The 144,179-nt window shown below is 39.8% G+C and overlaps 11 protein-coding genes, 5 long non-coding RNA genes and 1 pseudogene across 22 annotated transcripts; 11 read left to right on the top strand and 6 right to left on the bottom strand.

The window, feature by feature from the left end:
• The first annotated feature begins 5,222 nt into the window (after positions 1-5,222).
• Positions 5,223-6,225, top strand: LOC135336359 (uncharacterized; annotated as a pseudogene).
• Positions 6,226-6,669: 444 nt separating this feature from the next.
• On the top strand, positions 6,670-8,957 carry LOC135335799 (uncharacterized protein K02A2.6-like). Its single transcript, XM_064531370.1, has one exon. It carries the CDS (start codon positions 7,776-7,778, stop codon positions 8,682-8,684), a length of 909 nt encoding a protein of 302 aa, XP_064387440.1. The 5' UTR covers positions 6,670-7,775; the 3' UTR covers positions 8,685-8,957.
• A 5,698-nt stretch (positions 8,958-14,655) lies between these two features.
• On the bottom strand, positions 14,656-21,701 carry LOC135335810 (uncharacterized). The gene is made up of 3 exons (XR_010394617.1): positions 20,373-21,701; positions 15,122-20,295; positions 14,656-15,070 (listed from the first exon to the last, which is right to left on the bottom strand). It is a non-coding gene; the product is annotated as an uncharacterized LOC135335810 (long non-coding RNA).
• On the top strand, positions 17,412-19,489 carry LOC135335792 (uncharacterized). Its single transcript, XM_064531363.1, has 4 exons — positions 17,412-17,547; positions 17,693-17,785; positions 18,143-18,223; positions 18,297-19,489. The coding sequence occupies exons 1-4, from the start codon at positions 17,456-17,458 to the stop codon at positions 19,303-19,305; spliced, it is 1,275 nt and encodes a 424-aa protein (XP_064387433.1). The 5' UTR covers positions 17,412-17,455; the 3' UTR covers positions 19,306-19,489.
• Positions 21,702-22,607: 906 nt separating the features above from the next.
• On the top strand, positions 22,608-25,156 carry LOC135335807 (uncharacterized). Of its 2 annotated transcripts, XR_010394614.1 has the most exons (3): positions 22,781-22,984; positions 23,130-24,597; positions 24,739-25,156. It is a non-coding gene; the product is annotated as an uncharacterized LOC135335807 (long non-coding RNA). The 2 variants fall into 2 exon arrangements; XR_010394613.1 differs by lacking the exon at positions 24,739-25,156 and having other exon boundaries at positions 22,608-22,984; positions 23,130-23,768.
• Positions 25,157-27,178: 2,022 nt separating this feature from the next.
• LOC135335808 (uncharacterized) lies at positions 27,179-28,147 on the top strand. The gene is made up of 2 exons (XR_010394615.1): positions 27,179-27,779; positions 27,831-28,147. It is a non-coding gene; the product is annotated as an uncharacterized LOC135335808 (long non-coding RNA).
• A 12,691-nt stretch (positions 28,148-40,838) lies between these two features.
• On the top strand, positions 40,839-43,341 carry LOC135335791 (uncharacterized). Its single transcript, XM_064531362.1, has 4 exons — positions 40,839-41,430; positions 41,556-41,657; positions 42,009-42,080; positions 42,137-43,341. The coding sequence occupies exons 1-4, from the start codon at positions 41,339-41,341 to the stop codon at positions 43,149-43,151; spliced, it is 1,281 nt and encodes a 426-aa protein (XP_064387432.1). The 5' UTR covers positions 40,839-41,338; the 3' UTR covers positions 43,152-43,341.
• Positions 43,342-51,932: 8,591 nt separating this feature from the next.
• LOC135335788 (uncharacterized) lies at positions 51,933-53,870 on the top strand. The gene is made up of 4 exons (XM_064531357.1): positions 51,933-52,096; positions 52,235-52,336; positions 52,463-52,543; positions 52,647-53,870. Exons 1-4 carry the CDS (start codon positions 52,005-52,007, stop codon positions 53,665-53,667), a joined length of 1,296 nt encoding a protein of 431 aa, XP_064387427.1. The 5' UTR covers positions 51,933-52,004; the 3' UTR covers positions 53,668-53,870.
• A 3,043-nt stretch (positions 53,871-56,913) lies between these two features.
• LOC135335795 (carbohydrate sulfotransferase 14-like) lies at positions 56,914-58,605 on the top strand. The gene is made up of 3 exons (XM_064531367.1): positions 56,914-57,055; positions 57,160-57,319; positions 57,653-58,605. Exons 1-3 carry the CDS (start codon positions 56,946-56,948, stop codon positions 58,415-58,417), a joined length of 1,035 nt encoding a protein of 344 aa, XP_064387437.1. The 5' UTR covers positions 56,914-56,945; the 3' UTR covers positions 58,418-58,605.
• A 139-nt stretch (positions 58,606-58,744) lies between these two features.
• Positions 58,745-66,601, top strand: LOC135335787 (alpha-latrocrustotoxin-Lt1a-like). Its single transcript, XM_064531356.1, has 7 exons — positions 58,745-60,428; positions 61,028-61,243; positions 63,305-63,595; positions 64,067-64,288; positions 65,904-66,005; positions 66,061-66,156; positions 66,222-66,601. The coding sequence occupies exons 1-7, from the start codon at positions 59,981-59,983 to the stop codon at positions 66,296-66,298; spliced, it is 1,452 nt and encodes a 483-aa protein (XP_064387426.1). The 5' UTR covers positions 58,745-59,980; the 3' UTR covers positions 66,299-66,601.
• Positions 66,602-67,264: 663 nt separating this feature from the next.
• LOC135335770 (ankyrin repeat and KH domain-containing protein 1-like) lies at positions 67,265-96,114 on the bottom strand. Of its 2 annotated transcripts, none has more exons than XM_064531317.1 (37): positions 95,819-96,114; positions 94,727-95,241; positions 93,656-93,784; positions 92,986-93,228; positions 92,377-92,505; positions 91,846-91,952; positions 91,329-91,450; positions 90,755-90,924; positions 90,034-90,233; positions 89,313-89,528; positions 88,749-88,958; positions 87,394-88,500; positions 80,021-80,144; positions 79,604-79,723; positions 79,062-79,276; positions 78,588-78,730; positions 78,129-78,234; positions 77,370-77,715; positions 77,093-77,193; positions 76,700-76,795; positions 76,315-76,431; positions 76,062-76,147; positions 75,844-75,917; positions 75,194-75,665; positions 74,798-74,947; positions 72,646-73,798; positions 72,134-72,306; positions 71,660-71,850; positions 71,116-71,283; positions 70,609-70,760; positions 69,491-70,397; positions 69,149-69,253; positions 68,883-68,924; positions 68,563-68,699; positions 68,227-68,298; positions 67,914-68,087; positions 67,265-67,536 (listed from the first exon to the last, which is right to left on the bottom strand). In XM_064531317.1, the coding sequence occupies exons 1-36, from the start codon at positions 96,109-96,111 to the stop codon at positions 67,917-67,919; spliced, it is 8,862 nt and encodes a 2,953-aa protein (XP_064387387.1). In that variant the 5' UTR covers positions 96,112-96,114; the 3' UTR covers positions 67,265-67,536; positions 67,914-67,916. The 2 variants fall into 2 exon arrangements, with proteins under 2 accessions (XP_064387387.1, XP_064387389.1); XM_064531319.1 differs by having other exon boundaries at positions 68,563-68,696.
• An 85-nt stretch (positions 96,115-96,199) lies between these two features.
• LOC135335794 (glycerol-3-phosphate dehydrogenase [NAD(+)], cytoplasmic-like) lies at positions 96,200-101,648 on the top strand. Of its 2 annotated transcripts, none has more exons than XM_064531365.1 (11): positions 96,200-96,342; positions 96,682-96,745; positions 96,918-97,095; positions 97,602-97,670; positions 98,557-98,628; positions 99,066-99,204; positions 99,498-99,610; positions 99,888-99,928; positions 100,231-100,417; positions 100,729-100,835; positions 101,450-101,648. In XM_064531365.1, exons 1-11 carry the CDS (start codon positions 96,231-96,233, stop codon positions 101,532-101,534), a joined length of 1,167 nt encoding a protein of 388 aa, XP_064387435.1. In that variant the 5' UTR covers positions 96,200-96,230; the 3' UTR covers positions 101,535-101,648. The 2 variants fall into 2 exon arrangements, with proteins under 2 accessions (XP_064387435.1, XP_064387436.1); XM_064531366.1 differs by having other exon boundaries at positions 96,234-96,342; positions 96,660-96,745.
• A 7,811-nt stretch (positions 101,649-109,459) lies between these two features.
• On the bottom strand, positions 109,460-121,257 carry LOC135336692 (trimethylamine monooxygenase-like). 2 transcript variants are annotated; one of them, XM_064532551.1, is made up of 9 exons: positions 121,114-121,257; positions 120,328-120,506; positions 120,042-120,173; positions 113,904-113,958; positions 113,413-113,554; positions 113,153-113,318; positions 112,686-112,886; positions 111,667-112,015; positions 109,460-109,779 (listed from the first exon to the last, which is right to left on the bottom strand). In XM_064532551.1, exons 2-9 carry the CDS (start codon positions 120,483-120,485, stop codon positions 109,636-109,638), a joined length of 1,347 nt encoding a protein of 448 aa, XP_064388621.1. In that variant the 5' UTR covers positions 120,486-120,506; positions 121,114-121,257; the 3' UTR covers positions 109,460-109,635. The 2 variants fall into 2 exon arrangements, with proteins under 2 accessions (XP_064388621.1, XP_064388620.1); XM_064532550.1 differs by having other exon boundaries at positions 120,328-120,503; positions 121,113-121,253.
• Positions 114,584-116,674, bottom strand: LOC135336690 (uncharacterized). Of its 2 annotated transcripts, XM_064532548.1 has the most exons (6): positions 116,526-116,674; positions 115,946-116,427; positions 115,529-115,891; positions 115,316-115,472; positions 115,163-115,263; positions 114,584-115,063 (listed from the first exon to the last, which is right to left on the bottom strand). In XM_064532548.1, the coding sequence occupies exons 1-6, from the start codon at positions 116,620-116,622 to the stop codon at positions 114,749-114,751; spliced, it is 1,515 nt and encodes a 504-aa protein (XP_064388618.1). In that variant the 5' UTR covers positions 116,623-116,674; the 3' UTR covers positions 114,584-114,748. The 2 variants fall into 2 exon arrangements, with proteins under 2 accessions (XP_064388618.1, XP_064388619.1); XM_064532549.1 differs by lacking the exon at positions 115,163-115,263 and having other exon boundaries at positions 114,849-115,063; positions 115,381-115,472.
• Positions 116,887-119,800, top strand: LOC135336689 (uncharacterized). The gene is made up of 3 exons (XM_064532547.1): positions 116,887-117,222; positions 117,292-117,617; positions 117,738-119,800. The coding sequence occupies exons 1-3, from the start codon at positions 116,937-116,939 to the stop codon at positions 119,622-119,624; spliced, it is 2,499 nt and encodes an 832-aa protein (XP_064388617.1). The 5' UTR covers positions 116,887-116,936; the 3' UTR covers positions 119,625-119,800.
• Positions 121,258-121,599: 342 nt separating the features above from the next.
• LOC135336693 (uncharacterized) lies at positions 121,600-125,951 on the bottom strand. 2 transcript variants are annotated; one of them, XR_010394903.1, is made up of 5 exons: positions 125,766-125,951; positions 125,277-125,477; positions 123,924-124,272; positions 123,131-123,309; positions 121,600-121,765 (listed from the first exon to the last, which is right to left on the bottom strand). It is a non-coding gene; the product is annotated as an uncharacterized LOC135336693 (long non-coding RNA). The 2 variants fall into 2 exon arrangements; XR_010394902.1 differs by lacking the exon at positions 121,600-121,765 and having other exon boundaries at positions 123,129-123,309; positions 125,766-125,950.
• Positions 125,952-136,133: 10,182 nt separating this feature from the next.
• On the bottom strand, positions 136,134-138,380 carry LOC135336712 (uncharacterized). Its single transcript, XR_010394909.1, has 3 exons — positions 138,279-138,380; positions 137,312-137,493; positions 136,134-137,046 (listed from the first exon to the last, which is right to left on the bottom strand). It is a non-coding gene; the product is annotated as an uncharacterized LOC135336712 (long non-coding RNA).
• Between the last annotated feature and the right edge of the window lie 5,799 nt (positions 138,381-144,179).

The raw sequence follows: 144,179 nt of genomic DNA, 5'->3' as shown, positions 1-144,179 counted from the left end.
CCTGTACCATAAAGAGCTGTTTCTTTGGAGGAAAGTGTTTGAGAGCGAGCATGTCAGTGGTGCTCGAGTTGAAGGTACGTGTTCTTGAGTAGAGGGTCAGCCCCTAGTCTGATTATAGACACGCCACAGCACTGTCGCCAGGTCTTGTATCTGCATGAGCAGCTCGATGGAGGGCACTGTGTGTGTGTGTGTGTGTGGTGTATTGTATGTCCCATTGTCAGTGGTGATTCATTATATATTAACAAACAGACCACACCACTCAGCTGTCTGTGATGTGGGTTGGAATGCATGTGACTGTCACAGGGCATGCATCCCATAGAAATATTTCACTATATCAAAACAGCAACACACACCAGTTCAGTTAGATCTACAAAGAAAATGGCAGCACTACCCAACAATCAGCAAAAAGCTGACAAGAGAATAATAGGATTCGATTGTGAGTTTGTGAAGCCACCACCTTCGGAATATGTCCAGTCACAGTGTCCAATCACAGTGTCCAGTTTGTCTCCAGATCATTTGAGAGCCCGTGCACCAGGTCACATGCTGTGGAAAAAAGTTTTGCAAAGCTTTACCACTGTTGTGGCTGATGGGGGTCTGAAACTTATTGTGTCAGATCCCCCGGGACCTCCGTCAGGATGCGGTGGACAGTGATGAACACCTACTTATATTTTTTCAGGGCAAAGCTGAGTAAACTCCTTAGAAAATGTTTCTGCTACTGATGGGACTCGAACTCTCAACCTTCCGATCTTGAGTTGAGTGCTTTACCCACTGGCCACCAGTAACCCCCTGGCCTGTGTGTGGGTCCTTCCCTGTCCCCTGCCCTAGTGTGGTTGAACTATCCAACGTCAGAATATAAACATCCATGTTGCTGATGAGTGCCCCCTGGCCACCATCAACTGTGACTTCCACCACGTAGGCTGTGCTGTGAAATTCCCTCGACAAGACATGCCAGAACACCTGAGAGAGAACCTACTCACACACATCTCTCTATTAGCCACCAGTCATGCCAAGCAACATTTATTAAGACGAAACAACAAAATTGATCGTTGAAAATAGAATATTACAACTAGACGATTTATGATAACCAAAAAAGATATTTTAAGATGAGCTTCACTGCATGCACTACAAACCAAAGTTACCAGGCTAGATAAATTCTATAGCACAGCCAAGCAACAATCTGACATTGCTACTTTAGTAGAAGAGAATAAACAGCTAAGGATGAAAATCGCTGAATTGGCGCCATTGCAACAAATGCGTCCTTACAATGACCAACTTCCAATATCACAAGAGAGATGACAATTTTTGGCGCTCCCATCCAGTCTACACCCACCATCAGGGCTACAAGATCTGCCTGGGTGTGCATGCTAACGGTGATGCCACTGCTAAAGGAACAGTATTTTTTGCACCCACAAAAATTTCCTGAAATACGGTATATTGTGACACAGCCACATGCATGCAGTGCCACATGCATGGGATAATATTGGCTTAGAATTCCGTGGGGCCTTGGGAAACTAGTCAAGCGTATGATGAACCCACAGAAGACTCCTGTTGGTACGTAACCAAATATGTGGAGTGGTTCTGGGTTGTTGGTTGTCTGGTTAAGGTGTACTCCTCAGACACCATGCACGAACAGTTGAGAGAGAGTATCTCTATTAAAGCAATAATTATGTTTTGCTATTTTGGTTGGAGGGTGGACTCAGGTCTTCAAAGGTCACTTTACTCACAGTGCAATATTCCATATTGACATAATAATGGCACTCACCATGCACAGCGCATATATTGGCAACTGCATGCATTAATTTCCTTTGATCTCAGAGGTCAAAAGGTAAATTTACTCATTCGAGGCTCAAGATTGCTCTCAACGTCTCCATGCATGCAGCTAAGAACAAAAGGTGTATGGACAAGAGAGTGGAGTAACACAACTATCGATATTACCAGGAGACTAACATTCCCTGTGTGTTTTAAGAATTCAGTTTTATCTTGAAAGCTCAGAAACTTGAGAATATGCATGCATTCCACCTTGAACCACTTTTGCAGTAGTATACCCACTATATAGTCAGTATATCACTGAGGGAGCTTTACTTTGTTGTCGCAATCCCCTGGCCTCCCACCACTGAACAACCCAATGCGAGCTCTCCACAACTTCACAGTGATCCCTGTGCATATTATTATAATGATTACCATGCATCAAGGAGTTCACCTGTGACAATGTATAAAAATAATACAACATAATCTGCTCGTGATCATCGGTTTATATACTATAAAAACATGGTTGGTTCATAATAATATAGCTTGTTCGCTTGGAATCTAGCTAAGTATAAAATATTCTCTCACCATATAAATAGTATTGTGCTTTTTATTGTGCTGAAATCCTTGTTACACCATGTTGTGGAAAGACCTGATTCTTGAGGTCTGGATCTAGTGCAAGCATGTAGTCTAGTGGAGTGGGGTAGGTATAGGTGGGGCTGGTATAGACTTAAATTACACTCAAATAAGTCTCACAGCCTGAATATGATTGAAGATGTTTTAATTGGCCTTAAAAAATATCTGGGAAGAGGTATAAAGCAAGCTGTACTGGTTGGTGTAACTACGACGTGTCCAATGTCTGCTAAACTGGAGCCATTGAGGCCGTAAAACTGATGTGAAGACAGGGCCTTGACATGAAATGAAGTGGAAACAGTTTTACGTGTATACAGTTTTAGATACCGTACTTTGAACATGGGAGAACAGGAAAATTTCTTAAATAAAGTGTGATTAAGGAGTAATGACGCCTGTTTGATGTTAAGTATATAGATCTAATATGTGCATGCCTAGTATTCAACACTTACACGTTATTTGATCATTTCTAACCAGAACATTCTACTGCTAAATACTTCGAATACTTGTTTAGAATCATGTACAGAATTTTTAATTCAAGTGTCTGAAACTAGATCTATGCAATGCAAGCACAGTCATTTGGAGTGACCATAGTGATCTCTACCTGGTAACATGTTTTACAAAGCGGAATAATGTGCTACAGAATAATTATAGCTTTGTACATATGGATCAACACAGATCAACACAATGTGCCCAAGGACAAAACTTAAGATTCTAGTCATACTTGTTTTACTGATACTATAGCTGTGACTAACTATCTAGATCTACAGAGAGGAACTCTTTTACAAGACAATGTACAGTAAGTTACTGTTTAATTTTGTTATAGTTATATATATACGTCTCTATATAGTTTCTACAATTAAACATGTGAAATTGAATATATACACTTTGTCCTGACACTTGGCAGAATCAGAGATATTATGATACAGCTAGATACAAGTGGAAAGGTTTTGTCAGAAGTACAACTTAACAAAAGAATCGAACTATGGTCATAGGGAACCAGAAGAAAGGTTTCTTCACCAGATACTTGTTAACCAAGATTCCAAAGTACTGCACTGTTTTGTTCCAGAAGTAAGGGGGTCTGTAATTAAATGCCGTGTAGATAGTACATTTGTGCCACCATACTAACTAATACCTAAAGAGAACTAGTGTACAATTAGCCTCGACCCCAGGCCGATCTGTCTCTAATTGAACGCTAGGTCGCTTTTTCAACTTCGTTCTATTAAAAACAAATCGGCCTGGGACCGAGGCTAGTGTACAATATGCAATTGCTTTCATCTACGTACGTGTATACAGTAGAAAGGCCAACTATACGATATGAAGGCCAGGCACTCAGATCACAAATGAACAGTGTGTGTGCATGTATATATACAACTCAACAAAGGTCACCTCAATCTGTACAATTGCCAACACTCTGTTCCCCAATTCGTTACAGGTTCCATTGTAGATTGAGCGTGATAGAATAAACCCTATATTAGCCAAAAATAATCATACTTCCTATTCACCTGAAGGTGGGCTGTACACACCTCAAGATTGCGTTCCTTCGAAGTCAAGGCTTGCTAAAAAATTGGTCACCAAATGTGTATCAGCAGACAAGAACTGACCCTGTGTTTATCTCAACAGTTTTCAGTACAGCACTTAAGGCTCTCAGTTTTAAAGAGTGCAACAAAGCATTGAACGATTATTACAAATTTATCATGTATCAAAATCCATTGGAAAGGCTTGTCAGCGCTTACAGAGACAAAGTTCACAAGTATCCACTGAAAGGATTTGAACAAAACACACCTCACTACAACTGGATCAAGAAAGAAATTTACCAACACACACATCCACAAGAGTACAAGCAATGGTATGCAGCAGGAGGACAAAAAGAAGTTGCTATATCATTTTTTGATTTTGTTACATACTGGTTAGACACGGGTGCAAGAGAAGATAAACATTTTTTGCCAATATTTGACCTCTGTTCACCTTGTGCAATAAGATATGACTACTATGGTAACTTCAAGTCATTTAACCGAGATGCAAAGGTGCTTTTGGACAAGATCCATGGAAACTCGAGCCTACTACTACGAGGGTATTATGAAGGAAAAAATGGTACGGACACAGCAACATTCCAAAAAGAAGTCTATGCTCAACTAACAAAAAAGCAAAAAGTTTGCATATACTCCAAAAGCTATCACAAGACATTGACTTTTACACTACCATCTTTTCCCAGAAAAAGGAGACAGTCACAAGAGAATTCTCAACATATCAAATGAACTCGGTGTGCCACATGAATAATTTATAATTGTGGTAACCTAAGATGTTATGTTACCACAATATGGACTAAGAACTATCTTATAGAATTAGATAGCTTATGATTTATTGTAAACAGTAACTGTCACCCTCTGTGTTAGTTCTAGCGGTTATTTTAGTTGCATAATTATCCTTATTTAGTACTGTTCTAGAAAGTTCTCCTGTGGTTTTGTTTTTGTATAAATAGCCTGTGTGTATTTTGTGCATCAGAGTTCTTAATAATATTTCCAAGACATCACAATTGGCGACGAGACTTGCATGTGGATTCCAGCTCACGGATCATGGCAACTCAACTAGGAACTCTCAACGAATTCAACTCATCTGCAGAACCAATCACTGTATATCTTGAAAGAGTGGAACTCTACTTCTCTGCAAATTCAGTGGCAGTAAACAAGCAAGTAGCCACTTTCTTGAGTGTGGTAGGAGCCACAGTATACTCTACATTACGAGACCTGTTTGCACCAGACCCTGTAAAGGACAAGACTCTCAACGAAATTTTCGATCACCTCAAGTCCCATTTCGAACCGAAGCGAACAACAATAGTGGAATGATATCACTTCCATAAACCTGATCAGGCTGCAGGGGAGACTATCGCTGACTACGAAGCTGCCCTCCGAAATTTGGCAAAATATTGCGAATTTGAAGACTATTTAGAACAAGCCCTCCGGGACCGTTTTGTGTGTGGGATACGCAATGAAGCAATCTGACGACGACTACTCACCGAAAAGACACTGACGCTAACGAAAGCTATAGAGCAAGCCCTCTCCATGGAAGCTGCTGAGAGAAATGCTAAATCGTTCAGTGGAAATGAGTCAAGCATTAAGAAACTCCAAATTCGTTCCAAACAAAGGACCTCACAATTTGCTTGCACTAGATGTGGAAAAACTAACCATGCTGCAAAAGATTGCAAATTTAAAGATGCCACCTGCCATGCATGCGGAAAAGAGGGCCATATTGCCCCTGTCTGCAGATCCCAAGACCCGCATCCTCAACGCACTAACAGGGTGGTACAACAAGAAGAAATTTCGTCAAGCTCCGACTCTGAAGAATTTTACACACTCAAGCTCACAACTCCAGCTACTACCCCAATCGAAGTTACAGTTCAAATTGAAGAAAAAAACTTAACGTTGGAAATCGATACAGGAGCGGCTGTTTCTATCATATCGGAGACTACACGACATTCGTGTTTTCCGAAACTTAAACTGAAGAAGTACTCAGACATTATTCTCAAAACATACACCGACCAACCACTGAAGGTCATGGGAGAACTACAAGTTAACGTCAGCTATGGTGACCAACGTGCTCAACTACCTCTGATTGTAGTCGCTGGAAATGGACCCAACCTCATGGGAAGAAATTGGCTGAAACAAATCCAGCTCAACTGGCAAAGCATAGCCACTGTCAAACGATTCCTCTAGTCTCAAGACATTACTGAAACAACATGACGCCCTTTTCAAAGAAGAACTAGACACGATTCAACCACACAAAGCTACCTTGCACATACAAACAGATGCTACCCCCAAGTTTTTCAAGCCAAGACCAATCCCATTTGCTCTCAAAGATGTAGTGGGGAAAGAATTGGATCGACTCGAGAAACAAGGGGTAATCAAGAAAGTTGATTCCAGTGACTGGGCTGCACCTATTGTTACTGTTCCTAAACCTGAAGGGAAAATTCGCCTTTGTGGAGACTACAAGGTCACTGTGAATCAAGCTTTGACTGTAGACCAGTATACCATTGCCTAAACCTGAAGAGCTGTTTGCTACGTTGGCCAATGGACACAAATTCACAAAACTCGATCTCCGACAAGCGTACCTGCAAATGGAGCTCGACGAGTCCTCAAGACCATACGTAACAATTAATACGCACCAAGGTCTTTACCAATATACCCGTTTACCTTTTGGAATTGCCTCTGCACCAGCCATTTTTCAACGGCTCATGGAAAACATACTCCAAGGTATCCCAAGTGTTGTTTGTTACATCGACGATATCTTAGGATGATCACATGAAAAACCTCAACGAAGTGCTGTCGAGACTCGAGAAACATGGATTCCGGCTCAAACAGGAGAAATGTACATTCCTCGCACACTCGGTGGAGTATTTGGGGCACCGCATCGATAAAGAAGGCATCAGTGCACTACCACGCAAGGTCGAAGCTATTGCAAATGCTCCTCAACCGACCAATGTCCAAGAATTGCGCTCATTCCTCGGTTTGATCAATTACTACGGAAAATTTATCCAAGATTTGGCAACACTCCTCTACCCGCTTAACCAGCTATTGCAAGCCAACAAGAAGTGGGAATGGACAACAGACTGCACACAGTCCTTTCAGGCAGCCAAAGACAAACTAATGTCAGCCGAGGTACTAACACACTACAACCCCGAACTACCCCTCCGTATGGCAGCCGATGCGTCATCTTATGGAATAGGAGCAGTTATCTCACATGTACTCCCTGATGGAAGTGAGAAACCAATATCCTTTGCATCCCGTACACTCTCTCCAAGTGAAAAAAATTACTCACAGCTCGAGAAGGAAGCACTCTCGCTCACATTTGGGGTGAAGAAAATTCACCAATACTTATATGGGCGGAAATTCACTTTGATAACCGATCACAAACCTCTCACAGCAATTTTTGGAGCAAAGAAAGGGATTCCAACACTAGCCACCGCAAGACTTCAACGATGGGCACTTCTACTGTCTGCCTTCTACTGTCTGCCTACAACTATGAGATACAGTACAAGTCAACTGACACGCACAGCAATGCAGATGGATTAACGAGGTTACCTCTACCAACGTTAGGTTCTGACAAGGGAGGAGAAGGTATACACATATTTAACGTTTCCCAACTCCAATCTCTGCCGGTAACATGCAAGAACGTGAGGCAAGCTACCAAAAAACGACCCCTGTCTTAGCAAAGTACTGAGATACACGAGAGAGGGATGGCCGAGTCAAATTCCAAGTGACCTCAAACCGTTCTACAACAGAAAAGATTAAATTTCAATCGAATCCGACTGCCTACTCTGGGGAATTAGAGTAATTGTTCCCAGCGCACTTCAACAACAGGTGCTTAAGACCCTTCATGAAGGACATCCTGGTATCCAAAGAATGAAAGCAGTTGCTCGAAGTTATATGTGGTGGAATGGACTAGACCAAGAGATTGAGAAGCAAGCCAAGTCATGCAAACCCTGCCAAGAGCACAAACCTAATCCACCAGCTGCACCATTGCACATCTGGCAATGGCCAACCACTCCAATGAAACGTATTCACATCGATTTCGCTGGACCATTCCAAGGAAAAATGTTCTTCATCATGGTAGATGCACACTCTAAATGGCCAGAAGTGATCATCATGTCTAGTACTACCTCTGAAAAGACTATTGAAGCTCTCTCCTCATTCTTTACAAGATATGGTCTTCCTGAACAGATAGTCTCAGACAATGGGCCACAATTTACCTCTGTGGAATTTAACAACTTCATGAAACAACATGGAATCAAGCATATCAAGAGTGCACCATACCACCCTTCAACGAATGGTCTTGCCGAGAGATTTGTCCAAACATTTAAGAATGCGATCAGAGCAAGTGAACATGATGGATTCTCACTTATTGGCAGACTCAACACCTTCTTAGGAAAATACAGGGCTACTCCTCATGCAACTACCGGCTCTACTCCTAGTGAGTTATTTCTACAGCGAAGAGTCCGAACGAAATTAGATTTGCTGAAACCTGAAATTGAGATCACTGTCCAAAACAAACAACTCCAGCAAAAGAAGAATCATGACAAGCATTCTAAACTTAGAACATTTGAAGAAGGACAATCTGTGCTAGCTAGGGGCTATCTGTCTTCAAAGAAATGGATGTCTGGAGAAATTGTTAGTGTATTAGGACCAGCGATATTTAAGGTTAAACTCACTAATGGAAATGTCATCACTATAGACACATTGATCAGATTCAAGATCGCCAGTTCGCAGACCACGAACAACAAGAACAATGCGAGTTTTTCACAAGTGAAATAGACACTCCAGAAGTACCGGAGGTACCTCCTGATAACTCACCTCCTATAAGGAAAACGTACCCACAACGAGACCGACGACCTGTTGAAAGACTTATGTACAGTCAAACTTAAGCGGGGAGGAATGTGGTAACCTAAGATGTTATGTTACCACAATATGGACTAAGAACTATCTTATAGAACTAGATAGCTTATGATTTATTGTAAACAGTATATAACTGTCACCCTCTGTGTTAGTTCTAGCGGTTATTTTAGTTGCATATACTTATTTATATAGTAGTGTTCTAGAAAGTTCTCCTGTGGTTTTGTTTTTGTATAAATAGCCTGTGTGTATTTTGTGCATCAGAGTTCTTAATAATATTTCCAAGACATCACAATAATAATATCATATATCCTATATTAATTATGCCCCAAGGTGTAGCCGCAGGAGGAATATATGTATACAGTGTATAGAAGCGATATGGGGCTGCCCTCATTCGGCTAGGCCTGTGCTAGCCTCGATTAAAATATTTTAATCCGCGTGGATTCGAGGCTAGGCCTGTGCCAAATATTCCAGATTATTAAATAGGCCAATCTTTTTACAATTTGAATAATAGCACTGTGAGAATGGTGTGTATACACCATCTTCTGTTTATACACTGTAAAAACATGATGTGTGGTTTTAACGCAAGGTGCGTAACTGGCAAATGTGCGTTTTTACCTGATATTTGCCACAATACACGCAAACCACACACAACAGTGTAGGGCTTGTATCATTCATTGCATCCACCAGCGAGACAATTTTAATCTGAGCTAGCTCATTGCAGCAACTAAGCTGATCTCTCGCCCTCTACGGCATCCGGTCCGGAAGTGACTAATGGCTATATCTGAATGCGGTAAGCAACAGAATCATACGGTGGCCGAGGGTCACACGCCTACGCCTATACCGCCACAATGAACCGCGCGCGCTTAATGTCTTAACCGCAAGCGTAACAAAACATCCGCGCGCGGTTCATTGTGGCGGTAGGCGGAGGCGGGTGACCCTTCTCGGCAACCGTAGAATCATACTTGGATCGACAAAGTGGAAGTCGCCTTTTCATACTATAGCCACTCATGAATCTCCCGCTCCGAGGCGCCAACCTGACCACTATAGGCTTTTCCCAATTATGCTAGAAAAATTACCTATTATATATTCTGCCAAGAGAGTCTACCTATTATTCTTTTGTTGCCACCCATTATTCCTACTGTAACATAACTGAGGGCTCAATAATTATTAATGTAATCGCGAAGAGCAAGGTTTGTCTGTCATTAAATGAACAGTGAGTCACTACTAACACTTGATGATGCCATTATAGCATGCATGTGCAGGCCATGTGGTAGTGCTAATTACACAATAATAACTACGCCCATTTGTTTTAACCACACTTCTATCATATAGATATTATAAATTATAGTAGATCTATGCTTCTATGTCTAAAAATTATTCTACGCTCAATGCTAATTGAGCTTATTAAAATAATTGAGTGCCTATATATATGCATAGATACTATAAATTACAGTAATTTATAGTATCTATGGCCTATGTAAGTCAGCACAAATGAAAAGTATACTATTGTAGTACATGCTCAAAAATCAGACCTTAACTATAGCATACTCAATTAAACTGCATCATGTATACTTCATAAATCAATACCTAACACATTTGCTACCAAATTCTGTGTATCTCAGAACCTACTAACAGCCTGCACTTCCGCTGGAGCTCAAAAGTTGCACAAGGTAATGAAGTACTTGCACAACAAATTTCAGATCTTAACTCAAACATATAAGATAGCTTCATGCCTAACATATTTCCAATGTACACATATTCTAGCAGCCATTTTGGAATGATGATGTCATATGATGTAACAGGTGGTGGTCCACTGGAAGCGCCAATAGTTGAACTTTCAGTACCTGCATTGATCAATCACATTTAGCTAGTTTAGAAGATAACGTATAGCGTGAAATTTTCGAGGCACTTATATTTCGTGGATTGGCCTCTATAAAAGCCATTTCGTTGCACAATGTTCGCGGAATGACTGCTAACCGGAAGCCACGCCTTAAATCTTTGCACGTTATAGCAGGTAATTTAACAATTTTCGTGGACTTAATTTCGTGTAGAATTCTAACCCACGAAATCCGCGAAAATTAAGCCCCTCGAAAATTTCGCTCTATACGGTATACACAAAAACGTAAAAAAAACATAAGTTCTACTCTCTTTGGTTGTTGCACTGTACTTTAAACTTACCCGTAAATTGCTTTCCCAGGGTACTCAGAACATCTGAGGATCTGCCAAGGCCCTTTGGAAAAGTTTGGCATGCCAATGACAGAGGGAAGGGACACTAACCCCACTGCTATTCGTTACGATTGGTCAATTCTTTTGCAAAAGCTGCATGTCTAGTGACCTGATGACGGAAATACACCACTATATACCTAAATGTCGTCAGACCAGAGATAGAGTAATAGGGGATTGGCAACAGGAGTAACTCACGTGATCATTTCACATTGATTTCATATTGATTTCCTCTCAACCATCCTTGATGCGTATTATTTCCCGGCACAACGCCCGCAAAATGAAGTAATATTACTTTTAGTTAGTTATTAGTCTCATGAGACTTTAGAATTGCGTATAGTAAGGCTACACGCTTTATTTAAAGTGAAGTCCAAGCGTGGAAGAATTGACTGTGGTGCTCTAGAGCTTGAAATTGGTCTCTAGTCGACTAAAACCCGGACCATGGGTGTTTTTCTCAGAATTGCGTTCGCTTCGAAGAGGCAAATGACCTCTCAGGCTCCACTTTTCTTACCTACGCAATTCCGCCATCTTTAAATGACTGCCACAGCAACGCACATGGCAACTTATGAGGTGGGCGTGGCTGTGACATCGAAACCTCCTTTCTTCAGCTCAGCACTCCATTCTGGGTGCATGGAAAAGAAGGAAACGGAAAACGGAAGGCGGAAAGCGGAAAGGGAAGACGGAAACGGAAAACGGAAACGGAAAACGGAAACGGAAAACGGAAATATCTCAGCTGTGTAAAGTTAACGACCATTACCATTCTGTGTTTTTTGCAGTAGTGAAAGTTGATAGCAGAAGATGTATTTGTAAAGGGGTGCTGTGGGGAAGCCTATCCATCTAGCTATGACATTCAAGGAGCAACTAGGTAAGGTAGCTTGAGACAACGTCAAGGGGGTGCTTCATGTTCACTTCATTCTCATCAGTACAGTGGCGGATCCAGGAAAAATGAGAGGGGGGGGGTCCAAACTAACGAGAGCGCAGCGCGAATTTTTGAGGTTACGCCCACTTCCGGTCACACGTGACTAGGGAAAATCCCATACTCAGCCAGGGGAAGTCCCATAATAGACTTGCGTAAAGCTAGTCTGTAGACTCGCAAGCCACTCCCTTTTCTCTGATTGGACGGGGGCGGGAGAAAAGGGACTGGTGACTCTGGGCTACAGCTTGTGTAAATCAGGAATGCTATTTAAATATTAATGTCACGTGCAAATTATCCAATTTATTCTGATGCGTCAAAAGCTAAAGACACACAGAAGACAAGTATACAGATCTATCTAGCCAGCCTTTTGATTTTATAGATCCTTGTACCAGTGTCTGTTGTGCCACAACTTGTGGATTAGCATGGAACAGCTGATGAACGTAGAAATCTTGGCAGTCCTTCTTTGAACCGAGGAGTGGCAGCGATTTAAGACAGCTTGTACAAGTCTGACTACTCTCAATTCAACTGCTGCCGTCTGCCATTATCTGTCTTGTATTGTACAGGTTATTAAAAGCTTTAGGCAACCAATGACTTTCGGCTGCCAGTTCTCATCACGTAAAACTAAAACAAGCTAATCTCTGCTGGTGTCTTAGATGACTATATCCTAGCTGAATGCCTGATGATGTTATTACTCCATCATCTTCTCTTTTCTAGCACTAGCATCCATTCTTAAACTGTAGCTAAGAAGCCCGCGATCACTTTTGCAGGCTACGCAATTCTACTTAACCTCACGCAATTTTTGGATCACGTGGAAAAATCAATGAATAATCTCTACCCAAATTCTGGTAGAGACACAAAATGTGTCCCAGAGTCACCAGTCCCTTTTCTCCCGCCCCCGTCCAATCAGAGAAAAGGGAGTGGCTTGCGAGTCTAGCTAGTCTGGGGGCCAGACCTAATAGCTCGGGGGCAAAATCAAGAGAGCTAGGATTTAGGTCTGGAGACTCTTGCAGCATTTCCGTCTGCTCTAGCGGAATGTGGCCAGAGCCAATGAAATACATATCCTATGTCATGTGATTTTTAATCCACGAGTATTGCCTTTGTGGAATTTGGATTACAACCAATGGAATTTAGATACAGCCAATGAATTGCTACATCTACTCTTTCTTTATAACATCCAATATCACAGTCTCCTCCCCCTATTGACATTCCAAGAGCACACGGAAGTGCTGCAAGAGTCTCCAGTCTTTCTCTCTTCCCCCTCCCCCCTCTGAGAAAGAGGTCTGGCCCCCAGACTAGCGTAAAGCTAGCTAGCTGCCAGAACAGTCAACTAGCTAGCCTAGGCTAGCCTGAACACTCCTTTGGCAGTTGATACATCAAAACAACAGGTACAATCATTGAATCAAATTACAATAGCTACAAAAACTGATAAATAGCTAGCTGGTGTCATTAATTAAGCCTTCTAAAGTTAATAACTTCAAAAGGGGGGGTCAAGGGACCCCATGGACCCTCCTCTGAATCCGCCACTGCAGTACAGGCTTTTATGCTTTCATGTTCACTTCACTCTCATCAGTTTAATTACCATTCTGTGTTTTAAATTGAATATGTAAATCAATAAATAAACATGAGAGTGAACATGAAGCAAGTGAAGTAAAAACCGAAAACCGGACAAGTACAAGGCTACCATGCAGTACTGTTTAGATGGCTAGGTTCAGCCATTGCAACTTTATCTCAGGGTCTTACTCTCCAACATAATTACAATCTTGTGTAAGGTTCAGCTATCAAGTTGCCATGCAATGTTGCAGCACAGTCCATGTTTTGCAAGGGTCTTACTTCTCCATACAATCTTGCCTGACGTCATCTGTTACTTGCGAAAGCTGGATGTATTCAGTTCTCAGATTCTGGCCTCCTATTGCTTTTCCATGTACTCAACTTTCATATCAGTCAAACAGGTTCACTTCATTCACTCTGATCGACCAGGGGCGTAGGAAGCATGCTCTGGAGCACCCCCTTGTCTCAAGCTACCTTATCTTATTGCCCCTTGAAGCTCCTTGAAGCTAGATAGATTAGATAGGCTTCCTACAACTCAGCTCTCTACTATCCATATTCATATTCATGTCAAAAAACACAGAATGGTAATGGTCGTTAACTTTACACAGCTGAGATATTTCCGTTTTCCGTTTCCGCCTTCCGTTTCCGCTTTCTGCCTTCCGTTTCCGTTTTCCGTTTCCTTCTTTTCCATGCACCCTCAGGCCTACACATGTTTATGATTCGTATATACTGACCTGTATATACTTCCAAAACCTGCCTATTAATTTATTCTCATAATTGATAAAGGTGCCTATTATGCCAGCATAATTCTCACCTAAAAAATGTGCCTATTATAATATGCTCAAAATTATGCCAGCATAATCTACCAACCCCTAATCATCATGCACGCATGCAGTTAGAACAAGCATGCAGCAAGCGATATAGAATCATCGCGTGCACATGGTCAGAACAAACACACAAGTGGGAGAAAATCATCGTGCAAGAAGTTAGAACAAACAAGCAAGTGATATAATTATACAGAATCATCCCGCAAGAGCAAGCAATAGAATCATCATACAAGCATGCATGCAAACGATATAGAATCATCGTGCAAGAGGTTAGAACAAACAAGCAAGTGATAGAATCATCTTGCAAGAGGTTAGAACAAACAAGCAAGTGATAGAATCATCTTGCAAGAGGTTAGCCTCGATCCCAGGCCGAGTTTTCGCTTTTATAACGGTTAGGCGAACAACTGGGCCTGGTACTAGTTGTCTGCGCATGCGTCAAATTTTCATTGTATATTTGTGGTCGGCAAAAATATTTAATAAATCAATAATGGAAATTTGTACACAGAAAATGCACAGAGTGAGTACACAAAAGATGCACATAGGGAGCTGCTTCACACAAAGGCCTGGGGAGTTGCCAGTTGTGCTGCAGCACAATTACAGTGACCCAGGGCAACTTCAGGATGATTGAATGCCTTCAAATTACATTTCAAAAAGATTTAGCAGGCTGCTGGACTTCTGTGATTCTAGGCCCCAACTCGTAACTCAGTTAAATTTTGCTTGAGAAAACGTAGATTCTCTTGATGTCTCTGAGCTACCCAGCAACGCTCGAATGAGCAGGTCATACTCCAGTCCTGTGAGTATAGGACAATATTAAAAGAAACCAAAGACGGTTAAACCCTTACCTCAAACTGTCTAGTCTCGTCCGTTAGTATAGCCAAGAGGAGCACTGTTGGGATAGCTGGATATTAGCCATTGCTCCTAGATCCTGTACAGAGAAGTAGACATTTTAAATAATTATGTGTAGATCTATACATATTAAATTTCTCGGTTATAGTGTCATTGTCGACGAGCTGATGATGGCAGCACCAAGTTCTCTAGCTCACACTCTTCACTTGATCCACCATATTAATGATGAAACTATATATAGTCTACCTACATACCGGTAGATCTTGCCAAACATGAACAACACTTGATAGCATAGCCATAGGGCCCACACAAAAATATCTGACCTTAACAAGCTTGACAAAGCTTTATACCTCTTCCCTTGTTGTTCAGTCTTCAGAATAAGCTTCAGAGAAGAGAGAAGCTTCAACTAAGAGCCATTCCAATCGATTCCAATAATGATAAAACGGGAACTGACTTCTAGTACACGATAGTACACGAATATAAATGTCACGAAAGTGAACGAGAATATCCATTGGTCAGAATCTGACCAACGACTGACGCATGCGCAGACAACTAGTACCAGGCCCAGTTGTTCGCCTAACCGTTATAAAAGCGAAAACTCGGCCTGGGATCGAGGCTAGCAAGAGGTCAGAACAAATTAACAAGCAAGCAATAGAATCATCATGAAAGCAATCAGAACAAGCAATCAAGCGATATAGAATCATCGTGCAAGAGGTTAGAACAAACAAGCAAGCAATAGAATCATCTTGCAAGAGGTTAGCAAATTAACCAAGCAAGCAATAGAATCATCATGAAAGCAATCAGAACAAGCAATCAAGCGATATAGAATCATCGTGCAAGAGGTTAGAACAAATAAGCAAGCAATAGAATCATCTTGCAAGAGGTTAGAACAAACAAGCAAGTGATAGAATCATCTTGCAAGAGGTCAGAACAAATTAACAAGCAAGCAATAGAATCATCATGAAAGCAATCAGAACAAGCAATCAAGCGATATAGAATCATCGTGCAAGAGGTTAGAACAAATTAACAAGCAAGCAATAGAATCATCATGAAAGCAATCAGAACAAGCAATCACGCGATATAGAATCATCGTGCAAGTGGTTAGAACAAACAAGCAAGCAATAGAATCATCATGCAAGAGGTTAGAACAAACAAGCAAGTGATAGAATCATCCTGCAAGAGGTTAGAACAAATTAACAAGCAAGCAATAGAATCATCATGCAAGCGGTCAGAACAAGCATGCAAGCGGAAAAATCATCATGCAAGAGGTTAGAACCAGCTATAATTAACATGCCAAGTGGTACATTATAGACTGAATCATAATGCAGAACAAACTTGCAAGCTGTCTAACGCGCATGCAAGAAGGAACTAGAATATTACAGGTCTTTACTAAATTGACTAGCAACATTTTAAGCAAAATAATTATAGGGACTTACAAAAATTAGTAGGCGGTCACAATAATAGGTTAGTAAAATAGGCTGATTTTGGACCACTACAATTGTGCAGCCACAATATTCCACATGCTGCTTGCATTTTGCACATGCAGACTGTGTGTGTTACATGCAGATGTTTATATATATATACTAACTCTGTGAGCAATTGAGTACACTGTATATATATGTATACTAATTATTGTTTAAACATTACTTAATTCTGTCATGTCAGGGGCATGCCAAAACACGGGAGACATTTACGCTTTACTACATGCGTTAATTTTAGCAACTTTGTGCGCTCTTAATTACCGTGGGCAGGCATTTTTGAGGGACGTGGTACAGGGAACTGTTTTATGATGCTTCAAAACGTCAACAGCAGGTAAAGGGTTAACCCATTACTGAATTTTGGTTACATTCTGGGGAAATCATCGCTCAAGGATGTTAGTTGAGTGGAATTTTCAAGATTTTCAAGATTTTCGAGGATTGACCCAGAAACATGAAAATGTAGTGCCTCGAAAATTGGCTTACATCCGGTATTGAAACCTCTCTACTGTAGGAGTGTAGCCACTTAAACCTCTCCTCGAAAATAAAATCCTCGAAATATTTTATTTGGGCAATCCACAAAAATTTAGTGCCTCAAAAATAACCTGCTATACGGTATTCTACAATACTCTGGGTCAACAAGTTCACCTATAATATATAGTATCGGTGAGTGTGCAACTGATGTGAAATTCCTAACTATAATGTTACGTATAGTCCCTTTTTCCGGAACAATTTTATTTAGAGAGCATTGTCAACAAATTATGGATAGTAGCTATAAAAGCATCCTTTTTGGAGTTACTTTACTCCCAACATTTTCAATCAACAACAAAGGACAAGAAAAGCCAACAGAACGAAATGAAGTTGCTGCTGCTTGTGATTTGCTGTATGATTTGTTCCTCCCTAGCTGGTCTGATTGACAAACAGGCTAAACTGGAAGCAGTGCTCAAGTGAGTTATGACCTGAGATTATACATTTTCTTATATGTTTCGTATCAGCAGTCTCATTATACCATGCATGCATGCATCCACCTATATTATACTTACTGATAGCATAATTATGATGAATGCATGTCTCTTTGCTTTGTTTCATCAGTGACATTGAAGAATTATTACAAGACCTGAAAGCTGATGATGTGCCTGAACCAGTCGGAGACCTACAAGAACTTGAGTCGATGATCAATGAACGGTATATATATATAATTAAAGCTCACTGTCAATATACCGTATAGTGCGAAATTTTTGAGGATTTCGTGGGTTAGCAATCCTACATGAAAATTAAGTCCACAAAAATTGTTCTTTAATTAGCTATAACGTCCAAAGATTAAAGGCGTGGCTTCCGGTAAGCAGTCATTCCACGAAAGTTGTGCAACGAAATGCTTTTAGAGGCCATTCCACAAAATATAAGTGCCTCGAAATTTTCGCGCTATACGGTAATTATATTATCAACACGATGCACATCTTATACAATTAATGCAATGTGTCTTATAGTACAATCATGTATATATATACAAGTTATGTTGGACTATTATTGTTATTTGTATAGTGAACTTCAGGCAGTTTTGAATGGAGCAGTGATCGAGGGAGATATTTCACCAAAGCCATCCCACAAACAAGACTCACAAGAGTAAACCAAATTTCATGATCGTTACATGTACTATCATAATTATTACTCCATGTTATCTGCTCTATACATGCAGGAGTCCTGCCATGGAGGAGATGTTGCTTCACACTGAGAACATTGACAAGGCAACTACTGAAGTGGAAGCTGCTGGGGGCCACGTTCTACTCCAACTTGGTCACAACCTCTTGGTTGCAAACGTCCCCTCTCACGTAGCCAAGCAGAATGGCTTCAGTCAAGCTTCAGCCCATATTTCGAGCTCAGCATCGGCGGAAACTTTAAGCCATGCTAATGCCTACTGGATGGCACGAGAAAATGAGATGAAACCACAACCAACGGTTCAACATTGGACAGAAAAAACGGCTCCAATGGCCTTTAAACGAGAAGATTCAGACGAAGGTGTTCAGGGAGATGCACCCTACCGCCAAACTATGACTGGGAAAATTGCCGCTGTTAGTCTTGTTGCTTCCGGTCCTGGTTGCTTAGCAATAAGCGGTAGTGAGTATCAGAAGATTATAAGTGAATGCCAGGCAGGACTTAAATTCTGGGCAAACCAGGCTCAGAAAAATGGGGTTCGTTTGTCGTTTGTGCTGTATGCTGGGAAGGCAACAATAACTGCTTCTGACCCAACCTATTGCTCTAGCTATGCATCTTGCCACGACGTGTTTGCTAATCCTACACTCCAAGCTTGTGGTTACCCAACTGGTAAAGCTGGAAAGGACCAAGTGGTACAATATGTCAAAAACCACGCTTGTGCTGATGGTGCTTTCCTTGCTTTCTTCTCTAAGTACAGGCAAAGACATTTCGCGTATGCCTATTTTGGTGGTGGACCTATATACATGCAGTACAGCAATGACGGTTGGGGTCCCAATCAGATTGACAGGGTTTTCGCTCATGAAGTTGGACATGTTTTTAACGCTCCTGACGAATACACAAAATGTAATTGCACTCAACAGTATGGCAGGGGAAGCTGCACTGCTAAAAATTCCAACTGCAACACCTGCACTTCTTCTCAAGCTAGCTGCATTATGGACGTCAATGATTTGAACCTTTGTGAGTACACCAAGAAGCATGTGGGTTGGTGCTAAGAGACATAAGGAATACTACTGGACTGCTTTACGGACTTGACCTATAGTATCCTAGTTTGCTGTGCATATAGTTTAGCTATATATATAATTAAAGCTGCATAAGTATAATTATTTGCAGCTACATAGACTCTTGACAATGTATTAATAATTATAATTATAGTGCATAAGAATTTATGTTTCTAGAGCGTGCATCTTTAATAATTATGGTGACTGTATACCTTCACTGCATGTATACTACCAATGTAGATTCTATTGCTTTGTATAGCTATATACAGTGGAAAACCTCCCAAAACGGATCCTCAGCTCCCATGCACTATATAACCTCTCTATATATATCCTGTTTTCATGCAGTTGCTATAGGATATGGCCAAGGGATAACTTAGCCTCGATTCCAGGCCGCTTGAACAAGGCGGCCTGGTATACCTTGTATGCACATGCGTGTACATTACCCCAAAAAGGGGGTAATCCGTGTATTTGTGGATATACTGTCAGTAAAATAAACCGTATACTATTTGTATTCTGATTTTACAGTCCGTTACATAGAAGTATTGTGCAAAGATGACTGAGTTCTTACGCCCTTTATTGTATCAAGCTAAGTCTCTACTTAACGACACCCTATACACTGTAAGGCTACAGATGTTATAGGAAAGGCATGATGTGTTCCTGTGGGTCCCCTGATGAGGCTGTGGTAATATAGACCAGGCAAGTGTTCTGCTACTAAATCTTGCCTTTATGTTCGACAAGAAGTCATTGCTGAAGATAAAGAAGCTAATGATTACTCCTGAAAGCTTTTAATAAGCTTTAACAAGTGTATTGATTTATACTCATAATCTTTTCTTTGTTTTAGAATAACAAAAACTGTACACCCAATCGGGATTAATGAGGGGGGGGACAGGAAAACAATGGGGAAGTACAACTCTTCAGCAGACGGAAAGTCTTCAATTTCTAGCCAGGTCTTCCGGCATAGCATCACCAGCTCTTGTGGGAGTGCTAAAAAACAAAGGTACCAAATAATAGCATGCACAAGTTGAAAAAAGAGCTATCTAATTACTTAAAACTTATCTTACACAGAGGGGCTCTCTTTCTTGACCTGTTAATAGCTTGCCAACACTCTCTGAAGATGGTAAATACAAGTCTACAAGATCACTATACACGTACGTATAGCTAGCTACATCCTAATATACCACGAGGCAGATCAGGTGCACATCACGTGATGATTAGATTTGGCCTGATAAATATTTTTGCCGCGGCAAACGGCCCGGTAAATGTTTTTACCGCGGCAAATGGCTCAGTAAATTTTTTGGAGCGGTATTTACCCATCCACAAAATTTTGCTTTTTGCGGGGCAATCGTCTCGGTATTTACCGAGGCAAACAGTTTTGCCGCGGCAATTGTCCCAGTAAAAATATTGCCGCGGCAAAATTAATGTCCCGGTAAAAATGTTTTGCCGCGACAATATTACCGGCACAATACTGACTCAAATTACACGCCATATAGTACCACTACCTGTTCTCAAATGTTTCAGCATGTCTCCAGTCTGGTTTAGTTTTATTGCTCCTGAGTTGCTGTGCAAGTCATACATGATAACAACATCACTATTATGCACTGCATTATATCACTCTTCTGGTTTCTTTATCATGTCACCAGCCGAGGGTTTGTACTTTAGTGCTCTAGTTATCTCATGGATTTGTTATTATGACATTATTGCATTACGTAATGCCAAAAATGGACTTTCTTGCTAATGTTGACTGAACATTTCAAATTAAACGTTTATTTGTGAAATTTTGTAATTGATTTTCATAGTAATGGATAATGGTAATAGACAGCTCGTCCTATATCAAAATTTCAAAATTTCCTGACGGGAAACTAAAGTCAAAGTTGTAGTGGCCTTATAAACGGGTAGTAATTTTAGCGTTTTCATTTTTCTCTGTTTTTAGGGTACTATAGTAATTTTGGCGGATTTGTAGCAAACTCATTATAGCACAACATATTTGTCACAAAATATATACTACTATTTAATCCACCCACCGCAAACAGTGGATATCAGGCCCTCTTTTCTCTAGAGGGGCTGGCCTGGGATCAAGGCTATATATGCAGAACTTACTGTATAGAGCTCTACTGTGGAGTTGTTATTGAGACTGAGAAAAGAGGATTGATGAAATCTGTCAGAACTTGCTTGATTCAATGTTAGTATAATTATTACAATCCTTATAATTACTACGCATATATACACACTTTATTGTTCGTTGGGTACATGTTTTTGTTCTAGACTACCCTGGTGAGTAGCTATATATATATATATAATTATACTGCATAGTGTATGAGAGCCTATAATTATTATATATAGTGATACTACACAGTAAAAACATGCATATTCGTTACAGTAACATAGAACATGTTAAACGAAACCATGTTTTGGAATTTCATGTAGAAATAACATATATTTCTGTTAAAATGACACTAAAATTAATTACGATGATGCATTTCATAATTTCACGATGCACGCATATTAAGTGTTTTTGCTGTGTAATTGTCTTCATGTACAGTATAGGAGTTAGAGGCCATTTATTTTGTATGTGGTCTGTTACTGGCTCAGACTGCATGATGAACTGCATGAATGTTGACTGCATGTATAGACTATAATAATTATAGAATTATGCATGCAGAACATGTATACCATTGCAGGGTTACACAATAATAATGCACACTATCAAGAGTTCATTACGCAACTCCACTTAAAACCATAGTAGGCGTTCCTTCAGGCCTACGTCACAACCACATGCTGTATAAAGTGTGAAATCAAATTTGCATAGTGATGATTATCACTAATTATGCCTCGAGGCGTAGCCGCAGGAGGGATACTTGACTAGTCTGGCCCCAGACCACTCCCTTGCACGTGATCTGACATGTGCCAGGGAGAGGGTCTGGCATTTAGAATCACTTTTCTTGGTTCAGATGTCAAAATTTGACATCTCCAATCAGATTCGCAAGAATGCAATTAAACTGTCACATGATTCCACTTCACAGAGGAGGTTGATAGTACTTGACCTTTGTCATTTTTAAAACTATGCCAGTAGGCAATAGCTAACTTAAATTTCGATATACATCAACTAAAAATGTTATTTCAAGTACAGAAAATCTTTCAAATCTCACTAAATCTGTACGGGAGTAGAGATAATAGCCAGCCAGTTTTAGCATCGTCACCACGCCCATTTCCGCCACGCCCATTTGTAACTGTCTGAAAACCAAGAAAAGTGACTCTGTTTGCCAGACTCTCTCCCCGGGAGGAGTCTGGCCTCGAGACTAAAAGCTGACTGTACCGCTGTTCACAACAATGAAAATTCACCACTTAGTTTATCAGGATGTAGTACATGATTATGACAAGATAATACATTCCAAAAACCACAAGCCAGTGGAAATGGGGTATGGCCTTAGCATCCCCATGGGAAGGGGAGTTCCTAAGTATGTCTAAAATGTGACTATTCAGGAAGTACAGACTCTGTACTTTCCGTTGATGGTAGTTTCATAAAAATCAAGTGAACAGAACTTGTGTTGTAGTTGCTTGTACAAGTACATGTTTTGGCCAACACGCACAGTGTCTCCAGCAAAAATGTTCTTCTGTCAAGTAAAGTGTTTTTTAAGACTAGTAACAAGCAGTACATTATAAAGGAAGCTCTCAGGTATGTATTGATAACTACATTGTATTAGACAAAATTTTGTGAAAAGAGTTATAACAGTTTGAAAAGTAACATGTATTGTGTACCTATCAAGTAAATATCAACTGTAAAACAAGGTTCTTAAGGTTCTTCTTTTGCCTCTTCACAGGTGAAGGTCTGCACATGGTGGTGGATGGTGCAACATGACGAAAACTTGTTAAATACATCTCAGCGAAGCCATTTGTAATGTTTCGATATTAATTTGTGATGTCTGGTTCAATTCAACGTACATGTATCAAGGTCTGAATGAATAACTGTACTTCACCTTCCTCTCACTGAGCACATGCTTCTCCAGCATAATAATATTCGCATTTGTCACAGGAGGAAATTGCTATCGGCACAACATTGTGAACGTAGAGATATGTAAATACCCATGGACGAACAAAATTACAAGAGTTAGAGCCATTTTTCACTCAGCACAATTACTTAGGCAGGAAATTTCCTCCTCTGTAATTACACACTGATTGTCTTCATATCGATAAACCTCCAGGAGATGCACTTCTTCGTCTGAGCAGGAATACCAACGATATTAATAACAGAACGGCCTATCTTGTTTCTGACAGGAGATCCACACACCCAGCTGTTCTCTGAGAGGGCAGCAAGGTGCTCTTCATTCATTTAAATGTTATCGTTCACTTTTAGAAGTGTTTCTGTACTATATTATCTCTGCGTGTACGTATAAATGATTAATTTTTGTCTAACTTCGATCCTGATTATAGCGTTGCAAAGAATTTTGTCCTTTACCTTTTGCTTTCAAAAGAGTAGTATAACACTTTTTCTTTCACTTTCTGCAAGGTACACTTCAAGGAAAACGCTTATTCAGTGATTATATGGTTGTAAAAATATCCTTGTAGCAGTAATCATTGAAGTGTAGTGTAGTTTCCAGGTGCGCATTCGTAGCCAAATGGCTGTTGCTATGCGCATTTGGTGTCATTCAGTAGATGACAAGGTGCACATGACTGTCAATAAGCTCTCATGTGACTTAGATGAATAACTAAGCAGTTACCATGGGTATAAGCATTGCATGAATCAGGAAATAACATTACTTCGAAAACCACACCCACATTTCAATATTTCATTGAATTCTAATTACAAACTAAGTGGTAGCCTTGAAACAGGGTTGTTATAAAACAGGGAATGAGAAATGAGGAAATGAGAAATGAGGAAATGAGGAAATGAGGAAATAAGAAATAGGAAATGAGGAAATGAAGAAATGAGAACGAGAAATGAGCTGTTAGGCAGAGCATATCTATGGGCAGAGCAAGTCTGAAGACGAAGCTAACATCTACTGAGCTACAGGTACGTACCTCCTGGTGACAAGTCTCCTGGTGCTCTGCCACCATACAGAACTTATGTTCCTCTGGTACACGGTGTGACACTCTCTACCTCTATCTACTTGTGTGCCATGTACGACTGGCATGGTTCAGACATCAGATCTACCTACGTAATGGTACTTACATGTACTGTCCTACAAACAATTTACCTATGCGTGGCTATACTGGCAATACATTCAATGATTTCACAATCCGGTGGGCAAGTGATAGTCAATGGACTGGACTCAATGTCAACATCTACATGTAAATAACAGCAAAGAAACCTCCAAAACTGTTTGTCAAACCAAGCAAATTCTAATGATCTGCCAGTCCTGTCGTAAAGCTGCAGGAAGTAATGACATTAGTACACTCAGTGTACTGGTATCATATCCAATCTCGCTACAGGGTGAAGAAAGCAATTCCCATTACCATTCTCACAAGCAATGCCTAGTGAAAGCTGATGCTACCTTTAATGAAGAAAGCTCACTGTGCCATCTGAAGCGATGGTAAAATTTAATTCTTACAATGTGTCCGACAACCTGTACTGTGTGGAGGTGCCACTATAATTTTATATATTTGATAACTAAATACTTAGTCACCTACTAGCTTCTTGGCTGATATCAGTCATTACTTTTGTGCATCTATATAATATAATTATTATTATAACAATGTCATAATTATTGTGATGAAAATTAATGCCATGGTGATGATCGTAACCATAAATATATTATTATTATTCTATTTCTTATTTCTTCATTTCCTCATTTCCTATTTCTTATTTCCTCATTTCTTATTTCTCATTTCCTCATTTCTCATTCCCTGTTTTATAACAACCCCTTGAAACAGCGGTACAGCGGTTTTCAGAGTTCTTGCATTTGCAATGTCTAGAGCGGAAGTACCTGTCACGTGAACCGTTACATAACAAGATTGAAGAGTCTAGCTTCATTCTAAACCGATTTTTTCCCAATACATGATTTGGGAGAAATCAACCTTGGAAATAGCCTTTGCAAGCCTTTTGCATCACCGCTGAAGCTATCCTTGAGATTGTAAGCACTTCCAATAGTTTTGTGAGCTACTATTAGTAACACAGGACTGGATGTCTGGAGCTAAGAGAGAGAGATTCTACTGTCTATATGACTCATCACTGACATCAGCTTGCAGCAACACAAAATGAGTAGGCAGACCGGGGTAGTCACTTCAACCAGTTCCTTATATAATACTGAGAAGCTACACTCTTATTTCAGACATCTCTGGATAACTAGTAACGAATAATTTTGTCTATATTGAAAACTCATGTAAAAAAACTTGCCTGACTCAGCAATATTTGTGCTCCCGTGATGTTGTCCAACCTTAAATGTTTGGGAATATCACGTGACCAGTGACTTCCGCTCTAGACATTGGGATGCAAGAACTCTGAAAACCGCTGTACCATCCAAACTTCACATTGGTGCACGTGATGCGTTTCCAATCCCTTTCCTTTACTATCTATAGTTTAAAAGTGATCAATTTCACCATTTCTATGTACAGCACATGCACATTGTATGGCAGCCAAGACAGGTAATGAGCATGCTGACTAGTTTTAGCCACGCCCTATAACGCGGAGTGTTTCACGCAAACATTTTCGTTTCCAATCCCATTCCTGTGAAACACTCCGCGTTCTCGCGAATATTTTAGTTTTTACCATACTCAGGTTGTATTTCAACTGTTTCTAGCTCTCCTATCAACTAGCGATCACTCAGAAGCTGGAAGGTACTCTAGAGAAGTAAGTTTACACCACTGACAAGCTCTAAGTCCGTTGTCTTTACTCTGTTTTTACTTTTTGTTGAGTTTAGCTTGCAATACCCCATGTCAACTTTTCTCTTTCCCTGCTGTGAAGCCTAAACAGCAAAGGACATTGCTTAACTTGCAGGGTTATTATGTATCTAAGTGCTATATAGGATGGTTTCATGCTATGGATAAGCTGTACTGTTCATAAACGTTTGCAGTATAGTCCTTCAAACTGCTTTAGTATACTTTTAGAGACACCACGGGCCTTGACCTCCCACGACTTCATAGTAAGAGCTATATTCCTTCTTGTATTTTTATTTTATTTTTTTTATTTTTTTGAAAGACAACCCGAATTATATTATAATGTGGAAGGACAGTTGTGGGTTGGTATAGTCTTGCATGCTCCAACTTGTTGAGGGTGGGGCACGGTCTTTAACAGTTGGGTCCAACACTACTTCTCGTTACACCTCTTTCTTTATTTGAGACGCTCGATCACCTATTTGACCATCAACTTGCATGTGTTTCTACATAAGAATGACGCATTTGAATGAGGCTTTTTCAAATTAACTGTTACAGCACCGAAACACTAGGTGTAAAATTAATTAAATTTGAGACTCTATACAGATGAGCCCTGCCCATCCAAAACTTGAAGTAGTGCAAGACTATACCAACCCACAATCTTGTTTTCGAACTTTTTGTTACTTCAGTGCACATGCTGCTCTTCCAACCCTACTCTTCCCCATTTTTTCACAAAATGTTTTTTGCACTTGTTTGTAAAATTTTTTCACTGCATGCATGCGTTATTTTATATATAGTCCTGGGAAACCATGTAAGTAATTACTTTTTGTGTCTATTCTAATGGGCGTTCCTTTTAGGGTTACCCATCTTGTTCACATCCTTTTGAGCGGCTCATCCAACATGCAACCCTACTTCTCACCATACAAATGTTTTTTATACTTGTTTGTATCTACACTTTTTTCTTCACAGGTACCATTTATCTATGGTACCAAATATCTTCAGTAGGTGGCAATCCACCTTTACTATGATAAAAAAGAGCTAGATCTAGCTAACTGTATAGCCTCGATCCCAGGCCGAGTTTTCGCTTTTATAACGGTTAGGCGAACAACTGGGCCTGGTACTAGTTGTCTGCGCATGCGTCAATCGTTCGTCAGATTCTGACGAATGGATATTCTCGTTCACTTTCGTGACATTTATATTCGTGTACTATCGTGTACTAGAAGTCAGTTCCCGTTTTATCATTATTGGAATCGATTGGAATGGCTCTTAGCTGAAGCTTCTCTCTTCTCTGAAGCTTATTCTGAAGACTGAACAACAAGGGAAGAGGTATAAAGCTTTGTCAAGCTTGTTAAGGTCAGATATTTTTGTGTGGGCCCTATGGCTATGCTATCAAGTTTTGTTCATGTTTGGCAAGATCTACCGGTAGGTAGACTATAGTTTCATCATTAATATGGTGGATCAAGTGAAGAGTGTGAGCTAGAGAACTTGGTGCTGCCATCATCAACTCGTCGACAATGACACTATAACCGAGAAATTTAATATGTATAGATCTACACGTATTTAAAATGTCTACTTCTCTGTACAGGAGCAATGGCTAATATCCAGCTATCCCAACAGTGCTCCTCTTGGCTATACTAACGGACGAGACTGGACAGTTTGAGGTAAGGGTTTAACCGTCTTTGGTTTCTTTTAATATTGTCCTATACTTACAGACACAGGACTGGAGTATGACCTGCTGATTCGAGCGTTGCTGGGTAGCTCAGAGACATCAAGAGAATCTACGTTTTCTCAAGCAATGAGTTACGAGTTGGGGCCTAGAATCAGAGAAGTCCAGCAGTCTGCTAAATCTTTTTGAAACGTAATTTGAAGGCATTCAATCATCCTGAAGTTGCCCTGGGTCACTGTAATTGTGCTGCAGCACAACTGGCAACTCCCCAGGCCTTTGTGAAGCAGCTCCCTATGTGCATCTTTTGTGTACTCACTCTGTGCATTTTCTGTGTACAAATTTCTATTATTGATTTATTAAATATTTTTGCCGACCACAAATATACAATGAAAATTTGACGCATGCGCAGACAACTAGTACCAGGCCCAGTTGTTCGCCTAACCGTTATAAAAGCGAAAACTCGGCCTGGGATCGAGGCTAGCTAACTGTACTGAATTTTTATTTGCACTGTTGCAGTTTGTGTCTGTTATGATAATTTTCATGAAGTTTTTTGATCTGTATGCATGCAATAATTTATTATCACAAGCTAGCTCAGAGCAGGCGCGCTCAGAATGCAATGAAGAGCTTCCTTGCGAGCATTAACTGGAGCGGTAAGAATCGACAGTGCAAAACACTACTGTTGCTATAGACCTCAATTGGTTGCTAAGATAAGAGGGGTGTGGCCATGCTATGTCTGAGCATGCTCAGTAGGAAACAATGGCGAACTGACCTCTGCACCTAGTAAAGAAGCCATATCATACACCCTAGCACTGTTAACTTCGAGGGAAAACGATTAGTTCGGGACGTACCCAAGGCGACAGAGGACACTAATATGTGTCTAGTTTGTGCAGTGGAGCTACAGTTCTCTAGATTATCTCGCGGAAGAACCTGAGAGGAAGATGAAGAAAAGTTGTTGTTTTTTTAGTTCTTATAACTTTTTTGTACAATGTTCAATTCAGTTCATATTTCACTCAAATGTCCAAATGATATGGGCAACAGACATATAAACACAAAATAACTTTGTCTTGTGTCTTGGGTGAGATCCAGAGGGGGCCTTTTTGCTGTTTTCGACCCAACCCTATACTATTAGCACTACCGTGCTTGTGATAATAAATTATTGCATGCATAAGACCAAAAAACTTCATGAAAATTATCATAACAGACACAAACTGCAACAGTGCAAATAAAAATTCAGTACAGTTAGCTAGATCTAGCTCTTTTTTATTATAGTAAAGGTGGATATTGCCACCTACTGAAGATATTTGATTTAGCTAGCACCATAGATAAATGGTACCTGTGAATAAAAAAGTGTAGATACCAACAAGTGTAAAAAACATTTGTATGGTGAGAAGTAGGGTTGCATATTGGATGAGCCGCTCAAAAGGATGTGAACAAGATGGGTAACCCTAAAAGGAACGCCCATTAGAATACCTTAAGGTGACATATTTTCACAGGTATAGATTTGTTTGCGTTTTTACAGTTTTGTACATTTTGCTGGTATAATTGTTTGCGAATGTCGATCTGGATACATTAAACAAGAGGGCGGCCAATTATTTGCGAGTACTAATTTTTGCGATTTTACTCCATTCGCAGAAATAGCAGAAATTAATACACGCGAAAATATGTCACCTTAAGGTAGACACAAAACGTAATTACTTAAAATATTGTACGTGGTTTCCCAGGGCTATAATTATATAAAATAACGCATGCATGCAGTGAAAAAATGTTACAAACAAGTGCAAAAAACATTTTGTGAAAAAATGGGGAAGAGTAGGGTTGGAAGAGCATGTGCACTGAAGTAACAAAAAGTTCGAAAACAAGATTGTGGGTTGGTATAGTCTTGCATGCTCCAACTAGTTGAGGGTGGGGCACGATCTTTAACAGTTGGGTCCAGCACTACTTCGAGTTTTAGGTGAGCAGGGCTCATCTGTAGAGTCTCTAATTTTACACCTAGTGTTTCGGTGCTGTAACAGTTAATTTGAAAAAGCCTCATTCAAATGCGTCATTCTTATGTAGAAACACATGCAAGTTGATGGTCAAATAGGTGATCGAGCATTTCAAATAAAGAAAGAGGTGTAACGAGAATAGTGCTGGACCCAACTGTTAAAGTTGTTTGTTTTTCACAAAATGTGTTTTGCACTTGTGTATGTATGTATGTATGTAATGGTACGTTCGTACGGCCTGATAGCTGGTTTTTACACACGCGGTCCTTACCAATTCCTATAAGAAAAAGTTGCTAATCTTGACCGAACACAAACAAGAAAGACTTCGAATAAGGAGGGATCGAGAGAGACAAGCAAGAGCCCAAGAAACAGCTGAAGAGAAAGAAGTCAGGCTAAGTTCAAACAGGGTCTAACAACATGCATCAAAACACCTCACTGTACTGCTAACACGCTCGCCCCATGACACCTTGTGTCACCCTAGTTTAAGTAAATCTGAAATGCAAGTATAAATAAGACCCGATCTTTTACACACTATAGTCAAGTAGATCATGATGTATGAATATGCATGAATTAGCCTGTCTGTCATCTCATTAATTAACAATTAATAAGCACCGGTGCTACTTTATGAAGACAACCATGCAATCGACCATTGCATTGTCAAGAATCCCCAAGTGGATCAACCTATATCCCCAACTTCATGAGCATAATTATGTTGACACAAAATATCAATTCATTCGAGAACATGTCAGTCACAGAACAATTGAACTAGAGTACTGTTCAACTACTGAAATGCTTGCTGATATTCTGACCAAAGGTCTTATTCAAGAAGCTTTTTGCAAGCTCCGCGATCGATCTGGAGTGATAGATCACATTATCAATTAAATTAAGGAGGAATGTGGAAAGGACATTAACACTTGACAATGCAACTATACGTACATGTATTACTTGTGAGCATCAAACGTATATGAACTTTGATCGTACTTACTATTATAAATACGGCTATATTCGAGGCAATCTGATTACTGTAATTGAATACTTCTTTCTTTTTGTTAGCTCCACCCTATTCTAAGAACCATGCAATTCTCAATAATAATTCTTTTGTTGTTCAAGATGCAAAATGTAGACCCATTATTTTGGTTCTGTAATTAGAACAAAAACGGTATACTAAATAGCATGTGTGTCGGAACGATCACTTTGTGAATAATCGATTGTTGTTACCTAAACTCTGTGAGTGTGACCTATCTAAGCTAACCGAGGCAGTAAACACAATATTCATGAGTACCATCAGGAGTGCATGCATGCATGAAGGTAGTCATAGTACCATCCATTAGCTAGTGTTTTGACATTCCGAGCAAGTGTTGAAATGCAAGTCAACTTAAGACCCATCTATTTTACCGCAATAGTCATGCATGACCAACTAGCTGCATGTGTGGGCTGCAATCAATACCAGTGTAGTGAACTCTAGAATGAATTCCTCCAATTAATTAAACTGGTGACAAACCATAACCCACATAACTATAATAGTCTAGCTATAGTATAACAGTAGTGCTGTGTTTTTACTTTACCACCTGAATAATTAATTGGAGGAATTCAATTATCATAATAATTATAGAATGAATATTAATTCCTCCATCAGTTGGTAACTGGAAACCATAGCGATGATCACTTCTAGGTAGACTATTCTATAGTTATAGTTTAATATGTGGGTTGCAGTAGAACGTTATAGATAATGTGTTTTACTTGGAGAACCTCGATTGTTCCCAGGCCAAATTTTTTGCCCAATCCTTAACGCAATATACGTATGCTTAAATTTATTAGAAGAACTTATGAGTATAATCAGCATGTTGAGGGATGGCTGTCGTATACCTCCTCTGCTATAAAATCATGTGCTTCTCTTATAGTATACTGTAGTCCAGAATTTTCTTTCAGACATTCCAGGTTAAAGAAAGTCTCACCCTAACGTACCAGAAAGAGGAGGCAGTGAGCTGCATGCTACATCTCTGCGCCATATGAAGGAGGAGACTTTTAGGCACAACTCTCTGACAGTGTGCATATTTATCAGCTATCAAGCAGACTACATGCATGCATGTAATCTCTATTTTTTTAGTGTGTTTATTTTTTCATCAGTTTTGTAACAGGCTAACAGCATTGAGTTGATATTCTGGAGTTAATCCTATGAATTGAGAGTTGACTTCACGCAAAGTTGCTCTTGTAAGAATATTGTCTGGGTTAATCTCATGCATGAAAGTTGATCAGTGTACGTGACTTAAGGTAAACATAATGTCTGGTATGTGCACGCTTATTGTGCAATAGAGACACTCAGACTCAATTAAGTATAATAATATCTAGAGAATGAATTCCTCCACTTTACTACACTCGTAACAGTACAATTAGAGTTAGCCTCGATTCCAGGCCGCTTGAACAAGGCGGCCTGGTATACCTTGTATGCGCATGTAGGACCAGAAAGCCAGAAATCGGAAAAAGAGGAAGTGAAGAGTAAATGAGTGGGCGTAGCAGGGCAATGCATTCCAAGGTTAACCTTTGATTTTGCACAGAGATATCCTCTTGCCTGATCACTCTACTAGTCTATGTAAGTAAGTAGAAAGCTGGCCAGCCTAGTTTTAAGTAGACTCTCCATTGTCTGCAGTATAGACTTGATATAATAGCTAGCTACTAGCACATGTCTGCAGTAGACTCTAGCTAGCTACATGCACAATGACTGAATTAATTTTGTCTGTACACTGAGCTAGATTTAGTATGAATTTAACATTATCATTTTTAATTCAGCCAGTCACCTAACTCCTACTTATACTCCCCAATTTATTGTCCATAGAGCCAAATAACCTCTGCAGAGGTTATTTGGCTCTATACTGAAACACGCCGAGCCACTTTTCTGACTTTCTGAGAGCCATGATTATAGAATGGGAACTGGAATAATTATGTTCAATCCTGGTCTATACACAAGCAATTAGTATATCAGCCAATAAGTTATGTTGATATACTCAAGTTACTTTAATCGACTGGAACTTGCTGAGCAACTTTTCTGACTTTCCGAGAGCAGTGGTTCGTACGGGAACCCAGAAAAATAACATATTCAGTGCTGGTCTAGACATGCATGCAGATATCAGCCAATATGTTGATATATACTCAAGTTTACAATTCTGAGGTTACTTTAATCGACTGGAACTTGCTGAGCAACATTTCTGACTTTCCGAGAGCAGTGGTTCGTTAACGGGAACCCAGAAAAATAATATATTGGCAGTGCTGGTCTAGACATGCATGCAGATATCAGCCAGTATGTTGATATATACTCAAGTTTACAATTCTGAGGTTACTTCAATCGACTGGAACTTGCTGAACAACTTTTCTGACTTTCCGAGAACAGTGGTTCGTTAACGGGAACCCTGAAAAATAATATATTCAGTGCTGGTCTAGACATGCATGCAGATACCAGCTAGTATGTTGATATATACTCTTCTGAGGTTATTTTAATCGACTGGAACTTGCTGAGCAACTTTTCTGACTTTCCGAGAGCAGTGGTTCGTTAACGGGAACCCTGAAAAATAACATATTCAGTGCTGGTCTATAGACATGCATGCAGATATCAGCCAGTATGTTGATATATACTCAAGTTTACAATTCTGAGGTTACTTTAATTAATCGACTGGAACTTGCTGAGCAACTTTTCTGACTTTCCGAGAGCAGTGATTCGTTAACGGGAATCCAGAAAAATAACATATTCAGTGCTGGTCTATAGACATGCATGCAGATATCAGCCAGTATGTTGATATATACTCAAGTTTACAATTCTGAGGTTACTTTAATCGACTGGAACTTGCTAAGCAACTTTTCTGACTTTCCGAGAGCAGTGGTTCGTTAACAGGAATCCAGAAAAATAACATATTCAGTGCTGGTCTATAGACATGCATGCAGATATCAGCCAGTATGTTGATATATACTCAAGTTTACAATTCTGAGGTTACTTTAATCGACTGGAACTTGCTAAGCAACTTTTCTGACTTTCCGAGAGCTGTGCTTCGTAAACGGAAACCTAGAAAATATATTTAGTGCTGGTCTTAGACAAGCAGGTAGCAGCCAATACGTTGATACACTCTTCTGAGGTTACTTTAATCGACTGGGAACTTGCTGAGAAACTTTTCTGACTTTCCGAGAGCAGTGATTCGTAAACGGAAACCCAGAAAATATATTCAGTGCTGGTCCTATATAGACAAGCAGGTATCAGCCAATAATTATGTTGATATACCTAAGTTTACAATTCTGCATGAGGCTATACTTTAATCGACTGCATGGAACTTCGATCCTGGAGCAACTTTTCAGACTTTCCATGAGTAGTGATTCAACTGTAATTCATAAAAAGCATTTCTCGGACAAGCAATGCAGGCAGTCAGTCCATCCATACCTTCAGTTATTGTTACTTTACTCAACTATAGAACGACTCTTGACGTTCCATGGGCAGTAATTCAAATGTTGATTACAATATTTCACTAAATGCAAGATTATTATTCACGGCTCAGTGCAAAGATAGCCTTTTGAGTAAGTTCGTGACAGAAGATTCAATCATGAGAAACTATATTGAGTTCTGGCTATAGAGATTGAATCAAAGTGTATAGGACTATACATAGACTCTATACTATATAATTTCATTTTGCTGGGCTGATAGACTGGTATGTACCTGGTTTGTTGCATGACCATGCATGCATCTATATATAGTGTGTTGTCAGCAGCTAATTACTATAGGTTTTGCTTGAATAGATGTATTACTGTGTATTGTCTTGATAATTTGATATAATATAGTGTGTGTCATGGGTGTAGACTAAATTCTATACCAGGATCCATGCAAAACAGTATACACAAACAATCCTCAGTCCTGGCAGTGTATATATACGTAGTCTACACCAGTCCTATATACAATAGGTATATGGACGAGCAGTGACAATGAAGTAGGCAGTGATGATGCTGCGATTGAAAGACAGTTATGAGAGAGAGTGAGGAAACTCTCACTGGATAAATACAGGCGTATATAGTTACAACATAAACTACATTGCAAGTAGATGATAATCGCTATAGTTAAGCTTGTAGATTGTACACCATCGTCTCTAGATATAATTATATGTCCTATATATAGCTGTATAATGCATGCAAGGCCGGCCTATATAATTATATAGGCGATAGGAAAATGGGGGTGAGGCTGAAGCCCCCCGCAGGTGATTCTGGTGCATCCAAAGCACTTCCTGACACAGTAATTTATGTTGCTTACATTTTATAGAAGGCAAGCATAATTATATCTCTACCAAAGATTGGAGCGCCTCAATAAAAAAGACTTACTACTGTCGTGGCCGTACCGTGACCATACCGTGACAATTAATCTGTCAGTATGTAAAATGAATAATTATGTCAATAATTTTTTTACACCATAATTATAATTAAATACACCAAGCCACAGGTGTTTCAACCATTGACGAAAAGTCTGTCAAAGAAAGAGATTCCATAAAGTGTTCTGGCATTAGCGAAGATGAGGTGCAAAAATAATTATATCAATAGTTCTCGACTCAACCAGAAAATCAAAGGAAGATTTGAGAATAAACCATCCAAGCAATCCTTATATAATTATAGCATCAAGTTCATAATAAGCATTATGCATGGACTATCCTGTAGACATACAAAGCAAGATAATAATACAACGTACATACCAGACAGGCTTTAATTAATATGGCCGGGGGGGCTGTTAAAATAATGTTGTGTCGTTGAAACTTAATTATCCAACTGATAGCCTCCCTCACACATATATAGGGCAATATTCTAGATTTATATATTTTAACAGATACACCAAGAGAGGCCGGTATAGTGGATCAACCATATATAACTATACTCCGACGACCACTTCTTAGTTTTATTCTCTCTCACAGCCAACTATATAGTTATAATCCGCCTATTTGATCCACAAGTAACCTTTTTTTTACAATTCAAGCTATAATTATAACTTCAGCAGTACTTCCACCCAATCATCTCCCTAACCCTCCCAATAATTATGTTAAAACTGCCTATTCATATAGAACTAAAAACAGACAACATCAGCTATTGTATATACAGACATGCAACGGCCACAACAGCGTCCTTAAGTGGTTCACCAAGGAATAAGACATAACATTAAAAACTTGCATGGATTAAGGAAATATACACTACTATCAAGCTATGCAAACTAGAGGAACTGCAATTACAAAACCAATCCCTGATCCTAAAATTGATTATGACACAAACCTATAGCAAAAATTCTAGCAGCCAACCCCAAGAAGCTGTTCTCTAAATCCACTATACCTATGCCCTTGTAACAGATGTATCGTGAACTGCATGCATAAGAACTTACCAGAACTATAGCTAGTGTTAACAATCTGCCTATAATGTTATGTGTTTGTCCATTACAATTTTTACTCAGCGGCATCATACACAAAGTAATATGACTCGCGCACGTGATGAAGTATACTGTAAACTTACTAGTAATCTCCTAGAAAATGTTAACCGTGACGTTTTTAGGGGTGCATGTACAATGACATCTGATTCTAGCTATATTCGTTTCCGTTCAACGTTCAGAGCTGCTCACTGCACACTGATAGAAGACGATCTTTTCACAAAAATCATAAATAGAGACAATAGTCGGGTTGATCCTCTTCACTTCCACTCTTTACTCACTGCTAACAAATTCTGTGCGTTGCGTAATGTGTGCGCAAGCTTGCGCAATTGACAGGATATCACGTTACTTTGTGCACAGTTTTGTGTATAGAGAGGTATTGGTATAGTTCGACACTCTTCTCTTCTTATATTATTTATACTCTTGCCGTTAACGTATAGTGCTATATTAATGATATAGTAACTATATTATTTCTAGCACAATACGTATATACGGTATCTCACATAATACCATGGCATAGTTATAGCCATGGGTATACATGTATAACATGCACTCAGCCATAATTTTCATATAATTATCAGTTCACCAATAGTGTGTAATGCTATTCACATGCATACACACAGTACAGGTAACAGAGCTTTTCCAGTTTGAAAGAGTAAGCCCTATATAATTATTTAAATACACTAGCTGAGTTTTGAAAAAAGTGAGACAAATTGTATGACACTATTAGATGCTTAAAACTACTGAAATTTTTTATCTGCATGTTCCCATATAATATGCATAAATGACCTGATCATGACATCTTCAGCAGATTACATTAAGAACGAAGACATTATCAAACTCTATTCTTCTATAAATAATGCTCATAGGACACATGCATGCAGGACACCATCAATGTGTACAGATACCAACTGACCTCACAGAATCTATTGGTTCCTAAATTAAAATGTGTACAGATACCAACTGACCTCGCAGTTATAGCAGATCTATATAATTATATATATAGAATGCACATTGTTAATTATTACAGCATAAAACAATTTATGCATGCAGTTACCTTGCCCTAGCTGGGATTGAGATGTCTCAGTATAATTATATAGCACTGCTTCGAATAATTTTCACTTTCAGCGTCATAGTGACATACACAACTCAGAACGTCTTTCACACTCAAGCCGAACCAGAAATCCAAAATCAACAAAAATTGAAAATCAGCAAAAAAAATCTGGAGACGCAACTGCTGATTGCTTTGTTGCTTTGTGCAAAATAAGATACTCCGAAAAGACATCAATGCGCAAGACATTATCCACTTGCAATTGTACCTAAATTATAATGTCTACATGCAGGATAGTCTATCATGCTCATTAGAACTTGACGCTAAGGATTGCACTGGACGTAATTTTTAAAGCATGGTTTTCTCAAATCTTCCTTTAATTTGATTTTCTGGTTGAGTCAGGAACTATTGATATAATTATTTTTGCACCTCTAATGCTCGAATTTCTTTTTAATCTCCCTTCGATGGCATCCTTTTTCTTCTGTACGTAACACATGCGCTTTTCTTTCTGGTTGGTTAATGGGTTTCAATTTCACCCACTGACAGATTGTCACGGTATATGTGTATGGTAGTAAGCCTTTATCATTGGGGCGCTCCGATCGTTGGTAGGGATATGCTTGCCTTCCAATATGGGGACGATTATTTTAAGAAAACTGGCCTGGCACGTATTACCACAAAACTAAAACTATAAACGTAGTAAACATTGCATAACCATTACGTAATTAACACATTGTACACATCGACAGTTTATGTTGTAACTATATATGCCTGTATACCTCTGATTCAGCACATTATGAGTATTCCTCGCTCACTCTCATATCTTCTTCAATCTCTAGTATTGCAGCATCATCTGCCTACTTCATGATATCGTCCTGCTTATCCATATACCTACATCTATATTGTATAGCTGTAGACTGTTTGTGTATCATTATACTGTGTTGGATCCTGGTATAGAATTTACCTTATAATTTTATTATTAAGGGGTGTTTCCAAAATTAATTTTCAGGGTTTCTGTTTACGAATCACTGCTCTTGGAAAGTCAATAAGTTCTAGTCAATTAAAGTAACCTCAGAATTGTAAACTTGGTATAATTATAATTATAGGTATTAGTTGATACATGCTTGTCTAAGAACAGTATACTGAACATTGTCAGGGTCAAGTTCCGTTTACGAATCACTGCATGCTCTTGGAAAGTCTAAAAAGTTGCTCAGTAAGTTCCCAGTCGATTAAATTAACCCGAGAAGAGTGTATCAACGTATTGGTTGATACCTGCTGGTCTAAAACCAGCACTAAATATACTTTCTGGGTTTCCGTTTACGAAGCACTGCTCTCGGAAAGTCTGAAAAGTTTCTCAGCTAGTTCTTGCTCAGCAAGTTCCAGTCGATTAAAGTAACCTCAGAATTGTAAACTTGAGTATAATTATATCAAATACTGGCTGTATGATATCTGCATGCATGTCTAGACCTGCACTGAATATGTTATTTTTCAGGGTTCCCGTTAACAAACCATAGCTCTCGGAAAGTCAGAAAAGTTGCTCAGCAAGTTCCCAGTCGATTAAAGTAACCTCAGAATTGAGTGTATCAACGTAACCTCAGAAGAGTGTATCAACGTATTGGCTGCTACCTGCTTGTCTAAGACCAGCATTAAATATATTTTCTAGGTTTCCGTTTACTAAGCACTGCTCTCGGAAAGTCAGAAAAGTTTCTCAGCAACTTCCAGTCGATTAAAGTAACCTCAGAAGAGTATATATCAACATACTGGCTGATATCTGCATGCATGCATGTCTAGACCAGCACTGAATATATTATTTTTCAGGGTTCCCGTTAATGAACCACTGCTCTCAGAAAGTCAGAAAAGTTGCTCAGCAAGTTCCAGTCGATTAAAGTAACCTCAGAATTGAGTATAATTTATATCAAATACTGGCTGATATCTGCATGCATGTCTAGTCCAGCACTGAATATATTATTTTCAGGGTTCCTGTTAACGAATCAGTGCTCTCGGAAAGTCAGAAAAGCTTCTTAGCAAGTTCCAGTCGATTAAAGTAACTTGAGTATTTCAACATAACTTATTGGCTGATACGTGCTTGTCTATATTATATCAGGACTGAACATAATTATTCCAGTTCCCGTTCTCGAATCATGGCTCTCAGAAAGTCAGAAAAGTGGCTCGGCGTGTTTCAGTAGAGCCAAATAACCTCAGGACAATAAATTGGGGAGTATAAGTAGGAGTTAGGTGACTGGCTGAATTAACACACCTTAAAAAATGATAATGTTAAATTCACACAAAATCTAGCTCTGTGTACAGACATAATTCATTCAGTCATTGTGCATGTAGCTAGCTAGAGTCTACTGCAGACATGTACAAGTAGCTAGCCATATTATCGAGTCTATACTGCAGACAATGAAGAGAATGAAGAGTCTACTTACCTGACTCTTAAAACTAGGCTGGCCAGCTTTCTACTTACTTACACTGATACTAGTAGAGTGATCAGGCAAGAGCATCTCATTACATCTGCACAAAGTCAAGGGTTAACCTTGGAATGCATTGCCCTGCTACGCCCACTCATTTACTCTTCACTTCCGCTTTTTCCGATTTCTGGCTTTCTGGTCCTACATGCGCATGCGCGAAATAATTGACAACAATTTCATCATACAAATTGTAAAAAACGGACAAAGTTACAAAAGGGAATAATACGTATGACAATGTGACCACAATGGCAGCTTTCAGAGACACTAATCACTGATCAAAGTAGAATAATTATGCTGCAGCAGTGTTGCTTCTTCTAGCTCTGTTTATCAAAGAGACAGTTTAAGAAAGCCTCCCAGACATGCCAGCTAGGAACAGTGGTGGACTCTTTAATACATCAGTAGATCTTGAGTAAATAACTTCCTGAGTGTCGAGTTATTAAAGCTTATTAAAAGCTTTCAGGAGTAATCATTAGCTTCTTTATCTTCAGCAATGACTTCTTGTCGAACATAAAGGCAAGATTTAGTAGCAGAACACTTGCCTGGTCTATATTACCACAGCCTCATCAGGGGACCCACAGGAACACATCATGCCTTTCCTATAACATCTGTAGCCTTACAGTGTAGGGTGTCGTTAAGTAGAGACTTGGCTTGATACAATAAAGGGCATAAGAACTCAGTCATCTAAAGTTGCACAATACTTCTATGTAACCGACTGTAAAATCAGAATACAAATAGTATACGGTTTATTTTACTGACAGTATCCACAAATACACGGATTACCCCCTTTTTGGGGTAATGTACACACATGCGCATACAAGGTATACCAGGCCGCCTTGTTCAAGCGGCCTGGAATCGAGAGTGTGATAGTAAATGTACTTTGCTCATTAATGACAATGAGACATTATTTTGAGAAGCTTCAGCCTCAGGCTACGCCCTCGGCATTGGTTGTTTATAAGCCATAATTACCAGTCAACCACTATAACATAATTTATAGTAAATCTCACTTGGCTATTCCATATTGTAAGTTGGAATATATCCATCCATTTGACATTCTACTGAGCAAATACACATTAATTGAAATGCAAGTATAACTTATAAGACTCGATCTTTTACGCACTATATAGTCAAGTAGATCATGATGTATGAATATGCATGAGTCTCATAAATTAGCCTGTCAGCCACCTTTCCTGATCACTGCACAATGGAATGTCAATTGTCATCTCATGAATTAGCCTGTGAGCCACCTTTCCTGGAGGAGCACTTAAGTATGAAGGTCATTGCACAATGGTATGTCAATTGTTCATTGCATGCATTAGTGTCATAAACCAGAAGAATGCAACTTGCTTTAATATAGACTGACTATAACAGTCATACAGTTAGGCTAGCTATAAAAATGCATCCCAGTGCAGAATGTATTTACTTCTTGTCTTTCTTTATTGGTCAATCTTTTGATCTGATTGGTCAGATCGGAATTCCGTCCTATAGCGATGTGAGGAAAGGCGGCTGATTCATGAGACTTCTCTGCTGTACCTGACTATATAAAGTACGCTCTTTGGAGCTTTCTTCACTCTCAGAGATTTCAAGATATCTTCAACAACAAAGGACAAGAAAAGCCAACAGAACGAAATGAAGTTGCTGCTGCTTGTGGTTTGCTGTATGATTTCCACATCACTAGCTGGTCTGATTGACAAAGAGGCTAAACTGGAAACTGTGCTCAAGTGAGACTCATGCATACAGTTATGACCTGAGATTATACCTTTTCTTATAATTCTCATTAGCATGCATGCATTTACCTATACTTACTGATACCATAATGATGCATGAATGCTTTGTTTCATATCAGTGAAGTTGAAGAGATATTGCAAGACCTGAAAGCTGATGATGATAAGCCTCATCCCGAACCAATTGGAGACATTCAAAAACTTGAGTCGCTGATCAATGATCGGTATGATTTATGCTGACATTATAATTACCTTAAACGAGCATGCTGATGTTTTCAGATTTTTCTCTAGCTGCTTTTAGGGTATACTCATTTTGGTGGATTTGCAGCAAATTCATTAGCACAATAATTGTCTAAGAAGGAGGTTGAACAGAAAGTTTGGAGTCAGATGAAAATAGGGCTATTTTGCTTAGCACTCTCGCAAGTACATTTTCATTGATTATTTTATCACGGACATAATTTAGAGTTAACTACAAATTCACTAAAATTCGTTAAATAGAACATTAAGGTATGATTATTTACCAACACAATATGCCACTGACAATGCATTGTGTCTTATGTTGAACTACTGTATAGTGAACTTCAGAATGGAGCAGTGATCGAGGGAGATATTTCACCAAAGCCATCTCACAAACAAGACTCACAAGAGTAAATTGCTGCTAGATTTAAAAATTGTTTAGTACTTCATGTTATTTGCTCTACAGGAGTCCTGCTGCCATGGAGGAGATGTTGCTTCACACTGAGAACATTGACGAGGCAACTGCTGAAGTGGAAGCTGCTGGGGGCTACGTTCTACTTCAACTTGGTCACAACCTCTTGGTTGCAAAAGTCCCATCTCGTGTAGCCAAGCAGAATAGCTTCAGTCATGCTTCAGTCCATATTTCGAGCTCAGCATCAGTGGAAACTTTGAGCCATGCTAATGCCTACTGGATGGCACGAGAAGATGAGCTGAAACCACAACCGATAATTCAAAAGTGGACAGAAAGAACGGCTCCAATGGCCTTTAAACGAGAAGATTCAGACGAAAGTTTTCAGGGAGATTCACCATACCGCCAAACCATGACTGGGAAGATTGCGTATGCTATTCTTGCTGCTTCCGGTCCTGGTAACTTAGCAATAAGCGATAGTGAGTTTCAGAAGATTAAAAGTGAATGCATAACAGGGCTTAAATTCTGGTCAGAACAAGCTCAGAAAAACGGGGTTAGTTTGTCGTTTGTGATGTATTATGGGAAGGCAACAATCAGTGCTCCCAACCCAACCTATTGCTCTAGCTATGCATCTTGCCACAACGTGTTTGCTGATGCTACACTCCAAGCTTTTAAATTCTCGACTGGTCAAGCTGGAAAAGACCAAGTAGCACAATATATGAAAGACGGTGCTAAGGCTGATGGTGCTTTCCTTGCTTTCTTCTCCAAGTACAGACAAAGTCATTTCGCGTATGCCTATTTTGGTGGCGGACCTCTATACATGCAGTACAGCAATGACGGTTGGGGCTCCGATCAGATTGACAGGGTTTTCGCTCATGAAGTTGGACATGTTTTTAACGCTCCTGACGAATACACAAAATGTAAGTGCTACACAAATTACGGCAAGGGAAGCTGCACTGCTAAAAATTCCAACTGCAAGGATTGCACTTATTCTCAAGGTAGCTGCATTATGGACAAGAATGATCTGGGCAACCTTTGCCAGAGCACCAAGAAGCACGTGGGTTGGTGCTAAGAGACTTATAATACTTTTGGACTGCTTTACGGACTTGACCTTTATAGTGTGCTGTGTATAGTTTTTAGAGCTATAAACAGTTAATAAATATTTTGCAGCTATAAATATAGACTCTTGTAGTATTATAGAAATGTTTATTTTGTAGCTATTATGTCAATGACGTATAAACATGAACATTTGCAATGTGAAATGAGAAGTCTAAACTTGTACACGGTACAAATTAGATCTACACTTGTATAATAGAATTGTGATTGACATTATACTTTAAGGTTTACAGTACAATTATACCGACTACAGTATCCGATTGGCCGGGGGAAGCACCAAAAAGCGTGTAAAAGAGCAAGTGTAAGTAAGCCTGAGAGCCTTGAATCCAAACCTTTTATGAGAAAAGAACGCCTGGTATCCATTGTTAGCACACGCGCTCAATCACCCGAAAATCTGGATGATCGACATAGATTCTACATGTACAGTGCAAACTACGGTGGCCCTGAAGGTCACGCTATGTGCTATGTGCTATGCGACAATTTCCTATGCGTCATACGCGATGTGCTATGCGCTATGCGACAATGTGTTGGTTGGACTCCGCCGAAGGTATAGCTGCATTATGGACAAGAATGATCTGGGCAACCTTTGCCAGAGCAGCAAGAAGCACGCGGATTGGTGCTATAAGAGACTTAGAATACCTTTGGAATGTTTTACAGACTCAACCTATCCTATAATTATAGTGTGCTGTGTATAGTCAGTTAGAGATATAAATTATATACAGTTAATAAATAACTTGCAGCTATAAATATTGACATTATACATTTTGGTTTTGTAGCTATGTCAAAGGACGTATAAACAATGCAATTGAGGAGACTGAACCTGCATATGCACAGTACAAATTAATTACAGACACTTGTATAGTGATTGACATTACACTTCAAGGTTTTTTACTAATTATACTGACTACAGTATCCGAGTTGATCTACTGACATGCAGTTGAAATGATCTTAGGAAAGTTTATCTCGTGTGTTGCTCAACAACTATTTGCACTGCATTTTGTATTAACTGACTGTGACCATAATTATGTAACAAGTTTCCTGCTTCTCAAATGTCACATTGTCATTATAGTAAGGTACATTTACCATCACACTCTTTATAAGTGTACTGTTACGAGTTGATTCTATGAGAGTTGATCTACTGACATGTAGTTAACGTCATACAAAGTTGCTCTTGTAAGAAAAAGAATTTCGTGGGAGTTGGTCTTATGAAAGTTGATCTTGTTGTAAGGCATTCGTCTTACTAAATCACCACAGTTTATTCATTTACCTACACAATGGGATCAGTCGACTTTCTCAGAAATATTCCATATTTATACTTAAGTACCACTATACTCACACATTAATTTGTGGTATATTCTAACTCTTTAGATTGGATGCACTGTATAGTGAATGACAACTCCGGTCAGTGCATATTTATACTCCCTCCACCAAATTGTAACAGCTCCGACAAGACAAAAAAACATACTCGACTTAGTGCTCAACGGCAACATTTCAAGTTATGGTAACTGAAAGAATCCATGGGAGTGATCACGAAGCTGTATCTTGTCCTAAAATCCACAAGACCCAACATTCCTATGTGTTTTACTTCGAGAGGGGACTTTGTCAAATTCCAAGGAATGCTGAGAATTATATTCCATGAAATATATGGTTTATTTCCGAGCGATGCCTGGATGAAGTTCAAATACCTGCTGCTGATGTCAGCGGACTATATAATGCATCCCTATAAGCTCACTCTCACAAACAAGTATATATACCGGGTTAGCCCAAGAAACGGTACGAGTGATGATGATGATCAGACACAAGGGCAAGCACCCTGCAGGGCTTACCTAAAAGCAAAAAGAACACGAAACAATCTGACTGCATGGTAGATACAATAACCATAGCAGCACCGTGCAAGAGTTCTAGAATAAATTCATACATATAATAATAGGCACTCTTTCTTATTAGAATACCTAAATTTCTTGTGGAACACAATCTGCCTCTCTCAGTATATGCTGTATATAGTGCATCATACAACTTTAAATTTAAATTTTTTTAAACGTGCTGTTTTAATTCCCATGCATAATTATAATTATTGTGAAACACAGCTAGCTCACAACCTCACGTTTTAGCTCAATACTCTTATACTTTTATATAATTATTGAGAAGTACATTTATAGGATTATATAGCTACGTGACTATACCTATAAGTACAATTCCTTTTGGATAACATTGTTCAATAAAATTCAAACAAAATCCTGGCTATAGCCTATAATTATATACACAGGATCATAGGCTTTTGTTTCACTTCCATGCAGTGTCACTATTAGGAATAACATACATGCATGCAGTCTCACAACAAGTATATATATATACTGATCTCCTTTACATAATTATAATACTAGCAAAACACATTTGTACACTGGAAGTAAGCACTGCATGTCTGTTGAACTTTACAAAACAGTATGACATGCATATGCATGCATGCATGGGTCTATAATTGTACATTATAGTTTAATTTTATCACGAAGGCAGAAAAAAACCTGTAAAGCTACATTTCTCTTTTGGGGCATAAACCTAATAATCCTCGTGTAAACGGGGCTTATAGTGTGCTGTGGTTAATAAATAATTTGCAGCTATATAAATATTAACATTACACTTGTAGCTATAATTATGTCAAAGGACGTATAAACAATGAACATTTGCAATATAAAAATGAGGAGACTGAACCTGCATATACAATATAGCTATACTTGGTATAAATTAATTACAGACACTTGTATAAATAGATAATTATGATTGACATTACACTTTAAGGTTTTTTTACAGTTATACCGACTACAGTATCCGATTGGGCGGGGGAATCAAAGAGCGTGTAAACAAGAAAGTGAGAGAGCTTAGCCTAGAATCCATATACTTTTTATGAGAAAAGAACGCCTGGTATCTGGATGATCGACATATACATGTACAGTATATATAGAACCTCCATTAATGATCACCTCTAGCAACCACACGTTATATAACGGCCAAGGCTCAGGTCCGGATGAAATAACAATGACTCCAATATGTAAAGCAGCCTCCCAGGAACGGCGATGCACCACTCTATATATCTGTATATGCATGGCAAGGGAAGCTGCACTGCTAAAAATGCCAACTGCAAGACCTACACTTCTTCTCAACTGGCTGAATTATTATGGCCGGCAATAATCTGAGAAATCTTTGTGAGTACACCAAGAAGCACATTGGGTTGGTGCTAAGAGACTTACAAAGAATACTTCTTGACTGCTTTACTATATCACACCTATAATAAATTATTGTTAGCTATAATTATGTGTATAAGTACCTAGCCTCGCTGGATTCGAGGCTGATAAGTACCCTATAGGGGAGGGGGTATACAAATAGGCCCTGATAAGTCATCCTTTTTTCCCACCCATTATTCTATAATTATTATTCTTGAAAAATGTGCTTCATAAAAGTGCAAAAAAATGCGACATATTAGATCATGTTTGCCATAAATACTGCAATTTGATTGGCTAAAGGAAGTGTTCTATCCAACTTAGAAAATCATGTACTTATTTAGAAAATCATGTACTTAGAAAATCATGTAGCGATAAGAACATTCAAATCTGATTGGCTAAATACTCATAGTTGCTATGATCTAAAATGCTTAGACACTGTTTAGGAAGTTTCCACATGATTTAGAAGCCCCTCAGGCCTAGTAGAACTCTCACTGCGTTCGGGATACTATAAAAAGCCCTTTGGCCGGGCTTCTAAATCATGTAGAAACTTCCTACAGTGTCTAACTATTATATAGACAAAATTAAAACGTAGACATAATTATAAACACAGCACATGCACACATGCAACTGACACACGACATAATTAATATAATCATGATTCTTAGTGTTATCTTGCTGACTTGAACTGATCCTCAACTTCAGCATTAATTTTTTGTCATGAAAACGTGGTTATGTAAAACTTAATGTGAGGATCTTTACCAAAAATGGACAATTATTCTTTAGACACCTAAGGTAGATACCTGTATTATTAGTCAGGGGGTATATGGGTCTCTTTGATAAAATGCTTCCAAAGTTTCAGTATATTCTTTAAATTTTTAAAAGATAACCTGATTTTTATAACGTAAATTTCAACGATTATCTCCAGAGAATTTATAATTAAGCTTAGGTGACTCATTATACCAACATTTACCTTAAGTTGTTGAGAATGCATGGTTGTGGTCAATTAGTGGTTAATTTGAGTATTCATTTATACTTTCTACGGTAGTTCATGCTTTTGTAGTACAAGCCTCTACACCTTTTTTTTTAGTGACCCATAATACCATCATTTCCCAAAATTTGCATTTAGTACATCGTTACAATTAAATTACGATTTAAGTGACATAATTAAAAGATAACCTGATTTTCATAATCACCATAATTGTATTATAGCGTAAATTTTACATTTTTCCAACGATTATCTCCAGAGAAATTTATAATTAAGCTTAGAAAATGCTTGTCACAAATGGTGCAATCTGATTGGTTACTTGGAGGTCCTTTATTTCTCATAGATACCTCTCAGTCATTCAGAGGTCTTCTATGGAGGTCCATTATATGTTCACTACATAATAGTTAGACACTGTTTAGGAAGTTTCTACATGATTTAGAAGCCCAAAGGGCTGGTTGTAGTATCCCGAACGCAGTGAGGGTTCTACTAGCCCTGAGGACTTCTAAATCATGTGGAAACTTCCTAAACAGTGTCTAAGCATTTTAGATCATAGCAACCATGAGTATTTAGCCAATCAGATTTGAATGTTCTTATCTAATCTTTGCTACATGATTTTCTAAGTGAAGTACATGATTTTCTATTGAAGTACATGATTTTCTAAATTGGATAGAACATTTCCTCTAACCAATCAGATTGCAGTATTTATGGCAAACATGATCTAAATGCATTTAACATTTTTTACACAATCATACATGGAATGCTTAGCAACATCTATTTTATACATGCACAAGTACACCGAAGTCATAGTAACCATGATGCAGTGCATCATTAAAAACTAATTTTTAAAAGTCTTTGTGTTCTGCAGTGCCGCTTTGTAGCTTTTATCTCCCTCTTGCAGTTACCAATAGCTAGTGCTCTAGTGCAGAGCTAACTACTAAGTAGAATAACAACTTTCTATTAACCGTTTTTACTATGCAAGAGACGGAAACTGCCTTCAATGTGAGTTTTTTTTATGTAGACTAGCCAGGCAAAGCTTTAATGTTGCTAGAAACAGAGTCTTCTTTGTGTTAATAATAGCTTAGCTTGCTTAGCACTATTCTAAATCAGTTATAGGCCTCGTCCAATGGTCACTATGGAGTTTTGAGACCCTTAGGCCCTTAGTAGCACCCTCGCTACGCTCGAGATGCTATATACAGCCTCGGGCCTTCGGTTCTCAAAACCCCATAGAGACCTTGGACTCAGCCTATAACCTATATTTAGGTGACTCATTATACCAACATTTACCTTATATATTTAGGTGACTCATTATACCAACATTTACCTTATTATGCTAAAATTATTCCGAGCATAATTTATCAGGGCCTAGCCAGGTGAGCAGGCACCTCGGGTAATTATATCACGTGACATGATCATGATACAGCATGTGTTATGTGTTATATATATAGTGTTCTAAAGCCCATGCAAGGGCGTATAGACTATATACAGTCTCACAGCAGAAAATGAGCGAGGCAATTGCAAGTACCATGTGGCATGTGGCATTGTGGCCGTACGATGGAATACAAATAGTGGCTTAGCAGATTGGTCAATAAGACTACTGTATATAGCGGAACATTTTCGCTATTTGGCTCCAGAGCCCTCAGCCAAAATATGTTTGTGGGTTCTAATATTCGCGTTTCCGAATGAGGAAACCAATTGAATAGCAAAATACTGGTGTAGCTAAACTATATATATGAGTGCCAAAATGAATGAATCATCATGCATGCATGCGATCAGAACAAACATGCAAGCAATAGAATCATCATACAAGTATAGCTGTACAATTATTATAGTCAGAACAAGCATACAAGCGGAATCATTGTGCAAGCAATCAAACAAACATGCAAGCAATAGAATCATTATGCAAGTATAGTCAGAACAAGCATGCAAGCGGAATCATTGTACAAGCTGTCAGAACAAACATGCAAGCGACATAGAATCATCATACAAGTAGTCAGAACAAGCATGCAAGCGGAATCATTGTACAAGCTGTCAGAACAAACATGCAAGCGACATAGAATCATCATACAAGTAGTCAGAACAAGCATGCAAGCGGAATCATTGTACAAGCTGTCAGAACAAACATGCAAGCGATATAGAATCATCATACAAGTAGTCAGAACAAACATGCAAGCGATATAGAATCATCATACAAGTAGTCAGAACAAGCATGCAAGCGGAATCATTGTACAAGCTGTCAGAACAAACATGCAAGCGATAGAATCATCATACAAGTAGTCTGAACAAGCATGCAAGCGATACAATCACCGTGCATGCAAGCAGCCAGAACAAGCATGCAAGCAAAAGAATCATTGTTCAAGAAGTATATAGAACAAACGAAACGTGCACATGCAGTCGGGCAAGAGATATATATAGGGCTAATTTCACATCTTATAATGTAGCTATATAGATAGACATCTATTACTGTACTGTAAGCACTATATAGCCACTATTATAGGCAGGCATGGAGGAGTATTTTCTCTTTCAGCACAGAGGATTACAATTATTTCACTTTCTGTAATGCTATATATACCTCTGGTATAGCCTCGGTCCTGGGCCGATTTTTTTTTTAAGATGAAAAATACTATAGCTAGAGACAACGAGGCTGGGAACGAGGCTACCTCAGGTAGTGCTATCAATACAACTACAAATAATTATCTTTTCATTGATGTCTTTAAACTGGAATATAATGGGTACACCAAACTGGAATAATAGCGGGCTGACTTTCTGAGAATATATATAATTATAGTCAAAAAGAATAATATATAGGCAAAGTAAAAAGCATAATTTACCAAGGCCTATTAATAGTAATCAACTATACATGCATGTATATATATATATATGATTATAAAAATTAGCTCTGGTATAAATAATTATGTGTTTATTATATCATTATACTGAGACAACATCACGCTCATTGAAGGCTCCAACTCTACTTTTAAATGGTTATGTACTGCAGCAGGTTTTTGACTACAAGTACCTAGGAATTACCATATCGGCTGACTTGAGCTGGCACAATCACATCAATACCATCTGCAATAAAACAAGGAAGTTAATAGGACTACTACATCGCCGGTTCAGGCAATTCTTCTCCAACAACACTATTAAAGTTGTATACATCCTTTGTGAGACCACATCTTGAATACGCTTCCTCTGTGTGGAACCCATTTCAGAAGTCGGAAATCAACAATCTAGAAAAAGTCCAGAGATTCGCTGTGAGAGTCTGTTTAAAGTAAGAAGTGAAGAATTGCTCACCTTGACCAGGCTTCCTTCTCTGCAGCTGAGGCGCCTTGCTGCTGTGCTCTGCCACCTGTTCAAAATACTTCACAATCTGACTGACTTCCCAAACAATCCAACAACTAAAAGAAATATGATGTACAGCAGCAGAACAGTTAACTGTTTCTCTCTGGTCCCCTACAAATGTAGAACATCGTTGTACAAATTCTCATTTTTTCCTCATGCAATCGCAGTATGGAATAAGCTGGTTAGCCAGAAGGAATTTCCTCTAGTAGACTGTGCTAGTATAATTCTGTTCATTTAAGTCATATTTGTATTCTCACTTAGTTGACATGTTGTAGCTATTAAAACGTATGGGTTTTAATGTTTTAACTTTTATATTATAGGACACTCTTCACCCTAGCTTTATAGCTATTTGTTGTATCCTTGCATTAATTGCTAAACCTTTTAATAAAAAAAATAGCATTAACTTACTAATATCTTCACAGTACAATTAATTTGTGTATCCTATAATTATTGTATAATTATATGCATGCATGTTTTGCATGACGAATTTTCGTGGGGCAAAATATTCGTGGTTTTCGTGGTTTAATACTGGACCATGAATATTTTACCCACGAATGAAGCGACCTTACCTACAGTGCAAGTAGCAACCACGAAAAAAAACCACGAAAGGCTAAATATTGCTAAACCACGAATATTTTGACCCCTGAAAATTACCCGCTATACGGTAATAACGCAGATAAAATGTTCTGCATGCATGTGAACGTTGTTGGACTATTAATTACAGTTTGGTCAAACTTATACTGTCAGTCGTGTTCTGCACAGTCGGTTAAGTATTAGTTAATGTACAGTGTATAGAGGGGTTTATGACAGTAAACCTCCCGACTACGAGGGCGTTAAGGTTATATAGGGTCTAACCCTATACTTGTCACTATATATATATGTGGTCGTGTTACTATATACATGTGGTCGTGTTCACGAAGTGTTAGCACAATAGATGGAGTGTGAATAACTGTGAAATTCTTAAGCTTTCCTTTAATCCAGGTTACGTTTTGAGGAAGTCATGGCTCAAGAATGTTAGCTGAGTACATAGGTATACCCACGCGCGGACCGGTGTGAGCACATTCTGGCAAAGGGAGTGGCTACACTATGTTCACTGTGGTCAAGAATTTTGCCTACAGTACAGTATTGGTGAGTGTGCAACTCACTATGAATTTCCTGAACTATAAAGTCATGCATGGATGGTATAAAAGCACACTCTTTGGAGCTTACTTTACTCTCAAGACATTTTCAACAACAAAGGATAAGAAAAGCCAACCAACAGAACGAAATGAAGTTGCTGCTGCTTGTGATTTGCTGTATGATTTCCGCATCACTTGCTGGTCTGATTGACAAAGAGGCTAAACTGGAAACAGTGCTCAAGTGAGTTATATATGACCTGAGATTATATACCTTTATGTTTCATACCAGCATGCATGCATGCAGCCTTTTATTACCAGCTTCCACATGCACCTATACTATATATTTATGCATGAATGCCTTTTTGCTTTGTTTCATCAGTGAAGTTGAAGAGATATTGCAAGACCTGAAAGCTGATGATGATTCGCCTCATCCCGAACCACTAGGAGACATACAAGAACTTGAATCGATGATCAATGATCGGTATAATATTAGAGTTTATGCTGACCCATTATAAATTGTGATTACCTCCATGTGCCACACATATACAATGCATGCATGCAATGTGTCTTTTAAAAAGTTTTTTTTATTACTTGCATGTAATTATAGTGAATCTCAGGCAGTTTTGAGTGGAGCAGTGATCGAGGGAGATATTTCACCAAAGCCATCCCACAAACAAGAATCAGAAGGGTAAATTGCTGCCAGATTCCAGAAATGATCATACATGTAATAATTATGCAACAGTATCTATATAATAGCTATACTTGATGTTATCTGCTCTATATACATGCAGGAGTCCTGCCGCCATGGAGGAGATGTTGCTTCACACTGAGAACATTGACGAGGCAACTGCTGAAGTGGAAGCTGCTGGGGGCCATGTTCTACTCCAACTTGGTCACAACCTCTTGGTTGCAAAATTCCCTTCTCATGTAGCCAAGCAGAATAGCTTCAGTCAAGCTTCAGCCCATATTTCGAGCTCAGCATCGGCGGAAACTTTGAACCATGCTAATGCCTACTGGATGGCACGAGAAGATGAGCTGAGACCACAACCAACGGTTCAAAAGTGGACCGAAAAAACAGCTCCAATGGCCTTTAAACGAGAAGATTCAGACGAAGGTTTTCAGGGAGATTCACCATATCGCCAAACCATGACTGGAAAGATTGTCGCTCTTATTCTTATTGCTTCCGGTCCTGGTAGCTTAGCAATAAGCAATAGTGAGAAACAGAAGATTATAAGCGAATGTCTAGCAGGGCTTAAATTCTGGGCAAACCAAGCTCAGAAAAATGGGGTTAGGTTGTCGTTTGTGATGTATTATGGGATGGCAATAATCTCTGCTTCCAACCCAACCTATTGCTCTAGCTATAATTATGCATCTTGCCATGACGTGTTTGCTAATCCTACACTCCAAGCTTGTGGTTACCCAACTGGTAAAACTGGAAGGGACAAATTAGCACAAACTTTCAAAAATGCCGTTAGTGCTGATGGTGCTTTCATTGGTTTCTTCTCTAAGTACAAGCAAAGTCATTTTGCGTATGCCTATTTTGGTGGCGGACCTCTATACATGCAGTACAGCAATGACGGTTGGGGTTCCGATCAGATTGACAGGGTTTTCGCTCATGAAGTTGGACATGTTTTTAATGCTCCTGACGAATACACAAAGTGTAATTGCTACCAATATTATGGCAAGGGAAGCTGCACTGCTAAAAATTCCAACTGCAAGACCTGCACTTCTTCTCAAGGTGGCTGCATTATGGACGGCAATGATCTGAAGCATCTTTGCGAGTACACCAAGAAGCACGTGGGTTGGTGCTAAGAGACTTACAAGGAATACTTGTAAACTGCTTACGGACTTGACCCTATAATTATAGTGTGCTGTGTATTAAAGTTTAGCTATAATACATAAACAGTTGAGTATAGTTATTTGCAGCTGCAATTAGATCTATATGTATAATAGAATTCTTATTAATGTGATTGACATTACACCTTATTAATAATAAGTTTTGGTTTACGGTACAATATACTACAGTATCCGATTGGCCTGGGGAAGCACCAAAGAGAGTGTATTAACAAGAAAGTGAGAGAGCCTAGCCTCAAATCCAGACCACTTATGAGAAAATAACGCCTGGTATCCATTGTTGGCACACGCACTCAATCACCCGAAATCTGGATGATCGACATACATACATGCACAGTAGAACCCCATTAACGAACCCACCTCCAAAGAGCAACCACACATTATATAACGGCCAATAGCTCAGGTCCGGATTGAACTACAATGACTCCAATGTAAAGCAATCTCTCAGGAACAGCAGCCACTCTCTAACTGTATGGAAATTTAAGGGAAACTGCTAAAAATGCCAACTGCAAGACCTGTACTTCTTCTCAAGCTGGCTGTATTATGAACGGCAATGATCTGCATGGGCAACCTTTGTGAGTACACCAAGAAGCACGTGGATTGGTGTTAAGAGACTTACAAGGAATACTTCTAGACTGCATGCTTTACAGACTTGACCTATATCCTATTAGCTATAAAGTACCGTATAGCGGGTATATTTCGAGGGTATAAACTTTCGTGGAATAGCAGCCTTTCTGCAGCATGCATGTATGCGATATGAAATTTGTGAGTATAAATGTTCGCAGTACATGCATGCTTGATCAGAAAAACCGCGAACATTTACACCCTAGAAATATACATGCTATACATACATGCAGTATTTGCAGCTATCATAATTAATTATTATAGTACCGTTAGGGTGAACTTTTCGAGGCACCTTAAATTTTGTGGAGTGGCCTCTAAAAATATAATTTTCGTGGGTTGACTGCTTACCGGAAGCCACGCCTATCTTTGCATGTTATAGCAAATATTTCTAAAGAACAATGTGCAACTAATTTTCGTGTAGGATTGCTAACCCACGAAAACAGCGAAAATTAAGCCCGTCGAAAATTTTGCTCCATATATACGGTATAGAATTGTTATTAATGTGCTTGTAGACTAATTGTATTTTCACTGTACACAATGTCACTGCATGTATAAAAATTATACGTATAGACACATTAGTTTTGTATAGCTATGTCAAACAAGTGAAACATAGAATGTGCTATTATCAATTGGCATGGGGAAACGCGTGGAAACAAGAAAGTGGGAGAGAGTTCTTACGAGAAAAGAAGGCCTATAGTATAATATGTAATACAGTATAGGAAATGCAAAATTTCACGTTTTGTGAGGGCAGAGTATAGTTAACGCGAAAATTAAAATTGGGATAAGCTCCCACGTACCGGTATTTCACATACAAAGCTAAGCTATTGGTGGGTGTGATTTCCTGGCATTAAAAGCGAATACTAGAAACCACAAACATTTCTGCTGAGGGCTTTGGAGCCAAATAGACAGTATTTTGCACCCACGAAAATTTCCCGCTATACGGTATATTGTGACACAGCCACAGTGCCACATGGGATGATATTGGCTTAGAATTCCGTGGGGCCTTGGGAAACTATAGTCGAGCGTATGATGAGCCCACAGAAGACTCCAGTTGGTACGTAACCAAATATGTGGAGTGGTTTTGAATTGTTGGTTGTCTGGTTGAGGTGTATACTCGATCCTCAGACACCATGCACAAACAGTTGAGAGAGAGTGTTGCAATATGTTTTGCTATTTTGGTTGGAGGGTGGACTCAGGTCTTCAAAGGTCACTTTACTCACAGTGCAATATTCTATATTGACATAATAATGGCACTCACCATGCACAGCGCATATATTGGCAACTGCATTAATTTCCTTTGATCTCAGAGGTCAAAAGGTAAATTTACTCATTCGAGGCTCAGGATTGCTCTCAACGTCTCCATGCAGCTAAGAACAAAAGGTGTATGGACAAGAGAGTGGATCGAGTAACACAACTATCGATATTACCAGGAGACTAACATTCCTTGTGTGTTCAGTTTTATCTTGAAAGCTCAGAAACTTGAGATTATGCATGCAATCCACCTTGAACCACTTTTGCAGTAGTATACCCACTATAGTCAGTATATCACTGAGGGAGCTTTACTTCTTTGTTGTCGCGATCCCCTGGCCTCTCACCACTGAACAACCCAATGCGAGCTCTCCACAACTTCACAGTGATCCATGTGCATATTATTATAATGATTACCATGCATCAGGAGTTCATAAAGAACTCCTGTTACCATGTATAAAAATAATACAACATATATAGTTTAATCATTTTTCTGCTCGTGATCATCGGTTTATATACTATAAAAACATGGTTGGTTCATAATAATATAGCTTGTTCGCTTGGAATCTAGCTAAGTATAAAATATTCTCTCACCTTATAAATAGTATTGTGCTTTTTATTGTGCTGAAATCCTTGTTACACCATGTTGTGGAAAGACCTGATTCTTGAGGTCTGGATCTAGTGCAAGCATGTAGTCTAGTGGAGTGGGGTAGGTATAGGTGGGGCTAGCTGGTATAGACTTAAATTACACTCAAATAAGTCTCACAGCCTGAATATGATTGAAGATGTTTTAATTGGCCTTAACAAATATCTGGGAAGATGTATAAAGCAAGCTGTACTGGTTGGTGTAACTACGACGTGTCCAATGTCTGCTAAACCGGAGCCATTGAGGCCGTAAAACTGATGTGAAGACAGGACCTTGACCTGAAATGAAGTGGAAACAGTTTTACGTGTATACAGTTTTAGATACCGTACTTTGAACATGGAAGAACAGGAAAATTTGTTAAATAAAGTGTGATTAAGGAGTAATGACGCCTGTTTGATGTTAAGTGTATAGATCTAATATGTGCATGCCTAGTATTCATCACTTACACGATTTATGTATTTCATTTCTAACCAGAACATTCTACTGCTAAATACTTCGAATACTTGCATGTTTAGAATCATGTACAGAATTTTTAATTCAAGTGTCTGAAACTAGATCTATACAATGCAAGCACAGTGAGTGTAACAGCAGTTACAAGATTGGCAATTAACACTAAGGAAATTGCATTAGTGATCTACCTGGTAACATGTTTTACACAGCCGAATAATGTGCTACAGAATTATAGCTTTGTACATATGGATCAACACAGATCAACACAATGTGCCCAAGGACAAAACTTAAGATTCTAGTCATACTTATTTTACTGATACTAGCTGTGACTAACTATCTACATCTACAGAGAGGAACTCTTTTACAAGACAATGTACAGTAAGTTACTGTTTAATTTTGTTATAGTTATATATATGTCTCTATAGTTTCTACAATTAAACATGTGAAATTGAATATATACACTTTGTCCTGACACATGGCAGAATCAGAGATATTATGATACAGATACAAGTGGAAAGGTTTTGTCAGAAGTACAACTTAACAAAAGAATCGAACTATGGTCATAGGGCACCAGAAGAAAGGTTTCTTCGCCAGATACTTGTTAACCAAGATTCCAAAGTACTGTACTGTTTTGCTCCAAAAGTAAGGGGGTCTGTAATCAAATGCTGTAGATAGTACATTTGTGCCACCATACTAACTAATACCTAAAGAGAACTAGTGTACAATATGCAATTGCTTTCATCTACGTACGTGTATACAGTAGAAAGGCCAACTATACGATATGAAGGCCAGGCACTCAGATCACAAATGAACAGTGTGTGTGCATGTATATATACAACTCAACAAAGGTCACCTCAATCTGTACAATTGCCAACACTCTGTTCCCCAATTCGTTACAGGTTCCATTGTAGATTGAGCGTGATAGAATAAACCCTATATTAGCCAAAAATAACTATACTTTCTATTCACCTGAAGGTGGGCTGTACACACCTCAAGATTGCGTTCCTTCAAAGTCAAGGCTTGCTAAAAAATTGGTCACCAAATGTGTATCAGCAGACAAGAACTGACCCTGTGTTTATCTCAACAGTTTTCAGTACAGCACTTAAGGCTCTCAGTTTTAAAGAGCGCAACAAAGCGTTGAACGATTATTACAAATTTATCATGTATCGAAATCCATTGGAAAGGCTTGTCAGCGCTTACAGAGACAAAGTTCACAAGTATCCACTGAAAGGATTTAAACGAAACACACCTCACTACAACTGGATCAAGAAAGAAATTTACCAACACACACATCCACAAGAGTACAAGCAATGGTATGCAGCAGGAGGACAAAAAGAAGTTGCTATATCATTTTTTGATTTTGTTACATACTGGTTAGACACGGGTGCAAGAGAAGATAAACATTTTTTGCCAATATTTGACCTCTGTTCACCTTGTGCAATAAGATATGACTATTATGGTAACTTCAAGTCATTTAACCGAGATGCAAAGGTGCTTTTGGACAAGATCCATGGAAACTCGAGCCTACTACTACGAGGGTATTATGAAGGAAAAAATGGTACGGACACAGCAACATTCCAAAAAGAAGTCTATGCTCAACTAACAAAAAAGCAAAAAGTTTGCGTACTCCAAAAGCTATCACAAGACATAGACTTTTACTACCATCTTTTCCCAGAAGAAGGAGACAGTCACAAGAGAATTCTCAACATATCAAATGAACTCGGTGTGCCACATGAATAATTTATATACCCTATATTAATTATGCCCCAAGGTGTAGCCGCAGGAGGAATACAGTGTATAGAAGCGATATGGGGCTCCCCTCATCCTCGATTAATCGGCATGGATTCGAGGCTACGCCTGTGCCAAATATTCCAGAATATCAATCTTTTTTACAATTTGAATAATAGCAGTGTGAGAATGGTGTATAACCCTTTCCTTGCCATTCGTGAAATCTGGAACAGGAGCGTCTTTAGGTCGATCAATTAGTATGGATCCCACCTCACCACGCCTCCATGTCATTCTAGATCAGGCTAGCAATTCTAGCTGGGACTCCCAGTTCTAGCTCCTTTTGTTTAGCGTGTCAGAGACTGGGAGAAGATGATTGGCACTCCCTGGCTCCTTTGGATGTACAGCTGTTCAGATCCCTAGAACATACCCTCCATTCTGACGAGTTATCAGTGCATAGGGTGCTTACTAGATTCTTGCCAGCCAGTACAGTTCAAGCTACACACAGCACCGCTCAACTATTCTCTACCCCATTATCTAGCTAAATCTGGTCCAACTAGACAGCAGACACAGCTAGTTAATTCAGTAAAGCCAGGGGTAGCCCTACTTCTACGGTTGTTCAGTACCCACGGTAACAATTCCTCTGGGCTGGGCTAACTAGTTGAGCCACTCCTCCCAATTCTCAAGGCTAGGTACATGTCTCTGTCTAGCTGCTTCTTCAGCTTCTTGCTCAGTTTTGTGGCTTAGAGAAAGGCCAGCTACTCAGGGGGAAGAGTCCAGATGAAAGTCTGGCAGCCAGGTGACGTCCAAACGGTCAGTTATTCGTTCCACCAACTTTTTAATCTAGTCTAGTCCTGCTTGCACTGCTTCTACTACTACTGCTACTCTTCCTACTACTACTGCTGCTACTCTTCCTAGCTAGTCAAAGGTTTCTTTTTTTTTATAACTACATATACATATGCACAAAGAGACATCAAAGCTTACATCAAAGGACACAGATTTTTAGCCTACTTGACTGATAAGGCCGTTACCTAGACTACACTTTGTTTGTCAGGGAGGAGCTCACATAAAACTTCATCTAATTCATCATAACGATTCCTTACCCATTGTTGTAATTTCTACAACAGATTGCCAAGGAAAGGGATATACACCATCTTCTGTTTATACACTGTAAAAACATGATGTGTGGTTTTAATGCAAGCTGCGTAACTTGTACAAATGTGCGTTTTTACCTGATATTTGCCAAAATTAAGCATGCAAACCACACACTATTTTTTAAAGTGTAGGGCTTGTATCATTCATTGCATCCACCAGCGAGACAATTATTTTAACCTGAGCTAGCTCACTACAGCAACTAAAACTATCCCTCTACGGCATCTGGAAGCGTAAAGTAATTTTGTTGCACGTGACGTGTCCAACCTCGGCGCGCGCCGGGTCGTTGCAAAGCCACACCCATTAATGGCACTCTTTTGTTTTGGTAGCCTCGATTCATGGCCGCATTTAATCGGCCTAGAATGGAGGCTAAGCTTTTGGCTGCTTTGGATTCGAGGCTAGTCTCTTCCTCATGATCCATCTCTCATGATCCTCTTGCTTGGCGCGGCAGGCACATGCATGGCCCGTACTAAGCAGACAGCTCGTAAGCATTCCTCTTCTAACTATGAGTTAGCCAAGGTAGAGAAGCTAGCCACGCTGAAGAAAAAGCTAGCCAAGAGCTTAATACAGGCTGTTCGTAACAAATATGTCACGAAAGTGAAATCTCTGTTGGCATGCGGGGCATGCCCCAACCACCAGCTCTACTGGAGTAAGGAGTGGGGAACAAGGTTGCCTCCATTACACAGAGCTTGTTGTGACGGCCACCTTGAGATTGTAAAGATGCTTGTTACCCATTTATCCGGCCATGGAGCTTGTACCTGTTTTACTGATGACGGTGGTGGGGAGGCTAACAGAGCTCCACTTCACTGGGCATGCTCGGGAGGTCATATCGAGGTGGTGCAGTACTTGATCAAGGAGGTCAACTGCAGCACTGGTAAGCAGTCGTTACTATTTGTGCCTCTCACCATGTTTTTGCTTTCGCTCAAAAGTATTAGAGTGTTACTGAAGAGGTAAATAATTTGCAATGTGCTTTGATTGTTTCACAAGAAAGGGGTGTCCACAGTCAATCCTAACAGTGGGAGCAAACCCTTCAAAGCAGTAGTCTGTGAGATAAGTATTTAGAATTCAATCACAGTTGTGTCTGGTTCAGTTCTGTTAGCTGACTCTGGGTAGTCTTGAATACCCGCCTCAACCTAAAAGCTTTTAGGTTGAGGCGGGTATTCGAGACTAGACTCTGGGATCCTACTTCACTTCTATGCATGAGACTCCAGGCTTCTTTGCTGTGATCCTAGTCCACAGTGTATATAAAACTCTGTTCTCAAATGTTTCAGCATGCCTCCAGTCTGGTTAGCTTCCTGAGTTGCTTGCCTAGACAGTTTAATAAGTCATACATGATATTCATCACTACATGCACTGCATTATATGGTTTCTTTATAATCATGTCATGTCACCAGCCGAGGGTTTGCACTTTAGTGCTCTAGTGTTAAATCAGATTTCGTGTAACTGACTATCTATAATTATGTTAAATTACAGATGTGAGGGATGATGAGAGACAGTCCCCACTGGATATAGCTATGGATCCTGACACTCTGCGAGAGAAGGAAGGCTGTTTGGATGTTGCCCTCTACCTGATATGCCGTGGCTGTGGTAGTGATAAGGACAAAGACAACTTACTGCATGCAGCATGTTGGTGGGGCAAGCTGGATATAGTGAAAGAACTGGTTGAGCAACACAAAGTTGACCCCGAAAGTGAGTGTTAATTCTATTGTGCCTTTGAATGTTCTCTGTAGTATCATATACTGTTCACTACTTGGTAACGACTGCCTGCGCATGCCCCAATCTTACCCCAGTATCTGGAGGCTACAAATAACAGCGTAAATGTTCTGTAAAACAATGACGTCAAGACAGAAAGAAGTAGATTGAAGGAAGTAGATAGAACGGTAATCTAGTGAGCAACTTGTACGCACAAGCTTCTAGCCCGGTGGAGGTGCAAAGCTACATAACAATGATAATATAAAGCTACACACATAATATCATTTAACTATGGTCATACAGATTGTAGTAAATGACTGCGATCTAGGAATGCGTCATATCCTAGGTGAGGATATTACTATCTTTTGGAAGTACCGGTCTAAGCAGATGTCACGTGCCCTGTCACGCTAGAGGTTAGGGGTCACGTGACTGCGGTAATGTTTTGGGGGAGTACTGAGAGAGGAGCCCCTGCGATTAGCATTAAGCACGTAAGTGTTGGGGGCCCTTATTCAGCCCCCCAACCAGTATATCAACATCGTCGGATGGAAAGTAGGTCTTAACCTCCGTGAATGGGAGGGTGGGAGGCATAAGATTTGAGCAGCCAATTTGTCTGTGGCTCGCTGACAGCGGCTGTACTTTAGCACGTGGAACCATGGATGCGCATGTGCGATAGGCATGCATGTGACTGGAAGCCACACCTACGACTGTGTGATTCGAGGTAAGGCCGCGGTTAGTGTATTACTTCGTTAACTACGTTTATTTAACTCCATTAAACTACATGATGAATATTTTTTGTATTATTATTAAAGAGTGGGTAATGATCAACCACGATTGTTGTTAAAAACGATCTATGCCAAAAGTTCAAGTCTAGCTCCATCAGCAGAGCCTTGCAGCTCTCTTCTCACTGTTGCAGCTACCAATAGCTAGCGTTCTAGTGCAGAGCTAACTACTAAGTAGAGTAGCAACACTCGGTGAACAAGTTTTGTTACGCACTCTTCTAAAAAGGCTGCAATGGCATTCCAAGTAAGGCATATCTCGAGAACGAAGCATTATTTTGCAAATCCACAAATTAGAATCTATGACTATAAAAGCCTATGAAACTCTTACTTGCACTTCATTGATCCTTGAGCAGCTGTAGCAGTCTATACACACACAGACAGACAGACAGACTCAAAAACACACCGTATACATTGCTTGCGCATGTGCACCGATGCATAATAATAGACTGAAGTGCTAGTATACTGCATGCGTACACCAAGGCATCAGCACCCGCGCTGCTTTCATGTTTACTATAGTATTGTCATTGTGGTCTTGTTACTGATGAGGAAAAGGAATGTAATTGCATGCATGGTGTTGCGTCAAAGTCCAGTCCAGTCCAGTGTTCCAGTACACCGATTACAGGCAGCCGAACACCAACAATAGTACCTCAAAAGATTATGGTAGAAGATTCCGTAATGTTGTAAAAATCGAAGACTATAATATTATAGGTAAAAACATGAGTTAATAGGCAACATTTTGAGCATAATTGGGCAAGGCCTATAATCATTGACCACCTTTATCTGGGTCCAAGCCAGAGGGGTACGCCAATGTCAATAGTTTACACCACGTAGCCTTATGCAGACGTTTACATATATAACTGAGCTCACCCTCACCACTACTAGCTTCATCACAACAGAAATCAGTTGAGCCCCAGACGAACCAGCTAGAGAAAAGAGATTACAAGATATGCCTTCTTTAGCTATGGTATAAATTTTGATGTACTGGTTTGCTGCATGCGCTGGATAGGCAAATAAACGATCAAAAACAACAGAAGCAGTATATATAGCTGTTATATCCAAGCTAAGGTCAATAATCCAGGTCAATAATCCAGGACAAGATATTATTGTTTTCGTTAAAAAGTGACCCTATTGACCTTGGGCTCTGGATGCAAGTAGCAACCACAAAAGTAGTGCTCTGAATGTTTTAACCCCTCCCCCCTCTCCCTGAATTACTCGCTATAATTATGGTATTCATAAAGCTCTGGTAACACTATGTCTGATAACATTTGGGGTGTTTTAGAACTGCCTGTCAATGAATGGAACAAACGAGACTATATGTGGAGCGATGAGGAGGGTTTTGATGAAGAAGATGAGGATGAGGATGAGTTACAGTTACCACTGGACAAAGCTCTAGGCCCTGATTATCATGAGTGCGATAATGAAGAAGGCCGTGTGGATGTTGCCCTCTACCTGATCAACCGTGGCTGTGGATGGAGTATGCACGAGGAAAAGTTACTGTGTGCAGCAAGTCGATGTGGCAAGCTGGGTGTGGTGAAGGAACTGATAGAGCAACACAAAGTTGACCCCAAGAGTGAGTATGATGACCTAGCTACTGTGCTTTTAAAAGGAATGCCAGTATTTGATTATGGTGGCAATACAGACTTTATAATTATATGTCCAAGCTCAACCTGTCTGCATGGTTTCTAGAAATTAAAATTATAATTATTGGCACTAGTTAATTACTACTGTGCCAACTGGAGCACTGAAGTGCAAACCTCGGCGTTATAATTTGGCCGCATGTAAACATCTAGACCAACGTGCAGGTTAGAGCTTCTTAGCTTTTGTTCGCTTTTATTCGACAACGAAGCTTTAACATCAAAATATGCCAAATTTAAAACTATACTACCTTGTTGTGTTGAGGCTATCCATAGTACAAACACAGTGCTATCGCATCCAGATGAGCAGACTCAGAATACACAGAACGACAGACAGACTGACTGGCTATAGTATACCCTGTGACTGTTTGTCGCACTCATAACCATGCTAATTTACTGTCTTGCAGATGTAACGGATGATTGGGAACAATCACCACTGAACATAGCTCTGAATTCTGACTACCTGTATGGCTGTCTGGATGATGGTTGCATGGATGTTGCTCTCTACCTAATGAGCCGTGGCTGTGGTGGTGATGAGCACAAGGTCAAGTTACTGTGTGCAGCATGTTGGTGGGGCAAGCTGGGTGTGGTGAAACAACTGGTTGAGCAAGACAAGGTTGACCCCAAGAGTGAGTTTGATAATCTATTATGCATGCTTAACACATTTAGACAGATAAAAGGCTAACTAAGCTATCAGTCCAGTGTGTTTCTTGGTGTGGCCTTTCCCTGCAGAATAGAGCAGTCTAAACACGAGTCAAAATGTGTGCAATAATTGAAAACACACACTTGCACTGTCAATCCTTATGTATATCCGACTAGAAAAACATTTGCAATGTGAAAAATTGCTAGGATTGGCCAGGGGAACCACAAAAAAGCGTGGGAACAAGAAATCAGACGAGAGCATAACTCCAATCCGTTACAACGTCAATCACATGTATATACTGGTAGTTTTCCCATGTTTTCCCAGCCAATATGCCACGCAATTTTTACTGGTGGAGTGATGACCAATCCCTATATATATTTATTATACATCCATTTTAGAATGTGGGGCACATAATCATGATGATTTGTGATGAATTGATGTTCCTAATACATGCAGTGTTGAGCACAGGTACACACAGTCCATCCATGCGTAGTAACATGCACGGACCGTACTGGTGACTGCATGGAATGATGTGGTGGATGGAAGCTGATAGGTGGATCTGGAACACAGTCTATTATTTAATATACTATGTATTGTACATGTTCATGACGTTGTAACGGATTGGAGTTATGCTCTCGTCTGATTTCTTGTTCCCACGCTTTTTTGTGGTTCCCCTGGCCAATCCTAGCAATTTTTCACATTGCAAATGTTTTTCTAGTCGGATTCCCTTTCTTTTTCAGTACAGTTTACGTATCATGACATGCATAAGTGGAACGTCAAGAGGCAGTACAAGAAGAGAAGACAGGACTAATCAGATATCTTCTAGAATATCTCTGGACTAATAATTATAGTATAATGAGTAATAATTTATTGCTTGATAATTATGTTGAATTTGCGAATCAGTATTAAATGACAGCCATTTTAAGAGCATGATATCTAGCCAGTGCATATAGCATGCCTGTCAGAGAAAGGGAGCTAGAGCTGAACAGTGTGAAGAAAAGGAACACCTCAGGCTCTGGAAAAGCACTGCTGCACTGATTTTAGGCACACGGTTTATTAGCCACGCCTATCTATTATTATTGGCCACAACGCAATTGCTGAGTCATTAAAGATGGCGGAATTGTCTAGGTAAGAGAAATAGAGACTGAGAGGTCATCTGCCTCGTGGAAGCAATCGCAAATCTGAAGAAGCGCTTTGTAATCCAGGTTGTAGTCGTTTGGAAACCCTGTGCAGAATGTCCTGGAGATGGCTGTACTTGGAGTAAATGCTGGGCAAGAAACTTACTTACTTACTCACTTACTTACTTAGTCAGTCAGACAAAGAGCGGTGAAACGTCGAAATAGTGCAATTTTTAAAATGAAAATATTCATTCATTAAAATGTTCATGGATTATGAAATGAGAGATACAAAGAGAGAAAAGGCTAAATAAACTATCTGTTCAGCCAGTTTCTTGATGTGGCCTTTCCCTGCAGAGATAGAACAGTTTGAACACGAGTCAAAATAATTGAAATATTGCTAAACACGGGCAAACCCACTGCCAATCCTATGTAAAACCTACTGGTTTTACTAATAGTACCATGGTGTGTTATATATATGTGCAGATGTGAGGGATAATATCAACAGGACCCCACTCCACAATGCATGCGCTCGGGGACACAAAGATGTGGTGCAGTACTTAGTGGAAAAGGCCAACTGTGATATCAGTGAGTACTAGCTCCCAGTGTTATACTTTTGCTTTACACCACCATTCTTGTTCAGGTGCAACTGACAAAAATGGCGATACTCCTCGTGACATTGCTACACAGCGGGGTTACACTGAAATTACTGACTTCCTAAAGCCTCTGCCACAACAACGTAAGCTCACTACGATCATAAATATACAGTGTGGTTCAATACAGCTATACTCTCGCTATATACAGCTGCTGTGACTGAAGAGAGTGAGGAGAATGGACCACCAACAAAAAAACAAAAAGGTGACTTACCTAGCTGTTATTGATCAAAAACCTTATAATTATGCCACCCAGTACAAGTATTATGCAATGTCATGTAGTGTACTTGATTCTCATATTTATCGTTTGCGTTACCACTTTTCATTATTATTTTCACTGAGTCTGTTGGAACGCTAAATAAGTCATGCATGTATACAATGTCATGTATATATATATATAGTACTTGATTCTTATCCTCATTTATCGTTTGTCTTATACATGTACCACTTTTCATTATTATTTTTTCACTGTTGGAACACCACGAGACTCCAAAATGCATTAACGATAAAATTTTTATGAGTCTGAAAGAATCAAGTTATAGTTATACAACATTGTGTAATACTGGTTCTAGGGATTTATCCAATGGCATGGGCGCAGTGGTTTACATTGCCATAAAATTAATCCTTATAGCAAACCAATTAAAGTTGGTTTATAATTTGCAATTGTATGTCTGTTTGTTTACCTACGTAGCTACATTAATTGTACATGCATGCGTAATAATTATATTGTCATACAGAGATGTGATCAAAGTCAGCTACATAATAGTGTCTAACCTAGTATTCCGTTGTCAAGTAATTGTATTGTAGTCAAGCGATTTGCGCATGTGCACTAATATCTAGACACTGTTTTGGAGGTGTCTATGCATGGGATTTAGAAGCCCAAAGGCACTGATTAGTATTCCGAGCATAGCGAGGGTACTAAAGTGGCTGAGGGCTTCTAAATCACATGGACACCTCCAAAACAGTGTCTAACTATTATATAGTGCAAACTTTTCGTGGAAGTGCCTCTAAAAACATTCTGTTGACATGCATGCTATATTCATTTTTGGTCAAATGACATTGCGTCTTTTCCGTTAGCTAAGTATTTCATGGACTTAATTTACGTGGAGAATTGCTATACCTAATTAAAACAGCGGGTAAAAATTAAGTGCTATACGGTTCATGCACACAGTTGATTAAGTCATATAATTATCAGAAGTTTCAAGAGAAGAAAGTATTCACAATACAATACAATAACAATAGAGGTAAAGTGCTACATTCACAAGCCATAAGGACACACAGCATGAATCGTACACCTCAAATAGTGATGCATAGACTATACACTAATCAATAATAAACATAGCAATCTCAATAATGGATTGTTCAGAAGTTGGATCGATTCAGTTGTACACAATCGACAATCAATTCCGTTCAGCATTAAGTTTCTATTGGTATACAGTACTGTACGTACGTCCAATCCATACATCCTGCAAGACAAGAACAAGACCACAGTCAATCATTGCGTACACTGACAGTTTGAAAACAAACCCATACAAAGAAAAGTGGTAAAAACCAACATGTACATGCGGAATTTTTCAACTCTCCTACAATCCATGCACGTGTCTATGGTGTGAACCTGGCCTTTACATAACATGTTACAGTGGCGTACGAGAATAGTACACGCTATACCAGACAATTCAAGACGTACTGCACTGTACATTGAACATGCAGCTGACTGACAACTATCATATTAGAGGACATCTACACAAAAGTTATCATGCATGGTCATGCAATCCTGTGTACATAGGGACTGCTGTACGATGTCACATGACCGCACCTCACATCTATGTTTGAATTTTCTCACCTGTTATTGAGAAGCAGAGGCAGGCCCGAGTGTGTTGGAGGGTGGGCCTTGGTCGTGAGTGATGGGAGGTGAGCCTACACCACCACCATCAGAGTTGCCTTTAGACACTGGCCTGTCCAGGCTGTTGAGGGTAGGGACACGACCTATACCGAGGAGAAGGGTTTGTCTCGGGCCCTGCAAGGAATAGACTCTAATAACACAGCTTCTACACACAAGGGAATTACATGACGTTTACAACGTTGTAAACTACGTACACATCCATGTACATGTACATGTATAATTATGCACACTATATGCAATTTTAGGAACTTACAGGAGGTAGTCCAATTTCAGCAAAGTCCTGTTCACTCATTAGCATGAGGGCGTTCAGATCAATTTCATTACGCTGTAAAATATAAAACTGTGAGCTAGCTAAGATTTTATAAACTGTACATGATTAATAGCTATAAGCATACATGTGAACAATTGGTTAATATGGGATTAATAGCACGAGTGCAATGACAACGTGCAATTACTGGACCGGATGTATATGGGATTAATTGCTTCAGTCACTAATAGCACATCATACAATTACATGTCTGTACTGTACTGTACTGTACTGTACTGTACTGTACTGTGAAGTGCTCATTCAAGTACTGTGTCTAATCACCTGTAACAGATGATAGTAGTCAAGCAGGCCCAGTCTGCCCAGCACAGACTCGAGGGTGTCATGAGGGCTGAGTGTGGAGTCAGGCAGGCTAGGCCAACTGGTCTCCACCGGCCCCACCTTGGACCAGTCACTGTCTTCTGGGGGTAGAGAGAAGGAGACATTGGGGGTAAAAACAAAATTTGGAAGAAAATTGCCTTGTACAGTTACTCTCTGTACGTAGGCTACACAAAATGCTACATTAGTATGTGCATGGGCACGTACATGTATGTATAATCGTATGTACAGTACACGTATACTGATGACACATGTAGCTAACGTACCAGTACTTCCTGAGTAACTCCAAACATTGGATGGCAGAATACCTGTACAATCAACAAAGGACAAAAGTTCAACACAATATTTACCCAGCACTATTCTATAATCATATAGACGGTGGTGTTAGAGCATAACACCAAGACTAAAGTACATACATTGTACATATATGTACTAGTCAACTTTACACAGCACTAATCTACATGTATAATACGTACATGCATGGGCTGGTGTGTGTGCACTGTACTACAAAAAAATATCGCAGTGTACACACCTGGAGTTAGCACAGTGAATGAGGGCATGGCAGAGCTCTTCTGGGCACGCTCAGTACCAATGGGTAGCAGACCATCAGCCATCACACCCTCCCCTGACATGGCCACTGCAGGAACACAATGAAAAGTGAAAATACGCCTGAACAACTCCCGATGATTTCTACCAGTACAGCTTATACATGTGTAACATTACTCACAACTTGTTTGGGTAGGAAGAACAAACATTTTTTAACACTGAGTACCGTAAATGTGTGTTACATGCACTAGCTGTACACGTACAAGAGACATGCAGCCATACAATAATGAATTTGGGTATCTACAAAGAAACAGAAATATTCACTTACTTTTAGAGCCCTTGGCGTAGAGAGCGTCCACTGCTGCTTTGGGGTCCTTTACCACAGACACTGTCTGAGTGTTTGGGTAGAGGCCAGAGAAACTGTCCATGCTCAAGTTGAACAGAGAATCGTTGGTTCTCACTCCTGACACACCAGGGGACGTAATGGGGAGATTGGGAGAGTGTGTGGTGGCCGAAAACAACACAGGCCCGGGAACACCAATACTGAGTCCAGTGTTGGCTGACATTTGACGAAGATCGATGACTGCTTCGCCAGATTTATTCGGATACATCGCAGAGCCTACCATTTTGGCAGAGAAGTCCATGTTGTTGGCTGATACAATCACTGCATGACCAACTTGCTGTGCGTCAGATTGAACTTGGAATCCGTCAGCGAGAGGGGTCGAAACTAAAACCTGTGTTGGCTGAACTCCGACGAAATTCTGAGATGGTTGTTGTTGACCATTGACCTGAAATGGTATCAAATTAATGCCAAACGGAGGAGGAGGGTGCTGTAGAGATTGGGGTGGAGCTTGGTTGTTTTCAATTTGAGGTCCACCGAAAATACCACTTGGAGGCTGATTTTGTAATGCTGGTGAAAATCCTTGAGGTAACATAGTCCCCCCAAATATCGGGGGAGGCTGTCCTAAAATTGACGTTTGCCCCCCAGCAGGCTGTGGTTGTTGTTGGGTTCCTTGAGGGGGCCCAGGGGCTTGAATCACATTAGGGGGTGGGGGTTGATTAGGGAAAATTGACGGCACGGGTGAGACCATTCTAGGCTGCGTGTTTGCGTTACCGTACATTGGAGGCATTTGAGGGGCACCGAGGATCGAGTTGCCCCCAGCAACGGCAGTGGGTGGACCAAAACTATGGTACTTGACAGTAGGGGGAGCCCCTAGGATAGAACTGGTCGTTACCTGTATAAGTGAATAGAGAGCACACAAAATGAGATGTAGTTGTTAATGTGCTCCTGGTACATGTACATGTAGGTTTGCCAAGGGGATATTCAAAATTAAACAACATGCGGAGTGTACATGTAACAATTTAGAGATACAAAAATGTATGTACATGTACATTGTACACTGTATGTGTATTCAAAATAATACACTCTGAAGAGAACCAACGTACCACAGATGGTCTTGGGCCTGGCTGAAGAGCCATGGGGACAAACGAAGGAGCATTTGGATTGAAGCCCTTGTTCATGGATGGGTGAGGAGGACTCTTATTTGGAGAGATCTTGTCTGGTGATGCTAAGGGTGTGATTGAACCAGGGCGAACACCTGTGAAGGGACGATACACTGGATTATTAGATTAGCGGGACCTCAATAATACATGTACAATGTACTCAGACTACATCGCAATACACACTCTCTTTAGGAATAATTATTATGACAAGCACTATAGAGTAGAAGACTCCTCAATGGTCACCATTAAAGAAGGGCGAACTATATTGTATATTGTACCACAAAGGTTGTCAGCACCGATTCTAAATGAACAGTTTGTGTGCAAACAACCCCTTAACAAAGAAGGCCACATCTGTTTAAAAGTCAAAAAACGTGTATAACTTGAAGAAAAGTACGAATGAGAAATCGAACTAAAGGTACTCCTGTCCATACAAAACCCCCCTGTGCTTACCTTGCTGTAACATGGATAGTCCAGGGGGTGTGGCTAGAAGTGGTGGGCGTTGGTTTCGTACAGGGGTGGGTACAAGAGTCTGAAAGCTGTTATTACTCGAGGACCCAGGAGTGTCAGCCTGGGACGAGTACTCCACTCCATGGATAGGTCGAAATGAGCTGCCATAGCCTGTACAGTAAGATATCATCAATAATACACACAGTCTACACTAAGACTGTGGCACAATACACACTGCACATGTACAAATCATGTACAGGGTACTGTGGAAAATGACTTTTTAGTACAGCCTGTATAATTATTCACATGTACAGTGTACATGTGAAAACTTCACGAAATGGATACATTAAGTATGATTGTAAATGCTACATTGTAGCTACAAACAACGGAAGGGAAAACACTTTGACCTGACCACAGGTAGGGTATGGATCACACAGGGTTTCAACTTTTAACGGAGTTATGAAGGTGTAACTATACTATCTATCCCCACACCTATTATCATTATCATGTGTGGCTCAGAATTTGTTGGATAATTCATGACACTGACCTTTATCAGGCGGCGGTAGTAGGCCTGGAGGGGCTGGTCCCAGTAGAGGGCTCTTGGCTGCCGGGGATAACTCAGCTCTTTGAGGAGAGGCGCTCACACCGGCTGGACTGGGTCTGCTAGAGCTGGGGCTGTAGCTACGAGGGCCACTCTTGACCGCTGATACTGGGGTAGTGCTCAGTGGCTTGCATGACCTGGAGGAAATAGAGAGAATGCTTAAATTAGAAGAGGGACAAACCAAATAACACTATACAAACACTGTGTACTAAATGCAGAGTTTTACACCAGCATAACAATGTAATACTTTACTGTACAACAAGCACTGATGTGACTAAGGGAGTAGAGATACACTGTACATAACATGCACGTATAATTATTATGATTTACAGGTACAACAAGAGAGATTGGATTTTTGTGGGACCAACCCGTGCAATTAATATTGGATTATGGTGATTCAAAATCACTAGTACAACTCACTTGCTGGGTGGTCCTATAGGTCCAAGGCCAGAGGAAGGTGGAGAGAGCTTGTCTTTGTTCTCATCCTCAAAGCCTTGTTGGTGATAGTCTGGTGAGGTCTTGTCCACCAGATCACCCCAGGGGACACTACGAGTGTTACTGCCATTACGCTTGTCAGCAAGGGAGGTTACAGGCTACAAAACAGGAGAGGAAAAATTAATAAAAGTAATGTGACAGGTACATGTAATATTTGATTTCCTATCTTAATGACCCCTTACCAGACAGATTGGTAAAGGGTCTTAAAAGGAAAAACTGATATACAATGTATAAATGTGAGTGATGTACTTTTGTTAATGAAAGGAGGCTTACATACATGTATGTATAATGAAGTATGCTTTAATAAGAATGCAAGAAGTAAGCTGCAGTGAAGCAATAACGTAACACTTCTGAAATCATATCATGTGCACATACAGCTCTTAAGTACAGTATGTACATGAATTCTGGCTCTTGTAAACAAGACAATCACCACTCACCTTATCATTGTCACCCACAGGCCTAGTTCCAGGAGCTAGGTTCATCTTAGTTGACTGGGTCTGAGCTGGAGAGACTCCACCAACACTAGAAGATGGTGGATACACACTTCCAGTTGATCCCATCATGCGAGCGTTCTCGTTACCAAAGTTATTGCAGCTCACTCCACTAGCCATGGCTGATTGGTACTTCTTTCCAACTGCATCCGAATACGTCGAGATTTTCTTTGGTTTTGAGATCTGTGTGGCAGCTTCTTGAAAGAAGGTGGGTGATTTCATGATCTGTTGGACTGGCTGTTCAATCACTTCATTAGGCTGACCTCTGATGCTTTCTTGAGGGGCTATAATTCGAGAGTAGGACATGGTCTTGCTAGCTGTACTAACAGGGACTTGTTGAGGATACGTATTGTTAGTAGGTTTACAATTTGACTCAGTGCTGCTAGATTTCACGACAGTACTAGTATCTTGAGTTATGATAGGTTTTGAATTTGAACGAGATAGAATCGTCTTGGAGCTGTTTGAAAATGGAGCCCTCGATGCTGGTGGTGGCTTCACAGGTTGAGTGGATGTAACAAAGAGCTTACGTACAGCACCAGAAGTGGCTGGCTGTACGGTACTCCCAGCTGAAGAGCTCCTCGCTAGTACAGGAGCAGGACCTGAGGGTAGACCTTGAGCAGACATTGTAGTGCCGATAACCGAGGCACGAGATGTTGGTACAACGTTCGTAACAAACGTGGGCTTTGTGTCAATGACAGCCTTCTCGTGTGAGGCCATAATAACTGTAGTATTAGCCTTACTCTTATTGCTACCAGCCACGGGTGTGACTCCACTAGGCACAATCTGAGAACTACTCGATTTCTTCTGTAGTGATCTAGCAGGGTTGCTGATGCTTGCTGTCACAGTGATGGGAGAAGACACAGAAGTGTACGCATGTGCTGTAGCGTTCCCAGTAGCTGGTGGAGCACCCGGTAACTCATCGTAGGGGTACAGAGTTGGATTAGGATCGCTTGACGGAGGTACATAGCGTTTCTGAGCGGCTGTGGTAATAGGTGGTGTTCCAGTGATCCTACGGATGAGCTGTGGTAGCTCTTGGCTGGGGTCTTTGGTGAGGGAGGTTATACACTGATGTGCTAGCTTCACAGCGTCAGTAGAGCCCCTATGAGGAGGAGAACACAAGTCAGTACTGTAGTGCTACATGTACATGTATGTGTACAATGAGAGGTGATCCAACAACACAGTTTGAGCAATAAACAGTCTGAGCCTCGTAGTAGTGGGGTATACAAAAGTATAAGCAGTTAGAAATCACACTGTACACTGTACATGTCATCAGTTACGCTACGGTATACAGTGTGCCGTAAACGTTCTAATTATAGAACCAGTAAAAATAATTATTATGCCTCGGTGCGCATGCGCAAGCGAGGTATACGGTAGTGTGTTTGTGTGTCTGTGCGTGTGTGTGTGTGTGTGTGTGTGTGTGTGTGTGTAGACTGGTACAGCTGCTCAAGGATGAATCAAGTGCAAGTAAGAGTTTCTATAGGCTTCTAGTCATGCTTTCTTGGATTTTAATTCGTGGATTTGCAAAATAATGCTTCGTTCTCGAGTTATGCCTAGTTTTGCTTACTTGGAATGCCTTTTCAGAAGAGCACGTAGTCAAAATTGTATACCGAGTGTTGCTACTCTACTTAGTAGTTAGCTCTGTACTAGAACGCTAGCTATTGGTAGCTGCAAGAGTGAGAAGAGAGCTGCAAGGCTCTGCTAATGCAGCCATTAAATTTTATACTTGAACTTTTGGCATCGATCGTTTTTAACAACAATCATGGTCGATCATTACCCACTCTCTGAGTTTTTGCATGCAAAACTAAATTGTTTATCATGTGCATAAAAGCTATTAGTAGCTTGCTTTGGCATCTCCACCGAGGCATCAGCACCGCAGTGCTTTCATTTTTCTAGAAACAATGTACCAAAAAAAATGATTTTATATGGTATAATTATAGGCATTATAAAAGAGGGCGTCCTAACCGAGGCTGGTTCTATAATTGGAACGCTTACGGTATATCCCCACTACATGTACATGTATGTGATACTGGGAATAATTATGAATTAATGGGTGCATCTTGAGTATCCATGTTTCAAGACAAATTTCAAATTAGCATACCTGATGGTGAGGGATCTGTTGGTAGACTGTTTGGAGACCTTGTCAATCTCAATGGCTGTGTTGGTGCCCTGCTTGATGGCGTTGAGGTTGGCACTGCTCTTGCCCACAATCTGACCAAACACACTCAGAGGAATACTGATCTTTTTGGTCCTGTATATACGGAGAGAGGACACAATAAAAGATTAAAAACGACAGCTAGAATAAAATAACTGGCAGTAAATCAAGTTCCTGAATTTAAGCTTTTGTTTATAATAAGCAAAACATTTTTAGCAGTATCATATTGGTCTGCACAAAAAACACACCTAAACAAATAACCTTTGCATAATTATATCTGGTAAAGGGTCACCTTGAAACGACAATTAGCACTGAATGTACAGTAGCACACACACAACGCACCTTCTCCCTACTTCCTTCCATCCCTCTTCCCTCCTCCCCTTACGAGGGCTGCTAGTGGGTGTGGTCATCCCCTGAGGTTTCAACGCTGTAGTACGAGTCTTCCTATTGGTCGACCTGGCACCCAAGCTCTGATCACTCAGCTCTCTCTTGGGGGGCAGAATCGAGACTGGCCGTTCCATATTTTTGAGAGATGGAGATTTACTGAGAATAACTCGATTTTCAGTCTCCTTTGAAATGTCTTGAATACGGAGTGGTTTGTTGGTTTCGATTGTTTTATTCTGCCCTCCTGACTTCTTGTTGTTTCCTGGATCACTGGAGACGCTCGTATTTCTCTTGTTTTGCCGATAGGAGGTGTCAGTTGTGTCTGGTTTAGACGGAGGTGTGATTTGGGTGTCCTGGAGAGGCAGTCTGCTGTTCTGAGATGGCACCACCGGCTCAGGGAGATCCTCTTCTACAAAATCATCAGGTTCACCTATTGGAGGGAGTAAGGGATTATTGTAGGTACGTACTATCAGGATTGCATTTATCAGTAAATCTTTTGGCACTTTTTTTTCACATTTTCAAGCTACATGTACAAATGTACATGAACATGATATTGTGTCAGTGTAAGAGGATATTGAGAAGAGAATCACCAGGGGAAATTCCCTTACCTGGCTCGTTCTCCTGAGGGGAATCCCCACTCCCACCATCATCACATTTGTCATCAGATGTATCCTTCTGAGCCCTGTAGACCAAGTGACAAAATGTCAAGCCCAATATACAGCACATAATACAGACTGCACACGGTACATGTACTTTATAAAATGCAGCTGAAGTGTATAAACTTCACTTATGGAAAAGAAATGATAAAGTATAAGGGTCTGCTCACTTGATTGCAGCCTGTTTCTTTTCCTTCTGCCTCTTCTTCTTAGCCCTCTTGCGAGCAGCTGCAGCCTTCCGATCCTCCTCGTGTTTCTGTGTGGAAAGCATAAAAAGCATGAAGCTCTGAGATCAGCAGACAATATAAAATCTTCACTGGTTTACAGTGCTTAGCATACATGTAAAATTATGCACATTATCAAACTAAGAGAACTACAGTACATAAACCCTTAGAGAGGTACAGTACACACAAATCAGTATACCTTCTCCTGGTCAATTTCCATTAGTAGACTGGTGGCATTTTTGTTAGCCTCTGCCGCCTGTCTCTCCTTGGCATCGATGATGACCTCCATGCAACGCTGACACTTCTTGAGCAGATCCTATGGGTGAGGGAGCAAGTAATACACTACAGTGTACAAGTGTGTAATGCAGCTGGTGTAATGCATGCCCTCTTCTCTTTTTACGCCCTTGGTACCATCTATTACACTACACATACATGACGATTGTACTGTACTGCACATCAGATTACTATACTGTACTAATAATTAATTTTCTAGCAGCAACCTAACAATAAATATACCAAGACTAGAATAAGATTCTCAAGTACAAGTACATGTATGAGCAATGCCAGTGATTGTATATACGTACCTTGTCAGTGATGTTAGAGATGAATCTGGTGAGCTCAGAATCAGAGGGGAACTGAGTCACATGCTCCACCAGGTACTTGACCACCTTCAGGTGACCCTACAAACATGAGGAGAAACACACAATCACACACAGGCAAAGTTGCAAGTGCTACACTGTACTTCAGATACTCTAAATGTAGAGCTGGAATGCGAAAAGCACACATTCAGAATGTGCAAGAGAGAGGGACAAAAAAAGTACTACATGTAACTGCACACAATGTACACTGTACAAGCAAAACAAAAACTGTGGAAAAGTAGGATCGACTTTGACACTAAACAGGACGCAAACAAGGCGTAGGTTGGTGGTGGCTGTTTAACGATAAATTTTGGCTACATATATACTCCTAAAGCTTACCCGTTTGAAAGCAATCATAAGGCTGGTGATCTTTCTGTTGTCCTGACTGTCCACATCTGCCCCGTACTGAACCAGTAGGCGAACCACATCAAGATGACCACCTACAGTGACAGAATAGTCAACATGAGAGGCAGCTGGGGAACTACATGTACACACATACATGTGGTATAGCTACATGTACAGTATGAATATCACAGGTCTAACGCTAAACATTTATTAACTGCGCACACAGGCCCCACACACACGTGCATGTATCACAGTACAAACACACTCGTACCATTGCAAGTGAGCCACAGAGGGGAGTTTCCCTTCTTGTTCTTGACATCTACGAAAGACCCGTGTCTCAAAATGAGCTCCACAAACTTGAAGTGACCTTTGTCAGCAGAAATAGTCAGAGCCGTATCCTTAGAGCTAGGCACTGGGGAGGCATTCACATCTGCACCCTTTGAGATTAGGACTTTGCCGACCTCGTGATATCCCCCAGAGGCTGCCTCCATGAGAGGGGTGAGACCAGTCTTAGCTCGATGCTCAACGTTGGCTTGTCGTTCAACTAGCAGAGTGACCACCTCGTGACGGCCTTGGAAACAGGCGAGCGTTAGAGCTGTGTTACGATTGGTCTCAATCTGAGGAGGGAGTATAATAGTACTATTCATAATTGGGGGAAAATACTCTGAAAATATCACCAGTACTGCTGATGCTCACATACTGAAAAATGTATATTGTACAGTGCAGGCATTAAAGGATAAATACACATTCCTAGTCAGACAATATTTTAACACAATATATCCTGCGTACACTGTACATGTACATGTACATGTAGTGTACAATGGTCAATAGAAATCCTTCTCACCTACATGTAGCTTACCAAATGCAAACCTTACTGGAGAAAACATAAGTCAACCAGTAGTAAGACCCCGTGGTGAGACAACCCTTGTCCAGATTGTAAGATAGGCAAATGTTTAGTTAACACTCTTTACCTAATCAGCTTCATAGTATTACAAGACACTAAGCATGCTACAGGGACCACTGTGCTCACCTGAGCGTTGATATCACTGCCCATATCCAGTAGCAGCTTGACAGTGGAGGTGTGGCCATTCATAGCAGCCAGCATCAGAGGAGAGATGCCCAGCTTACTACCAGTCCTGGGGGAGCATCACACAACAGTTAGCAAAGGGGACAAGCTTCAGATGAAGGCTCAACAATTGAGCTAAAAAGTAAGCCTTCAATTGAGCTATATGTACATGTATTAATCACACAGCCAATAGTATGAGCAATTAAGCCCTTAAAAGTTACTGCAAGAATACATGTAGTAACTTCAGGTACCGTAATCGTTCTAATTATAGAACCAGTAAAAAATAATTATTTTTCTAGAAACAATGTACAAAAAAAATTGATTTTATATGGTAGTATAATTATGGGCGTTATAAAAGAGGGCGTCCTCACCGAGGCTGATTCTATAATTAGAACGCTTACGGTAATGCACAATATAAATCACCTTGAGTTGATGTCTGCTCCAGCACGTAGCAGCAGTTTGATGATGTTGACATAGCCTCCCGAGGCTGCCAGGGAGAGAGGGGTGTAGTCTGAGACATTGCGGTGCTCAAAGTTGGCCCCCTTGGCCAATAACAGCTCCACAACCTGTCAGTGGAAGTTTTAATCCATGTACATTTTGATCCATGTACAATGTATGTACAATACTGTAGAACACTACAAACTCGCTGTTTCTTTTTGACATTCATTGGATGCTGAAGCTAATGCACTATCAACAGTGACTACCTAAACGAGGGTACTTCTCATGCATTTTAGCTCATCACAGAAATTTAACCAAAGCACACAGAGCTAAAAATACAACTTTCTTATTAAAAGTGGATGCTCCAAATTCAAGCCATGTATACTGGCTTTCAACGCTGGCGAAGAAAACTAATGTACATGTACACTCTCTTATAATTATTTGTGACACATACATTACCTCCTGCCTTCCCCCAGTACAGGCCAGTGATAGAGCAGTGTCCTTGGTACGATCAGACTGGGCCTCAATATTGGCACTGTGGTCGAGTAGTATTGCCACAGTGAGTGCATGACCAGCACTGGCAGCTAGGATAAGAGATGTACAGCCCTTCTTGTCCCGATGCTCTATGTTGGCCCCGTGAGCCAGCAGTAGCTCTACCAGCTCATCATGACCACCTGCATGGGGCACATGTAGTCAGTCAGTGGCTGTGCATGGCTGTGTGTTCAATGACATGAAACTTTAGGATGTGTTGATTTGGTAAAGGTGTTTTTAAACCTCAAAAATAAAGTCGCATACTGTACATTGTAGTTGGTCTGCAATTCAATGCATTACAACATGTACATACATTTACATATAACTGGCTATCATTGGGTGTTAGGTAAAGGGTCATTACACCTACATGTACATTTGTACATACCATTGCAACAACAAGCTGCAATACATGTACATGTATAGTAAGAGAACTACACGAAGGTACACTATCTTTAAGATACACAATGTACCTGCTGCAGCGAGTGTGAGTGCAGTGTCATGATTGGACTCTGTCTCCTGCTCAATGTCTATGGCAGGGTCAAAGGTGCCCGGTGGCAGAACACTGAGGTCGGGCACAATATAGCTCGTGTCTGCAATAAAGGTCTTTATGAGTACATGCGGCTAAGGTTGTACATACAGTATACATAATAGGAACATGTGTTCCTGCACTTGATTAGAGATGCCAAATTAAGAGCGTAAAGGTAGACTACCAAGGACAGTGTACACACAGGTACAGAATGCTTGTGACACAGTGGACTAGTTATAGTGGCTGTAATACAGAGGTGCATGGTCTGCCAACACATATCCAAACAATGCTAATTGCACTTTTATGCGACTGTATAGAGAGAGGGTAACTACATGTATAAGAGCACATATTTAAGTTTTACCCGACTCATCACCATCCAAGCCATCGTCATCTTCGTCATTTCCTGCCTCCTCGTCTGAGGTAGGATAGGCACATGTCTCATTGTCGAGAGACTCCTCGTAACCAGAGCCATCGTAGCCAGATAGCTGTGTGTGTGCAAATGTGTGTGTGACAATAATTACAGTGGAACCTCCCATAACGGCCCACCCACTAGAGGACAACCTCTCTATAAAGGACACTAGCTATGACACGGATTGATAATTATATGTATTGTAAGTACACAAAAGCAACCTCCAACGAGCGAACCTTCTTGATTCCGGACAGCAGACAAGCTTTGTGCTCCCAACTGACTAAATCCAGAGGAGGGAGGACACGACTAACCTTAGCTAATAATTAGCTAATTATTACGACCTTTTAATGAAATTCTTTGAACGATTCGTCTTTTCTCTCTTTATAACCTCTACATATTGGGACACACAGAACAGTACTGTAGTATGAGTGACAGGCAATTCTTGCAGGCACAGAGCAAACTACAAAAATAAAGGAGTGCTAGAAGCTGAGACTAACAGTCTTATTGATGTTCTTCATGTTGGAGACGCTCTGAACTATAATACAATTCCATGTTGCAGCTTTATCACAGAGACAGGAGTATACCTGGGAAGCACCCCAGGCTGGGGTGCTTCTCACAAGGATCTTGGAGACAGGAGTGCTCCTAATAAGGATCCTGGAGACAGGATCAAGAGTGCTTCAAGATTAGAGTGCCTCTCACAGAGATCTTAGAGATAGGAGTACTTGAGGTGCTTCTTACAGGGGTCCTATTACCCTCAGGTCCTGACAACTTGGCCATAGGGGTACCTCCAGTAGGAGAACTTCTACGATATACGCTTACTTTGCTCTAGCTCCATGACATATCCATGAGCTCTTGTGTCCAATATGTAGAGGTTATAAGAAGAAAAAGATGAATCGTTCAAAGAAAAGGTCGCGATAATTAGCTAATTATTAGCTAAGGTTAATCGTGTCCTCCCTCCTCTGGACTAAATCTGTGTAAAACTGCCTCTTATTACGGAAAAACAGGAGACCACACCCACCTCCACACCCACCTTTTATGTCTAATAAGATTATGGTAGAGGTCGTTTGTAATGTTATTGCCAATCATACTAGTTCTTTAGCTTCTTGAATTAGAAATCGGGTCCATGCAGATGTTACATAATATATTACTTATATACAGTAGATACATGATATGACTATTTGAATGAATTGCCCACAAGAGGACTACCTCTGGAAAGAGGACAAAAGCCCTGCTCCCAAACAGTCCTTTATGGAGGTTCCACTGTAGTAACATGTACACCTTCTATTAGAAATAAAACCAATGATTGTCCATAAACATTATAAATTGCCAACACCAAAATTAATGTACCAACATTACATTGATCATTAATTCATACTACTAGTCTCACAGCTCCTAGGGCTATCTACTAAGACCATGCACAGACTAACTAACCAACTAACTGATCTACAGGCAATTCTCTTTGAGTTCAAAAGTCAATTTCCATGATTCTAATAATCCTGGTCCTCGTCTCCCTCCATGAGCTCTGGGACTCCACATAGCTGTTGTACAGCCTCGAGGTGTGCACAAATGGACGGTTGCGAGTCAGACACAAACATCTCGAGGGCAGAGTTGATACCCTTATATTCAAGAATCGTGTTTCTTAAACCAGCATAATTCTTGCAATGACCTTGAACAGTGACTGGCTCCTCTGGTACTTCCTCCACATAACCAGAGCAAATATCGTACACAAAAGTGGAATAAGTGCAAATCTGTACTTTCAGTTGGTCTTTTTCTTTCTCCAGCCCTCTCCTAACTGATTTACAGTTTTTCGTTGGAGGAGGTTTCGGTTTCGGTTTCCACCATGCTGTGCGAGCTACGGCACCGATTTCCTCCTGTTCATCAGCTTGTTCTTGACGGGCATTTTCCAGGAGGGATAGAAGCCTCTCTTGACTGCTATAGGGGGAAGCATACACTGCACTCAATGTGGCCACCAGTAGGGCTGAGATAAGAATCAATTTGTTCATCTTTGACAGTCGAGAGTGATCGATTCAGAAGGTTCTCTTGTAGTGTTGTAGGAGAAAGGTTGTGACTCTAAGGCACACAGGCCATGCTATTTATACTCTGAGCATCTGTGTACGAAACACATACTTTTCTAAATTCTCGTGAACTATACGTGATACTGACTAGGATCCTATTTTGTATTTTGCTCAATGAAAGGAAGCCTTTCTGTACATGTATTCAGAAAAGAAAAGCTACAATATAAAAACAGTAAGGTGCCTGATTCGATGACAAAATGCTTTCTCGATAAAAATAAACAGAGAGTATTTCAAGAATTCTGAGAAAACTATAATATTCCTTAACTTTGAAAGTAAAAGATGTGAGTGAGCTTAGGTACAGGAAGCAAGAGTAGCTAACCTTCCATAGATACATCTTTAAGTATAAAACAGTCAATTCGATATGAGACAACACTTTTCCAGTATAGGAAAAGACAGTACTAATCCAGAATATTCTTTGAACACCTTTGTAAAGCAAATCCATGTACAGTAAACATACAGCGAACACTGTACATGACATGGTTTGTATACTGACATTGCAAAATAATGGTTGTAATCATCATTACCCTCCTGCATAGGCAACAAATAGCCACCCTGGCTTGATAGAGGGAAAGGTGCAAAGGAAGGTTTCAACATAATTCCAGAAGGCTACAACAGACTTACTGAAAACATATATATACAGTGGAACCTCCTACAATCTCTCTATAAAGGGCTATGGCACGGATTGAAATCAATATCAAGTACACAGAAACAACCTCCCACAAGCGGACCTTCTTGATTCCGGACAGAGGACAAGCTTCGTACTCCCAACTGACTAAATTCGTACACAAAACTGCCTCTTATTACGAACAACAGGAAACAACACCCACATGTTATGTCTAATACATGTATGGTAGAGGTCGTTTGTAATGTACTGCATTCTGTATGCATATCTTTGATTTAGAAAATTCCTTAGCTTCTTGAACAAGAAATAGGATCATATACACGTGTATATACATGTACATGTAGAAGTCTTTGATACTTTGATACAGTAGCGGTTAATATAAGTACCCGTTCCGTTTACGTAGTATGTCCGTAACATTTCCGTTTTGACACCGTATTAAAAGCGTTGAATTTACCGTACCATTGCACATTGCAAGTACGTTTTGCAGAAAAGTTTTAGAAAACAAACGAAGAGACAATCCTAGTCATCTCAAGTATTGTAGCTAGACTAGTTACTTACCTATGCTATGGCTATGTCTAGCTGTAAGCTTAGCTTTAGATCTACAACGAAGACATAAAACGAACCATGCACAGGTTCTTGAACTTTCTCAGGATGTCTGCAGTGTATATGAGTTCTATCTCCGTTCTACAAGGTTAGAAAATGCTAGCTACATGTATAATATCTAACAGCTGCAAAAGTTCTAGCTAGCTAGCTGCATGCAGAGCTGCATGGGTGGGGCGGAAGGTAAATTTTAACAACGGTTGATTCTAAAAAAAAAACACAACGGTACGTAGCGTATCTTGAGCGTACTTTTAGCGTTTATTTTGAAACGTACCAGCGTACTACAGACGAACTACGTAAGCGAAACGAGTACTTTATAAAAAATTATTGGCTGCTACTGTACATGGCTATACATAATACATGTGTAATTTGAACCTCCCCCACCAGAGGACAAAAGCTCTGTTCCCAAACTGTCCTTTATTCGGACGTTACACTGTAGTAACATAGAAATGAAACTAATAATTATCCACAAATCATCAAATGCCAACACCAAAATTAATGTACATTGATCATTAATTCGTCTCACAGCTCCTAGGGCTATCTACTAAGACCATGCACAGACTAACTAACCAACTAACTGATCTACAGGCAATTCTCTTTGAGTTCAAAAGTCAATTTCCATGATTCTAATAATCCTGGTCCTCGTCTCCCTCCACGGGCTCTGGGACTCCACATAGCTGTTGTACAGTCTCGAGGTATGCACAAATGGACGGTTGCGAGTCAGACACAAACATCTCGAGGGCAGAGTTGATATCCTTATGTCCACGAATCGTGTCTCTTAAACTAGCAAGCCCCTTGCAACGACGACGTTGAACAGTGACTGGCTCCTCTGGTACTTCCTCCACATAACCAGAGCAAATATGGTACACAAAAGTGGAATGAGTACAAATCTGTACTTTCAGTTGGTCTTTTTCTTTCTCCAGCCTTATCCTAACTGATTTACAGTCCTTTTCCTTTGGAGTAGTTTTATTTCCCCACCATGCTGTGCGAGCTAGAGCACCGATTTCCTCCTGTTTATCAGCTTGTTCTTGACGGGCATTTTCCAAGAGGGATAGAAGCCTCTCTTGACTGCTATAGGGCGAAGCATACACTGCACTCAATGTGGCCACCAGTAGGGCTGAGATAAGAATCAATTTGTTCATCTTTGACAGTCGAGAGTGATCGATTCAGAAAGTTTTCTTTTGTAGTGTTGTAAGGAGAAAGGTTGACTGACTCTAAGACACACAAGGCCATGCTATTTATACTCTGAGCCTCTGTGTACGAAACACACTTTTCTAAATTCTCACGAACTATACGTGATACTGACTAGGATCCTATTTTGACCAACAATGAAAGGAAGCTTTCCAACATAATAACCTGTACTTTATATTCAGAAAAGAAAAGCTGCCTGATTCGATGACAAAATGGTTTCTAACAGACAGTACATGTATTTCAAGAATTCTGAGAAGACTAATATTCCTTAAACTTTGAAAGTAAAAGATGTGAGAGAGCCGAGATACGGGAAGCAAGAGTAGCTAACCTTCAATCGATACATTAAGTATAAAACAGTCAATTCGATATGAGACAACACTTTCAAGGATAGGCACAGACAGTACTAATCTACATGTACGTAGAATATTCTTTGAACAACTTCATAAAGCAAATTCATGTACAGTAAATATACAACGAGCATTGATATAAAACTTACATACTACACTTTCATAATTAAGGTCATTACCCTCCTGCATAGGCAACAAATAGCCACCCTGGCTTGATAGAGGGAAAGGTGCATAAGATCCTATTATGCTCATCGTGAAAGGAAGGTTTCAACATAGTTCCAGAAGGCTACAACAGGCTTCCAGTTTTAATTGAAAGCTATAAAGCAAACTGTATAGTATACTTTATTGACGGGATCCAAGATAATCTAAATTCCTTTAATACACTATCATACAGTATACTATGCTCCAATTAGTACGAGACTTGTCACATTGGAGGTTTAAAGAAGGAGTAGATGCAGCAATACTCTCATTTCAATGGCTCTATTTAAATTTTACAGAGGCAACACTCGCATATTTCAAAATCACATGACATACGATATTCATTTCATTGGGTTAAAAATCACATGACATAGCATTTCATTGGCTCTGGCCACATTCTGCTAGAGCACACGAAAATGCTGCAAGAGCCCCCAGACCTAATCCTAGCTCTACTTGATCTTTCCCCTGAGCTGATTAGATCTGGCCCCGAGACTATAACCATATACATGTAGCGTGTATTTTCGACAACTATACATGTAACATGTGTACATGTAAATTGGTATTTTGTTAGTTTTGCCGAGAGCATCTTTATGATAAAATATTGAACACCCGTGTCTTATAAACTTTCGTGCCTTGAAAATTACTCACTACAACGATACAGCACATGTATCAAAATACTGTAACATGACTTGCTCGTGAAAACACTCTATTGCAATTTAGCTTAGATGTTGTATATCAGTTGAATAAACTTTAAAGAAAGTATCTTTAGCTATATTAATAGGAAGATTCTTACTTGGCTGCCTGCTCAGGCTTAAAACTTTAGGGCACCTACGTATACATATGGCCTTGAGAGAAGTACACAGGTACAACATTCACACAGTCACTGCAAGATAAATACAGTACGTAACAAAGACTCGGGTGTTCAACTAGGGCAAACTTGTCAACATAACTGATCATCAATTCATACAGTACATACATGTACAGTGTTAGTCTCAGAGCTCTATCCTACGGCTATCTACATGTACATGCAAAACTACCAACTACTGATTTACTACAGATCTACAAGCAATTCTCATTAATAAATGTTCCATGATTCTAGTAACTATAATCCTCATCCTCTTACACAGGCTCTGGGACTCCACACAGCTGTTGTATAGCCTCATGGTACACACAAAGGGTTGGTTCTGCGTCATTTACAAACATATTAAGAGCAGCTTCCATAATTTCTCCCTCACGAATCTTTTGTTTCAGATTACAATGCTTCTTGCAACGACCTTGAACCATGACTGGCTCCTCTGGTACTTCTTCTGGGGCTTCTTCCACATCATCAGAGCAAATATTGTACACAAGAGTGGCATGAGCGCAAATACGCTCAATTTGCTGCCTTCTTATTTTCTTAAGCTGCTTTTTTCCCTTGTTTTTCAGAACTATGCGAGCGATTTCGTCCTGTTCATCAGCTTGCTCTTGACGGGCATTTTCCAAGAGGGATAGAAGCCTCTCTTGACTGCTATAGGGGGAAGCATACACTGCACTCAATGTGGCCACCAGTAGGGCTGAGATAAGAATCAATTTGTTCATCTTTGACAGTCGAGAGTGATCGATTCAGAAGGTTCTCTTGTAGTGTTGTAAGGAGAAAGGTTGACTGACTCTAAGGCACACAGGCCATGCTATTTATACTCTGAGCCTCTGTGTACGAAACACAGTTTTCTAAATTCTCACAAACTATATGTGATACTGACTAGGATCCTATTTTGACCAACAATGAAAGGAAGCTTTCCAACCTGTACTTCATTCAGAAAAAAGGCTATACATAAAAACATACATATACAGTGTAAGCTACCTGCTTTGATGAAAATAACTATTCCAGAGGAAAATAATCAAGAATTTTGAGAAGACTAATATTCCTTAAACCTTGAAAGTAAAAGATGTGAGTGAGCCGAGATACAGGAAGCAAGAGTAGCTAACCTTCCATAGAAATACATGTACATCTTTATTATAAGTATAAAACAGTCAATTCGATATGCTACAACACTTCCCAGGATAGGAATATACAGTACTAAACAGATCATATTCTTTGAACGAGCAAATTACACAAGTTTAGACAATAAACACTGTACATGCATGTATGGGGTTGCATATACATGTGTAGATTGTTGGGTCTTGTACACCAACATAAACGAATGTTGCAAGCTCCCGCTGTGCTACTACACATTTACAGTACATGTATGATATCCTTGTCTAGATGGAGGTACATGTACACTACCTACATGAGTAACAAACACACAGACTCACGTGTTCAGCTGGGATGAAGTTGTCAGGAGGTGGAATATCATCCATGGAGAAGTTGCTATCCAGGAGCAGTGATGACGATGGCTGTTGACCTGACTTGACTCCGAGTGGTTCCTCCACATCACCTCGACCCACAGACGCTGCTATCAAATGCATCCGATCAGACAGCTGCTTCATGGTCTGAAAATAACTAGAAGGATAGATTGGTTGCTGTGTGTCAGTCAGACTCCCCTCATCGAGTTGCCGCGAGAGAAAATCAGTAGCTGAAGGATCGAAATTTGCCAAACTTGGCAGTAGTGAAGCGATATCTGCACTCGAAAGCAGGGCAGGTGTGTCTAATCCAGCCATGGGTATAGGACCACCTTCCATCATGTGTGGTAGAGCATCAAGCCCATTTGAGAGCAAGGGAGGGGTTTCCCCTAAAGCAGGGTCAGAGGTCGCGCCCAGTTGAGTGTGTGTGGCTAGTGCAGCCAAGTATCGGCTTTCCAGTGAGTTAGGGTCTTGTAACGAACCCGCTAGAGCCTCGAGGGTGGGAATGATTCGACTCAGATTAACATTGGCAAGTGAATGTTGTTCGTCAACAGAGCTTGGTGCTATTGGGTCCCCTCTGCCTGGCCCTGTACCACTTGGGATAGGTAAAGAACTGAAGTTACCGGCTGAGAAAACACTATCTGCGTTATCAAAACCAACGGGCATTATGGAGGTTGGTGGTTTTTGCGAGCCAGGTTCCAAGATTTTTCTCTGTTTCCAATACTCTTCGATGATTGTATCAGCAGTGGGGTGCTCATTGATGACATCACTTCCTGTCATGTGACAACCAGGTGGGTGTGTCACTTGTGACGGAGGCGGTAGATGACTGAGGAGCTGAGTGGGTAAGCCTTGGATTAACGGTGGTTGTGATATTGGCAAATCGACACTTGATCCTCGTTCAGGTACAGGCACAGGAGGTGTGCTAGGTTTTGAAACACTTTTAGAAACACCTGTATTCGGTAGAGAGGTTGCTTGCTGTCGTACAGAAGACTCGGGTTCGGCCATTTTCAATCGCTTGACGCCCAGACCAGCATTCCCGCTGTCCCTGGCTAGACTCTTGATCCCACTCTTGGGTACCACCTGGAGACAGAGACAAGACTGTGGTCACAGTAGTATGCTTATGGCAAGGAGCACACAGAAATGCATAATACAGCACACACAAAACCATCTACATGCACATACACCGTCAGAAATGACAAAGAACACATACAGTGTGCAATCAATGTACCACAGATACATACATGTATATATGTACAAGACTTCTCATCTACATGTACATGTATAAAGCAGATCAACACAATTTAATGCACACTACCAAATTTCCCTACCTGATCTTTAGTGGCTGGCCGGTTGACTTCAGCCTTTCTTATCAGCCCCTTCCTCTCGCCAGGCCCATACTCTCGACTGGTGGAGGTGACCTGTGGTGCTGGCTCAGGGGACGGTAGTTTACGAGGCATGTGCCGAGGTTGTCTCAGCAGGAGGTTGGCTACGTTGGCATGGCCACCACGAGATGCCTCTATGAGCATCGTAGAGTTGTCCTGGAGGGGACAAAAATAATGATTGCATGTACTTGTACATTAGAACTATTGAAGGTAAACGCTATTTGGAGAAGAAAACTCAGTACATGCATATGACATACTGTAGCCTACAGTGAGGTTGCATCACTGGCACTGTAATTGGTAATTACAGTGCTAATTTTGGGGGCAAGTCTACATGTACATGTATGTACAAAAAATGCTTGGTGCTACTGAACATGGCCAACGTATTCAAGTTAGAGTGGTGCTGTAATTACATGAATTACCATACAGTACAGATAATTTATGGTAAAGGTTTTCATACACACACATTTTGTACATGAAAACAAATACTGTACATGTACTACATCTACTTACTCTGAGCATGTGTGAAGGGAGAGCCCCTTTAATCAAGAGGTACTGCACCACGCTGATATGCCCGCCTGCACTGGCCAGGGAGAGCACAGTGTGGTCATTGTTGGATGTGTGGCGATTGACTTCTGCTCCCTTTGAGACCAGGAACTGCACTGTCTGGAGGTGACCAGCCCGAGCTGCCTTCATGAGTGGAGTACGCCCACCCTCACTCTCATGCTCCTGTGGGGGGAGACAAGTTCAATGCAGTGAGGTCTCTATACAGAGATAATTATTAATAAGGTACATACAGTGTACGGTACACATTGTATAATTGGAGGCAAAGCATGTACTGTTTAATACCAGTAGTCACCCTGTGTAACAGCCAGGTTAACGACCCTACTAACGCATATACATGTGTGTACACACGTGTTAATAGGCCACCTTTTTATTACAATCTGAATGTCATTGTGGACTCAAAATACAGCTGATATAGATTATGTACACACTAAACAACATACAAATTAACCAGGACAACCTTCCTCCATTGGTCTAAAGGTGACAGCATCTTGTACACATACACACAGTCCACAAACACAATCATGACAATCGACAAACAAAGTTAGGACACCATTGTGGACTCACACACAATGTAAGCAGAACAAGTACATGTACATGTACACCTACACCTACAGGACACCTCTCAAAACACACTAATACTCAAAGCTACATTGTAGACAACACTCACCAATTCAGCACCGCACTGGAGTAGGATGTCAGCAATGTGTGTGTGTCCATTGGCACAGGCGTAGGTGAGGGCAGTGTCCCCAGTGTTGGTCTCAGCATTGATGAGGGCACCCTTATCCACGAGGAACTTGACAATGTTCACATGGCCCTCTTGAGAGGCCTCCATTAAAGGAGTGGACGCTCCCAGCTCTATGTCAGCTCCTAGAAGGGGGGAGGATTGAAAACTTGATGTAATCATGATTCATTGAAGTACACACCATTATATTGTATGTTGGAGGTCGAAAAAGCCATACAGTACATAGCACACGAGACATAATATAGTCAAGGTTTACTTTCAACAAACGAAACAATAATTATCAAGACACATACAGTAGTTAGCAGTAAGCTACACTGTGCGTACAGTAGTTAGCAGTAAGCTACACTGTGCATACAGTAGTTAGCAGTAAGCTACACTGTGCATACAGTAGTTAGCAGTAAGCTACACTGTGCATACAGTATGTGAAAACAGAAAGGACTGTCACAGACTATACACAAGAACAGTAATACAGCAACGAGCCTAAACACAAGTGCAGTGTACATTGCAGTACTAAAAAACACAATATTGTTTAAAAACATACTGTAACCGGCCTACCACAACATGGGCATTAACACGACAGTATACATACAGGAAGACAGATACACATGTATAGATGTACATGTATGTACTATTAGTCCATACTCACCATGCTCGATGAGGTATTGTGCCACCTCTATGAAGCCCCCACATGCTGCCAGAGTGAGAGCTGTCTCCTGAGTCTCCTCAGTCTGGGCATTGACATTGGCCCCGTGCTCCACTAGTAGCTGTACCACGTCCTCATGACCCTCACGAGCTGCCTCCATTAGCGGAGTGTAACTGTACAGAGAGAAGGGGTAGTAACTCAAGGCATGCCCACCCACACACTATGATTACAGACAGAACTCTGATTAGGTGTATGCTAACTGCATGCCTGAGTGATGGATTTAGCTAACGAAGCAGTTCATTATGCTGTACGTACAGTATGAAATACGGAAAAATATAAAACTACATACTGGAAGGCATAAAGTTATAGCATACTCAATCGGGAAATCACCAAGGCTACGAGAACATGTCACAAGAACATTTCTCCGCCTACCATATCAGTTTACTATCACTCACAATAACAATGCAGAGCAAACAAATCTAGTTCATTCTGCAACAACCTTACACCTCAGTCATGCACCCATCACCAAGGGCCTTAATAACAGCATTGTAGAACTATACAGCAGTGTAGTGCTCACCCTTCATCGTTGACCTCCTCCAGATCAGCGCCCCTTGATATAAGCAATGCAGCCAGCTCATAATGGCCGCCACAAGCAGCCAGGGTGAGGGGAGACTCAAAACTGTCCACTGGCATGTTGACCTGCACAGGGAGGGACGGGGATTATGGGATAGTGACTATACAGAGGACAATGTGTTCTATCTTATCAATAAGATAGGGTATTGTAGCTTATAGAAGTGTGAAGATTGTGGTGTTCATAGAGTAGTGAATGGCACAATTACTAGACAGTTCTTATCATCTATAGACAGGAGTACATGAGGAGATGTCTTCATGTGCTCCTGTCTATAGCAGTAAGCAAAACCTGGCCCCACACGAAGGATACATGTAGTGGTGTCAGTAGGTGGTGAAATGCGTACTACATGCATGTACGACGACCAAGTTTGTTGGAACAAGGTGGGGAGAGGGGTGGGGTCATGTACTATAAATGTACAGCAAGGATGCATATTGTGCAGCTTAGTAATATTGTGTGTTTCTACCTGTGCTCCGTGATCTAGCAGGAGTCTGGCCACATCGACATGGCCGTCCATGGAAGCCTCCATGAGTGCGGTGTGCATCTCATCAGTCTTGTGCTCCTGGTCAGCTCCTAGAGGGGTGGGGAGAGAGGTGGGGTCATGTACTATAAATGTACAGCAAGGAACAAATCAATTGCATAATTGTATTACTGTAACAGTGTACTTATTGTATCACTATAGAACTATCTACCTACAAGTACATCTGTTCAAGCATAACCAAGCCTACAAGCCTACAAACAAGCCAATTAAAGAGCCACTATTAGTTAGGGCTAGGAATAGTAGCTTTGGGGAATGCCTATGCTTCGATCAGTTACAGCAATACTGATATACATGTACAGTACATGTAGCTAAAGTACAGACTGTATGTCACATTGTACAAATCAGTCTCCATTAGTGGCCCCTCTTTATACATGCATACATGTATGAAGGGAGCATAATTATACATGTACTAGTGTGTATTTGATCAAGCTAACACAATCAAGACCTAGCTCTCACCAGCACTGAGCAGGAACTTGACCATCTCTAGGTGGCCTTTGTAGCAGGCCAGGGTGAGGGCACTCTCTTTGAACTCGTTGGAATGAGTATTGATGTTGGCTCCATGATCTAATAACTGCTTGGCAACTCCTGTAAGCATGTGTGTGTTTGAGTGGATAATGATTTATTTACCTAATATTGACATATACGTGATAAACAGGAAATCCAGCAATGACCACACAGTACTGACGAAGGGAATTAAGGTTTTCCTGTAGCTAGCTGTGAGCTCTTGTTTACATGTACAGTGTGTATTCATGCCAGTCAATCAATGCTCTAAATCTACAGTACATGTACACATACGTACATACAGTGCAGGGCAACCTCATCATGAATTCAAAAGTCACATGGTACCCACTGGCAGTGGTGTTAAGCACATGTATGGGTACAATAGACTCAGTAATTAATATTTACCACGGTGACAATACATGACAATGCAAGCAGTATAATAGTGCAGTTCAGCATAAACTTCCAAAATTGTATCTGCACCCCCAAAGGATGCATTTCTAAAAAAACTACATAGAAATGCTTCTCATTGATTACTTATACAATATTATATATACAAGCACTTACCGACATGCCCACAAGATGCAGCCTCCATGAGCGGTGTGTGTCCATTCTCATTCTGATGTTCCACGTCAGCCCCAGCCTCTAGTAGTATCCTCACCACCTCCTCATAGCCTCCACAACAGGCATACGTGAGAGCCGTGTTACCCACACTGGATTTGGCGTTGACATTGGCTCCATGATCGATCAGGAGCTTGACAATATCTGAGTAGCCTCCGGAGGCAGCCTCCATGAGTGGAGTGGAGTCACCTGGAGAGATGGAACATATGGAACAAACGTGGGGGTTAGGGTAGGTAATTTACAGAACAATTTTGTGGTTCAGTAACGAGTGTATCTGACCGTTTCTGTAATGTGCACAACCGTATTAAACCTCTATAGGATTGACCTTTACACCCATGCATGTAGTAACTGTAGTGTTTTACAGAAATAACCTCTGACCCTTGTGCATACAGCAAAACACGGTACACTAGACTACAGGACATGGTACAGTTGCTAGGAATGACAAAGAGAGCACGAAAATGCATGAAAACTGCTCTATAAGGACGCCATGACTAAATTGCATGTGTACAGTAGTACATGTGCCCTCGTTATGTAGTTCTAAGTTCAGAAACGTCTTGGCATCAGTTATGCAAAAACTATTGGAAAGGAAACAACTTCCTCAACACAGTGCACTGACCTTTGACACCTCTATCCTCTACACTGGCTCTCATTCTGAGCAAGACCTCGGCGAGCTCATAGTAGCCAGCAGAGCAGGCCAGAGACAGGAGGCTCTCACCATCCTCTGTGGCATCTTGGATAGTGTGGCCTGGGGGAGTTAAGCAATAGACTGAGCAGTTCAGAAAATTAACCCAGTTGACCATAGTATCACAACTAATGGAGCCCCTCTTAATTAACAGGTCTGTGATGCCCTTATATGTCCGGGCTACATGTAGCGCTACACTGACTAAGCCAGCGAGCCTCTCTTACACCGAAAGATGCAGGAAATCTGGTCGTGCTAGGGATTTATTTTTGGAAATTATTGATCATTCGGCTCCCTTAAATGATAAAATGTACCCTTTCCTACAAGGTTTACAGTACATGCTGTGGGGACGACCGTTGATCTGGCTGTATACACATTCATGTAAAGGGCAACTATAACTCATTGTACAGGTGTACTACACCATCAAGTGTGGGGTGCAGTCAGAGTAGTGTGAAAGTATGCAGCTTTTTAATTGTTTTTGAAGGTGGGTTTAATTAGTAGTGTTATATCTCACAGCTACTGTACACGTAGATCATCCCTCGGCTAATAAATAAATGCAGAGGCAGTCTACAATTATAGGTCACTGTTTATTTATATATACTCAAACATATACGTGTATAGGTAATCGAGTGTCATGCAGAAGATATGAGGAAAGGAAGCTTATTTTTCATCAGTAGAGAACACATTGATAACCACCTCATCAGCTGTGTTGCATAACATTGATACTGATAAGAACCACACCTGATAACCTACAACCACAGCAGCTTGTACTCATCGAGGAACCAAGCTTTGTGTCAGTACATGTGAACCAAGCAGTACATGTATTTCCTACCCTCACTGTTTGTCTAACAAGCCCTGTATATACACAACACACAGTAAAGCATCGGAGTACCTAAATGTAATAATTCAACACACGGTCTTAATATAGCTTCCAACAAGGCAGTGCTCACATTAGAATAGTGGCCCCACAATGTCCTTATAACACCCCATGCATGTACCCACACACACCTTGAGTGAGCAGTCTCTGTAGGCTCTGCATACTGTCAGAGGCTTGTTGTTGTAGACTCTGCGTCTGGTGTGAAGGGGACACCAATGGCGGCGTGTCATCACCGCTCTCCACTGCTACAGGGTGTGGTTGAGGCTTTGATGTCTGTCGTGCAGAACCAGTCGTCTTAGCAAGACCAGGTGATAAGGGTGGCGTTTCAGCTCTAGGATCCGCAAATATCTGAGAACCAGGTTTGGGTTGATTTTGAGGTACCAATTTTGAAGATTGTCTTGTCGGAACAGCCTGCATTGATAATGGCGGTGTTTCAGCTCTTGGATCGACTGAAGACTGTGGAGGTTTAGGTTGTTTGGTTGAGGGGGCACTGTTGGTTTTGTACCTAGTTTGAGCATTGCTGGTAGGTTCCTGCTGACTCGGGGAGGGAGCTTGATTTGCTCCTCTTAGGAATGCCTCGTACGATTGCTTCTCTGATTTCATACGAGTCAGAGCAGTTGCAGCTTCGTCCAAGGCAGTGCTAACACTGTAAGGATAAAAGAGCATGACTGCATGTATAGATCTATATCAATACTATAGTATACTGTATACAATAGTCTAAAGCTCCAATCTGCAACACACTGATTCACTGTTGGAATTCAGACTATCAATGCCTACAAGTACAAGGAGGTCAATTGTTCATGTAACACACCTAAAAACCACTACACAAAGCAATCAAAATACCCGTATGTACTAACAAATGGACTACAATGGGCTCAAAATGACTCAGTTCTATACAGACCTAGAAACATAAAGACATGCATGTATACTGTGGTATTATGCCAACTAATGATACAAACCGTACCCAGAGAGGTCACTAGATGCAGAATCAGACAATGACCCACTATAGCTCTCAATATCAGGATCATCATCGGAGCTGTCATGCTTTGATTTAGGCTTTCTTATCTTGTTTCCCATATGTACAAAGGTAGCAATAAGCTGGCTCTTTAGTAGCTTTTGGCCTTTGTGCTTAGTTTTGAATGCTCAGGTGTGAGGGCAAGGTAACTAAGTGCTTGGGGAGATTATGCCTGAGGGGACCAGTGGAAGAAGAGAAATTTACTAACCTATTAGTCAATTTCCTGAGAATTTCCGGATCTTGGAAGGTCCTAGCATCTATCTGGGAGAGTCCAGTGACTCCAGCTACCTCTAGGATAGCTTTGAGACGGTTGTGAGTATCTGACTCAATCCTTCTTAGCTCTTGGGCATCGGGGAAGTTGAAATCCGGTGACAATGCTGGCTCCGTAGCGATGTCTATAGGGCTCGGTGGTAGGAGTTCGTCTTCACTGTCATTTTGACTATCTTTTCTATGACTTGTATGAACAGGCCGTCTTGTCTCAGCTTTCTTCGGGCTCTCCATCTTAGAGACGGGACCTCTAGCAGTAGCCTACACTTCTATACTAGCTAGAAGAGACGATCTAGTAGACATCTTGGATCTTCACCATGTTGAGCAAGGAGGCTGTCACGTGAGGCCTCTAGATGAAGCACAATTTTACATGGGGAGTTTCTGCACACACCATAAATTTAGTATTCTCAAGACCATTGAGGCTGATTGCACCTTTCTCTGATCATTGCAAAGCTCTTCAAATTTGTGAGTGCTTACTCTCCTGCTTACTCTCCTTGCTGGTAGATTCAATTGGTTGTGAGAGATTTTATGCAACTATTATGTAAATGGGCATGAGATATATTCAACACACACACATATACATACACACACACACACACTGCCACCAGTAGACTACGATATAAATTATGTGAATTTTAAGGTAAAGATAAAATGGATATCTAGTACAGTACATGTAGACCTACATGTATTAAATTGCATATGACCGTGGGAGTAACCAAAGAGACATTGAAACACAGTTGCAATATTAAAGTAATTCCTAGCCGACCAACTATAAAAAGTAGCCACCTTCTCTGTACACTGTAGGCTACCTGTCTTCAAGAATGGCTCAAGCTGGGAAGAAAGCAGCTCTCATAGGGTCTGGAAACTGGTGAGTGTATTCGTTGCCTGAAACTTGATTACAAAATCAATGTTTATAATTATAATTATGCAGTACATGGTTTTAATAATAACACTGTACAGCCAACTACGACTACAGCTATTTACTGACTACTAAGCACGACATAAATACGTTTTGATTCACCCGTATTTGTATCCCTCAGGGGCTCGGCTATAGCTCGTATAGTTGGTGCGACCACTAGGGACCTTCCTGATTTCCAGTCCGAGGTCAAGATGTGGGTGTTTCCTGAGAAGGTGAACGGGAGAGATCTCGGGGATATCATTAATACCGAACATGAGAATGTCAAGTATCTGCCTGGCTTTAAAATCCCTGAGAACGTCGTGAGTTGGTTTAATATTTTAGTAGAAGCTCTGTATAGTGGCAGGCTGCTATAAGCATTGCACATACACGGATTCTGTTATGGTACACTATATGGGACAGTAGGAACCATGGAACGCTTGGAACAGTAGGAACAATATGCACATACACGTACAGTTATACACTGTAGTAGGACTGCTAACTCAGCATATTATTTTTGAGGGGTATATATATGAAGCATCAACCCTACTGTGTGTGTACATGTATAAGAACGTTGTGAGTAAGTGAGTTCGTTTAGAGGAAGCTCTAGTGGCAGGAGTGCTTGAATATTGCACGTACATATTTTATGGTGGAATGTATTGCATACATGCATGTACAATAATTATTACACGCTCCTGGTTGCATCTGATAACTATAAGCGAGCAAAAAAGCAAATTCTGTTTTGTTTTCCTCCCCTCCCAGTCAGTATTGTTGCATTTATTGCTGGTCATGTGTAGTGTGTGTCCTTTGTTGTCTCTGACATATGCAGGTTGCCTGTCCTGATGTGATTGAAACAATCAAGGGTGCAGACATTCTCATCTTTGTAGTGCCACATCAGGTGACCAACCACTCTCTTAGACTAGCTCTGTGTGTTTAAAGGACTGAATTCATGCACTCCTGGTTTAAGTAGTGCCGTATAGCGGGTAATTTTCGTGGGGTAAAAAATTCATTATTTTCGTGGGCAAGCTGACCTCCACAAAATTTTAACGTAGGCGTGGCTTACCGGAACGTATGAATGCAGTGCAGGCAACGAGACTAAACGACTCACGAAAACCACCGTTTTCCAATTTTTTACCCCCACAAAAATTACCCGCTATACGGTTATTCCCACACAACATGTGCTATGAACATGTTACCAGCTGCTGTAGGTACCTCATTAATTGCTCTGTAATAAATTTTTGAGGTATATCATTATGTCATCACATTGTCAAGGTAACAATTATGTAATAAAAATCCATACTGAGTCCTATCCGTGTTAATTATCATAATTATTGGCACGTATAATGTAGCCTCGAGGTATAATTTGGTAAGGTCCTCGCGATATATAACCAACCTCATATAGTATGAGAATTCAATACAACACTTGGTCTCCTCTGTACCTTGTTACATGTACTGTATATTATATACCATACTGGGCACATGTAATCACTCGATCGCGATTAGATTGCACAGAAAACCCTCACAGAGAAGATGGCTACGACTGCACCATTTTACCATAAGATGGGACAGTCATAGCCATCTTCTCTGTGAGGCCTTTCTGAGTTACCATAATATTATGTGTCCCTCATTGCAGTTACCTTGTTACATGTACTGTATATTATATACCATACTGGGCACATGTAATCACTCGATTGCGATTAGATTGCACAGAAAACCCTCACAGAGAAGATGACCATGACTGTGCCTCTTACCATAATTATAATTGTGTCCCTCATTAATTGCAGTTCATCGCACGGATATGTGAACAAATTAAAGACCATATCAAACCTGGTGTTTTTGGTATCTCGCTGATAAAGGTGAGGTCCTGTACATGTAGGCCAGGCTATAATTATGCAGAATGACCCTTGACCAGTAATCACTAATAATACATGCATGTACATGTACATGTACATGGCAATGAGTTCCATACACGTAATTATACAGTTCATTAGCACAGTGGACTCTCACTGCCTGTGTACATGTACATGTACATGCATGTAATAAATAATGTCCTAATTGTATACTAGCTTGTACTCTTAGTTGTATATGCATGGCTTAGGGTTAGGGTTAGGGTTAGACTAGTGGAACCTCCTATACACGATGCATTAATTTTCTTCTCCATATTGCATGGCACCATAACTGTATGTTTTTAGCTTCTCTCTCTGAGGGTACGTTTTGTTCCTTTATTCAATGCACAGTGCAGTACTTACCCACTCCAGTTCATTCACTTTACCATTATATATTTTCTGCTCAGGGAATGGACGTGAAGGATGGTAACATTCGCCTGATATCTGAGGTCATCAGTAACGCACTGAGCATCGATATGTCTGTCCTAATGGGGGCCAATGTAGCCAAAGACGTGGCCCAGGAAGATTTCTGTGAATCTACCATAGGTGAGCTAGCACATAATTATGTTCTTGTAACTCTCACTTGAAAAGTTACAAACCCTAATCCCAGCTCAATTTTAATGATGTCCCGTTTACAGTGTACATGTAGTTGCTTCTCCTATAGGCATCTGCATTAGTCATGCATACGTTCTTCTTCTCTCCTCATGCCCGCCCCGTACGTTCTATTGCTATAATGTATTGTACTGGGAAAATTGTATTCATCAATAAATCTCTTTCAAGCATTCGCAATGGACATTACAGTCTACAGTGTTTAACGTGTGTGATATCACTTCCCATAGGGTGCCGCTCGACTGAGCAAGGTGATTTGCTGAAGAAGTTGTTCCACTCGCCAACTTTTCAAATCAGAATCATACCAGATCTGATTACCGTGGAGCTGTGTGGAGCACTCAAGGTAAAATGTATGCAGGCAAAAATTAATTAATATTTAAGCATTATTATGTTAGTGTGTACACATAATAATTATGGAATCCCTTTTTGTGGGCACTACTGTAAACAGGTACCTAAATATTTATAAGGTCACCTCCTCATGGTGAAAGAAGCCCTCGTTTTGCCCTTATATAGGTAAAGGGTTCCACTATAATTAAGTGCGTTAGAGGCTCAAGAAGGTTTCTTTGTACCGGTGAGATGTCACACTGTTTGATGCATGGTTTCGATCTTCTTTCCCGCAGAATATTGTTGCAGTTGCAGCTGGATTTTGTGACGGCCTGCAGTAAGTACTTCAAGCACTTGCTGTATGATACATGCACGACAGTGATATAGATATTACTATGCTTTCCTCTTGACAATTAAGTAATGTGCCCAGCTAGAATGCTTGAAGTAGTGAATATTTTCAATCCTCACGCAATCTCACAAATTTCTTTTATAGCCTATCATGTGGTAAAGACCTAAGAAGTGCATGGTTATTTTGTGTATAGGTGGTTAGTACCAACCACCACTAACCAGTGTGGGCAGGTCAGGGCACATACCTGATATCTATGTAATTATCTTACATCAAGCATGTACTCTCATCAGGTACGGCACTAGCACAAAGGCAGCAGTGCTACGTATTGGCCTCGGTGAGATGTGGCAATTCATTAAGATATTTGGTGGCCAGGACTCCATTTCCCTCTTGGAGAGCTGTGGAGTGGCTGACCTCATTGCTACTTGTTTCGGAGGTAGGAATAGACGAGTGTCTGAAGCTTTTGTCACAAGTGGGAAGGTATGAATCATACAGCTCTGCATTGATCTTTTCTGTTCGTTTGTTACTTGAGTGCGTTAATTGCCTTTATAGCGTAAATTATACTGTACCTGTGTGTGTACGTATGATGTATACTGTATGTGTGTACTTCTGCAATACTTGAGTTAAATGGTTAGAGGATATATATAGTAGTATAGAGTTTGTACATTGTACATTGAGTATCACTGTCATTTAAAATACATGTTGCCCTGCACTACAGTATCATATCATACCAGCATGTACTCATAAATTATATACTATACACGTACAGTGCTATAATACACTGTTTACAGTCATTCGAGGTGCTGGAAGCTGAAATGCTCGATGGTCAGAAGCTGCAGGGACCACTCACTGCCAAAGAGGTGCACGAGTATCTCACTAAGGAAGGAAAAACGGATCAGTAAGTGAACCCACCACCGACACTTGTAGAAACGGTATTATAGTAAGCATGGTAACAATAAGTATGCTTTATAATAGCCTTCAGTTTAGAGAGAATTCAAGACATTTGCATTGCTACTGTATACATACTGAATTAGAAGCTCTATAAACATGTACATTGTACAGAGAAAGTAATAGACTGCCGACTCGACTCTCTGAATCAATGTCACCTCGATATACCGGCCGTTTCATTTTGCACAGATTGCTAGCTAGATCATTTTTGTACTGTACAAAACTCTTCCTGAAATGCGGCCACTAACTATTCTGTATACTATAGCTTGTCAATGCTGGCCGGCTGCCATATTATTAATGGTCTTTTATATAATACGTTTAATATGATGTTTTGGGTGTAGTTTGGCAAATGAAACTAGATCACACTCGAATAGAGAGCGTATAATGATTCATTATCCAGCCCTTGTATTCGACGTAGGACCCGCGAATTAACTGTGGCCATGCACTCTCTGAAATGCAACTCGCTAATGCGGTCAAACTGCACTGCCCCAAGAGATGGCCGGATTAACAAGAGTCTCTATACTGGTATCTATATTTAACCGTGCTATCTTAAATTTGCTGCAGGTTCCCACTGTTCAACGTTGTACATAGCATCTGCTACGAAGGACTGCCCCCTAGTGACCTCCTCAAGTCAATAGCTAAACTCTAGGATTTTGTGCAATTGTTAGTTGCCTGCTATTATTTTAGACAAATTATTTTTCTTAGATTTGTATATATGTTGTGAATTGCATTTGTATTCATAAAAATTATTTGTGTTTACCTGCACATTGAATAAAATATTTAGAGCATGCACGTTATAATTATTGATATCGATAGGCGGATCTGTATAATAATTATAATTATATGGGACATTACGTATCCGTGTACTGGGAGCTATTATAATAGTCTACAGTGCATGGAACCTCTGTTAACAACCACCTCCGAATAAAGGCCAGTTGCTATATATATATAACAGCCAGGCACCCAGGTCCCAAATGAACAGTTTGTGTACAAAACAACCTCTCAACAAATTAAGGCCACCTCTGTATAAAGGCCAAAACATACGTAGTTCCCCAAAGGTGTCCGTTATAGAGGGGTTCCCACTGTACAACGTTGTCATGCATATGCATTTTCTGCTGCATGCAGAAACATGAAACTATAGTTTGCTATAGTATTTAAATTTACATTGGTAATAACTATTATTTTGACATACAGTACATGCATTTATATATCAAAAAAATAATAGCTAGTAAAGGGATCGATGCAAATAATTAATGCATGGTCTCAATAAATATTGCAGTTTCTAATTGACAGTCCTCTCACAGTCCTCTCAGTGTTCATGTTCTAACTGTTGTTGAGATACGAGCTCATAGAGTCGTCCATGGCCTTGATCCAGGGGGTGTGGTGTAGGGGGGCCATGTTACCAGTAACAACAGAGCGGTGGGCTCGATCACGATACGTCATGATATCCTCATGTTTGTTGTGCTCCTGCAGGGGGCAGGGGAAATGATAATATATATTAAGCAAATTTAGCTATATATAGCTATACCCTGTAAAACCTGCAGCCCATAAGGCATGTTATGCATTTGGCCTTCGTTGATTGAGAAATATAGATTACCCAGTCAATGAGGAGCAGTACACACTTCTGTACATCCAACATAGGATAATCCGTACTTTTAACCAAATCATCAATGTAGTCAGCTTGAAATCGAATACTATCTTCTTCACTATTCAGTTTCTCTTCTCGTGCACGCCAGCTCGCAAATTCTTGTCTCATAGCCTCAGCCGAAGGTATTGTTATCTTGCCCATGATGTAATCACGTGCATACCATGCTTGGGCATCAAACATGGTGAATGTGAAATATTGGTCCTGCATGCCTAGGTACATGACTCTCGGGTTGCTGAACAAGAAGATTCCTTTGTGAAGGTGGTCAGTCCACACGCGATTAGTAGTCTTCAGAGTGATACTGTTTTGGAAATTATAACAATAATAAGAGGCATGCATGCATGCTTGTATATGAATTATGCATGAAGTAAACAACCAAAGTTTATTTTCGATGATACACAGAGAGGTTCAAATGACCACAAATTACAGTATATAGAGAGGTCTTTCAACCCAAATTTCGAGGTACTCAATTTAAGGTTCGAGGTCAATCCTTGAAAACCTCAAATTAATGTATAGTGCCTCGAAAATAACCAGCTATACACGGTATAATTATAGCAGTCTCCCAACAGCCCACCTTGAGTAGTGCAATAGAAGACGCTCTCAAAATAGTAGCTTCAGTGTATTTTGACAGCCACTGGTATCTATGGTAGCAGCTAGCTAGATAGCAGTATTTTAATGGTATATATAGTGTTGAGTTTGTGCAGGTGCATGAGAAATTTTGATGCAACCTGAATTCAATAGGTGATTGGGGTGCCAATTAATATATAATAGTTAGAGACTGTTTTGGAGGGGTCTATATGGGATTTAGAAGCCCAAAGGCACTGATTTAGTATCCCGAGCGTAGCGAGGGTACTATATAAAGTGGCTGAGGGCTTCTAAATCACATGGACACCGACAAAACAGTGTCTATAACTCATTTAGATACTAGTGCGCATGCGCAAACCTTGCCCTCGAGGCTTAACTATACAAATACTTGACAACAGAATACTAGGTATACTAAGTAAGTTGCAGGTATACTAAGTCCCATAGTATACCTGCTCTGAGGCACTTACCTATGTACTTCCCATGTACTTCCCGTGTAGCTATAGATCAACTAGTGTCTAATTATAAAACAGTAGCCTCTCTCGAATTATATATATAGCCTCCTTTGCCAGCAAATGAAACATTTATAAAATAGCTGCGGCCTCTGATCGGGCAAATACGATACCGTATATATATAGCCTCCTTTGCCAGCAAATGAAACATTTATAAAATAGCTGCGGCCTCTGATCGGGCAAATACGATACCGTATATATATAGCTGGCTATTTCGATTGACTCGAACTTGAAAAGGTAATCATGGTTTATTTCAGGTATTGAAAAACTTCTACTATATAATTATAGAGGTGTGGTCAATATCCTCCAATATAAAATCCGTGAAATGTAGCAATCTGCGAAACTCTAGTGCCTCGAAAATAACCAGCTGTACGGTAGAATTATAAACTCTGCACTAAAACATGCATAATTATATGTATAAATTATTATACCTTTCTTCCAAAAATGGGAAATGATGCTTGTATCCAGTGCACAGAATAATGACATCCACTTTGTTTGAGGAACCGTCTTTGAAGAAACATTTCGAACCCTCAACACGAGTAAGGAGAGGAACAGTGGAAAAGTTATCTGGCCAGTTGAAAGGCGGCATTGGCTTAGTACGCCAAGAGAGGGTCACACTCCCCACACCGTACCTGCATGCCAGAGCAATCAAGACTGCTGTGTATAATACGGTAAATTATTAGTTATTAAGGCAATGAGCTTTGAGAAAATAGTTGCATGTGTACATAATTTTACTAAGCATTAATTGTAGTACTTTGTGCTTATAATAATGATTTTCTGGCTTATCAGGGCCTCATGCACGAAAGAAGAAATTTGATTCTGCAAGGATCTCACACAGTGACACGTCGTGGGGTTGGTGCGCATGCGCACGACATTACGAAAAAGAGTGTATCTGCAACAGGTAAAAGTTCACAAATGGCTGCTTTCTGGCAGTGAAGCTTAACTGTACTTTGCACCTCTTTTTTCGCTGCCTCTTTTCTCACCACCAAATAACTAACGTATTAGTGGGAGGCTAACTTTTATAAAAGAAACTTTGAGGGAACAATTCTGAAGAGACTGTAGCAGCCTCACTGCATGTGAACTAGCCTACCATGCAAAACTCGAGAAAGAAGCTTTAGTTTGCAAATCCACAAAATCAAAATTCATGCAAGAGTACGTTGTTATAGAAGTTAGTTGCCGTTGCATTACAACCGAGCAGTTATACAGCTGAAATACACACCATGCAGTTAGCTAGCTTACCCTATATTCCTTGTGGCAAGACATGAATTCCACCAGATTGCAAGTGGATTAATCGCACCAAATCAAGTTTACCACGAATTAAGCCCACGCATGCTACAGTGACTGCATTTGAGGTGTGGCCAACATAATTTTATTCATTGCTGTTGGTTTTTATACCAATATTCATTATGACCATTGCAGGAGGTCCGACACGAGTACCTCGATTAGGCTAATTGGTAACATGCAACAATGACTTTACTGTTGAATTTTTTGCACGTGACCAAGCCTATATAATCAAGGTACTCATGTGCCGTACCTCCTCTGATAACAGGTCTTGCAGAACAAAACTATGGATAGGTTTGATTCTCCTTCCGTACAACAGAAATCCTACAACCCTAATAATAAAAATAATGTGCGTGTGGCCATACATTCATGCACAGCGGTTATCACCATGTTGCTATGTAGTATCATGATTTCCATGCATGGTGTTATTATCAGAAGCCATTGAATTTCGGAATTATGGGCTATACCAGCTGCTAAAACACATGGTAATAGAGTGACAATTAATTCAAGAGGTGACCTTTATAAATATTAATGGTTAATACACATTGGATAGTAAGTAGTTTGTATAACCATTGGCACACACACGAACATGCAGTTTTATGTATACATGATATATGTACCCTGGCGCAGACACATACTTGTAGCACTGTAGGGCAATATCTTCAGCAGAAAAAGATGCCCCAATCACCAGGATATCTTTCCCGCTGAATTCCTTCGCTTCTCTGAAATCATGGGCATGCAGGATGCGACCTTCAAATTGATAATTCTCAAAGTATTAGGAGTCGTGGAAACGTATTCTCTTACGTGCATTTTTCTACCAGAAGGAAATGGTTACGACCATTATTATTGTTCATGCATGGTTCAAAGATGCCGCGAAATACGATAACAAATTAGCAGCTACTTTACCATGCAAAAATGTTTACCTGCAGCAACTATAACATAGTCGAAGTTTTCCACCGTCTCAGCTCCATTGCATACTGTCACTACAGTGAAAGTAGAAGTGACAGAATCGAATGTCACTCGACGAACTGTTGTATTGAGCTGGATCCAATCTCTGACTTCACTCTGTATAAATAAAAAGAGGTATTAGGCTTTTGGCAACCAGAACATTGAACTGAGAATTGTCTCTATATCAAACACCTATTATTCTCATTAGCTTGAGCCATTGTACGTGCTCTGTATCAAAGCAAAAAAGCAAAATGAGACCACATAATTATTGTGTTAGCATAAAAACATCTTTCATTGCAAAATATAAGATACAAACACTAGCTTACTGAATATTGAAGTGTTGTAGGTGCTGTACATGTAATTATTGCAACACCCACTCAACCTAAAGTGAGTGGGTGTGGTTTGCGCATGCGCATTAGGTGTGTTGCTGAAAAAACAGCCCAGTGAAATATTGAGCGGCGGATGGACCAGAAACAGAACTATCTCTTGCTTACCTTGTCAGCGCATCCTTTAATGTATTCGAATAACACCTCACGAGGTGGGTAGGAAGGAATGGGCTTTCCAAAGTGCTCCTCAAAACTGTAATTTGCAAGCTCTAGCTTTTCTTTGGGTCCATTGCTCCACAGATACCGATACATCCCATTATGTAATGGTTCACCATTATCGTCCAGTCCAGTTCGCCTGTAGAAATCTTACAACACTGTGAGAAATTCCTATCAGAAAAGGTGATACATTCCTATAAGGCCACTCCAAATGAGACTGTAGTTTCCCGTCAGAGACTCTAGTAAATTATAAGCGGATGTGAGCAGTATTTATCATTAATCAATGAGGTAGCTAAAGCAAGAAGCGCGAGTTGGACGGGAAACTACAGTATCATTTGGAGTGGCCTAACTGTAGCAGGACACTAGACAAAAGATAATAGAATTTATTCTTTAGCCTAAATGAGACATATCATACATGGGTTAGACTCGTACAATGCAATACATGCAAGCGATGTAAATGTCATGTAAATTTTATACATTACCATGAATAATTCCACAGGCCACCAATTTCACTCTGCTTCTCATAGCACACCACTTGAGGAATCTGTTCTCCTTTTGCAAGAGAACTCTTGAATGCTCTCAAGGTAGCTAGACCACAGGGCCCAGCCCCAATCACACACACTCGTTGACTTGAGCTCATCCTGCTGGCTAGTACCTCTAGCTATAGATAGTCTAGTACATCAGCTCAGTGCAGTAGGCTGAGCCATCCTACATATCATCTCTTATCAGTTTGCGTAGGTGGCTGGTTTTTTTCTACTCATGATCCATACCAACTTTTATATGTATTGCTGCGCATGGGCACAACCACACTGGGCGCGCAAATGAATTGAAGCTCAGACAAGACTATATAGCGGCTAAGACAAGACACCGAAACTCTTCACAGTATAATTGCTAGATCTAGCCTTGTAATTAATTTTGGGTCCAGCAGAAAAATCATAATAATATCTCCCTGCATCTTAATTGCACCTCTTATTAGTTTGTACCCCAGCTCTTTCCCAAGCTGTGTAAATGTTGGGCTATAATTATTAATTGCCGGATAACATCAGTTATGCTGAACTTTCACTCATAGATAATTGTATTTCACTCTATAAGTCAACTTAAGATGTACACTACAGTTGAAGACCACTATATAGCTACCAGCTAGAATAATAACCCTACACCACTCAGGATAATTGGCACGGGTATAGTATTACCAATGCGGCGTAGTATACCGTATCGACCGTATACAGCTGGCACAGGAAACTCGTATCTAATCTAGTGCATCAAACTACTGCAGTTATTTCACTTATCAAACCGTATATCGGATGCCGCTAGCTATGGACAAGGTTTCATGTTGAACCTCAACCATATATAGTACTATAACCTTTACTGTCAATCGTTTAATTCGGGAAAAGGGTCATCACTTTAGTTTGAATTTGAATTTGTGGGTCAGCCCAACCCCTCTTTGCAAATTTGGGGAGGGCGTGGCCAGACTAGCTTAGAAGATGGGCGTGGGTCAATGGTTGTGCACACACACACACACTAACCAGTCGATTATGCCTTGCTGCTAGCCTCGATCCCAGGCCGAGTTTTCGCTTTTATAACGGTTAGGCTAGTTGTTTGCCTAACCGTTATAAAAGCGAAAACTCGGCCTGGGATCGAGGCTAGCCTTGCTGCTTGCCTCGATAGAAGTATGTGTGGCCTTTAAAGCTGTAGCTGGTCTAAACCTTCAATTTGACCGGTAAAGGGACACAGTAGGACACACAAAAGGTCTGGAGAAAGTAATATTAATTAAACTTAACATATTTAAAGGTGGTGTAGATGGAAGCAGTAGCCAACAGACAATGGCTAAACAGGAGAATAAGCAGTTAAGATCACCTGAAAAAAAAAAGAGTACAAAGTCAACAGTGCTTCCTAGCCTCGACCCCAGGCCAATCCGTCTCGCTGATCGCCTACTCAACTTCCTTCTATTAAAAAAAATCGGCCTGGGACCGAGGCTACAGTGCTGCATGCAGAGCCATTCAAAACTCTCACAATCTACCACACAATCCAATATCAACATTGATCAATATTGACAAGTGAATAGCATGCTCCTTTGTTGTTGTAATATTTACAACAATTTGACCAGTAAAGGGATAAACTGCAGTATATAGGGGTTGTAGATTATGCTCGAGATATCTACCTATTCTTTTATGCTCAAGTTAACAGCTATAATTATAGCCTATTTTATTCTTTTTAAATTGACTATATATACACATATAGTATACAAATCACTTAATTATTCCTCAAAACCACAACATAAACCCCATGTCGTTGCACAAGTATATACTGACATGCAAGTAACATAACATCAAACTATAATGGCCACATGCATGACTCTATCTATAAACTGCCAAGGAGATAATTAACCACCAGAACTTCCACTCAGGCCTACAAAAGGTTTATACTACATGACATGTATGACCTGTATATTTCAAATCTTTCCTATAATTGTTAAAAAGGTGCCTAATGGGTTTTCCTAATTATGCTAGCAGAAAATCAATTTATAGCATTGAGCATTTTTGGGTATGGTTTAGAACAAAATTAATGGGCGTAGTTATTGTGTGAGAAAAATACATACATGGCCTGCACATGCTAATGGCATCATCTTAGTAGTGACTCACTGTTCTCTCTTGACAGACAAACTCACGCTCTTTAATTGCGATTACATTGAGGCCTCAGTTACGTTACAGTACAATAATAGAAAATAGATCATGTTATTTTTCATTTGTTGTATTGTGAATTTACTGATTTCGAGAATAGTAGGTGACAACAAAAGAACAATAGGTAGACTCTCTTGGCAGGGCTGCATCCAGGATTTTGGATCAGGGGGGGGCGAATTGGGCAATTTAAAAATGTAGTAGGGGCGAAGTCATCAGAATTATAGCAGTACAAATGAATCTGCCAGATCCTAGGGGTGACGAAACTGTGCACAGGGGGGGGGGGCGAATTACCCCCCTCTCCCCCCTCAATGCAGCCCATAATTGGGAAAGCTATAGTGCCTATAATTATTAGTGCTCAAAATTATGCTAACATAATCTACCAACCTCGAACTGCATGCAGGTGCTATAATTACATATATAGGAACATAAATGCAATGCTAAAGTATATAGCTAATTAGTGTATTGCTCAGAGTTGCATAATTAGCTCTTAATTTTTATATTCTACATATAATTATAATAGACACTATAGTACTGTCCAGACGTTTCTGACATCAATTTTCTAACTGTTGTTGAGATAGGAGGTCATAGAGTCGTCCATGGCTTTGATCCAGGGGGTGTGGTGTAGGGGGGCCATGTTACCAGTAACAACAGAGCGGTGGGATAGATCACGATACGTCATGATATCCTCATGTTTGTTGTGCTCCTGCACAGAGGGAAAGCGTATATGTATGTTAATTTACTATGTTTACAAGAGTAAAATACACTGAGGTTTATTGAAATTGCACATTGCCGGGAACACGCTAACGAAACAGACTAATAACTATCAACTAGACAATAATAATTATAAGTGGAAGATGCACGCTTATGAGTACCGTATAGCAGGTATATTTCGAGGGTATAAATGTTCGCGGTACATGCTTGATCAGTAAAAACCGCAAATATTTATACCCTCGAAATATACACGCTATATATATACGGTCAAGAGTAGATAAGAGTAAGAGTGTTAAACTGCTAGTAACAGCAATTTCCTGCTCCTGCGGGCATCACTTGATAGTAATCAGTACTGATTAGTTATGTTAGCAACACTTCCCAGAAACTGCACATGCTGTGATTGCACAGTTCAGTGCTACACCATGCACAGACCACAGTTTACTTAACAGCACTCATTATTTGAATAGTGACGACAGTGATGACGCATGTCAAGGCAAATGCGGTTCCACAATTACTACAGCAGTTCCACTCTTACTCTTATCTACTCTTGATACGGTATAATTATATAGTTATACCTCGGTATATGCGCATGCACAAGCGAGGTATCGGTATAGTGTGTGTGTGTGTGTGCATGTGCTAGCTGCTGCCAGTGATTAATGAAGTGCAAGTAAGAGTTTTTATATAGGCTTGTAGCCACGTTTTCTTCGAAAGAAATGTGTGGATTTGCAAAATAATGCTTCGTTCTCAAGTTATATACCTAGTAGTATAGTTTTGCTTATACTTGGAATGCCATTGCAGCCTTTTAAGATTACATGTACTTATTGGGGGAATGTTCGAGGTATAAGCTGCCTCTTGCAGCTGTTTTTTTTCTATTTCATGCTTTTAACGGTTATATAGTGTTAGCGTAAATGAGGAGAGTTATATTAGCACTACATCTCCTTTCCTACTTATTAGACACATGGACTGGTAATAATTACTGTACTACTTTAGATTGTAGTGGATATACTTTGGTCCTTGGGGTTTTACTATGACTTGCATACACAGTCCTCTATATAAACCATCAATACATGCAGCACCTCTAACAAAGGTACTCGCCTTCACAGACACTATATAGTATGCATTGTTATAGTCTTCGTTTAAAACACATGCAGCCTCGATTAAACTGCGGGGAAACAGGATTGTACTTCAAGGGGTAATTCTACTTCTAATCCCTCTCTTCCTTGATATGATAATTGTAATGAAAGCACCACGGGTGCTGATGCCTCGGTAGAGATGCCAAAGCTGTATATAACATAAAGCTACTAATAGCTTTTATACACATGCACTTATAATTATCATGATGAATATTTTTACATTGCTGCATGCAAACTCAAAGAGTGGGTAATGATCGACCATGATTGTTGTTAAAAACGATCAATGCCAAAAGCTCAATTAGTCTAATGGCTGCATTAGCAGAGCCTTGCAGCTCTCTTCTCACTCTTGCATGCAGCTACCAATAGCTAGCGTTTTAGTGCCAGAGCTAACTACTAAGTAGAGTAGCAACACTCGGTGAACAAGTTTTGCTACACACTCTTCTGAAAAGGCTGCAATAGCATTCCAAGTATAGGCATAACTCGAGAACAAAGTGTAAATCCACTAATTAAAATCTAAGAAAACATGATTAGAAGCCTATAGAAACTCTTACTTGCACTTCATTGATCCTTGAGCAGCTGTAGCAGTCTACACACACACACACACACACACAGACACACTGCCGTATACCTCGCTTGCGCATGCGCACCGAGGCATAATAATATATAGATGAACCACTGCATGGCAAAGTCAGCATGCATGCATGCAGAAATTTGTTTAGTATACAGTTAGTGAAATAGTGGCTTACCCAGTCAATGAAGAGCTGCACATACTTCTGTAAATCAAAAATAGGATAATCCGTGACTTTGACCAAATCATCAATATAGTCGGCTTGAAAATTAATTTCGTCTTCTTCACTATTCAGTTTCTCTTCTCGGGCATGCCAAATAGCAAATTCTTGTCTCATAGCCTCAGCCGAAGGCATTGTTATCTTTCCCATGATGTAGTCACGTGCATACCATGCTTGGGCGTCGAACATGGTGAATGTGAAATATTGGTCCTGCATGCCTAGGTACATGACTCTCGGGTTACTGAACAAGAAGATTCCTTTGTGAAGGTGGTCAGTCCACATGCGATTAGTAGTCTTCAGAGTGATACTGTACATTTATAACAACAAAAACAAAATGTAGAAAAGTATCGTAATTTTAGGGGGTGTGTTTTTTCCTTGCATGAGCATACACATTTTACCCAAGAATAAAGTGATCGTTAATCAACTTTACCTGCAGTACAAGTGCAACCATCCATAAATTGACTCGTAAACATTGCTCAACCATACATGCACGAATGTTTTGACTCCAGGAAATTAACCGCTATACATGTATATATAATTATGGTACTGTACAATTATGAGCAAATAAGCCATATGATAATTATTGCGAAAAAGCAAAAAAAGCATGGGTTTCCAAAGGTGGGCTGCTCCCTCACAAACTTTACAAAAATACCAATCGTAAGTTATAACTACATAATTATAATTATAATACTACCGTATTACTAGAATGTTTTGCGAGCACTAAAAATTTGCAAACTTTGCGAGGGTTGATCAATTCGCAACAATAAAATCCCCAAAACCTAAATTATTACTAGTAAATACACACGATCCTTGCCAGAACGCAATAGTTAGATCGCAAAGAGTCAACTTTTCTGCTGATTTGGCTCATTCGCAAAGGTTTTTCACCCGCAAAATATTCTAATAATACGGTATACCTGTATATAATGTATATAATTACCTGTATATAATTCACGGCAGTACATAAACTTAATGTATACCTTTCTTTCATAAAAGGGAAGTGGTGCTTGTATCCAGTGCACAGAATAATGGCATCCACTTTCTTTGAGGAACCGTCTTTGAAGAAACATTTCGAACCCTCAACACGAGTAAGAAGAGGGACAGTGGAAAAGTTATCTGGCCAGTTGAAAGGAGGCATTGGTTTAGTACGCCAAGAGAGGGTCACACTCCCCACACCGTACCTGCATGCCATAGTATAATTATACAATATAGCAAATCTTGATCCTGAGCCTATAGTATACTATCTGCGGTCATTGGCACGCACGCAGCTAAATTTATGTTGGTAATCATGAGGAGTATGGAACATATGCAGTTATAAAAGCTTTTGTGGGATGATAAGGATTGCACATTATATGGTTTTAAAACTACAAACAATATGACCTTGTATAATATAAAGTAACCTTTTAAGACAATGATTGTACAATGTACAATTGCATGTAACACATACTTGTAGCATTGTAGGGCAATATCTTCAGCAGAATAGGATGCCCCAATCACCAGGATATCTTTCCCGCTGAATTCCTTTGCATCTCGGAAATCATGGGAATGCAAGATACGACCTTCAAACTGATCAAACCCCGGCCATTTCGGAGTATTTGGCGTGCTAAAATGACCTGTCAATTCCAATTTTGTATTAGAATCAAAACGTGTCAATGATTATTAGCACTGCATATATACACACGTCACTATAATTATACAGGCTATTACCAGAAGCGACTATAACATAGTCGAAGTTTTCCACCTTCTCAGCTCCATTGCATACTGTTACTACAGTGAAAGTAGAAGTGACAGAATCGAATGTCACTCGACGAACTGTTGTATTGAGCTGGATCCAATCTCTGACTTCACTCTGTATACACATTATAGGTATAGTAATGCATTGTCGTTTACAGTCGGTTATTTACGCAATAGGTCATATGTCACTATTGTTAAGGTGTGTGAAAATTTAGGATACAAACTATTTAATTGGGTAGTTTACACCCACTATAATATATACGGTAGAGTTGATGTCAGACAACATGCACTCATTCTAACAAAACAAGCAGTGATAAAAACACTGCTTGTTTCCTTAGAATGAGTGCATGTCTGAACATCCATTGTGTCTGATTATCGATGCCTTACTCTATTATCAAAGCAACTTGTGTCTTTTTAATTCAACTCTCCTATATGAAAACTATTTACTGAATCTGCATACGTACCTTGTCAGCGCATCCCTTAATGTAATCAAATAGCACCTCACGAGGTGGGTAGGAACACTGAAAAAACAAATGGTTCATAATAACCCAGAAAAATGGGTTAAAACATGTGCAATTCAGATGACCCACTCGCTGGGTTACAACAACATTTAAAAACATAGGTCGGATGTACCTACAGCTTGATGGGTTATTCCAACACATTCACAAAAGGTATAAATACCCAGATATATATTGGTTGTAGCAACCAGCCACATAGGTTATTTTGAGCATATTCGTAATGGGTTGTATCAACCTCTCATAGGTAAAAATACCCAGCTATAATATAGGTTGTAGCAACCAGCCACATAACGTATTTTAAGCATATTGGTAATGGTTTGTATCAACTCCCATGGGTAAAAATACTCAGTTATACATAGGTTGTAATAATCAGACACATAGGGTATATTTGGTATTGGTTGTATAAAGAAACCTCCCATAGGTAAAAATACCCAGCTATAGGCTGTAGCAACCAGCCACACAGGTTCCTTTGAGCATATTGGTAATGGTTGTAGCAACTTCAAATAGGTAACAATACCCAGCTATATAATAAGTTGAAGTAACTAGCAACCTCCCATAATAATATTATGTGCCATAGGCTCTATAGCACAACCGTTATTTTGAGTAGTAGCTAGTCATAGCAGTCATCACCCGGCCATAATTATAACAGTACACATGAATGGGTATACTAACTATATTTGCACAAAAACAATAAACTGATAACGTACTTATACACATAGCTAATAATTATTATAGCTAGCTGGTCTATAGTGAATAGTTATAACGTACTTACATAGTGAAATGGTTGATTGTTATCGTTTAACTTGGCTTTTGATATCTGAGACCACAGACAGGTATGTAGCAGGCCGTTTAAGTGAATCAGGATATGCAAGAATATAGTCTTGTAGGAAATAAAATATTCCAGCAGCTTTTTTCGGGTACTCCAAGTTAAACACATAGTAGGCTGAAAACGTATAGAACAGAGCACTTGGGATCGATGGAGCTTCACACAAAACAATTCTCTCAACAACGACAAAGTATTGTGTTATTTCTGCGCCACAAAGAGCAATAATTCTTGGGGAGTTTCTAACGGGCTCTCTTTGAATGGCATCTGTAAGAGATGTATCCTACATGGGAAAAACAAAACAATAGGTCAGTAGGGAATACACACCACACATACACGCATGCAAGGTTAAAGTGCATACAAAATGAGAAAAAAATCTTACCATTGAAAATTCTTGATAAAGATAGATAAGGGCATCATCTAGCATTTTAGCCACTAAAACTCCTAAAAAGCTCAATGGGCCAAGATCTGCATGCCTTTCAACTGTAAAAAGAATGCGTTAAGTACCTATACTCTCGTTACTGTAATCCTTTACCAGTGTCATCAAGGGTTTCAAATATAGTTGAGAGTCCTTTTTTCCCCTTATTCTTCCTAGCATACCTCATGATTGCTGGAACAAATAACTTCCAGTTATTAATGAAGGTTTGCTTGACATCATGACACCCCGTCACTAGCCCCATTTCCTGTTCCAGCTATAATAAGGTAAGAAAAAAACTTACTAATTTTACTTGTTAATTTTAACACTTACAGCAGCTGGCCGTTTTAGTGCTGCATGGCATTCTTTCAGTACCTCTTGCACAGACACTGCTTCAGCCTCGATAAATGTTCTTCTTTTTGAGTAGGTAGACTTCATCAAGGGAAGAATGATAGTGTCTCTGGGATTAGCCTTTTCCATTTCTATTGACAACGCTTTCATATGTTCACCAAAGCTTCCAATGTCTTCTATTGGTCTAGTCACTCCAATTGGGTACCTCCGGAGAAGCTGGCCTCGTTTTAAAGGCATTTTTTGTTTCTTCTGTTTAGGACAAGAAGAATCTTCTCTGTCTCTCTTTTTTCGAGCACATTTGATCACATTTCTTACACGCTCAACCATTTTGTCCTCCCAGGTTTGCTAAAGAAAAATAATTATATACCACCTGAAATTGAAAACCAAGTATTAACTTACATATCCACTCCCCTGGTCATCCTTCATGAAGCCGTATTGTAAAATAAGTTTTCGAGCTAAGGAAGAACACTGCGCCCGAGTTGGGGAAGAGTAACAGGTGAAGAGAATGTTGACAAGGGTGCGTACTATCTCGTTTCTCGCAGAAATATCTAGCATTTCATCCGTTATGCAATCCTGGATTTCAGGACGCCAAGAAGTTGGTATAGTCAATATTTCTCTGTCGCGTGCTCTAGGCATGGTGCTAGCTTCCGACGGGGGCGACTCAGAACTTGACCAGATAGAGGAACTTGAGCCGATCGAGATATCATCATCACCACGTTCAGGATTGAGAGGATTGAGAGAAGAAGGTGAGGGTAGAGCAGGTAAGGTGAAACAATCGTTTTGAATCCTTAGAATCTTTTTCACAATTCCAATTGGAGGCACCATCTCCTTGATGTCAGATTCTTTTATGCATTTAAACGCTTCTCCATCAACAAAGTTTTCTGTCGAAAAGAGTAAAATAATGATGGCTTACAAAATACAGGCGAACACATGCAAACAATTCTTGCAATTATGCTAGCTGTAGCAAAAAATATATTACCTTCAAACACTTCACAAAACTTGTCAGGAACACCCTTGTCTTTCAGCATCTGGGAAACTTCATCCACCTTCATCGCTTCCACGGATATTGAACTCATGTTCTCATCAAAAGGATGTCCTAGTACTTGCTTTCCTTTTAACAGTATAAATATAGCTAGATAGATCTATATAGGGTTAGAGTTTGAGAGAAGAAGCAAAAAGTACTAACTTTAAACAGAAGTTGGACTTTAGCACATGTTTGTGAAGAGCTCACATGCACTCTGGATCACCTGAACCAGAATCACATGATATGAATTTAACCCTAACCCTAGGTTATACTAACCCTACCCTAGGTTACCCTAACCCTTAACCATAGGTTACCTAACCCAGAGGAGGTTTAATTAACCCTCCTAAATTAGCACATGATTTTTCAATGTCAAGTTTGAGGCAAAAACACTGTCCTTTGTGTTCATTCGAACCACCAACTATTGCTCTGCTACTAAGCCATCTACGATTGGTTCATTCTAATGATCCTAGGTTTCTCGTTACCTGTGGAATCAATGGCTGCACCGTAACTTCAAAAAGTTTTTCTGCCCTATACTCCCATGTTTACAGGCGTCATCCAGAGTTTTGTATCAGACGTAAGACCCCCCAACTCCTTCCACAAACAGAGCCTGAGATCAGTGGTGATGATCACAGTGGAATGACTCCTCTTCCAGGTGTGTACAGTGTAGATATGTTGTGGCTGCGAAGCTATTACACCTAACAGTACGATTGTTCGTCTGCAGAGTTTGTTTCTAGTGACATTAATCGGCTTACTGGAACAGACACAAAAATTCGATGCCGTTCTAGTGCCCTACTAATTCTCAAGCTAAAGGAAACACGAAATGTGTCTCAAGTAGCAGTCAATGATATGATTGACAGCAGCATAACCCAATATGATGAAACCGTATCAATGATACTTGCTGGCATTCGTTCTCAACTGGCAGATAAGGGATTAAACCCTAATGACTTTGATTTCGACACTCCTCTTAATGGTATAGGTCATCCCTTCACTGGACTTGAAACAAAATATAAGCAGGACAAGTATTTCAAAGAACAGCTTAACTTTATTGTAAGTGTTAATTATACATAATACCCTTGTAATAATTATGTATGTATATCTGCACTCATTATGTGCAATCAGTAATTGACTGCTAATACTATATAAGTGCATCACTCAAACTACATGCAGGAACCAGTGGAAGTGCAAGTTGGGACGCCAAAGTATGTCAGACAATTCACAGGGGAAAAGTCTCGCTTTGTCTCTAGGTATAGTTCATATCATTACGTTCCCCTTTTACCAACTCTCAAGAGCCTTCTAGAAGACCCTACCGTTATAGAGCAAATAGATGATTTTCCGTTACGAGTTCGTAATGATGGTATATTTGAAGATTTTTGTGATGGAAATTTGTTCAAGAGTCATCCTTTATTCTCAAGTGATCCATATGCCTTACAAATTATTGCATATTTTGACGAATTGGAAATTTGTAATCCCTTGGGATCGCATATCAAGAAGCATAAAGTGGGTATTTTTTTCTTTTCATTGGGAAACATTCATCCTAAATTTCGGTCGTCACTGAGAGCTATGAATTTGGTGATTGTTTGTTCAAAGCCTGTTTTAGAAGAGCATGGGCTAGATGTTATCATGGAACCATTTATTCGTGATTTGAATGTGTTAGCAACTACTGGCATTAGTGTACTTGTAAATGGGACTGAGCGTGTATTTAAGGGTGCTTTGCTTACGTTTTTGGCTGACAATCTTGCAAGTAATGAACTAGGTGGATTCAAGCTTTCTTTTTCCTTCTCGTTTCGTTTCTGTCGAACTTGTTTGCTAAAAAATGATGAGATGTCACAGTATGTTACATGTGTTGGCTTGGTAGATCGAAGTCTTGCACTTCACGAAGAGCAGTGCAAGCAATTAGTAGGGCCAACAAGGAGTCATTATTCAAAAACATATGGTATAAACCGCAGATCAGCATTACTAAATGTCACTCATTTCTCTATGTTCGGTGGTGGATTGCCGCATGACATCATGCATGACATTCTTGAAGGTATTGCACCAATGGAAATCAAGCTTTTGCTGAAACACTGTATATCTGAAAAGTTATTAACTCTTGACCAGTACAACAAAAGACTAGTTGATTTTAACTACGGTTATTCTGATTGCGATAAACCAATACCTATTACGAGTAGTCACTTTCAAACTGACAGATCACTGCGTAGCTCTTCATCTCAAATGTTATTGTTGCTATATATCTTACCTTTCCTTATTGGTGATAAGATACCTGAGGGGGATGGTTATTGGAAGTGTTTTTTACTTTTGCGAAAGATCGTGGACATCGTGCTTTGTCCGTGTGCATCAGAAAACACAGCATCCAGTCTGAGGATTCTGATTGAAGAGCACCATACAGCATTCATCACCTTGTACACAGGACGCTTCATTCCAAAAATGCACTTCCTTCTGCATTACCCTGCCCAAATCCTACAAATTGGTCCAATGGTCAGAAGCTGGACTATTCGCCATGAAGCAAAGCTATATTTTTTCAAAAAAGCGACTATTACATCTAGCTTCAAAAACATTACACTATCATTAGCCAATCATCACCAAAGATTAATGTGTTACGAAATGTCTACATCTAGACTTATTTGTTCTTCTTTCGAATGTGGTCCTGCAAAATCGCCGACTTTGTTTAAAAATGAAAGATCAGACATTCAAGATCACATAATTAGGGAAGTGTCTAATATTACTATGGATACAGTGCTACATCGTCCTAATTGGGTTCGTCAAGATAGAGTTCAATACAAAAGCAACAATGCTTACATTATTGTAGGAACTGATGGCCTTGATCCCTGTTTTGCTTACATCGACGAATTGATAGTAGTTGGTGGTGATCTGCTTTTTTTTCTTGTCAGGTTGTGTGATATGCTGTACTTCGATGATCATTATCATGCTTATGTCATTAAAATAACATCCCAGCAATCCATCTATACCAAATTATTGGATAGAAATGTGTATCACAGTCACATACTCTCGGATGGACTTCGCTATATCACATTGAAACACTTTTTTATGTCATAATTTCATAATTATCAGAACATTTATGGTTGTTTTGACACAGTGCTGGAGGATTTACTGCATGAGTAAAGGAATTGACCACACCAGTAGTTTTAACCAATTATATATTTATTACCTACCACAAATGGTTATTTTGACACAATTATAGAGTTTTTACTGCATGAGGAGAAGTGATTTGACCATTGTGGAAGTTTTAACCCTTTACATTTTTATTACCAATCACAAATGGTTGTTTTAACACGGTGCTGGAAGTTTTTACTGTACGAGTAAGGTACTTTTGACAACTACAGTAGTTTTAATCTATTACAGTTGAAAAAACTCCAAAATGTTACTTTACTATTCGCTGGTTTTTTTAACCCTTTGGTTGAAAGGTACATTTACCCATTAAGGTTAAACTAACCCAGTTGTTTTTTCAGTGAAGGAATGGGCTTTCCAAAGTGCTCCTCAAAACTGTGGTCTGCAATTTCTATCGTTTCTCTGGGTCCATTGCTCCACAAATATCGATACATTCCATTATGTAATGGTTCACCATTATCATCTAGTCCAGTTCGCCTGTATAAAATAACTGTAAAATCCTTCCTTGATCTATATATCTATATGCGGTATTATGATGTCATCACACTCATATGCATGCCCTTGTATCCAGTGAGACACACCTGCATAATTATGTTAAACATCTAGAATAGAGCTGATCTACATTATCTACCATGAATAATTCCACAGACCACCAATTTCACTCTGCTTCTCATAGCACACCACTTGTGGAATCTGTTCTCCTTTTGCAAGAGAACTCTTGAATGCTCTCAAGGTAGCTAGACCACTGGGCCCAGCCCCAATCACACACACTCGCTGACTCGAGCTCATCCTGCTTGCTGGCTAGTATACCTGTAAGATTTAGACTACTAATAAAATGCAGTTGAATGATGTAGTATGGTGAAACTTGACTCAGTGAAACTGCATAGACAAATTGATAGACATGCAAACATTACTGAACCTTTTACCAATTATATTATTATAGCATGCTTTTTGTATTATTACCAGAGGATCCAGTGACCCCCACTGGATCTCAGTAATTCTATCCCTAACCCTAACCTTAGGCTAACCTGGCCGTAACTCTTAACCAAGTGTGGGGGGGTCACTGAGTCCTATGTCTTAGTATATAGGATCCAGTGACAGGGGGTCACTGAATCCTGCGATCGGCATGAAGGGAAGTACCATCTACTGACAAATTTAATACTGCGGAGGGAATGCACTTACAAAACTCTGCACATCGGATGTAAATCTACAATCTTAATAACAAACAGAGTTTAAAATGTATGTTCCAACCATAACAGACTAGCTAGCTGCATGCTATACTCCATGCATGTTTACGTATAATTATAGGCAATTGGCTCACGATGGACTCGACTCGACAAAACTCACTTCAACGTGTTTCCCTTATAATATAACCTTTCAATCATATAAATTATACACAAAAACTTTGTGGACTTACCTTTTGAGCTTTGAACAGCTTCTAAAAGTGGTCCAAGTGTCTATGCTAAACAGCTACTGGGTAGCTAGTCATAGCCACGCCCTCCCCAACTGTAAGGCACAAAGAGGCTAGAACTCGAGACTATACTCTAACTAGGCAAAATTACATCTTTGATGCTCTCATGAAAATAGCTCTCTCTCCTTCTGTATAAGCTTACAGTGTCCCACTTTATCAGACAGTTTCTCTCTCCCCCCCCCCCCCCCCCCCCCCCCCCGTGGAAACAGTCTATAGCGCCCCCCTTCACTAGTGTAAATGGCATTCAAATTGTAATCTGAGAAAACTATAGTCCCATGTCCCAGTTAACCCACTCTTCGAGGAAGTGCGGCCTGGGATCGAGGCTATAGGTAACCCATGTCCCAGCTAGGGAAGATCCCTGCAAAACCATCCTAGTCTGATAGGTATATACATAATAATTACATGTACTGGTACTCCGGCAATAATCAATAATAATCATAACAAAACATAATCACTATTAATAGTATGGAGGGGGAAAATGATAATAAATGCAGATAAAATAATTATGATGAAGTTGATGAACAGTAGCGTTCTAATCTGCATTGATAGCATTTTCGTCAATAGCCGTCATGGCATTTCAAATGACTCTTGTGATGCACTATAGGAGAAACAACAAACAATCATGTGACAATGTAGAATGTAGAGATTAGTGTTCTTTATTCTTTTTTGTACAATTTGGCCTGTTTTTGGCGGTGTGTATATTCACACCAGTTACTGAAATATCACACTAATTTAGGTGTGACCCTCACACTGAATAATCTAGTACACCAATTGCAGTGTGCCCTACACACCTAAATTTTGGTGTGTCCGTCACACCAAAACTGGTGTGTGTACCTAATTAGGTGTGCCCATACAGCACATGCACCTACGTCTTTAGAGTGTATAATTACATCAACTACATGCAGTATATAGTCGTACTATAGCAGGAATGACAATATCATCAGGAGACGGCCTAAAGAAAAGGAGCTTTAAATTTCAAATTTATATGCTGCATGCATTAAATCTATGTCACATGCAGCCACCACGGTACGCCAATCTCATGGTTGCTATGATCTAGACACTGTTTAGGAAGTTTCTACACGATTTATAAGCCCAAAGGGCTGGTTGTAGTATATCCCGGATGTATTTAATTATACATGCATGTATAGATGGTCAGAGTTAATTGTTGTTGGTTTGAAACAGCTATATATATAAGATGCAGAATGATGCACTATCTAATTTGCTGCAAGTTTCCTCTATTATTATAGCTGTTGTATATAGCATCTGCATGCTAAAGGCCTGTCACCCAGTGAGTTGATCTGACCTCCTCAAACCAATACTTAAAACAACATCGCATAATTATAGTTACAGTGTGTATATACATGCACTGTGCAGCGTGTGCGCTATTAGTTCTTCTTTCAATTGCGACTGCACTGTGCATGTGCCATTCACCACGAATACATGCATAACCCTCAGGAATTCATACAACAATATTTGAGAATGAGACCGAGTGAGGCACAAGCACGAGGGCGCAGCCCTAAGGGCGAGTTGCCTGTCCCCTCTGTGTTTTATCAGTATCACGACGACCCTTACCAAATCATGCCTCGAGTCTACTGTCTACATGACTGAGTAATAATAACACGGAATGGACTGCATAACTTTTATTTACCTTGACTACATGATATAAAAAAGCAATGCAATCTATAATTATAATAGGGCAATGGGTGGAAGCACCATAATTATCTTGGGTCAGGAGTGCATAAAATGCACTCCTGCTGGGGTATACTGTACAACAGTGCATGCCTAGCCTGCTACAACTCCTTTGATGTCTGACCATGCGTGCACAATGAGCAATAAGAAAACAATGAAGTGATATAATTATTGCTCTCAAAGTTTCATAAATTTATATCTAAAACTTATAACTTCTCACGTTCTATACTCTAAGCAGTAAAGAACAGCTATATATAATTATATATAGTCTCACTGTCTAGAAGTTTCTACATTAACAATTCCAGTTTTCTAGCTGTTGTTGAGAAAGGAGCTCATAGAGTCGTCCATGGCCTTGATCCAGGGGGTGTGGTGTAGGGGGGCCATGTTACCAGTGACAACAGAGCGGTGGGCTTGATCACGATACGTCATGATATCCTCAAATTTGTTGTGCTCCTGCGCAGGGTGAAATTGAGGGATCAAATTATTGTTATCATAACTATAATATGCTTATATATATATATCTATCCGACTAGAAAAACATTTGCAATGTGAAAAATTGCTAGGATTGGCCAGGGGAACCACAAAGCGTGGAAACAAGAAATCAGACGAGAACATAACTCCAATCCGTTACAACGTCAATCACACACACTATTAAACAGGATGGCCTCTATATAATGATACATGTATGAACCACTCTATTGCATTTGGTAGTCAGGCCACAACACAGTTGTGTGAACCACTCTATTGCATTTGGTAGTCAGGCCACAACACAGTTGTGTGAACCACTCTATTGCATTTGGTAGGCAGGCCACAACACAGTTGTGTGAACCACTCTATTGCATTTGGTAGGCAGGCCACAACATAGTATGAACCACTCTAGAGGAGGTACGACATCCGCGTGTCTTTAATACACACATTCCGAACTTTGACCTAAGGAATGTGTGTCTAAAATGTTTCCTTTGACACGTGGATGTCGTACCTCCTCTGGAACCACTCTATTGCATTTGGTAGTCAGGCCACAACATAGTTGTACAGTCACTCAGTGAAATAGTATAATTATGGCTTACCCAGTCAATGAAGAGCTGCGCATACTTCTGTAAATCAAAAATAGGATAATCCGTGACTTTGACCAAATCATCAATATAGTCGGCTTGAAAATTAATGTCGTTTTCTTCATCATTTAGTTTCTCTTCTCAAGCACGCCAAATCGCAAATTCCTGTCTCATTGCCTCAGCCGAAGGCATTGTTATCTTTCCCATGACGTAGTCACGTGCATACCATGCTTGGGCGTCAAACATGTTGTATGAGAAATATTGGTCCTGCATGCCTAGGTACATGACCTTCGGGTTACTGAACAAGAAGATTCCTTTGTGAAGATGGTCAGTCCACATGCGATTAGTAGTCTTCAGAGTAATACTGTACATAAAAATGAATGTTATTATAATAATGAATGTTGCAAGCTGCGCTATGCTAATGCCTCTCGACACATGTTGCTTTGCTCAAGTTTAGTATAATGTTACGTTATGAATGCATTTGTTCGTGGACAATGAACGAATTGACAATGAACGAATTGAACGAATTGAATTTCATACATGCAGTCACATGGAAACAGAAGTCTAGAATGATCTTCAATGATAAAAGCGTGTAGATCTACAATGTATAGAATATATTGCATTTCCTGTCAATACCGGAATAATTATAAAAGGAGTGCATGCATGCATGGATCTAAAGAGGCCAGAGTTCACAAGAAAGTTTTTTCAAACAGATAATACTACAAAAGATTCTGAAGATACTATACATACAACAATCTTCACTGTAAGTAAAACTAGCCATAACTCGAGTAAGCTTTAAGTTTGCAAATTCAAGAATTATAATCCAAGAAAACGTGGCTATAAAAGCCTATAGAATTAGTTTTCGTCGCATTGCAACTGTTGAGCAGTTACAGCTGGAATTAATGCACACATGAAATGTTAGTTATCTTTGTAGCTCTATTCTCACACTTTTGCAGCTACCACAGTAACTATATATAGCGTTCTAGTGCAGCTAACTACTAAGTAGAGTATAGCAAAACTCCATTACCAGTTTTTCTATCACACTATTCTGAAAATACATGGTATTCTAAGTAAGCAAAACTAGGCATAACCGAGTCTATAACGAAGGTTTATTTTTGCAAATTAATGTGACTAGAAGACTAATAGAACTTTAATACTTGCACTTCATTGAGCAACTGTAGCAGCCTATATATAGACAAACAGACAGGTACACACACATGCATGCACACAAACTATATAAATATATACTGTATATCTCGCTGCGCATGCTGATCGAGGCATAATTACATTAAGCAATTGCAAAAGCGCATGGGTTTCTGTATAGCTCTCAAAATTACCTGCTATAATTATACCGTGAGCTATAAATACCTTTCTTCCATAAAAGGGAAGTGGTGCTTGTATCCAGTGCACAGAATAATGGCATCCACTTTCTTTGAGGAACCGTCTTTGAAGAAACATTTTGAGCCCTCAACACGAGTAAGAAGAGGGACAGTGGAAAATTTATCCGCCGGCCAGTTGAAAGGCATTGGCTTAGTACGCCAAGAGAGGGTCACACTCCTCACACCGTACCTGTAATAGCATGTCATCATGTCACAGATAATAGCTATATAAACTTTAATAGCTAAAAATAGGTTTATTTAGTGATATAAAACTGAGATAACATATAGAAAGAACATACCTTTATTCTTGAACCTAGTACATGTATAGATACTATCTATGGTCAATGATATGCAATACAATTACTGTTAATTGTCAGAAATATCAGTGGTAATCACAGGAGTAGAACAAGGCTTTGTGGGATTGACGGTAAGGATTGTATAAGGTAACCTTTTAACAATGGAATATGTAAACACATACTTATAGCACTGTAGGCCAACATCTTCAGCAGAATAGTGTGTCCCAATCACCAGGATATCTTTCCCGCTGAATTCCTTTGCATCTCGGAAATCATGGGAATGCAAGATACGACCTTCAAACTGATCAAACCCCGGCCATTTCGGAGTATTCGGGATGCTAAAATGACCTGTCAATTCGAAAATGAGAATCAATAAATTAATTACACCTAAGTTGGCACACATACATGTCACTATATATATATATACAGGCTATTACTATCACGATTATGCGAAAAACATGGACGTTATATAATAGCTGGATACAGTTATAGAGGATACAGTGTATACAGTATAATTATAACTGGGCCAGTTTAAAGATCGAGAACTGCGTTAAATATGAGGATGTATAATGGCCGAATTAAAACACCCACCAAACTGTCCAGTGATACAGATAATAACACATGTGGTGCTTGGCTGCAAACTTGAGAACATGGTAGATGAAGTTTGGTTTTGAGAGAGTTTGGTGACTTTTGTTCAATTATTAGTAGAGAGGCAAAAATCCAAAATAATAACACAGCTTAAAGAAAGAACAAGAAGCAAGCTCCAAACCTGTTGGTAGTTGGAATACAATGAAACATCCAAATAGTTTACCAATGAGTCATTCAAACAGTATACCAACACGTAGGGCTCCTTTGGAATAGAACCACCTCACTCTGTACTAACTCCTTGCACTTCATGCATGGCTAAACCATATTCGTTCAACTTTTCCGTATTCACTACAACCTGTGGCAGCATTGACACAAGCAGCTAATTTTTATGTGGGTTGACATTCTATGTGAAATTAAAACTATCATTCAGAAGTAGTGCAGACTAACAGCTACATTTATGAATAACAAGCCAAGTGCTTCTGAATACCCTTTTCAACATAACATTTTATTGGCCTTTCAACATATAGACGTGGAAACTTTATATCCGTACTTACTTTCTAGGGGTCTCAGCATCCTAGTCAGAGACTTAAGCTTTTCCCAACAACATCCTTTGTTTTGACAAACAGAGAAGGTGTGTTATATAAAAATATACACCTACCTTAGCTGTGGAGCAATTAATTAATTGATATTACCTCAGCATTGTCCTATAAGATTGTCGTATTCACCACAATCAGTCCAGGCATTGACACATGCAGCTACGTGTATACGATTGTGGGTTTTCTCAAATGAAACTAAATGTTTGCACAGTAGGTATATGATTCCCAAACGTGAAGTGCTTCCTCAATTGCTTCCGAATAAATCAATGAAGAACTCCTATGAACCTTTTTAACAGTGATTTAAAATACTCATGAAATTGCTACGTCACTTAATATGGGAAACTTGTTCAAAGGGCCTTTAAACACAGAGGTGCTAACTTCTTATCGTCAGACTGAATGCCTATTTTTTTAGAATTATTGTAAACGCAGATTCTCTCTTCCTACAAAATTGATTCACTAATTTACTAGAAATTATACTAGAAATCTACTCAGTCCCAGTATATCGTATCCCACGTGATAAATAATGCCATGCACGATGATGGTCAAGTTTAAAATCGACAATAATTTCAGTTGCCTCATTTTCCAAGCCTTATACTGCCCTTTGCAGTTCACTTGAAATTGCAATAAACAACTTGAGATAAGTGTAACAAGTAAACCGCAATACTATAGAGTAAGGGACAACATATTTTAAATTTTGAAACAGAAGATTCAGATCTTTTATGTGGATATATATATAGATCTATAAGTTAACCTAAACTATTCAATAAACTACTAGTTGGGTAACCAGGAAACCCTTATCAGTGGCGTACGAAGCAATTTCTCAATGAGGGGGATTTAGTTTTTGAAGTGCGGCTATCTACATAGTGCAGCTTGACAAGTCATCTAGCCTAGAAAGATGGGGGGCTCCAGCCCCTGGAGCCTCCCCCCCCTTTCCGACACCACTGCTTATATCAAGAGGAGTTATGTGGCAGAGAATTGGAGACTGGTTCAGCATCAGGTAAACACTTATCTCAAGTGGTTTTTTTGCATTTTACTATTTACTAAAACTTCACGTGAGCTAATAATTATGAGTTACACCAAATAGCATGAAAAAACTACAACAACAAAACTGGTCTTAGACTATTGTTCCCAAATTTTGTGTTAAATATAGTATTGTGGTTTACTTATGTAAACTGTTACACTTATCTCATGTTTTTTTTTGCTATTTGCTCTAAACTTCCAATTGAGCTGCAAAGGGCAGTACCTAGCTGCTATACGGTACACACAATCCAATAAATAAAAGTACCGTTCCTTGAGCTGATAAAATTATACTATGAGATGAAGTAACTCTGTTATACTACAACTTCATCATAATTATGCTGGTTTCACAGATAACAGCATAGTACTCATGCACCATCAAGCACCTAGCTGTCCAAGTGCATGCAATATTTTCTCCCCGAACACTTCTTAAAAACATGCGCACATACATGCACAAATCTAATCATGATCAGCAAAGCAACGAGTGAGTATACATGCACTAACTATATGATAATAGTAATGACTGCTAAAGTTGTAATACCAAATACCTTAATTATATACATGTTACAGTCTGTTAATAGCTAGTTGTCTCTTGGAGTGAGATAACGATCGTAAACTTCTTCCACAATTGTCTGTGCAAAATAACCATCTCCCCTCACTCTTCTCTTGTACCGACGAGCCACAACACAGTAAAAGATTAGTCCAATACTGCTTAGAGTTACTTTCACACACCAAGACACAGGAAAACACCCACTTGCCTCACAAGTATACTTCTTCAATAAAAATGTTGTACCAGAACTGAGTATGAGAGACAAAATAACTAAGATGGCTATACATGCTGTGAGAAGACCTCTCATGCTGTATGGTGATTGGGAACAAATAAATTCAAGTACTGAAGTGGCAAAAGTTTGAGTAATCAATCCTTGCATTGATCCGTAAAGTGCAGAAACGGTCCAATCAATTGCTATCAAACCTCCTTCAAAGTGATAATTAATGAGCTTCAGAATCAGGCATATCAAACTAACGACAACAAAAAGAAAAGAAGCAATTCCTATTCTCTTTAGAATACTTGGAAGCCTGTCTCTAAGTAGTGGAAATATTAGAAACTCATGCAATAAAGTCCAAAGTATGTAACAAAAACTCTCATTATATGAAAATGATCTCACTATATGTGAATTACATATGTTCAGACCACTGAGTATATCAAAATAGTGTGGATGCAAGGAAGTAGACAAGCCAATCACCATTAATGACAAGCCTACCAGGAAAATACGAAACATAGTCTTTACATCTTCAACTTGCTCTGTAGTGAATGGACCACCATATCTCGACTTTCCCAGGTCCATTCTTGAAGGAATGTCTTCCTCCCAGTATGTGAGAGCACTGCGATTGAGGGGGGCTTTGTGCTTGGTTGCAAACTTGAGAACTTGGTAGATGGTTCTGAGAGAGTTTGGTGACTTTGGTTCAATTATTAGCCATTTTCGGGAGAGACAAAAATCCGAAATAAGAACACAGCTTAAAGACAGAACAAAAAGCAAGCTCCAAACCTGTTGGTAGTTGGAGTACCATGAAACATCCTGCAAGCAGAACAACTTCAAAGTATGTAAAAAATTGCTAAAATAGGCTCCCAATATACCACTACAAATAAACCAAGTGATATAACTGCTAATGCTGGAGCTTGAAGCATCAGGCAACTGATCCATACCCAGTTGAAACAATACCAAAAAGGAACTAACACATCCTGCAATAAACAAAATGTATATCACAAACAAAAATAATCTCAGGGCCAAAGTGTTGTCTGCAATTAAGTAATAGAAGCAATTAAGAACAGTAGCCAGAAATAAAAGCCATACACCAAATCTTACTACTTTATAGTTTCCAAACTTAGCATCAGCCAGCCATCCTGCCAGTGGCCCAACCAAAAGCGACAGAATTAATAAAACACCATACATCCAAGTGTATAAATCGTTTGTTAATGTTGTGAAAGGACTCTGAAAAACTCTGAGCATTGATGTGATGACAAAGGTGATAAGCAGAAACCAGAACAGAACAAGTAGTGCTCCTTTGGAATAGAACCATCTCACTCTGTACTTGCACTTCATGGCTTACCATGTGTTCAATTTCACTGTATCCACTATAGCTATATTATGGCATGGCACAAGTATAGCTATAGATTTATATGATTTCCAAATGAAACTAAAAGTATGCCATATAGAGTGAGGCAGCAATTCCAATGATTCACACATGTATTCACCAAGTGCTGTATCTGCATTGGAAGGTTTTCCAAAAGGCTTTGGAAAGGCTTTCAACATAAGGTCTAACTTTCTTATTGGCGGTGTAAAAACGAGTGTTGTGTTGTGTGTATTATTGATTAGCAAACCTCGATAAAACGGAACAAATTTTATATTTCTTGCTAACGGTATATATTGAATGATGAGCCTCATTAAAATTCATTAGCCTGCATGCATGTGCATTGAAAATCAATTGATTCACAAGCGAAATTTCCCCAATTTGAAAGTGCTATTATTATAATAGCCACATCAAATTCACTTACCGGGGAAGTTTCCCAAAGAACCTTTCAATACAAAGGTGGTGTTATCTTTCTCTTTTTTTGATGTGGTTCAATATGTATGCTAACCATAAACCTTTCCCATGCACTCAGTATTATCACTACTTCATGGATCTTAGCACATGATTATATGCATGAAGATCCAGAACATCCTTATATGTGAGCATTCTAGCAATTTTCTCACTAGTGGCAAATTGCATTGTGTTGCTAGTACAGTACATGCATGCAGCCATCACATCAGCAGTTGTTGAAAGAGTATTTACTAACTGACTGTTTGATGCTATAATTAGAGCACAACTGCAGAAATTAATTTGACTCAGTTATTTTTCATGTTGTGAATGTGTATACTTGTTGCCTTTTGACCTCTGAGATCAAAGGAAGAGCAGTGCGTATAATAATTATGGCATGTTGCACTGGGGTAAAGTGACCTTTTTGACTGGAGCCCACCCTCCACCCAATACTTCAAATCATTGCTTATATAGTGACATGTTTCTGTGGTCAATTTACTAGACAGTATATGTATGGTTTCGATCCAGTTACTAATTATATATGTAAGCTATGACGTCCTATAATTATACAGACAGTTTAACAACAAAAGAACTATCACAATTATGCGAAAAACCTGGACGTTATAATAGCTGGATACAGTTATAGAGGATACAGTGTATACAGTATAATTATAACTGGGCCTGTTTAAAGATCGAGAACTGCGTTAAATATGAGGATGTAATGGCCGAATTAAAACACCCACCAAACTTTCCAGTGATACGGTTATAATTATAATAACACATGTTGTGCTTGGTTGCAAACTTGAGAACATGGTAGATGGAGTTTGTTTTGAGAGAGTTTGGTGACTTTTGTTCAATTATTAGTAGAGAGGCAAAAATCCGAAATAAGAGCACAGCTTAACAAGAAGCAAGCTCCAAACCTGTTGGTAGTTGGAATACAATGAAACATCCAAACAGTGCATGTACCAAAGAGTCATTCAAACAGTATAAGCCTTTAGAGTATATAAAACACCGCATAGGTTCCCGATATACCACAACATACAAACCAAGTGATAAAGCTGCTAATGCTGGAGCTTGAAGCATCAGGCATCTGATCCACACCCAGTTGAAACAATACTAATTTTTTTTTAGATCACAAACACAAAATTAACGATTTCAGAACCAAAGCACTATCTACAAACGGTGCAATTAAACTATAAAAGCAATTAGCAAGACACTCATCATTGATACGATGACAAAGATAATAAGCAGAAACCAGAACAGAACAAGTAGGGCTCCTTTTAGATAATTAATATAAGATTGTGGGTTTTCTCAAATGAAACTAAATGTTTGCACAGTAGGTATGATTCACAAGCGTGAAGTGCTTCCTCAATTGCTTCCAAATAAATCAATGAAGAACTTCTATAAACCTTTTTAACAGTGATGAATACTCATGAAAGTGCTATTTTCTTAGTACCGTATAGTGGGTAGTTTTCATTGGTGCAAATTTGTGTATGAACTGATACTCATTTAATATTTGTACAGCTCAATATAGTGACGTTGAACCAATTGCAGTGCAATTCTACAAAACGAAATGTACTTTCTATCATACGAAAATAATCCGCTATAAATTATGGTAGAAATTTAATGGTCGCTGTTTTGTCATAACGAGTGTTAAATCTACTGTGCATGCATGTGCATTAAAAAAAATTAAGCTCATGTTAGCAGCATTATTCTTTTCAACTCAAATATCCATTCCTCATTATTCCTCCATAAGAAATCACAACATAAACTCCATGTTGTCGCACAAGTAACATCGAACTATAAATAATGGCCACACATGCATGACTCTATCTAGAATGCCAAGGAGATAATTAACCTCCAAACCTAATTCTCATAATTCTAAAGGTGCCCATTATGCCAGCATAATTCTTACCAAAAAATGTGCCTATTATGACAAAAATTATACCAGCATAATCTACCAACCCCTAACTGGTTGCTTATAACAGTGCAGGCAACAAATCAGTGCCTGAAAGTTGCCTGGTGCATATATAGTGGCCACCATGCACCAGGCAATTTGTTGCAGTGTGAAAATTGTACATGTCCCCCTAGGATCTGGTGAGGCCCAGCATATCCGTGACTGTCCTACCCTATACCCAACAAGAATAGCAATAATTTATGGATGCATGCATGTGTTCTACTGGTTACGACACTATAGAAAAGGAGGGGGAATCGTTGAGTGAGGTCGCTTGGACCATAAAAATTATACATTAAAGCATGCGCACATACACAAATCTAATCATGATCAGCAAAGCAACGAGTGAGTATTCATGCACTAATACTAATGACTGCTAATGTTGTAATACCAATTATATGCATGTTACAGTCTGTCAATAGCTAGTTGTCTCTTGGAGTAAGATAACGATCGTAAACTTCTTCCACAATTGTCTGTGCAAAATAACCATCTCCCCTCACTCTTCTCTTGTACCGACGAGCCACAACACAGTAAAAGATTAGTCCAATACTGCTTAGAGTTACTTTCACGCACCAAGACACAGGAAAACACCCACTTGCCTCACAAGTATACTTCTCCAATAAAGAATTTGTACCAGAACTGAGTATGAGAGACAAAGTAACTAAGATGGCTATACATGCTGTGAGAAGACCTCTCATGCTGTATGGTGATTGGGAACAAATAAATTCAACTACTGAAGTGGCAAAAGTTTGAGTAATCAATCCTTGCATTATTCTGTAAAGTACAGAAACAGTCCAATCAATTGCTATCAAACCTCCTTCAAAGTGATAATTAATGAGCTTCAGAATCAAGCATATCAAACTAACGACAACAAAAAGAAAAGAAGCAATTCCTATTCTCTTTAGAATACTTGGAAGCCTGTCTCTAAGCAGTGGAAATATTAGAAACTCGTGCAATAAAGTCCAAAGTATGAAACATAAATTCTCATTATATGAAAATAATCTCACTATTTGTGCATTACATATGTTCAGACCACTGGGTATATCAAAATCGTGTGGATGCAAGCTAGTAGACAAGCCAATCACCATTAACGACAAGCCTACCAGGAAAATACGAAACATAGTCTTTACATCTTCAACTTGCTCTGTAGTGAATGGACCACCATATCTCGACTTTCCCAGATCCATTCTTGAAGGTATGTCTTCCTCCCAGTATGTGAGAGCACTGCGATTGAGGGGAGTTTTGTGCTTGGCTGCAAACTTGAGAACTTGGTAGATGGTTCTGAGGGAGTTTGGTGACTTTGGTTCAATTATTAGCCAATTTTTGGAGAGACAAAAATCCGAAATAAGAACACAGCTTAAAGACAGAACAAGAAACAAGCTCCAAACCTGTTGGTAGTTGGTACGCAATGAAACATCCAAACAGTATACCTTCAAAGTATATAAAATATCGCTTAAGTCGGATCCCAATACAGCACAACATACAAACCAAGTGATAAAGCTGCTAATGCTCGAGCTTGAAGCATCAGGCATTTGATCCATACCAAGTTGAAACAATACTAAAGAGCAACCAACACCTCCTACAATAAAAAAAACGTAAATCAGAAACAAAAACAATTTCAGAACCAAAGCGTTACCTACAAACGGTGCAATTAAGTGATAGAAGCAATTAAAAACAGTAGCAAGGAATAAAAGCAATACACCAAATCTTACTACTTTATAGTTTCCAAACTTTGTGTCAGCCAGCCATCCTGTTAGTGGCACCGTCAAAATTGACAGAAGCAATAAAACACCGTATATCCAATAGCCATCTGTTGAATATTTTATGGAAGGCAAGACACTCATCATTGATATGATGACAAAGGTGATAAGCAGTAACCAGAACAGAACAAGTAGAGCTCCTTTAGAATAGAACCATCTCACTCTGTACTTGCACTTCATGGCTAAACCATTCAATTCAAATTCGAATTCACTACAATCTGTTGCATTGACACAAGCAGCTACATTTATTGACTTCTCACATGAAACTATAAGCACGCACACAGTAGGGCTGCATTTCTGAATGCAAATATTCATCAAGTGCTTCTGAACAATCAATTATTTGGAAGTTATAATCTGTGGCATTGACACAAGCATGGCTGCAGCTACATCATCATGTATACGATATTCTCAAATGAAACTAAAAGTTTGCACACAGTAGGGCTGCATTTTTGAATGCTTTACAATCATCAAATGCTTCAGTTATTATCTGTGGCATCAACACAAGCATGGCTGCAGCTACATCATCATGTATATGATATTCTCAAATGAAATTAAAAGTTTACACCTATAGCTACAGTAACCACGTTTCTGAATGTTTCACAAGCTTCTCAAGTGCTTCCTCAATTGCTTCCGAATAATCGATAGAATTGTTGTCCCATGAACCTTTTTAATACTAACGAAAGTGCTACGTATATGTACGTCACTTAACATGGGAAAGGGCTTTTCAACACAGAGGTGCATGATAACTGTCTTATCGTCTGACTGCACCTATATTTTCGTCCTTTTCTTAGTACCGTATATATAGCGGGTAATTTTCATTAGTGCAAATTATTTTGTATGAACTACCATTTGCGTATTTTAAATATTCATACAGCTCAATAATTATAGTGATGTTGAACCTATTGCAGTGCAATAATTTCATTTTCGTGTGATGCTCTATAAATCGAAGAAAATAACCAGCTATACGGTATATAGAATGTGCGATGGTCGTTTTTTAGAGTGTACAATCTACCGTGCATGATGTGCATTAATTACTACTGTCTCATATCAGTTTGCTTTTCGTACATAGTAATACTCGTATCCATTACTTATTATTTTAACGTACCATAATAATTATAGTGCATGGTTAGGACGAAAGCAGCGGCTAGTTCATTGGGTACGGCAGGATAGTCACTGATATACAGGCATCACCTGATCCCTGTAGGGGGACACGTACAACTTTCACAGTGCAACAAAATAAATGCCTGATGCATGCATAGTGGCCCTTAAGCTAGACCACCATTCACCTAGCCTCGAATCCAGGCCGGCCGATTAAAATACTAACCGGCCTGGATTCGAGGCTACCATTCACCACAACTAGATGCATGTATGTGGGTTGACATGAAACTAAAAGTAATATAATTCAGAAGTCTGCATTTATGAATAACAAGGGATTCACCAGGTGCTTCTGAATAACAAAATCAACCCTTTTCAACATAAAATTTGATTGGTCTTTCCATAGATATGGAAACTTTCTCTGGTTTTTTGATGTGTCCTAATCACATAAAAATGAATAATTAATCCTTACTTACTTTTTAGGGATACAGTATCCTAGTCAGACACATGAAGTTATTCTCTCCAGGAACATCTTTTGTTTTTCAAACAGAGAAGGGATGTCATATCAGAAATATACACCTACTTTAGGCCGTGGAGCTAATTAATATTACCTCGGCATTGTCCCATAAGATTGTTAATTTTGCCGTATTCACCACAATCAGTCGACACATGCAGCTATGTGTATATGATTGTGGGTTCTCATCAAATGAAACTAAATGTACCATGTTCGCACACTAAGCTTAAGGTCAAGTGCTTCCTCAATTGCTTCAATTTTGAAGTTGTTGTCCTATGAACCACCTTTTAATGTGATCATTATAATCCTACTAAAATTATATGTACAATTATAACAGTGACGGATTGGAGTTATGCTCTCGTCTGATTTCTTGTTTCCACGCTTTTTGGTGGTTCCCCCGACCAATTCTAGCAATTTTTCACATTGCAAATGTTTTTCTAGTCGGATGATATATAATTATACACAATTAGACAATGTGGAAGACGAGATCGATACATAGATGTATTTATAGCAGTAAACCAATCTATTCTTAATGTAATAATTAGCCAGATACGCTTTTTGTGCAAGTCTCTCTGTCACTTGCTAGGTGTTTCAGATATATATAACCTGGCACGTACGTTTTTGTATGAAAAACCACGTACGTTTATAATAAATAACATTACGTTGCAGAAGACGTAGCGGTATAACGCATTGAGGACCACCGGCTCAGCGGGACCATCGGGCATAGACGCACACGATTGGAGAAGAATATGTACATCATATAAAGGTGCCTCTGCTGACATATGCAACTCGCTCAGTCTGGCAGCAAGGAGGATCTGCACATCTTATATTGATCCCAAATCTATCTCACCCCTACTTGCCTGCAGGCTTATCGCCCTGGACAAAACCCCAGGTGTACGTCCTATAGGTGTTGAAGACACTGCCTGATGGATTATTGCTAAAGCAGTCCTCTCCATTACTAGGCAGGACATACAAGACACCGCTGGATGTCTTCAACTGTGTGGGGGACAGATCGCTGGAATTGAAGCTGCAGTGCATGCGGTAAGAACTTCCTTTGAATCAGATGACAGCGAAGGTGTGCTCCTGGTTGATGCCAGCAACGCCTTTAACTCGCTTAACAGACAAGTTGCTCTTCATAATATTCAAAGACTGTGTCCACCCCTCGCCATCATACTAATTAACAATTACAGAGCCCCCACCGAACTGTTCGTGGATGGAGACACATTACTATCTCAAGAGGGAACCACTCAGGGAGACCCACTTGCGATGCCCATGTACGCCCTTGCGACCATACCACTCATCAGGAAACTGGAAAGAAACTACAAACAGAATGCTCGTCTGAACGTTGCATGGAACACACTCCTATAGAGAGATATGCATGTACAGTATATCATCACAACGTCATGAACTAGTGTACGCACAATTATGAAATTGTACAGTACATGTACATTGTATCACTATAATTTAGTCACTATAATTATTACTGTTGACACTCAAAACTTTAATGTTGAACTTAAGAATACATGTGCAGGGAGCCTTCTTATTAAGACAAGCCTATTGGCTTTAACAATAGGAAATGTTTTCTACTACAGTTTAATTATCGGACCCAAACATCTCCATTCTTCACCTTACTGCCGTGAGAAAGTCTTGCCGTGTTTCTTCTTATCTCCGTCCACACCGACCTCGATTGGGGCACCAGTTGTGGGATCATTGGGGGAGAGGGTTAAGTGAGGGAACAAATCCATGACCAGGGAGGTAGTCTTGCTCAGAGTAACTCAGCAGGTAGAACAGAGCAGTCAAGAACACAATCTATATGTCATGAATACATTGCAACATGAGTGAGTTCCTAGGACCAAGACCAGTTCTTCCCGTGATATAAACTACAATCTGTGGGCAGCTACTGCAACCTAACATGTAGTGTACCGTATAGCCGGTAATTTTCGGGGAGGCAAAACATTTGTGGTTGCTGCTTGCACTGCAGGTAAAGGTAGGCAAGGTCGCTTCATTCGTGGGTAAATATTCGTGATCAGAGCTCCAACCATGAAAACCACGAATATTTTGTCTCCTGCAAATACCAGCTATTCGATATTAAAAATGAGTACTTTAAATATCCTATTTACAAGCCTACACTATTGATTAGGAAAGTCCCTCCCAGAGGAGGTAAGCCAATTAAGGTCAACAGGGTCACTTTTAATGAAAAATTAATCATCTTGTCCTGGGTTCTTGACCTTTGCTTGGATTATAGCAGCTACCGTTTCTGTTGCTCTTGATCGGTTATTTGCTTGCTTGGAAAGCTTTCTATACCTAGATCTATCCAGTACAGCAAACTAGTGCATCAAAATGTAAACCCAGCTCAATATCTTGTGGTTTTGAAGAATGCAATCAAAGCCTGACAAAGGTCAAAGGTTGCAATTAAACCCTGGATCTCTTCTCTCAAGCTGGTTTGTTTGGGGCGCGATAGCTCAACTAATTTCTGCTGTGATATGAAGGGGATGAAGCTAGTGGTGATGTATAAACCCAGGGGCGCGAGGGTAAACTCAGTTTTACATGTAAAACATAAGCCCACGTGATGTTTTAATTTGACATTGGCGTACCTCCTCTGAGTCCCTCCACTGAAGAATAGCTGCAGCAGTGTGTAGAGGAATGATAAGGCAACAGCCATGTTGTCAGAGGATGGACCACAATGAGCTCAACACCTGCATCAAGAGAATGATTGAAAACATGTACACTTTACAGTTTTTAGCAATGTTTCACGTCTTTTCACTCCACGCTATATCATTGGCCGGAGGAAGCAATCAAATAACCACACATACAGTACCATAACTCACAGTGACGGTAGTACCAATATCAATGTAGGGGAGTAGTTCAGAGAAAGTGCCCACAATACTGCCCTCACTGTCCAGCCCTTCATCCGCTATAATAACACTCTCAGTACCATCAGACTCAATGCTGGGAGTTGTAAATACGTGTACATTATACAGTCATATATTTCGTATTAATTAGAGCGAAACATTAACAAGGAGGCTCACGACCTTCAGATTATGAGACTGACACGCTTCCGACTGCGCTAAGGAGGCACAGACACAAAACTTCGTATGCAATGAGTACTCACCTGGACCACATACATGTTGTACAGTTTATCAAATAGGTCTAGCACACGTCTCTCCATCACTGCTGTACGTGTCCGCTGATGAGTCAATCACCAGTGGGTTGTCTTAATGTCTCATTGTAACACCAATCCACCCGTAGTGATATAATGCACATTGCCACACACAATGCATGCAATTAGTTACTAAGCAACTAAACAAATTCTCCTAATGAGATGGATCCACTGCATGATCATCAAACTAAAATTGGATTATTTGCGAAATAGACATGCTATACATGCATTGACACACTCACTCTGTGATTTGAGGGTTTGTGGTAAGAGTACTGTTCCACACTGACACAGCAGCACTAGCGTAGTGCATCACTTCCACTTGAATCTGAAACACTAGTAGTACAGCTACAGCCAAAACCACAACCAATAAATACAATGGTCTGTGAAAATAATCAGAGCATTGGCCAAATTAACTATCAATGCTCTTGTGCATGCCTTCTCGGATTTGTGTATATAATTAACTTATGATCATTTCGTATTGAGAGAGATGTATTATACACATGTAAACATTATAAAAAGAGAATAATAATCATTGTATTAATTATAGGGGTACATGTAAATATAATAGTGACAGTACAAATAATAATGAATTATGTGATGACTGTATGACCATAACATATAAATTACTGTGTTACTATTATAAGCGTTGATTTTTTTTTTACGATTGCCTTTACATTTAATACGAGAGATAAATTATAATTATGTGCAAGAAAAAAACTGAAACTGTTATTATGCCGGTGCATGTAATTTGCTCGAGGCAAACATGACTTCTTCAAGAATTCTGGTCCTGCATCGGAGAGGGGGGTTTGGAACCCCATCATTACGAATTGTAGGTAAATTCTGAAAGAAGTCACTGAGAGAATTACTGAAAAAACGAAAAGTGTTGAGAAGGTATGTTACCTCACGTACTCCACCATAAATGTCTGTAAGTGGAATATTAGAATACAGTGAGGGATGTTGCTTTAGTGCATGTTCACGAGTTCGGGAATCAACAACTTGATCACGATTCCAAGTTTGAAGGTCACTTGTAGTCTGAAGCTTGTTCCACAATGGGATGAAAAAGCCACCACAGGACTCTTTGTCACGACCGCAAGAAGTTTGAACGATTATTTTCGTGTGTTCTAGACTATTAGCGTGGTCAGCAAAGTACCAAGCAAAGTAAGCAACCCATTGACCAGAATAACACGAATCAAGGACAATAATCACGAGGTTATCAATGCCCCATTCTTTATCTCGTTTCTTTAGCTGATCGATGATCCATTTTGGGGACAAAATACCGGCATGAAATGCGTACACGTCCCCAACAGATGCATACTTAGTTACTGTATGGGGTGTGTAATTCTTGTCATTGCCCATGCTTTTTTAACAGTCGTTAAAATCCAATTCTAAACAGGGGGTTTTAACCTTTCCATCAGGAACAGGTTGTTCATGTAACAGCTTGGCACCATCCTCGGAAAAACCATGGCCAATCAGGCAAACAACAGAAATTTGTGCATTTGTTTGGCCGCTTACTGTAGGGCTGACAGTGAGAAAGCGAAGCAAATCGTTTACATACATATTATTCGATGCCTCTACAAAACCATAGTTTTCAAAACGATACCGTAGATCCCCAACAGATTTTGCATATGATTGGAGCAGCTCAACCTCTTCTTGCATTTTGGTCTTGTCTTCCTGTGTAGTTGAACTCCATTTTTTCTTTGTTAGAGTGACTAACTCTTTTTTCAAAACTACACAATGTAGAATAAGGTGTATCAATACATGCATGCATGGTTTATTTTCATGAGATGACTTAGGATACGGTAAAGTAGCTTTTCTCACTCTTGTAGCTACCAATAGTTAGTGTTCTAGTGCAGAACTAAACCAACTAAGTAAAATAGCCAAATTATATCGACAGATTTTGCTACACACGAGTCAGAAAATACTGCAATAGGCTTTAAAGTATAATTATAAGCAAAACTATAGCCATAACTTGAGAACGAAGCGTAATTTGAAATCCACATTTTGAAATCATGACTATAGAAGCCTATATATTTATAGAAGCTCATACTTGTACGTAATTGACCCTTGACCAGCTATAGCAGTCTACACACCGCACACACACACACACACACACACACTATCGTATGCCTCGCCGCGCATAAGCACAATGTTCAGACTACTGGGTATATCAAAATAGCCTGGATGCAAGGAAATAGGCAAGCCAATCACCATTAATGACAAGCCTACCAGGAAATTACGAAACATGGTCTTTACATCTTCAACTTGCTCTGTAGTGAATGGACCACCATATCTCGACTTTCCCAGGTCCATCCCCTTGAAGGAATGTCTTCCTCCCAGTATGTGAGAGCACTGTGATTTAGGGGAGCTTTGTGCTTGGCTGCAAACTTGAGAACTTGGTAGATGGTTCTGAGAGAGTTTGGTGACTTTGGTTCAATTATTAGCCATTTTCGGGAGAGACAAAAATCCAAAATAAGAACACAGCTTAAAGACAGAACAAGAAGCAAGCTCCAAACCTGTTGGTAGTTGGAGTACCATGAAACATCCTACAAACAGAACAATTTCAAAGTATATAAGAAATTGCCAAAATAAGCTCCCAATACACCACTACAAATAAACCAAGTGATATAGCTGCTAATGCTGGAGCTTGAAGCATCAGGCATCTGATCCATACCCAGTTGAAACAATACCAAAAAGGAACTAACACATCCTGCAAAAAACAAAATGTATATCACAAACAATAATAATCTCAGGGCCAAAGTACTAGTGTTGTCTGCAATTAAGTGATAGAAGCAATTAAGAACAGTAGCAAGAAATAAAAGCCATACACCAAATCTTACTACTTTATAGTTTCCAAACTTAGCATCAGCCAGCCATCCTGTCAGTGGCCCAACCAAAAGCGACAGAATTAATAAAACAACATACATCCAAGTGTATAAATCATTTGTTAATGTTGTGGAAGGACTCGGAAAAACTTTGAGCATTGATGTGATGACAAAGGTGATAAGCAGAAACCAGAATGAAACTAAAGGTATGCCATATATAGAGTGAGGCAGCAATTCCAATGATTCACACATGTATTCACCAAGTGCTGTATCGATAATTAATGTTATGCATTGGAAGGTTTTCCAAAGGGCTTTGGAAAGGCTTTCAACATAAAGTCTAACTTTCTTATTGACGGTATAAAAATGAGTGTTGTGTTGTGTGTATTTATATTGATTATCAAACCTCGATAAAACAGAAAAAATTTTATCTTTCTTGCTAACGGTTATTGAATGATGAGCCTCATTAAAATTCATTAGCCTGCATGCATGTGCATTGAAAATCAATTGATTCACAAGCAAAATTTCCCCAATTTGAAAGTGCTATTATTATAATAGCTACATCAAATTCACTTAGTAAATACCGGGAAGTTTCCCAAAGAACCTTTCAACACAAAGGTGGTGTTATATCTTTCTCTTTCTTTGATGTGGTTCAATATATCATATGGGTGTATTTTAACCATAAACCTTTCCCATGCACTCAGTATTATCACTACTTCATGGATCTCAGCACATGATTATACGCATGAAGATCCAGAACATTCTTAATGTGAGCATTCTAGCAATGTTCTCACTAGTGGCAAATTGCGTTTTCTCACTAGTGCATGCATGCATGGCAAATTGCATTGTGTTGCTAGTACAGTACACGCATGCAGCCATCATCAGCAGCTGTTGAAAGAGTATTGACTGTTTGATGCTATAATCAGAAGCACAACTGCAGAAATTAATTTGACTCAGTTGTTATTCATGCTGTGAATGTGTATACTTGTTGCCTTTTGACCTCTGAGATCAAAGGAAGAGCAGTGCGTATAATATGTCATGGTGCATAGCTGGATACAGTGTATACAGTATAATTAACTGGGCCAGTTTAAATACCGAGAACTGTGTTAAATATGAGGATGTAATGGCCAAATTAAAACACCCACCAAACTTTCCAGTGATACGGTATAATTATAATTATTATAACACATGTTGTGCTTGAGTCATTCAAACAGTATAAGCCTTTGAAGTATATAAAACACCGCATAGGTTCCCGATATACCACAACATACAAACCAAGTGATAAAGCTGCTAATGCTGGAGCTTGAAGCATCAGGCAACTGACCCAGTTGAAACAATACTAATTAAAAGAGCATCCAGCACCTCCTATCTGTATAGATCACAAACACAAACGGTTTCAGAACCAAAGGACTACCTACAAACGGTGCAATTAAACTATAAAAGCAATTAGCAAGACACTCATCATTGATACAATGACAAAGATAATAAGCAGAAACCAGAGCAGAACAAGTATAGGGCTCCTTTGGAATAGAACCACCTCACTCTGTACTTGCACTTCATGGTTAAACCATATACGTTCAACTTTGCCGTATTCACTACAACCTGTGGCAGCACTGACACAAGCAGCTACATTTATGTGGGTTGACATTCTATGTGAAATTAAAACTATCATTCAGAAGTAGTGCAGACTAACAGCTACATTTATGAATAAGCAAAGTACTTCTGAATACCCTTTTCAACATAACATTTTATTGGCCTTTCAACATATAGACGTGGAAACTTTATATCCGTACAGTGAGTACTTACTTTTTAGGGGTTTCAGCATCCTAGTCAGACATGACTTAAGCTTTTCCCGGCAACATCTTTTGTTTTGACAAACAGAGAAGGTATGTTATAATTATCAGAAGACATAAAAATATACACCTATACCTTAGCTGTGGATCAATTAATTACCTCGGCATTGTCCTATAAGATTGCCGTATTCACCACAATCAGTCCAGGCATTGACACATGCAGCTACGTGTATACGATTGTGGGTTTTATCAAATGAAAATAAATGTTTGCACAGTAGGTATATGATTCCAAACGTGAAGTGCTTCCTCAATTGCTTCAACGAAGAACTCCTATAAACCTTTTTAACAGTGGTGAATACTCATGAAAGTGCTATTTTCTTAGTACGGTATAGCGGATAGTTTTCATTGGTGCAAATTTGTGTATGAACTGATACTCATTTAATATTCGTACAGCTCAATATAATGATGTTGAACCAATTGCAGTGCAATTACAAAACGAAATATACTTTCTACCATACGAAAATAACCCGCTATAAATTATGGTAGAAATGTGATGGTCGTTGTTTTGTCATATATTATAACGAGTGTTAAATCTACTGCATGCACATGTGCATTAAGCTCATGTTAGCAGCATTATTCTCAAATATCCATTCCTCATTATTCCTCCATAAGAAAGCACAACATAAACTCCATGTTGTCGCACAAATAACATCAAACTATAAA

This window comes from Halichondria panicea, chromosome 5, assembly GCF_963675165.1.
Source record: "Halichondria panicea chromosome 5, odHalPani1.1, whole genome shotgun sequence".
Lineage (NCBI taxonomy): Eukaryota > Metazoa > Porifera > Demospongiae > Suberitida > Halichondriidae > Halichondria > Halichondria panicea.
This window is presented reverse-complemented; position numbering and strand designations above follow the sequence as displayed.

Coding starts and splice junctions, on each gene's coding strand:
- LOC135335787 (XM_064531356.1), top strand. CDS start 59,981: ATGATCCTCTTGCTTGGCGCGGCAGGCACATGCATGGCCCGTACTAAG. Junction 63,596..64,066: donor ACACAAAGTTGACCCCAAGA/GTGAGTATGATG, acceptor ACTGTCTTGCAG/ATGTAACGGATGATTGGGAA. Junction 66,006..66,060: donor AAAGGCCAACTGTGATATCA/GTGAGTACTAGC, acceptor ATTCTTGTTCAG/GTGCAACTGACAAAAATGGC.
- LOC135336690 (XM_064532548.1), bottom strand. CDS start 116,622: ATGAGTTCAATATCCGTGGAAGCGATGAAGGTGGATGAAGTTTCCCAG. Junction 116,428..116,525: donor GTTTTGTGAAGTGTTTGAAG/GTAATATATTTT, acceptor TCTTTTCGACAG/AAAACTTTGTTGATGGAGAA. Junction 115,064..115,162: donor TTTATCAAGAATTTTCAATG/GTAAGATTTTTT, acceptor TTTCCCATGTAG/GATACATCTCTTACAGATGC.
- LOC135335794 (XM_064531365.1), top strand. CDS start 96,231: ATGAAGCACAATTTTACATGGGGAGTTTCTGCACACACCATAAATTTA. Junction 99,205..99,497: donor TTTCTGTGAATCTACCATAG/GTGAGCTAGCAC, acceptor CACTTCCCATAG/GGTGCCGCTCGACTGAGCAA. Junction 100,836..101,449: donor AAGGAAGGAAAAACGGATCA/GTAAGTGAACCC, acceptor AATTTGCTGCAG/GTTCCCACTGTTCAACGTTG.
- LOC135335792 (XM_064531363.1), top strand. CDS start 17,456: ATGAAGTTGCTGCTGCTTGTGATTTGCTGTATGATTTGTTCCTCCCTA. Junction 17,786..18,142: donor GAGTCGATGATCAATGAACG/GTATATATATAT, acceptor TTATTTGTATAG/TGAACTTCAGGCAGTTTTGA. Junction 18,224..18,296: donor CACAAACAAGACTCACAAGA/GTAAACCAAATT, acceptor CTATACATGCAG/GAGTCCTGCCATGGAGGAGA.
- LOC135335770 (XM_064531317.1), bottom strand. CDS start 96,111: ATGGAGAGCCCGAAGAAAGCTGAGACAAGACGGCCTGTTCATACAAGT. Junction 91,953..92,376: donor CAAGTTCCTGCTCAGTGCTG/GTGAGAGCTAGG, acceptor CCACCCCTCTAG/GAGCTGACCAGGAGCACAAG. Junction 71,284..71,659: donor ACTACCGCCGCCTGATAAAG/GTCAGTGTCATG, acceptor CTTACTGTACAG/GCTATGGCAGCTCATTTCGA.
- LOC135335795 (XM_064531367.1), top strand. CDS start 56,946: ATGTGCCCAAGGACAAAACTTAAGATTCTAGTCATACTTATTTTACTG. Junction 57,056..57,159: donor CTTTTACAAGACAATGTACA/GTAAGTTACTGT, acceptor GACACATGGCAG/AATCAGAGATATTATGATAC. Junction 57,320..57,652: donor TGTACTGTTTTGCTCCAAAA/GTAAGGGGGTCT, acceptor ATTCACCTGAAG/GTGGGCTGTACACACCTCAA.
- LOC135335788 (XM_064531357.1), top strand. CDS start 52,005: ATGAAGTTGCTGCTGCTTGTGATTTGCTGTATGATTTCCGCATCACTT. Junction 52,097..52,234: donor AAACTGGAAACAGTGCTCAA/GTGAGTTATATA, acceptor TTGTTTCATCAG/TGAAGTTGAAGAGATATTGC. Junction 52,337..52,462: donor GAATCGATGATCAATGATCG/GTATAATATTAG, acceptor ATGTAATTATAG/TGAATCTCAGGCAGTTTTGA.
- LOC135336692 (XM_064532551.1), bottom strand. CDS start 120,485: ATGAGCTCGAGTCAGCGAGTGTGTGTGATTGGGGCTGGGCCCAGTGGT. Junction 113,319..113,412: donor CTATGTTATAGTCGCTTCTG/GTAATAGCCTGT, acceptor TGGAATTGACAG/GTCATTTTAGCACGCCAAAT. Junction 112,016..112,685: donor TTCCCTTTTATGAAAGAAAG/GTATACATTAAG, acceptor ATAAATGTACAG/TATCACTCTGAAGACTACTA.
- LOC135335791 (XM_064531362.1), top strand. CDS start 41,339: ATGAAGTTGCTGCTGCTTGTGGTTTGCTGTATGATTTCCACATCACTA. Junction 41,431..41,555: donor AAACTGGAAACTGTGCTCAA/GTGAGACTCATG, acceptor GTTTCATATCAG/TGAAGTTGAAGAGATATTGC. Junction 41,658..42,008: donor GAGTCGCTGATCAATGATCG/GTATGATTTATG, acceptor ACTACTGTATAG/TGAACTTCAGAATGGAGCAG.
- LOC135335799 (XM_064531370.1), top strand. CDS start 7,776: ATGAAAGCAGTTGCTCGAAGTTATATGTGGTGGAATGGACTAGACCAA.
- LOC135336689 (XM_064532547.1), top strand. CDS start 116,937: ATGTCAAGTTTGAGGCAAAAACACTGTCCTTTGTGTTCATTCGAACCA. Junction 117,223..117,291: donor TGGAATGACTCCTCTTCCAG/GTGTGTACAGTG, acceptor GTTCGTCTGCAG/AGTTTGTTTCTAGTGACATT. Junction 117,618..117,737: donor AAGAACAGCTTAACTTTATT/GTAAGTGTTAAT, acceptor AACTACATGCAG/GAACCAGTGGAAGTGCAAGT.